The 101,728-nt window shown below is 40.2% G+C and overlaps 1 protein-coding gene across 1 annotated transcript; it reads left to right on the top strand.

The window, feature by feature from the left end:
• The first annotated feature begins 13,262 nt into the window (after nt 1-13,262).
• On the top strand, nt 13,263-100,819 carry LOC103185982 (calcium-binding mitochondrial carrier protein Aralar2). The gene is made up of 16 exons (XM_042332030.1): nt 13,263-13,310; nt 19,486-19,539; nt 30,791-30,933; nt 46,250-46,365; nt 51,168-51,307; nt 66,737-66,883; nt 67,535-67,673; nt 68,737-68,830; nt 73,129-73,195; nt 76,135-76,219; nt 76,658-76,816; nt 81,575-81,627; nt 82,652-82,732; nt 91,172-91,312; nt 96,826-96,964; nt 100,002-100,819. The coding sequence occupies exons 1-16, from the start codon at nt 13,299-13,301 to the stop codon at nt 100,175-100,177; spliced, it is 1,746 nt and encodes a 581-aa protein (XP_042187964.1). The 5' UTR covers nt 13,263-13,298; the 3' UTR covers nt 100,178-100,819.
• Nucleotides 100,820-101,728: the final 909 nt, after the last annotated feature.

Below are 101,728 nucleotides of genomic sequence, written 5' to 3'. Positions count from 1 at the left end.
AGAGATAGTGAAAAGTATTTGTTTTTCTTAAAGTTCTGAATTTGTTTTGTTAAAATAAATACCTGCTTCAATGCTTTCTCCCTTAAAACAAAAGTAAATGAGAACTCAAGAAACAACTGGAAAATATCAGGAGAGTTATCAAAAGTATTAATGTATTGTTCATGAGCTAATTAATCGACATTGAATCAAAATATGTGAATTTGCATTTGGTCAGCCAGGTGTCTGACACGTTTCGGAAATCCATCAACATGCTTAAGATTATCTGAGACTGATACTCCAAAAACACATAGAAACTTCACTTTGTCTGAGATGGAGTTTGCACCCTCTTCCCTGGTAGGATGCACCCTTCTTACTTGGTTCCAGAAATTATTCACTGCAGGTTGGCAAACGCCAAGGCTTGTATAAGTCATATATATAACATACAAAAGAATATGTACAAGAGGGAGCGAGCGAGCGAACGAGTGAGCATGCCAGTGATTGTTTTTGCCTAGGGCAAATCTCAGATCTTTTTACTTCTCATTCATTATCCCTAATATTAAGCAATAATTATTCTTCAGCACTGAGTAATTAAAAATCAATTACCATTTAAAGTGATAATTCTAAACCTGCTTAAACCGCCAGCTGCAGAGAAATAAATCATTTTTAAAAATTCAGAATGAAGGCTCAGCTGACACTCCACTGCAGTGTTGGGGACATGCTGCATTATTGGAGGTACCGTCCTTTGGATGAGATGTTAAACCGAGGTCCCACCTGCCTGTTCAGGTGAATGTTAAGGATCCAATGGCACCAATCAAAAAGAAAAAGGAGTTTCTCTTGGTTCCTGGTAAACAATTCTCTAAATAAAATGGTGAGTTTCAGCAGTTTGTGGCCAGCATCTCAAACATACAGGCTAACACTTGCAGGCAAGGAATTCAAATATTAAAGATTCCCTCCCCCTCATTTTGGAGGTTATTAATATTGTTTCTGTATTTTGTGATACATATCATCTTTGTATGTCAAAGAAAATGCAATTACAATACAATGCAATTTACATTTACACAGTGCTTTTTATGTCAGGAGCACCTGAGCTGCAGTGGGAGCTGAATGTGAGGTCGACTGGGGAGGGGAAAGATGACTGAAAGCCCAGTCAAGGAGCTACATTTTGACATGTACCTTGACGGACGGGAGGGAGCGAGTCTGACAGACTCCAGGATAACATTGCAGAGAGTGGGAGCAGAATGGCTAAAAGCTCACCCACTCATGGTGGGGAGGATTGGGAGGGGGAGATGAAGCAGCCTAGTGTTTGCTGAGTGAAGAGGGTGGCAGGACTGTAAGGTTGGTGGAGGTCACAGAGATAGGGTGGGGCAAGACGGTGGAGGGATTTGAATGTCAGCACAAAGATCCTGAATTCTATTTTTCAAAGGGAAATAGATTTAGTTATAATTGTGATAATGTACCACTTTATTACCTCAATTACAATAAACAGAAACAATATTCAAAAGGAAGGTGGAGTGGAAATATAGTGGTTACCTCAAAAGTAGAAAGAACAAGGAATAAGGTTAGCTCCAGAAGAGAAAGCGCCCACAGAGGTGCAATGATCACCTCAGTGTTGTCATTTCTATTATTCAAAAGGACAAAATCTGACATTGGGCTGTTTGTCTTGCGCCTCCTGGTGGTTGAGCGGTGTGCCTCCTGGTGGGACATCATCTCGACGTGAAAGGCGCTATACAAATGTAATTTGTTGTTGTTCTCATTCATAGAATTTGGCCGATCATCACTGTGCCGGCTCTTTAAAAGAGTTATCCAACAAGTCCCAAGCCCTGTTCTTTCCCCATAGTATTTCAAAGTTTTTCTTTTTGAATATGTTGTTCATCATAGCATAACCATCATGCAGAAGCCCCAAGTCTGTTCACTCTTCTACTGTTGTAGGGACAGATAGATAGGGGAAACTAAATCCTCACAAAAGCAGCCAAAAAAGTGAATATAAAGATCCACATGAAAATTGAAAAGGACACATTTTAATAAAAAGGTGAACCACAATAACATCAACAATATTTTTAAACAATAAAATATCCAATTTTGTTTATAATATTAATAACTAAACACACAAAAAAATCTTGTGATAATTCAAATAGCAATTTAGCAGCATATATGGAAACCTGAAAAGGAAACCCAATATTCTCAAGAGTTAAATGAGTAGAAAAAGTTTTATTGTTGAGGATTAAGTGTCAACATCCACAATTTAGAAATGGGAGGAACACAAGTGCCAAAACTGAGATTTAGCCCAGTTTGAGAAACAGTTATCTCTCCTGCATCTAAATTACAAATCATCTTGTAGATTTATATCTAAAAGCTATTGTTCAACTGCACCTTGAAAATGTGTTAAAACATTTCAACCTGTCAGATGTCAAGAAATCTATCTTTATTACTGAAGACTTTAATTCAAAAGGCACCGGATCAATGAACCATTAGTCCGACCGTATAGTTGCTATATTTTTTCAATGGGGAGTGGGGGAGAGGAGAGTTGAAGGAATAGACCAAGTGTTCTTCAGATAAAGGGCTGACAATATGAACTCCTCCTGGTCTTAAAATATGATTCATCATCCAGCTGCTAATCCAGTTGCCTGCTGCTTTTCCATCCATTTCTTAGAGAAAGTACCTTGCCTTTGATGGGAATTGCGAATATTGGAAATTCATGATAGTAAGCATAGTGCACATGAATTAATCCATATTGTACTTCATACCTGATGAACTAGTATGTTTTGCCACAGTGCTGGACAGTAACAATATTTTATGTAACAGTAAACTCAACATGCAGCCCATAATTCAAATGTCCAGCCCATAATTCATATATCCAGGTCACTGAGCACCAGAAGATAAATGACCTTACGTATTGCAGCAGAGCCTAATTATGTCCTCAGCCAACATCCACATACATCTCTGACCTTAAATATTGAGCAGGAGTGCAAACCTGTCCATTTACTCCCTTCCAAAACTCAGGTGCTGCGAATAATTGTAGCTTCCTTACTGCTTATCTCAGCACAGACCAAGGGTCAAACCTGCAAGCATGCTGTTTGTTTGAATCAGAGGGAGGGGGGTAGATTTATTCCTACACATTGAACGTAGAACTCATTTGAGAAAAATGAATGCACATTAATTTACACAAAGTGTTTGCAACTCAGCTGGTAGAAAAGATCAAATGAGTGTGTCAAACGTTTGCATGCTCACGTGACCTAATTAGGATGTTATTAGCAGAAAATGTCAAATGAATACAAATGAACTCAAACAGATATTTAATTAGCCTCCGTCCCCATTAGCTCATGCAGTAGTATGTTACTTTGCATGACATTTCCTTAAATGGTTATGGTTCGAAAGACTAAAAATACAGTATAATAGACAACAACCTAAGAGGGTTTGACATCTGAAAAGTCTAAAATTATACCTCTAGAATGTACGGTTGGAGAAAATTCTAATGGTATATTAAGTTTAGAAATGACTTGAAAAGGCTGCAGCAACCCATAAATGTTTAAAAAAATTATATTCCTTGTGCAACCAAATCTCTACAGTTATTTTTTAAGAAATAGTCCAGACTCAAGAGTCTTAGAAGATAAAGTTGCAAACAAGTTTTTCCTTACACTTTCTGGCAGCTGCCTGGAAAAGAATGGTAAGTGGAAAACTGAAACTCTCAGTCAATGTGCAGGTGCAATGTTAAATAAATAAATATATACAAGTGATCACGTTGCAGAGGGGCTGCTTTCTGTATTGAATGTTTTTCTGGAGTATAAAAGACAGTAACTTTTAAATTATTTCTGTCAGTTTTAAGCAGTAAGATCATTCAACTGGAATTTCAAATACTGTGGACCATGTCCAGTGTATGTACCCAAGGGACAGGCCCTGATTGGCCATAGTACAGAGGTGAGTGATTTGTAAAGGCAGAGTGTCTGAAAAGGCAATTCTTTTTAATTGAAAGGGAAATTGCGTTAGTATTATTTTGTTTTATTGAAATGCAAACTTGAGGGCAGTCATGTTAACATATACAGTACAGTGCTACACTGCACAGCACTGAGGAGCAACATTAATTTTATGTAAAGTTGTGAGAAATGTTATTTAACATTGTGGTACCTGTGCAATACTGTACCAGGAATTATAAAAATATTTGACATTGTGGGGACTGAGCTGAGAGCAAAGTATCCTGCTGCGCTCGATAGAAACATGAATAAAAAATGAATTTTATTCTAATGGCACCAAAAACTCTCAGAAAACACATACAGAAGAAGTTTTGGGATGAGCTCCAAAGCGTCGTTTCAAAATAACACACTGTCAATGGCCAGGGATATAAAGTAACTTTCTTAAATTATTTGTAATCTTGTATTGCAATATTTTATTTGAAAATCTCACATAGATTTTATCAGCAAATGTAACCAATCTGCCACCGAGTGACTGAGTTAATAACATGATGAGTTATTATTTGCATCATCAAACTGGTGTCTAGGTTCCATTAAACTCATCATACACAAGTGCATACGTTTAGTATTTTAAGACAAGTTAAACAACTGAAATAAATCCTTAAATTGTAAAAACAAATTTACAAGGAGTCCTGTAACTTAGTGGTTAGTGCATTCGCCCCGCAACGCGACAGGACCTGGGATTGATTCCCATCAGGGCTAAACTTTAGGCAAGTTTTCATACTCCACATGTCTCTGTTTACTTAACTGTAAGTTGGAATCAGGTTGTTAGTCCATCAGTAGATTGTTTTTCTGCACGTAATAATGCCTTAAAAATGTTGTTAAAATATAAAATTTGTTCCCTCAATCCATGATGGTTTGTGCGACACTACTATACGCAATTGGTTGTCGCATTTCGCCCACAAAATATACAGTCAATTCACTTTGAGGTGTATTCTGTGAAGCGCTTTGAGACGTCTCAAGACATGATAAGGCTCTATAATAATTGCAAGGATTATTATTATAAAAAAGCTTTACCAAGTGTTAAATAATTTTGGGAATGTATTTTAGAAATCAGTGCAATTGCAACATGAAACACGAGGGCTCCAAACTTTCAAGCATTTAGAGTGATTTTTGCAGTGTCTATGAACCAGTGAAAAAGGTCAAATTTATTAAGAAGGTTTCTGCATAATATATTGCAGTTCTGAATCCCTGCACAAGGGATATTAAATAGCTATGAGCATGATTGCTTTTCAGATGTTTGTGTTGTGAAATTTTATTAGATTTTATTAAGTTCTTGGATTTTACCATTAGCAAGATAATCCATGAGTTACTTGCTTTAAAGTAATTATTCTTTCAGCACTTTTATGGATCACTAGAGCAGAACTTCATTATGTTACTCAAGGGGAAGAATTCAGTACAAAACGTTTGTTCTCAGACTGTTTTTATTGGTTCTGTTACTGCCAAGAAGATCAAGCCTGGGATGATTTTTATGCTCTCTCTTAGTTGTTCTGATTGACATGAACCCAGGTCACAGAGTCAGCAAAATATCTTTGCTTTGAGCTCACGGCAAGAAGGCAATGATAATCAAACAAGATCACAAACAAACTAAGAATACTCATGGCATTTTTTTTATACTGATATCTAATCACATTCCATGTCACATTTAGGGAAATTCCTAACTTTCCATATTTGAGTGATTATTTGCAGGTAGTCCCACAAAATCGATATTTTGAACATCAGGATGGCTTCATAAGACATTATCACATCAAATGTGTTGTGAAATGCCACAATCATCACCCCAAAGCCGTATACTCCAATTATTTTTATATTCTAGGCACAGAAAGAAACCAAGTCCCAAGTTCAAACTCACAAAAAAGGTTCAGATAAATCAGGCCTTTCAGCCCATTTGATCTCATCCTTCCAGAATACCCACCCTATCACCTTCCTATTAGAGCATGGAGCATTGGAGTCCTGTAGCTTAGTGGTTAGAGCACTCACCTCGCAAGTGAGAGGATCTGGGTTTGATTCCCAGGCAGGTAGAAACATTAGGCAAGTTTCCTTACTCCACACCCCTCTGTTTACCTAGCAGTAAGTAGGAACCCCTTTGTTAGTCAATTGGCGGATCGCTTTTCTGGGGGTAATAATTCCTTAAAAAAAAATTAAATAATAACTTGTCACTCAATCCACGATTATTTGTGGGACACTGCTGTACGCAATTAGTTGCCGTGTTTCTCCCAAAAATATACAATCAATTCACATTACAGTATATTCTGTGAAGCACATGTCTTGAAGACGCGATAAGGAGCTATATCAAATGCAAGGATTATTATTATCAAGCTGTTTATTAATCATTGTCCAGTGTCCTGGACACAACCAAATTTCCTAATAACTTGTTCCAGTTGTTAATTACCCTCTGGCTGAAGAAATATTTCCTGTTGTCTTGGCTGAAATTGCTTTGCAATTTTCCTATGTAAGTGACTGCTTTATGCTCACTAACAGTCATGCTTAAGGGAACAATATATTATGATATTACTAGAAAAGAGAAAGAAATTGTAGAGGCGTTTATTATAAATTTTCAAATTCAATAGATTCAGGAATTATACCAGAGGACTGGATGACACATCTGTTTTCACAGTGGGCACGTCTGTTTGCCAAGGTCCCCCACATGGGGACTTGGATTAAGTAGCTGGTGCAGAGTAAGCCTGGTTCACAGCATTGGACTTGGACCCTGAGAACATCGAGGTGGCTGACACATCACCAGCTGTCCTGTAAAGGCTCTCCTATCACACTGACGGCAATGTCCACCAGATATCTGAATAGGAAACTCAGAGGCTTGGGGCGACAGCTGCTGGAAGGCATTATCTCGAGTCTGAGTTTGTGAATGCATGCTCGTACACCCAGCACTGGGAATCCACCTTGATTGGCCTGCAGAGAGGCAAGCAGCTGCTGCTTCTGCTGCTTAAGCTCCAACTGGTGGAACCATCGCTCAATGGGAAGGCAAGTTCACAGGGAGTTCCTGGTATCTAGCGTCCACTTAGTAAGGGCTCAAACCTAACTAGGTAGACGCTAGACATTAAACTGAGCTTGTCCGAGGTCAGATGAAGAACTGGTGATAGGGGGGCGGGTGTCTCCTTGGAGTGGAACTTGTTCAAAGGTGATTGACAATGGAATGTCAGAATCATGTCAACTCCCTGCGGTGGTCTTGGTTGTCCAGTTCCTGAGCCAGGCAGGTCCTCAGGGCATTGCTAATGACAGCACAGCCAGCCTGGCCCATGGGCAGGACTAGGCAGGGCAGACCAGTCACTGGGAGCAGAGACTCTTCACACTCAGCCCTCGTTAACCCTGCAAAGTCAATCCCATAAGGCAGGGCAGTCCCAGCTGGATAAGCGGCATGAAAGCTTGCCAGGCAGTGCTCTCAATGATAAGCTATGCAGTTTTAGCTGGTTAGACTCCAACAGTGCCCCAACGCACTGGGGTCCCCAAGCCTCGGTTCTTGCCAACCAGCATCGTACATTTTACGGAATTAGGTAAGCAGGATGCATCCCTCCAGGGAGAGAGTTGCATTCCATTCCAACAATCTATCTCTGGATTTTTCATGTGTAGGTGGGCTGCAGGGAATTCTCAGTTTGGTTTGGATTGTTAAGCAGAGCAATGGGTTTCAGAAACCCGGCTGACCCAAACAAAATCAGGAAGTTTGCCATGGTGAGCTATGTGGTTTTAGTTGGTTAAACACCAGCAGTGCCCCAATGACAGTCTTGTGAAGCGTTGGCTCCCTGCAAACTTAGCCTAATACTCTCCAGTATTAGGTTTGCAGGTGCATCATTCCAGGGAGAGACTGCACATTCCATTCCAAACACAGAAATTTCCAATTGTAGGCGGTATTCATATGTGGAGCTCTCAGTCTGGTTTGGAAACTCTTAAGGATGGTGGTAGGTTTCCACATGTGTCAGACACCTGGCTGACCAAAAAATAATATGTTAGATATCAACTGAAATCTGTTGAAAGCATTCTGATCTCTATTGTGGGCTAAAGTCCCACATCAGGACTTTGAACTTGTCATTTAGTCTGACACTTCAATGCAGTGGTGGGGGAGCACTGCTTTGCCATATGCTCCTAGGGTGAGACATTAAACTGAGGTCATGTCTGCTTTGGTGCATGTCAAAGATCCCATGGCACTATTCAAAGAGAGTTTGTCTTGGCCATCAATCCTCCAGATAAAATGAATCACTCACTTCACTTCATGGCTGGATGTGACATGGCTATGTTTAAACTGGCCGCCGGGTTTGTCTACAAATACACCGAAGCGTTGATATTCTTGATGTTGAAGGCACTATATAAAGTAGAAGCAATATTATGATTTTATTATTATCTGCAGCCGTAGTTTAACGATTATGTAAATACACTATATGGGAAAAGGGCAAGTATAGCAACGAGTTTTAATTTCTTGAAGTTATATATTTTTATACCACTATATGAACTTCTGATGAACCTCACATGGACATAGAAACAATCCTTAAAATATAATCAGGGAAACATCCACCTTTGATCCATGCTGAAAGCCTCAGTATTTGTAATCATTCAATAATAAATTAAGGGTATAAATAATTTTACAATTTTTATTTCATCCTGAGAAGAGTAATTTACTTTGTAACAACAAAAATTAGTTTACCAGTCCTGTTATTATCTATGCACATTATCTATGTACATTCTATGTACAGGGTGGCTCAACTAAGGCCTGCCGGCTGATTTCATCCAATGCCCTTTCTCCCCTTCCTCCATTTAATCTGGCCCACCCGCTCCCTCCATAACCCGTAAATAATGCATAATATGCAGTCAATTCACTTTACAGTATATTCAGTGAAGCGTTTTGAGACGTCTAGAAGACGTAAAAAAAGCTCTATATCAAAATGCAAGGATTATTATCTATTATTATTAAACAATGGATGACCACAATTTTCACTGCTATTTACTTTGATGGCAGAGTATTTATTTTGGTGATTATCCTGTTATCATATGTCTTTACTTTGTACCCTTTGTCTCTGGCCCATGAATAATACTCCTTGGGTTTTCAAACACCATGTATCTATTGGATGATTTGCAAAGGTGCTGGAATTAGTCCACATGGCTGCCTTACTGCAGTCCTGAATAGAGACATATTTAAAATTGGCTCATGTTGTGGCTTGATTTGTTGGATGGACTTTTATCTTCTTGCTAGGATATTTTCTCTCTGCCAGTTGGCAACAATGGTACATGCATTCGACTCGCATTATTATATTTTATACAAGTTAGGCCAAAGTCGTTCCTTTCATAAGAAAAACAGCTGGAAAGATTTCCATGTATTTTCATGAGCCCCTATGTTTATATCAGTGCAATGAACCTGTGTCCTATTTCTGAGTGCAAGGAGCAAGAAAATTAATTGGGATAATATTTTCCAAAAATGATAGAGCCTATAGGCAGATTGTGTGGCAAGCTGCTCAAACCTTATGCTATATAATGTAAATATCTGAGGTACTAAAACTTACACCTTAATAATCCATCTAACTAAAATAAAAGATGTTAGATTTTGATTGTCTTGAGCTGAATGTTTTCAAAAGAAGATTAATGGCTGGAAATGGGAAGGGGGTACAAAGCAGTGACCTTTCTATTTCCTTCATAAACAATGAGGTTTGTCTACACAGTTCAGCTTCTACCAAATAATTGAAGACAAAGAGAGACAGCTGTTGCATAAACTCCGATGTAGTTGGACTTCATTCATTAAACACTGGAAGTACTCCAGCACCCTGGGGTTAAAAATCATGCAATCATCTCCTTGATTTTGGCATTAGAGAGTAAAATCTTTTCCGCTTATCACAACAATCTGTGAGAAGATTTTCTGTATACACTCTGATGCTTTTCTCTCAATTCCTACTCAACAGTAACATTGTGAGTCTTAGATTGGATAATCCATGGTGCAAAATCGTTCATCTGAAACAAAAGAACTTCCCCATTTGTAAAGCTACCTTTGATGTTTCTAAAAATCCAACGTGTTTGTTGGTTCATATTTCACAGTAAGCCATTCCAAATTTCCTCAGATATTTTCAGTCATTCTCTGAAGGTAATATCTCAAATGGAGCAAGGGCATATGAATGTAACAATTCCCATTTTCTATCCTCCAAGGTTACTCTCATAGAAAACCCCCTATACTTGGAGCCATAAGACCATAAGAGTAGGAGCAGGAGTAGGCCATTCGGCCCCTCAAGCTTGCCCCATCATTTAATAAGATCATGGCAGATCTTCTAACCTAATTCCATTTACCCGCCCCATCCCCATATCCCTTAATCCCTTTATCCTTTAGAAATCTGTCAACCTCAGTCTTGAATATGTTCAAGGACTGAGCATCCACAGCCTTCTGGGATAGAGAATTCCACAAATTCACTACCCTCTGAGTGAAAAAATGTTTCCTCAACTCAGTTCGAAAAGGCTGATATTATAACAATAATAATAATAAATTCTTGCATTTGATATTGCGCCTTGTAATGTCTTTGAGGCGTCTTAAAGCACTTCACAGAATATACTGTGAAGTGAATTGACTGTATATTGTATGGGCGAAACTCATCAGCCAATTGTGCACAGCCGTGTCCCACAAGCAGTCGTGGATTGAGTGACCAAATTATTTTAATTCTATTTTGAATGCTTCTCACAGTATGCAGCATTATCTATTTCTGCTCAGTCTAGTAGAACCCTACAAGAAGACCATTCATACCAATACTCATTCTGAAAGGCATTTTGATTGACAGGTGTCTTCCGTTTCCACTGGTCCAGTCTGCCCAGCATCTCTCTATCTTTCCTCCCAACCTTGGAAACCAAATGCTTTGTGGGACTGCTGAGGAGTTTAACATGGGAAAAAATAAGAGTTCTCAATGTACATTTTTCTTAAAATTTATGTCTGATATGTATGTATCTATTACAAGTGTTATAGGTCATATTGTGCACATGATGTGTACAATGACTTTATTGTCAATTTGCTATTTCCCTTGAATGCCATTCTGAGAAAAGAGATTTTATGTGGTCACTAGTGAGTTATACTAATGTATTTTTACACAAAGGATCATGAGAACATGAACAGACTGGAGAACAGAGGTATTCAAAAGACCAACACAGTAGGTAGATATTTACTTAGTGAAATTATTATCAAGCGTTTTTGAGATGTCCTAATGTGAAAGGCACTGTGTAAACTTTATGTAAATGTAAACTTTATATTCGCCCACAGATTCACTTTACAGTATATTCTGTACTATACAATCGCTACACCTTACAATGTATCATTTGAAGCACTTTGAGATTTCTTTCCGATGTGAAAGCTGCTGTATAAATGCAACAATTCTTTTTTCTTTCAATTAGATTAGAGAGCAACTCAGTATTCCAAGTGAGATAGAAGGTATACACATTTAAGAATATTAAAGTGAGTTTGGTTTGACTGGATGTCTCAGTATGGAAGAATTCATATATCTGGATTTCAAGAAACATTGTCAAATTGAGAAGAATATGTAAAACTGTATTTAAAGGAAGGGTTTCTTAAATGTTGCAAGCAATTGTGCAGGGAATTTGATCTCCAAAAGCAATAATTTAATAATAATAACAAGTGAGTGAGTGATCGATTTTATTTGGGGATTATTGGCCAGGACACCAGGAGAAACCCCCTTCTCTTTTCGAATAGTGCCATGGGATCTTTAATATCCACCTGATAAAGCAGACGGGGCCTCAATTTAACGTCTCATCTAAAGGACGAGACCTCCGACAATGCAACACCCTCCCCCCAGCACTGAATTCGAGTGTCAGCTTAGACAATGTGATTCCAAGTCCTGAGGTAGAACTTGAAACCACAAGCTTCTGACTCAGAGGTGAGAGAGCTACCTCTGAGCCAAGCTGACACAATAGTCCATTTGGTATGTTTTATGGTCAATATTCTTCATGTTTGGGGCTCACTGGGTGAAATGTCATTGCCTTTCAGGCTGCAGATACAGAGTGTAGGTTTGTTAGTTTTAAGCCAAGTCAGACACCCAGAGTTGAAAAGAACTCGAACTACACTTTCCAATTACACGCTGACAAGAGGGTCAATACAGTCCATGTCTTGTGACAAGAAACCATTCTTTTGCATGTGATTCAGTACAAATATGGAGACGTCTCCGAGTGCTTCACAGGATATACTGTAAAGTGGATTGACTGTATTTTGTGGATGAAACGCAGGACAAATTCAGTTCAGTTCCTCCAATTATGCTAATGCTCAAAGAGAACTGGATGAATCTCCTGCTGGAATGACTTTGGCCTTGGAGCAGGGCACGTCACATCGAGATTCCATGGATCAAATCTTAACTTCTTTGATAATATAGACCCTCTTGAATTGCTAATGGCACACATTCTTCAGAATGAACCATGGTTCTGCAGCGTGAAGGAGCTGAATCATTCAATGACTTTAATACCTATAAACATACTTTTTAAAAAGTAATTGTATTTATTCTCCATTGGAAATGGGATTAGTTGGAATTTACATTTCTGTGCACTTTGTTGACAGGTGAGTGAATAGCCTGTGGTGACCAGGGGGCTGCACACCCACAGCCTGTGGTGACCAGGGGGCTGCACACCCACAGCCTGTGGTGACCAGGGGGCTGCACACCCACAGCCTGTGGTGACCAGGGGGCTGCACACCCACAGCCTGTGGTGACCAGGGGGCTGCACACCCACAGACTGTGGTGACCGGGGGGGGGGGGTGGGACTGTGCCCACACCCTGTGGTGACGGGAGGGCTGTGCCCACACCCTGTGGTGACCAGGGGGCTGCGCGCCCACAGCCTGTGGTGACGGGGGGGGGGGGGGGGGGGGGGGCTGTGCTCACACCCTGTGGTGAGGGGGGGGCTGAGTGCCCACACCCTGTGATGAGGGGGGGCTGAGTGCCCACAGCCTGTGATGAGGGGGGGCTGAGTGCCCACAGCCTGTGGTGACCGGGGGGGGGGGGGGGGGGGGGGGGGCTGAGTGCCCACAGCCTGTGATGAGGGAGGGCTGAGTGCCCACACCCTGTGGTGAGGGGGGGCTGAGTGCCCACACCCTGTGGTGAGGGGGGGCTGAGTGCCCACACCCTGTGGGGAGGGGGGGCTGAGTGCCCACACCCTGTGGGGAGGGGGGGCTGAGTGCCCACACCCTGTGGTGACGGAGGGGCTGATGGTGTGAGGCTTGACGCTCATTGGAGAAAACCAGACGTCGCCCCGCCCCCCCGCCTCACTGCTATTGTGACCACATCAACCCCCCCCACCGCGCAGGCGCCGCCCCTCAGCCAATCAGGACCCTCGTGGGCTCCTGAGGGAGGAGGAGAGAAGGTACAACCCACACAGAGCAGCATCATGGCCACTCAGGTAAGGCGAGGGTGTGGAGACCAGGGACACCCTGGTCCAGAGATAACCCAACTCAGCCCAGACCAGGGACACCCTGGTCCAGAGATAACCCAACTCAGCCCAGACCAGGGACACCCTGGTCCAGAGATAACCCAACTCAGCCCAGACCAGGGACACCCTGGTCCAGAGATAACCCAACTCAGCCCAGACCAGGGACACCCTGGCCCAGAGATAACCCAACTCAGCCCAGACCAGGGACACCCTGGCCCAAAGATAACCCAACTCAGCCCAGACCAGGGACACCCTGGCCCAGAGATAACCCAACTCAGCCCAGACCAGGGACACCCTGGCCCAGAGATAACCCAACTCAGCCCAGACCAGGGACACCCTGGTCCAGAGATAACCCAACTCAGCCCAGACCAGGGACACCCTGGCCCAGAGATAACCCAACTCAGCCCAGACCAGGGACACCCTGGCCCAGAGATAACCCAACTCAGCCCAGACCAGGGACACCCTGGCCCAGAGATAACCCAACTCAGCCCAGACCAGGGACACCCTGGCCCAGAGATAACCCAACTCAGCCCAGACCAGGGACACCCTGGTCCAGAGATAACCCAACTCAGCCCAGACCAGGGACACCCTGGCCCAGAGATAACCCAACTCAGCCCAGACCAGGGACACCCTGGCCCAGAGATAACCCAACTCAGCCCAGACCAGGGACACCCTGGCCCAGAGATAACCCAACTCAGCCCAGACCAGCATTGTCAACTGACATAGGGAGTGGGTGGGGACACAGCATAGACAACCCAGACCAGCTTAACAACTGCAGTATGGAGAGGGTATCACTGTGGATAGACCAGGACCAGACCAAACATAGCATGGCAAGTTAGGTACGTAAACAGTGCCAGTGTGAGACACACCAGCATAGCAACTGAAGCACTTTGTACCAGTGTGACTTAGGAAATAGGCTTGACTTCAAGTGCGTGAGCAGGCACAGCTATGGTCCCCCAATGTTAAAAATGATGACTTTAATAGAAACAAATTAAAATCAAATCAAAAATAATTTCATCATGAGATGATGATGCAGTTAATGATTCTCATAACCACTTGTATAAACATCAATAAATTTGAAAAAAGTTGATATCACTTATGAGTGTTACAGAAGTGGTTATTGACCGCATGCAAGTTGCAAAGCTGTAAGACAGTGTGAGAGATAGACAGACAGACATAAATTGAGTAGATATTAGTTACAAAATAGATATATAATTTAACAATCCTTGCATTTGAAAGGCCCTATGCAAATGTAATTTTGTATTGTATTTTGTATATAGCACCTGATGTCTTCGAGACGTCTCAAAGGGCTTCACAGAATTTGCTGAATTTAAGTGAATTCACTATAATTTGTGGGCGAAAGGAAACAGTCGTGAATTGAGTGACCAATGTTTTTGAAGGAATTATTACCCCCGGAAAAGCGATCTACCAATTGACTAACAACCAGGTTCATATTTATTGCTAGGTAAACAGAGGCGTGTGAAGTAAGGAAACTTGCTCAATGTTTCGCCCTGGCCGGGAATCGAATCCAGGTCTCTTGCTTGCGAGGCGAGTGCTCTAACCACTGAGTTACAGAACTCCATCTATAGAAATCTATAGTGCAGAAGGAGGCATTCGGTTCACCGAGTTCACTCCGTCTCACAGAGCAAGGAGATCTATTCAATCCTGGCTTATCCCCTAACCTCTTGAAGCCCCATTAATGTAGTAGTTTGTGGTTTGTGGACTCCGATAACAATATTTTTTGTCTAATTTAATCTTCCCATTCTATAAAGCATCTTTCAGCCTCTCCATTTCATTCACTATTCTCCAGTCAAAGGTTGGGAGATAGACAGCTTCCATCCCCTTTCAATTGTATGCTATAGCTGATGTCTAGCAGGTACATGAGTATTGTTTAGGTTTTATTCTCTGGTTCCTTCTCTCCTCTGGTTCCTTCTCTCCTCAACACCCAGAATGAAACTGTTGCTTCTGCTGATGGGATAGTCGAAATTTAAGATATTTAGTAAACGGGCAAATGGGGAGGTTAGGAAAAATAATTTCACACATGGCGTAGTTAGAATGTGGAATGCCCTACTGGGAGCAGTGGATGATGCAGTAACCATATTAAGTTTCAAAAGGAGACTAGATAAATGCCTAAAAAGGAATAAGCTACATGAGTATGGGAAAGGGCAGGCAAATGGGACAGAAAGTATTGCTCTCAGAAGAGCCAGCACATACAATGGACCAGATGGTCTTCCCTGCTGCAAATTACTATGGTTGTATAGGAATTTGGGGTTTGAAGAATTGTGGGTGTGAGTTTACAGCATATCCACTTTATTGCAGAGTATTTTGGCACAAATGTGCAGAGTATATTTGGACATGAACTTGTCCAGTTATATTTTTTTTATAGTGCTGACCTCAAGGGTGGCCTCATTTGAAACATAAACGCAGACATAAATATTTTCTTTGGACCAAGGGGAGAAGTTATAAATTTTCATCTTTGAAAATGTTGTCTTTCACTTGAAGCCCTTTCTTGCTGAAGCTGAATTCAGTGAGTCATTTACAATTAAGCGCAGACGTTTAAAACTATCATACAGTAGTACAGTACATGTCTCATCAAGCTAGAACTGCAGTGTATGATTAGGTATAAAATGTACACAGCTCGTAGTCTTTAATTTATCTCACTAAGTGAAAGGTTTATTGAATTGGTTTGCTTATTAACAAAATATAAATTTTGAGCTGCACCTCTACGCCTTTGGATTGTTTTTATTTTGGGAGCACATGGTTTAAGCTTTGTTTGTGAAGTTCGGATCTTTGCTTTAAACAAGAGTAGCCCAATGACCACATTGTTTTGCTTGTTGCTGTTGATTTGTTCCAGAATATGGTGGTTATAAGTTGTTGCTGTAATAAGCATTAAATCTGATTACTTTAAAAAACAATAAGTGGGTAGAGCTCACTGTGGCTGAGTAAAGTCAACGTTAATAACTGGGTACGAGGCAGGGAATGACATTTGTCTTGGGAGTAAACTGCCCAGTTCAAACAAATGCACTCAAATAAGTTATTGCCTGACATATCAAATTAGGGTATATTTACTTAGGTCGGTTTTCTAAAAACACAGAAAACAGTCAGGGGAATACTTTGCATAAAAGGTATTTCTAGTTTAAATCAAATTTGCCAAAGCTTTTCTCACTCAATATTTACTGTATGACTGGACTGATCATAGTGTTCACAAGATCACACAAAATTTGTTTAGATGAAGAATATCCTTTGGCCCATTCGATCTCATCCTTCCAGAATATCCACCCCACCCCCCCCCCCCCCACCCAAAGCACAGCATCAAACTGCATTTTTAAATAAGACAAGTGTCCTGGCCTCAATCACCTCTCTTGACAACTGTTTTTGTTGTTGATTACTCTCAAAAATAATTGGATTGATTGAGTCATTCTGTTGGCATTCATGGTCAGTGGATATTTTTGAATAAATCCCATTGGAGTGTTTCCAAACATGTGTCCCCGTACTGAACCTCGGCTATGAGGAAATGTTAGTCTCAGCCCTGAAATCAGTGATCCAAAGGAGTTGTTTTGAGCCAAAGGTGAGTGACAGAATGCCATGTTTCTGTGCCCAGCATCAGAAATGTTACAAAGATGGAATCCCTCATCTGAAAGTCAGCCAATGACTAGTAATTTTTAAACAGTTGAATAATGGGTAGTCTTAGATGATTACATGAGGTCTTATCTTGGAATAAGTGTGAAGTCCCATAGCGTAGTGGTTAGCGAGCTCGCCACACAAGAGAGATGACCTGTGTTCGATTCCGAGGAGGGGAGAAACTTTCGGCAAGTTTCCATACTCCATACGCCTCTATTTACCTTGCAGTAAGTAGGAACCCGATTGGCGGATCGCTTTCCGGGAGTAATATTCCCTCCAACAACATCAACACAAATCACTCAATCCATGAATGTTTGTGGAACACTGCTGTCTGCAATTGGCTGCCTCGTTTCACCCACAAAATACAATCAATCCACTTTACAATAGATTCTGTGAAGCTCTTTGAGATATCTCAATGATGTGATAAGGCGCTATATCAAATGGAAGGATTATTATTATGATCTAGTTATGGATCAGTTGAAACTTTTAAAATTGTCAAAAATGTAGTGTAAAAATGTATTGGCATGGTGCTTTTAATGAAACAAATTGTTGTGGTATTCTTTATTTGCTACTAGAGTCTTTAGAATAATTAGAAAATATTTTGCCATGTGGAATTAGCTAAACTGATAATGCCCAATAAAAGAAAACAAACATTACAAGTTTTTAGTTAAACAAAACTCGTAGGTATGCTCAGATCATACTTAAACTTTGTTTACTTTCTGCTAAATAGTATCTTAAATTAAGTTATTATTATTAAAAGTTTTTCATAAGATAATGTTTTAATTTCCAGAAAATAATGTGGTTTTGAACCTATTTGTAGAACTCAGCTGTCTGTAACTCCTATTTGTGCCTTAATAAATTGCAATCTCTGCTAGGTCATTAGGTCATATGGAAAAGGGGGAAGAGAAAGCTAAAATCCACTTGAAGCATCACAGATGCCCAGTAGTTTTTGGTCTGGAGTCCCTCTATCCTGTAAAAGGAGTTTAGAGGTTGACGATCAATAGATCTGGAGATCATTTTAAATTTTTAAGTCCTTATTTAAGAACAACTTGCACTTATAGAGTGCCCTCAACGCATGGTAGCGTCTGAGAGCGCTTAGTTAAACACTAAATAAGCAATAAAATCCAATCTCTTAACTTTTTTGGGGAAAAAAAAGTAGTTTCAAGTTATGCTGTGCCTCAACTGTTTCCACCTGGGTTAATGGAATGTAACCTTCTGCAGGTTAGCTGTTAGCATTCTTGTGATTAATCAACAGGGATTGCTATTCAATAAAGCAGGTCAGCATGTCTGTTTTCACTTTCTTGATGTGATAGCACCTCCTCCCCCAATCTTTGTTCACTGTTCCACCCAGAAGTTCAGATAAATGCTGACAGAACTTGCTCAACCGTGATAAGGGACCTGGAGGGATGGGCAGCCCTGCGGCTCAAACTTGCAACGTGGCTGGCCGTTGAGCTCGCATGACACTTGAGGTCTGAAACAACCCTGAGTGAACCAGACTGTCAATGAGGTTTTCTTGTTTGTATAAAATCTACTTTTCCTTGAAGTGATGCTATGAGAACTCGTGACGGGAGCCTGCAGTAATTCATCTGCCCAAACACTTATTTAGATATTTTTCAAGAAACAATCTTAAATATTTTGGCTGTTTTCTGGTTTAGAACACCTGCTGTATGAAGTTTGTTGTGTTGGTTGTGTGTTTCCCTAGTATGGTATATTTGCTGGTATATATTTTTGGGCTAACAAAATCAGACTGGAGTGTTGTCATGTGAAACATGAATCAATAACACATGCCCTCTGTTTGAAAGGTTGATGAGCAATAATGTTGTGGGGGTGGGGAGGAGAGGGATCATTTTGGATTGCCCTCTCAATTGGAATTGGAAATTCCTTTTTGTGTAGCTGTTCGTATTAATAATTATAATGTGGCATTGTAACATTATCACAGTTTAAAATAGATGGAATTATTTTGCTTTAGTTTTGCAAATACTTGGTTTGCTGTACAGCAGTCTACTGTAACTGAATACATGGAATTGCAGAACCTGGCATCTTTGGAATTTGTCTGAATTTTTGAAGCAATATAGCTTTTTCTTAATGATAAAATTAGAAGTAGGGCCAAGCCTTGGCGGTATAGAGGCCACCCAGGTTGAAAATGGGAGAAGAAAAGATGAGAGAAATCAAATCGTGGTTAGGTGATGCCAAGCTTGGGTTTTTAAAAGCTTGTGGTTTAAAAGAGGAAGCGAAGACTGAGGGCATAAGAAGTTCCACAGTTTTAAGGTATAGGAGAAGAATGACTTGGGTTTGGAGACTGTTTGATCACCGTGTTGGAAGGTTTGAAGGAGAAGCATACAGGAGTAAATCATTTAATAAATTTGCTCGATTTTCCTGTAACTTTTTTTCAGGAATGAATTTATACAAGAGAGATCTTTGTATATTATTTTGTGTGTTAAGATGTTATGAATAAAACTATTCAAAATGTACTGCTGATGTCTTGAGATTTGTCAACTAACAATACTTTGCTTTCTTTTCCCAGTTAGCTTCCTGCAAGAGAGCTGATCCAGCTGAACTGAAAACTATATTTTTGAAGGTATGTGAATTTAATGCCACTTGGCTTTTATTTCCTTTAGTCAATCAGTACAATAATTTAGAAAATGCGAGGGAGGGGAAAAGATAGACATAGGACCAAAACATTGACGAGGTCAAATAAGTGAATATAAGGAAAAGCATAAAATTCCATTCACAACAGCAGGAAAATTAAACAATATTTATTGAAGTTAGTGTGGTATAGTTTCCCTTGGAGAAACGTAAGCTAGAGTAGTATGGTGTACAAACGGGCTAGCCATCCAATATGCCATATACCTCTATTTTGTCAAACAATATTGCCTCACTCTCTTTGCAGTCAAATCTTCCTAATTTTCTGCAAGTTAAGGAGAACCTCCCTTCTACACCCCACCATTAACACGCAACCAACTTGCTTTTTCTCCAATTTATAAATGCAAGCTGTTGCTGTGGTGCGTGTATGTGTGTACGTGCGAGTGTGAATTCGAAAATCAACTATAGAGATGGGATTGAAGTGGATAATTGATGAAGGTGGAATGTGAAAATATCTCCACTGTAATTGAATTGTGAAACTCTTACCAGAATAAATACTCAAAACCATTGCTGTATTTGAAAATGCGGTTTGAGGCTTCCAGTGAAAACCAGTTTGAACTCCTTTTAATAGCTGAACAGTGTGTGCACATGTTTATTTCTAAGTTTTGACTTCTGTTACGTAAATGATTAGACTAGAGCAATAAGTTGTTTGGAGATCTTTTTCCTCCTCATTCAAGTGATTAGGTACAGAGAAACATCAGAAAGACTACAATCATATGACCAATTAATAAATCAATCTCTCCAATGGCTAAGTTCATTGCACCTTAGTTTCTTTACTTTCCTAGGGAAACATGTCTGCCTCACCATAATACAGATGATTGAAAGCTTCAATAAAATGTTTGACTTGAATTCTCAATTTATGTAAATTTTGATCATTATAGCTGTATAATTGCTACTGAATGCCAGTCATATCTGTGCTTTCATTTTCGTAAGCTTTTATCCTTCAAATTTGTTCTTTTTGGGATGAAAACTGAAATTCTTCTTCTTTTTCTCACAAATTCCCTGAAACCGTTTTCTGTAAATGGAGTTCTGACCCATCGACGCATGCACATTGAAGTACGCATGTGCAGTGTAGATTATTGATTAAATTGGATTTATACCACTTCTTGTCTCATATTTGTGAAAGTCTTTCTTATGTTATGGTCCTGATATTTTTTAATGAACCTGTCAGTCTAATTAGTAGGGTTCTAGATCCATCTGCCTAAAAAGGGCCACATTGACTCATCTGTGGAATCCGTTAATTTGGGTATCTGCATGCACTGGCTAATCTGACCCGCGAAAACATGTAATCTTTACCAGTGATGCTCAAAAGTGGAAAATTATAAGGGTACAGCCTCTTATTGTAGTGGTCCATACCGTAGAATTGTGTCTTGGAGTACTTAACAATGGTGGTGTTTGATGCTGTGATAGGGAACTGTGGCCATAGGCTTGGTTGAAGAGGAAGGTCTTTAGGTGTGACCTGAAGACTGGCAAAGAGTCTGAAGGGAAGGGGTGAAGGGATTGGGACAGGGAGTTCCAGACTTTCAGGGTACAATGGCTAAAAGTTAAAATATTAAAAGGAGTGGAAGAGCAAAGGGACTTGGGTTTAATGTATGTAAATCCTTTAAGGGGGAAGGCAGGTGGGTGAAGTTGATGAAGAAAACAGATGGAATCCTAAGTTTTATAAATTGGGCTAAAGAATATATAAGCAAAGATGTAATGCAAAACCTATATAAATCGTTAGTTAGCAATCAGAATATTGTGTCCAGCATATTGTGTCTCCCCACTTTAAAAAGACATCAGGGCAATAGAGGGAAGGAGATACAGTAGGATGATACTGGGGATGAGGGTTGGCCTATGAGCTGAGACTAGATGAACTGGGACTTTCCACTGAAACAAAGAAGATTGAGAGGTGACCTAACAGAAGTCTTTGAAATTTCTGAGGGGTTTTGATAGTCAATAGAGAGAAATTATTTCCACTGGTCAGTGAATCAGTAATTAGAAGGCATCAATTTAAGATGCTGAACAAGAAAATGGGAAGATTAGGAGAAGTTTTTTCAGGCACGGACTTGTTATGATATGGAATGTCCTGTGGGAGTGCTGGTTGAGACAGATCCAGGAGTCCTGTATTAGAGCACTTGCCTCACAAGTGGGTTTGATTCCCAGCAGGGCGAAACCTTGGGCAAGTTTCCTTACTCAACACCTGATAATAATCACTTTAGAAAAAAAACAATAATAAATTGGTCATTTTCAATCCACGACTGTTTGTGGGACACTGGCTGCGCGTTTCGCCCACAAATATACAGTCAATTCACTTTACAGTCTATTCTGTGAGCTTTTTAAGACGTCTAGAAGACATGAAAAGCACTACATCAAATGCAAGGATTATTATGATTATTCCATATTGACCCTCAAAAGGGAACTAGACAAATAACTTAAAGAGTGGGCTGCAGGCTTATGGGGGAAAGAGCAGGCACATGGGACTGAAATGATTGCTCTCAAGTGAGCTGGCACTGATACGATAGGTCGAATGGCTACCTTCTGTACTGTAAATTTCTATGGTTCTATGGAAAGCATGGCCACTGATGGTAAAGTGGAGCGGTCGAGTGATGTCTGGAACTGGCTGAGCAAAGGGCAGGGAGTGGAGTTCCATAACTTCAACGTAACTCTATCATTGTCGCCATTCAACATCCCCAAACATATATATATCATTTCGTTACTGCAACTTCCTGCAGTTGGTGGTAGTGCCAAATTGCAGCAAGTGTGATAACTGGATGAATCGTATTAAGTTCCAAACCATATTGGACTGTTAACTGAGTTGAGCTAGCAAGATTGTAGTGTGTTTTCATTTGGTTCCAAGACTTCAGGTGGATGTGATACTGGATTTGCTGTAGCTAATGGTTCAAATTAAGGTTGACAGGTGAACCATAATAAAGCAGGATGCTTATTTTGTTGGTGACCTTGTCTCTCGCAATAAGTTTCTTTGAATGAATGCTGTTATTGTACAGACATAAATAAACTGTTCAGATTATTTTCTATTATGATTTCCTTGCTTAGTTTGCTTAATTAATTTAAGTTATATTTTGAAAATGAGCTTCCCTTTCCCTTATCAATACTGCAGTTCTTTCATTGTTATGCCACTATTTCCCAGAAAATTAATTAAAACAATTTTCCCCCTTCCACGGGCAACACATTTTCCAAAGTTTCATATTTCACATTTTCTGTAACTTGTTAAAATAAAATAAATTGCTTGGCTGCTTATTTTTCTTTCTATTTATTCTGTTTCTTGTTACATTGCAGGTATAAATTAGCTGCATACAGCATGTAGGCTTTGTTAAACACTGACCCTTACCAATAGTGACTATCTTTCTTATGCATTCCCATAGTTCTGCTTTTATGGACTGCTTTGCATTAGTCACTCAAAAAAGTGAAAATAGCTGCGGGAGTTTCATGTGCAAATAGTATATTCAGTTTATTTCCGATATTCCTAAGATGTATATGTTTGCACTGTAGCAAAAATGGACTGAATATGCAGATTGTAGAGATCCCAAAAGTGATCTCTCAGAAGATGGTGGATGCGTGGAATAAACAAAAACACTAGGTCCTGAAGAATGAACATTTGTTTTTCATTGTCCACACTGGCCAAAGGTTGACAGCTGGCTTTCTGAGTCGATCTCTGATGCACCCACTCAAATGGATGTGTCATCTGGAAATGATTCAAATGCTTTGAGGCATGGAATTGTCTGGAAGCATGCATGCGAAAACTAAGACACAACTCTTATTCTGATGTATCCTACATCCATTCGCTTCAGAAATCGTGTTCTAAGGCATCCTTACATTGAACAGTGCAAATCTCATTTCCCCACAGGAGAGGTCTTGTTCAGGCAGAGCGTCTGTTCCTCCCAACTGCTCTTTGATGACTTGGATATTGAAAAGGAATGGTTATTAACTAAAGCACTACTTTGTGGTGGATATTGTAATAGATTCCAGAATATCTTCCATATATGCACTTCTTTTGAACCTTAAAATTGTTGAAAATGTAAGTTTCTAATATTAGAAGCTTGTGCTAGAATCGGTGAATTCAGCTCAAGGTTTATCTGCTTGTAATGTCACTATGTATTCATTGATCTCCACTATTAAAGCTGTTCAACTTTTATTGAAACTATTGTCCTCTGCCCCTCCAGCAGTTATTTGTTTTGATCCCTTGCCAAAGTGGACCCTTTGAATTTCTGTGACTCAGTGCCTATACTTTTTACCCTGATGGTTCACTTGCCTGTTTGACTAAAGAGAAAGCTGATTCCTTTTGCTTCAAATTTCAACATTGGTGGTGAACTGCACTGTGGCTTTTCCCATTTACCTAGATAGCTTGATAATATAAAATATTTCCTGCAGTATGTCAACGATGTTTGTATTCAATGTTTCCATGTATTTTGTTTTAGATGTTATCTATTTCATCCTATTTTGACACTCATTTTAAAGTGTTTCCACTTTTGAAGGTTGTTGTGACTTTTTTATAAGATAATGCTTTTATTAAACTCTATTGGGTAGATCCCATAGCTATTTCATTTGTTTCGTTGTCTCCACCAAAGTGGAGATAGACGCGTATGGAGATCAGATTGATTAATAGATTTCATACATAAAATTCTTAAAAGTTCGGAATTGCCACATTATTATTCAGGCTTTACACTCAGAATATTGGCTGGGAGACAATGACCTGAAGGTTGTTTGCTTTTACTTTGCCATCAAGGAGAATCACTGAAAGTTTTTAAGGTTCCAGCTGGCAACATATGATTGCACATGATGTTGCCCTTTGGTCTAGCCTTTTGCTCTGAAAGAGTCTTTCCTGAATGCTATTACTCATAGTTCCATTCTGAGTTGTAAGTGTGACAAGTATGGCCCTAACAAAGTGGCTGGCTATTGAGAGAAAGCTCTGGGGATAAAGCCAACAAATGGCTTGTGCCTTCAGCCAGCTGGGCTTGAATAAACTTGGAGAAGTCTCAGTTGGAAAATTACCAGAATACTGCCTTGACAGGAGTCAGGTCCAAGTTCTCCACACACTAGACCAATATTTAATGGGAATACAAATAAATTGGCATCCTTCAGGTTGCACCACAGAATCCCAGCCAAAAGCGACCTCGGAATCTTAAGCTGGATGCTTGCTTTAGACGCCAGACTGTTTGTGAAATGCATGAAACTTAGCCTGCTGGCACAGTAGTCACCAAAAAGTTTATGTCAAAATTGGTGTAGATGAATTCTGCCTTTGTCTCCATCCTCACCCTTAATAAACAATGTTCAGCAGGCCTATGATCCAAACGAAGTATGAATAGGCACACCAAGAGACAACAACAAAATTACATTTATAGAGCACCTTTCACGTCGGGAGCATGTCCCAAGGCGCTGGAGAGTCTACAGTCAGGACCCGTGCATGGGGGAGGGGTGGGGTAGGGGTGAGGGAAGACAGTGAGGTGGAAGGGCGACCGAAGGCACCATTGAAGAGGAGGGTCTTGAGACCGCCTTTGAAAGAGGCAAGGGAGGTGAAGGGATTGTGGGATGGAGTTACAGAGTGTGGGGGCAGAGAAGCTGAAAGCTCAGTCACCCGTAGTAGGGTGGGTCGGGCGGGAGACATGGAGCAGGCTGGAGCCTGCTGAAAGGAGGGAGCGGGGAGGTTGGTAGGGAGTCAGTAGGTCAGAGAGGTAGGAGGGGACAAGGCCATGGATGGCCTTGAAAGTGAGGGCAAGGATCTTGAATTCAATCTTCTGAGGGATGGGGAGCCAGTGGAGTTGGATGAGGGTGGGAATGATGGGGTCACAGAGCCTGGTGCATGAGAGTACACAAGCTGCAGAGTTTTGGATGATCTGCAGCTTGTGAAGGGAAGAGTTGGGAAGACTGATGAGGAGGGAATTTCCATAATCGAGCCTTGATGTGATGAATGCGTGGGTGAGGGGTGAGGCAGTGGCGGAGTCTGGCAATGTTGCGGAGGTGGTGATAGGCAGTGCCGGTCATGGCGCGGATGTGGGGGAGACAGGACAGTTCAGGGTCAAACAAGACACCCAGGTTCGTGACTGGCTTAGTGAGGTTGAGTGTGCAGCGGTGGAGGATGATGCTGCCAACGCCCGAGGTGCAGAGGCGCTGGCGCGAGCCAATCAAGAGAGCCTCGGTCTTGCTGACGTTGAGTTGGAGAAAGTTGTCCCTCGTCCAGGACTTGATATCAGACAGGCAGTCAGTCAGGACGCCAGTAGTCCTGGAGTTAAGGGTGGAGGCAGAGAGAGAGAGTTGGGTGTCATCCGCATACATGTGGAAATTTATTCCATGACACCGGTGGACTCTCAAAGCTCTCATTTAAACTGATGACGACTATTCTCCCCTTTTCCACTTCTAAAGAAAATTTCAATTGCTATCCAGAAAACGAATTTGGCGACTTGTTGGATATGATGTTTAAATTTAGACGTGAGCTAAAGTTTTTTTTTGTACTTGTTTTATTGGCTAAGATGTGCTCATTGGGGTCATACGCTTGGTATTCACAATCTGAATTTGAAAGGTTCATAAATAATGAATCCTGCTGGGAACCAGATGTACATTACCCCAACCCAGTCGATCTCCACTCTGACAATCTCCAAAGGAATTTTGCATCAGAGCAGAGATCTTGTGGGTTTTGTAACATTATTCTGGTTACTGTCAGGATTTCATATTTTAAGATTCTTTATGAATCCAAGGTTGTGACTCCTGCATTTTAGACCCTAATACGTTACCTTGTGTTGCTGAAGGTATCAGATAATCGTGATCTACCCTGCAATGTCACCATTTATGACCTCACAGGTCCATGTAGGTGACATATCTAGTTGTGATGTATTAAAATAACAATTGTAAAATAAATTTTAGTTAATGAGAATGATCTAATAATTGAGCTTTCATTCACTGGAATATTGCTTGAAGTTTTATATTCAGTCATCAAGTATTGTTGGTAGATCGGGTGAGATCAGCAAGCAAGACTACCGTGCGCAATTGACTGCTATGCTTTGCCCACAAAATATATAGTATTCAATTTACAGTATATTCTGTGAAGCGCTTTGAGATGTCTCGAAGACGTGATAAGACGTTATATCAAATGCAAGGATTATTATTATTAAGATGAGAGTTTTCTACATGAGTATTATCTACTTTGTCAGATGAAGGACAGCTCTGTCTACTATTTCAAATGCAAGGATTATTATAAATTCTCACTATAACGTGGATTGGCTTATGAATGGGGTTGAGGGTGGGTGCTATATAAACATAAATTGTATATTGTTATAATCATTCCCTTAAATTGTTTAGTATTTGGTGCGTTATTCTTTAGAACCAGAATTTTATAAACTATTTTTAATAATCCTCGTATTTTGATATGGTATCTTATCACATCATTGGGATGTCTCAAAGTGCATCACAGAATACACTAAAGTGGTATGCAACCTTGGCGTCAGGTTCGACCCCCAATTGTCCTTTCTCCCCCACATCCAGTCCATCACCAGCACCGCTTTCTTCCACCTCCGACACATCGCCCGTCTCCGCAAATACCTCTCTCCGAAGGCTGCTGAAACCCTAGTCCATGCCTTTGTCACCTCTAGGCTGTACTACTATAACACCCTCCTCACCAGTCTCCCATCCACCACAATCCATAAAATCTAAATCATCCAAAACTCTGCCGCCTGCATTCTCACCCGCACCAAACTCCACTCCCTGATCACCCCAGTCCTTGCCAGACTGCACTGACTGCCTATCCCAGAGAGGATCGATTTCAAGATCCTCACCCTTGTATTCAAATCCCTCCACTCCTTAGCACCCCCCTACCTCTCTGACCTCCTCTTTCCTCAAAACAGTACCCGTTGCCTTTGTTCCTCCGGGTCTGGCCTCCTCCTCGTCCCCCGAGTCCTCCGCTCCACCCTTGGCGGCCGTGCCTTCAGCCACTATGCCCCGAGGCTCTGGAATTCCCTTCCTCACTCCCTTTACCTCGCTCCCTCTCTTCCTACTTTCAGGTCCCTACTGAAGACCTTTTCGACCGTGCCTTTGGTCACCTTCCTCCCCCTCCCACTGGCTCGGCCCTGGGATTCGTTACTGTGAAGCGCTCTGAGATGCCATCCGGCGTGGAGGGTGCTATATAAATCCAAGTTGTTGTTGTTATGATAGTGTGTCATTGTGGATAAACTCAGCAGCGAATTTACGCACAACAGTGACCCTCAACCAGCAAAGTGAATCGTCAGCTTAATTCAAGTTAGGAGCTTTCTTATTTGAAATGTGAAGATTCACCCTTTGAAGCCCCACGTATATATAGTATGTACTCAAGTAGGGAGGGGAAAGGTGACTGAAAACGTGGTCAAAAACATGTAAAGGAAGTGTCTGGGATAACCCAATTCAAGCTATGGGAGAAAAGTCTTGTTCCACTTACTATGACAGCTGGTAACTTAGTGATTCTATCAGTCACTCTTTCATCCCATTACACTCTACAGTGCACTGTGGATGCTGCTTCCAAACATTGTTCTCTTGCTTTGCCTCACAGAGGAGCAAGAGAAAAAGTGTTGATTGACTGGAAGCATTGGCGATTCCCACAGCCAGTCAGGCTAGACACAAGAGTGCATTAATATTGCTTCTGGAGTATCAGCTTTTCACAGTACTTGATTTCAAGATCCTCATCCTCACCTACAAGGCCATTCACGGCCTCGCTCCCTCCTACCTCTCCAACCTACTATCCCCCTACCTACCTGCCCGTACCCTCCGTTCCTCTGGCTCTGGTCTGCTTCACGTCCCCCGCCCCAACCGCCCTACCATCGGTGGTCGGGCCTTCAGCCTCTCAGCCCCCAGGCTCTGGAACTCCATCCCCCAGTGCCTTCGCCGCCTCCTCCCTTTCCTCCTTCAAGGCCGGTCTCAAAACCTTTCTCTTTGACCGAGCCTTCAGCTCCCCTCTCGACTCTCTTCCCCCTCCTCGCTCCCTCCCTTCCCTCCCCTCACCCTGACCATTTCCCCCCTCCTTGCTCCCTCCCTTCCCTCCCCTCACCCTGACCATTTCCCCCCTCCTCGCTCCCTCCCTTCCCTCCCCTCACCCTGACCATTTCCCCCCTCCTCGTTCCCTCCCTTCCCTCCCCTCACCCTGACCATTTCCCCCCGCTCGGGTCATGACCCAACTGTGCAGCGCCTTGGGACGTCCTCCTGACGTGAAAGGCGCTTTATAAATGGAATCTTGTTGTTGTTGAGCAGGAAGCTGGCCTTTGACTGCTGTTAATGTTCTTGCGAGTGAGAGGTGCTATGCTCTTGCTACAAAATATTGCTCGCTAACATTGACTTCTAGTGTATTTTAATGATTTGCTAAGCGTGACCAGGTTGGCCAAGAATAAACTGTCATTAAAGTTTGTGTGACCCAGCTCTTTTATATCATACCCTTTCTTTAGTATTTGAATTTGATGTAAGGATTATTGTAACATTCAGATAATCCTCATATTTGATATGGCACCTTATGTAATTGAGCGCTTCAAAGCGCTTCACAAAATGTATTGTAAAGTAAATTGACTGCATTTTGTGGATAAACAGTCATGGATTGAGTAACCATTTTTTGGGAGGAATTATTACCCCAGGAAAACGATCCGCCAATCGACGAACAACTCTGGTCCTACTTGCTACTAGATAAATAGAGGCGTGTGCTACCAGGTCCTACTTTTCACACCGCCTCCATTTCGTCGCGGCAAACGGTTTCTCCTCCAGCCCCTGCACTGTCTCGTGCAGTGTTCCTCAGGGCTCCGTCCTCGGTCCCATCCTCTTCACCCTCTACATGCTCCCCCTCGGTGACATCATCCGCAGAGATGGGGTAAATTTTCACATGTATGCGGATGACACCCAACTCTATCTCTCTGCCTCCACCCTCAACTCCAGGACTACTGGCGACCTGACCGACTGCCTGTCTGACATCAAGTCCTGGACAAGGGACAACTTTCTCCAACTCAACGTCAGCAAGACCGAAGCCCTCCTGATTGACTCGCGCCAGCGCCTCCGCACCTCAGGCGTTGGCAGCATCATCCTCCATAGCTGCACTCTCAACCTCACTAAGCCAGTCAGGAACCTGGGTATCTTGTTTGACCCTGAACTGTCCTTTCTTCCCCACATCCGCGCCATGACCGGCACTGCCTACCACCACCTCCGCAACATTGCCAGACTCCGCCACTGCCTCACCCCTCAGGCTGCCGAAACCCTCACCCACGCATTCATCACCTCATGGCTCGATTACGGGAACTCCTTCCTCATCGGCCTTCCCAACTCTTCCCTTCACAAGCTGCAGATCATCCAAAACTCTGCAGCTCGTGTACTCTCACGCACCAGGCTCTGTGACCCCATCACTTCCACTCTCGCCCGACTCCACTGGCTCCTCGTCCCCCAGAGGATCAAGTTCAAGATCCTCGTCCTCACCTTTAAGGCCATCAATGGCCTTGCCCCCTCCTACCTCTCTGACCTGCTGACTCTCTACCAACCTCCCTGCTCCCTCCGCTCATCAGGCTCCGGGCTGCTCGATGTCTACCGCCCTACCATCGGTGGCCGGGCTTTCAGCCTCTCTGTCCCCACATCCTGGAACTCCATCCCACGTTCCCTTCGCCTCGCTTCCTCCCTTGCCTCCTTCAAGGCCGGTCTCAAGACCCTTCTCTTCGACCGTGCCTTTGGTCTCCCTCCCACCTCTCTGCCTTCCCTCACCGCTACACCACCCCACCCCCATGCTTGGGCCCTGACACCTGACTGTTCAGCGCTTTGGGACGTCCTTCCGATGTGAAAGGCGCTCTATAAATGTAATCTTGTTGTGTGGAGTAAGGAAACTTGCCTAAGGTTTTGCCCTGCCTGGGAATCAATTAGGGTCCTCTCACTTGAAAGGCGAGCGAGCTAACCACTATGCTATGAGACTGCATTTTATTTTATTAGTATCAAATTTCAGTGATTGCTTTTTATATTAAAGAAGGATGAGAATATTTGGGGTTTTTTTAACCTGCAAGACCATGATTTCCATGTTTTTGCCTTCCAATTTTTTTAATTGAAGCGGGAGTGGGGGTGTCCATCTGTTTACTATATTGAATGAGCTTTTCAAATCTGGACAATTTGATGCCCAAACAGACATTTTTGAAGTTCAATAACGAGAATATTTTGTTATGGTGTGAGATATGAAATAGTGCATAATAATGGTGATAATTTATACCTTTCAGTATGCGAGTATTGAAGAGAATGGCGTGCACTACATGTCTGCAGTTGATTTTGTCAAAAGGTTTATGGCTTTCTATGATGACGCAGAAGCCAACCCCAACTCAGTGCAGCTGCTTGCAAGTGCCGTACATCAAACCAAAGATGGGCAAGTATAATAAAAATGATTATTAATCCTTCCATTTGGTATAGCACCTTTCACATTGGGACGATGTCTCGAATCCCTTCATTACATGTACTGCATATTTGGTAGGCAAAACATGACAAGCAATTTGCAGATAGTAATGCCTCGCAAATAGACATGAAGTGAAGGAACAATTTTATTTATGGCCAAAACTTTTTTATTTTATTTGTTGGCCAGGACTTTTTTGTCCACAAATATACAGTCAATTCACTTTACAGTATATTCTGTGAAGCGCTTTGAGATGTCTAGAAGACGTGAAAAGTGCTATATCAAAAGCAAGAATTATTATTATTAGAGAAACTCTTCTCTTTGAATAGTACCATGGGATCTTTAACGTCTACCTAAATGGATAGCGTTAGTGAATTGACTGAAGGAAGGCATCTCTGACCATGTAGCACACCCCCATTACTGAACTGAAGTGTCAGCTTAGATTGAGTTCAAAATCCCGTTAGGCCAGAACCATCTGAAATGAAAGTGTCACTAACTAAGGCAGGCTGACACAAGTAATAATACAATAATAATCTTTGCATTTGATAAAGTGCCTTATCACGTCCTCGAGATGTCTCAAAAAGCTTCACAGAATATACTGTAAAATAAATTGACTGTATATTTGTGGGCGAAAATGTTACTTGAATTACATGACTGGATTGGTCTGATTGATGAGAGCGATTTGGTGCATTGTTCCCTGATGGAAGCTGATGCAAAATAAAGGATTTCTAAGAGCGTACGATGTTTGTCAAAGACTTATGTATTTCTCAAAAATAATTTTATTCCAGTTTCTCTCTCAGGTGAGTTGCCATATTATGCAAGTACTGCACATGCAGCATTCCTCTCAAAGCTTGGACGCTGATTTTGGCTTTCTCACAACTTTTTAAAATCCAGGCTTGCTGATTTTCTGTCTCCTTTTAACCGTTCTAGAAATAGTCTGTTGAAGATATTTGCAGTGAAACGTATGCCAGTGTAAAACTGAAGTGTATAGTAGCTCGCTCCACTGGATGAGCTTGCCACATCTTAGGACACTATAATTTCCGTAGTTCTAAAAAGCAATGTACTTTAGTAACTGGGTGATGCAATTCCTTTTGGAACACAGTGGGCAAGGTTGTTAAACACTGAGATAATTTGGTGTTGCTGACATAAGTCTATGCAGAACCAAGTGAATGTCTTATACGTTAAAGCAAGATTTACCTAAGCTATGTATTGTAATTATTCTGCATTTTTTATTATTGAGAAACCTGAATGAAGAGCAGGATATCACCAAACTTAAAAAGGGGAGAGATGACTAGATAAATGAAGTAAATGGATAGAAACTATTTCCACTGGTCGGTGAGTCAGTGAGTGACTAGAAAGCATCGATTTAAAATAGCTAATGGGGAGGTTTAGAGTTTTTTTTAAATGCACAGAGTAGTTGGGTTATGGAATACCCTGCCGGGAGCAGTGGTTGTGACAGAATCCATATTGGCTTTTAAAAGGGAACTAGATAGATACCTTTAAAGGAGTCTACAAGGGAAGGGGCTGGTAAATGGGACTTAGATTGTTCTTAAGAGCTACCACAGACACAAGATCACAAGATGAAGGCCCATCCAATCTCATGCCTCCGGAATACCTACCCTCTTATCTACCACAGCATCCCCCCCCCTCCAAATCTAGTTTAAGTGAACACAATTGCTATTAGATAGAATATACAGCACAGAAACAGGCCATTCAGCCCAACCGGTCTATGTCGGTGTTTATGCTCCACATGAGCCTCCTCCTGCCCTTCCTCAACTAAGCTTGTCAGCATAACTTTCAATTCCTTTCTCCCCATGTACTTATCTAGCTTCCCCTTAAATACATCTATGCTACTCGCCTCAACTACTCCTTGTGATAGCAAGTTCCACATTTCCACCACTCTGTTGTGTGCCAGCAGTTTAGCACCTCATTTAGTTAGACATATACCATCCTTCATACAGACACTTCATCTACTTTGAAAATGTTTCCCAGTTGTCCACAAGCTTGATTCCCTTCTGCACACACACTTCCTGACCAGTAGTGGAAGCTGATTAACATGTTAATTTTTTCAAAACTTCTGAGTAATATAGACATCACCATGTTTGCTCACTTCTTTTCAAAACTGTTAACCAACTCCATACATTCTTGCTTTAGCTGCTCAGATTTTCCATCCATAATGTCATTTGTCCCCACATGTAAAAACACAACTGGATTAAATCCCTCCCCACTCATTATTTTACCTGCCCTTACATTTTTACTTTTATATTTCATCACCTTTGCCCCTAGAAAGCAATATACAGCCTTATTTGTGTTATCTTCCTTGCAGAGAACTCATTGTCCACAAACCTTACTGATAAGTCCCCTAATAGAATGTTATCAAACCTCACGCTACATGTGGCTCATTAAGGGTCTTAGTATGGCTCACAGCCACCTCAACTTCAATAGAAAGCATGTATCTCAGAAGATTATTGCTGACAATTTGTTTATAGAGACACGTACATGGCTTTTTAAATGCATTATATGTATGAGGTAAAAAATTCAAATGAAGAAATCATCTGAATAATCGAACAAAGTGAGTTTATTTAATTGATACTAAATTGATGTTTTTTGAGTGACAATATAATATATTAAACACACAGTTCCCGTGAACTGTTTTCCATTTATTTAAATGAATATAACTTGCACCTCCTTATGTCTCTACTCTCTTCATATGTAAATGCGTGTCAATTAAACACTAGCAACTTGCACGTGCAACTGCACAAGCATCAATGGCTTGTGTACAAAGTTGCATTTGAAAATTAACTAATTATTGCGTAATTGCTGCAAGTTTGAATTGAACGTGGAATAATCAAAACCCCCCAGTGTTTTCAATGTATTTATTTATACACGCAAAAGCAATGTCTTTGTTGTAGTGATTCCACAAAGACTACACTGTTACTGTGTGTTTTTGATTCACATCGTAAGTAATTAGATATTCACACATGCATCTCCGGTGTAACAATTAGAAGTACAAATCTGCAGAAGGGGGAGTATCTTGTTGTTGTCTGATGCGTCATTTACATCAGCTTGTTGAAGGTTCACTGGTCATGAATTCTCGTGAGAGATGGAGTCCACTTCTGACCATGGTTCTCTTTCCATACAAAACTAGGGATTATAATCTTTAAAGGGCATTGTTGCTTAACATGCTAGAAATTATGGAGAAGTTTGTTCTTCGTGAAAATTTCAAAGAAAGTGCAGCTGCTTCTGCCGAAACTGACTGTTCACACTGGTCATGAGCCACACGTGTAGCTCAGTACAAATCTGGTCTTGGAATCCCTGGCTGAATACATTGACTTTCATATTTATTATACAAACCCAATTGGTGCCCTTCTACGCCTCACACATGTGCTGTATCCAATAAAGAAAACAAAGTTGCAAGAGCTTCTCCTAGAGATTGCTCCAGGTGCAGGCTGCAATGCACTCTCAACCACACATGCAGATCATTCACCTGTGTGTGGCACATCGATGTAAACAAATCTGCCGCCGTGTTATCCCGTAAAGCACACAGCCACCACACGTCACGGCATACTCTGTGACGTGCCCCGATTATTATTAATAATTATTGATAATAATCCTTGCATTTGATATCGCAAATCATTTAGACATCTCAAAGTTAACAATTCACAACGAAGCGCAGTGATATGCACCCTGCAGGTGAACACAACAGCAAGCCTGGACACAGCAATGCAGCACAAAGAGCCACAAAGTGAATGACCCAAAGGCAGCAAATACCTTGTGAGGGCCCCATACAAAGCTCGAAGCAGGGTTCCTACCAGTGTTGCGTGCAGTTGTTTACGGCATGGTTTGAGCTCCTCAGTTACTGGGAAACTGGCTGAGAGTCCGGGCAACTAAACATGGTAGGTGGCTGTCCCACCCCAGCGGCCTGGCTATTGGCTGAAGGGTGTCCAGTGTGGACCTGGAGGGGCCGAGATTGGCTGTGACCATCATGCTGAGCGCCTCCTGCCCCAGGTGGTTAGGTTGGCAGGAGGCAATTTCAGTAGGTTTTTGGAGCAGAGTGGAACCTGACCCAAAGCGTATGAGCCAACAAGTAATTGAGTCACAGTGACAGGGCCCTCTGCAATTGCATGGATTGCACGTACCTAATGCTGCCACTGCATTGACCAACTTTACCTGGGGATGATGGCTCAAGTGGCCACCTCCTGTGCTGTATATTTCTGTGGTCCTATGGTGACATTGTGGTTAGGTAATAATATAGGTTTTAAAAGTCTGTAGATTATGATGAATTAAGAAATCTTACAGTTCATTTGCGAAAGAATGATTTAGAGTAGGAAACCTATGGTGTTTTGATTTCAATCCTGAATATGCAGGAAGGGGGAAGTTAATATTTGGAACTTAAAATGAAATAACACGTGCATTTGATGGAAAGTGTAAGACTTCCATTTGGAATTTTTCATTTTCAATATTGAAGCCCGAACAGTGACCAGAATACTTTTTGTGACTGACTACTGCTACATCAGCGGTATAGTTCATTGATGGAAGTATTGAGAAAACTAATTGTCTAAAATTGTTGATGCATCCCACGTCAAAAGTCATGTATTTGGAGAAATTTGAGGTTCTAATTCAGAAGAAATGGCCATGTTTGCTCTTACATTTAAGGTGATTGACAAGTTTGTATTGTTTAAACAATGTTTTCTTTCTTGCTCCCGATTTACATCAGAAATTACTGTCAAGTAACATCTAATCTAAAGTGTAAACCCTGATTAAATGAAGTTTTGGAATGAGCACATTTTATATGGGGGTGGTGGCATGATTAGAATACAAACCATGTAAAAGATTTAAAGTGTGTTGAAGTCTGTCTTCAGTTTCAATGCTAACTCATTGTTGCTTCAGTTATAATTGTATTTGTTAAGTGTCACTCCACACTTCTCTCTTGATCAATTTGAAACAGCATTTTCTCACAAAGCTGTTCAGTTTTTCCTTGTATTATATTTTATCACAGCAGATGAACATCATTTCCCTGTATAATCCCACTCTAGAACTTTAGCTATTTTTGGTCTCTTCTCCTTAGCCTGAGAACACTGAAACTAAAACTCCTCCCTGCACACCGGTCGATCATTCTATCCTCCTCCGCCAACTCTCCTTTCACCTTAACCTTCATGGTCCTGTCCTTGACTGGTTCACATTCTATTTTTCACACTGTCTCCACTTGGTGTCCACAGATGGCTTCTCCTCCAGCCCCTGCACTGTCTCTGTCCTTGGTCCCCTCCTCTTCAATATGTACATGTACCTTCTTGGTGACATCATCTGCAGAGCTGGGGTCAACTTCCACATGTATGTGAATGACACCCAACTCTATCTATCTGCTTCCACCCTCGACTCCAGGACCACTGCTGTCCTGACAGAATGTCTGTCAGACATCAAGTCCTGGATGAGAGCTAACTTTCTTCAGTTGAATGTCAACAAGACCGAGGCTCTCCTGATTGACTCCTGTCAGCACCTCCTCACCTCAGGCGCTGACAGTATCATTATCCATGGTTGCACACTCCATCTTACTAAGCCAGTCCGGAACCTTGGCGTCTTGTTTAACCCTCAACTATCTTTTCTACCCCACATCCGTGCCATGACCCACTCTGCCTTCCCCCACCTCCTCCTCATTGCCCGGCTCCACCCTCCACCATGCTTCACCCCTCAGGCTGCCGAATCCCTTATTCACGCATTCATCACATCTAGGCTCAACTATCCCAACCTTGCTTATCAGCCTTCCCAACTCTTACCTGCAGATCATCCAGAACTCTGAAGCTCGTGTCCTCTCCCACACCAGGCACCATGATCCCATCACCCCCACCCTCGCTCGGCTCCACTGGCTCCCTATCCCCCAGAGGATAGAGCTCAAAATCCTCGTTCTCGCCTTCAAAGCTCTTCACAGCCTTGTTCCTTCCTACCTCTGTGACATGCTACCAACGCATGTTATGCTACCCAGTGTGTAGGGCGCAATATAAATGCAAGTTGTTGTTGCTGCAAACACCATATCGACCTGTCCACTCCCTCTGCTCAGCAGGCTCCAGCCTGCTCCCCTGCCCATCCCCTGCCAGGCCCGCCCCAACATTGGTGGTCGAGACTTCAGCCTCTCTAGCCCCCCTCTTTGGAACTCAATCCACAGTCCCTTCACATTGCTCCCTCCTTTGCTTCTTCAAGATGTGTCTTAAGACCCTCCTCTTTGATCGTCCCTCCCTGCCCTCCACCCTCGCTTATCCCAAACCCCTTTGCTCGGGTACAAATGCTTGACCGTCCAGGGCCCTGGGACATCCTCCTGATTTGAAAGGCCCCATACTAATGTAATTTGTTGTTGTTGCATCATGTTGACATTAGTAGGTTTTTCACTGAGTCGACCTCAACAACAAATATTTACCATTGTTACCAAACGTATTTGACACCGCTTTTAAAAACTCATTATACTTAATTGTTTGGTACAACACACATCTTGCCAGTAACCAAATGGAGCTGAAATAGTAAAGAATAACACTTTTACATTTGGCTACTGTTGTACCTGAATACTACCCTTGTCTGAAATCAACAAATTCATCATTGATTGAAATTGGGACCTCTCTATATTTTATAGTTCACTTACTCATTTGATATTATTGCACTATGATTTCCTTTCAGTTTTCTCTTTATTGCTATAATAATATGATGATAATAATCCTTGCATTTGCAAAGATAGGATTCACTTGTAATGTCACTGTTGTAGGTTATTTGAGTTTGCCTCTATCCTTAGGCCTCCCTAGATCATTTCAAATTCATTATTCCAGGAGCGAAGAATAATTTACCAGCCTCCATTCTTTCGGTGTCCTCTGAGAGATTGGGAGAGCAGTTCTAGGTATGTTCTCCCCCATTTGCTCTCTCCCTCCCTCCAGTGAAGTAACTGACCTTTTTCCAAGAAGGCTTCCCTCAATAACTCAATGGTACAGGTGAGATTAGATTGGAGTCACCCCAAAAATATTTACAAAAATCATATTTTAAAAAAAATCTCTTGCTGCCAACTGTTCTTTCCTCTGCCGCAGCTAACCAACCACAAAAACTGAAATTGCCACTACTATAACTTTAAAAATTCCGGACAAAGCACTGATATGTAACGTATCTGTTTTTGAAATTTTAAAATTTGCATTATGCTGTAAGTCACATTACAAAACAAATTGTGCTGTTGATAAACGATTCAGCTTTCAGCAGTTATGCCCCTTCCTTCTCAAAGAGTTTTAGGGCAATGTGGGGAGTTTTGTGAATAATCCAACTTGTGGTATCTAAATTGACAACAACAAAATTACATTTGTAAAGCACCTTTCATGTCGGAAGGACATCCTAAGGCGTTGGAATATAATATACAACATTAGGATCTAGTGCTGGAATTGCAAATAGCGCCTATCCAGATGTGTCTTGAAACGTCCAGCTTGGGATTCCTGCACAGATGTTTATCTCATTTCCAAATTTCGTGAAGTCGGATTTCTGCTAAAGGAGGCTCACGGGAGAAAATCGGCATTCGAGCGGCATTCTGCCAGAGAATGAGATGTTTCCAGGTATGTGCAGGATTTGTGATATTTCTAAATCCTTTCAGAATTCACACATATTTCCCTCCATTGCTGGACACCAAAATAATAAACAATTGAGACTTGCGATGTCAAATCTTTGTTTTATTTAAAAAGAAAATAAATAATCTTCGCTTGGTTATGGTAAAAAACTATTACTGTTTTGCCCAGTGACAAGAGTGCATGCCTTTATGGCCAGCCCGGATTGATGTGGTTGTCTGTAGCCTTGTGCAAGTCTGTGCAAAGTCCATCTATATGAGCCCACCTGATACAGGAGTACGAGCTGCGTGGCCTCAAAGGGAAAAAGAAACATAAAATAAAACTTTTAAATTAGGATTATTAGCACACCTCAAGAATACTCTTAATGTTAACTGTTGAATTGGATAAATAAGTAACAAATGGCACATCAATAGAACTTTTGGGTTGGTATATAGTGGAAAGTGAATTCGGATCTTGAGTCATTTAAAGTTACATGCCAGAAATGAAACAATCCAAGTGTTTCAAGTTCATTTTGTGGTAGTAGGTAAAGGGCCCTTGTATGGCAAATGTACAGTAATCTGAATCTGTGATTTGATTAGAAACAATAAAAAGTAGCTGCTGATTCAAAATTGGAGAGTTGAAGCACACTGAGTTAATTTTTCCAATAGAATTAAAACCAAATGACTCCAATATAGTTAGAGGAGCTTGCAGGCAGGGATTGTGTCTTATTCTTTGTTGCAGAAGTAACCCAATATGTTTGAATTTACTTCCAACAATATGTAATGTAATTCTACCAATATTGCGGGTTGTAACATTGATTTTTTTTTCAAAAACTGCTTAAAGAACAATATTGGGGATGTGCTTTCAGCACTAAATGGATTTTCTCCTTTTAGTTGATGCATAACATTTTGTTGTAAACTCTCCTATTTGCTTTGAAGGAGAAACATCCATCATTTGCAACAAAGTGGAGCATTTTTCCATCTTCATACCTCAACTGCATGCTGCTGAAATCCTCATTCAATCATTTATCATCTCAAGGATGGATTTTCTCCAGCATTCTCCTCGTCAGCCTCCACCCTCCATGAACTCCAACAGTTCCGAAGCTCTGCAACCCGTATCCTCTTCTGCACCAGACTCTGCACAACCATCACCTCCCATCCTCTATAGACTCCACTGGCTCCATGTAGTTCAGCAGATTGGTTCCAAGATGCATTCCTGACCTTCAAATCTCTTCATGATCTTGTGCAATTCTCCCTTTGTAATTGCATCCTATTCTCTTGCCTGTACTTCTCCAACTCAGCTCGACTGCTCATTCCTCACTCCTTCCAACAACAACAACTTGGATTTATATAGCGCCCTCCACGCCAGATGGCATCTAAGAGCACTTTACAGTAACAGATCCTGGGACCGAGCCAGTGGGAGGAAGGTGACCAAAGGCGCGATCGAAAAGAAAGGCCTTCAGCAGAGACCTGAAGACCAAACCACCATTGGTGACTCGGCTATTTTGTCCCTTCTTTCTGGATCTCTCTTCCAAAACTGTTTCAATTACTTCTTCCTGACTTCAAAATTCTCTGGTTTTTTAAAAAAACACACCTTTATGACTGCTTTTGGTCAAAATCCATAACTCCCTTGTTGATCAGTGGTCCTCGTTTTAATCATTAAGTGCTCTGTGAAATCCTCTATTAAAAAAAAAAGCAACATCTAAATGCAAGTTGCTGAGAGTGATTTAGTCTCGTATCTCCTGTTTTTTGTTCATTCCTTTCCTTCCTCCCCCACAGTGCAAGGAAGCACCTGGCCCCCTGCCTCCCCGCATTAACGTGACTAAGATCAGGACCTCAAATACATGTGGGGGATCAGATGTGTGTTCCAAGCTCTCTGATACCAGGTGTTGGAGATGCATCCTTTTGTGTATAAAAATTCTGCTGAGCACTGGTTTGCTAACAGCAGTGATGATCCAGGCATCCGGCCAATATCTCTGTAGGCAAATTCCTTTTGGTCCTCATTGCTGATCAGAAGGTGACTGAAATCTCTATTGGCCAAGCCGACAACAATAGAACTCTTTGTCCTTTTTTTAAACAAGGACTACTTTGAACATACAATAATGCAGTTTGTAATGATTTGGAAGATGTTATTACAGTACTTTGATTTAGTACTGCAGTTGACTTTTGAAATGACAAATACTGTATATTTTTAAATGCACTGCTAATTAGTGTCTTGCTTATCAGCACTCGGGCACTATCCTGCATAAAGGACTCAATTTAAATGCAAGTTGTTGAGGTAGCGATTTCCTGTATTTTATATCCTGTAATTAAAAAAAGGTTTATTTTTGTGTGTGGGGGGAGGGGCTATGTGGAGAAAAATATGATTGATCTAGATTCTAGAAACTGAAGACTGACTTTTTTAAAAAAAAAGTAAATTGTTAATTATTGTCTATGGGACAATGGCCTGAATTACTTGCTCGAATTGGTATAACATTCTTACAAGTCCAGAGCCTAAACAACTTAGCTTTTTTTAATGTAATGTAATTCTCACCTGCGGTTCTGAACTCCTTAACCCCCTCTCCTATCTCTCAGATTCACCAAATCTGTACGCAACCTTGGCATCCCAGTTATCCTTCCAACTCTGGTCCTTGACCAGGACTGCCTTCCTCCACTCCCACCGAGATGTCTCAAAGCTCTTCACAGAATATACTGTAAAGGGAATTGATTGTATATTTTGTGAGTGAAACGTGGCAGCAAATTGCGCACACCAGTGTCCTGTGAACAGTCATGGATTGATTGACCAAATCATTTTTTAAAATTTTTGAAGGGATTATTACCCCCGGAAAAGTGATCCACCAATTGACTAACAACCGAGTTCCTGCTAACTGCTAGGTGAACAGAGGCGTGTGGAGTAAGGAAACTCGCCCCGCCTGCGAATCAAACCCAGGTTCTCTCGCTTGCGAGGCAAATGCTCTAATCACTAAGTTCCAGGACTCCATATGTTGACTGTGATTTGGGTAATCATATAATATTGCATATCAGTTATAAATTTTATTTCTGTGGAATCTCGTTCTGTGTGTTTTACCTGGTGAAATTGCTGTGATTCTTCCACGTGAATTGAAGCTGAAATTAGGTGTGAAATTCCTTTGCTTTTTTTTAAGCAGGTTATTGTCTGTGATATAAGCCTGTTGCAATTGAGCGATCTGTTTTAGAATTTAAAAACAACCTAATAGTTTACTTGTGAATTAGTGGAGCACAAGACTACAAAAATGATAATCCATTCCGATTTAATCTGCTTGTTGAAAGTCACGTGATCTGCATTCAGCTGGTAAAGGAGATGAAATTTAGCTTAAACTGGAGGTCATCCTAAAGATCAATTTTCCACATTGTAGTTTTTGTGGTGATCACATTGCTTCTAGATAGAGACAGATGTCTAGTAAAATTATTTCTAACCCCCCAAAATTTAGTTACTCATGGAAAAAGATGGAAAATATTGTCTTGATCAGGCGATGTCAATTGGTTTTACTTGGTCCTTGGAAACTAAGAATTGATAATTGCACATTGGTTTTACATCTGCTGAGGGCAAAAAAAAATCTAGAAGTATTAATATTTTAACCAATCACCAAGTATTATTGCTACTGGTGTGCTTAATTCAAGGTTGATTTAATTTTTTTCTGTACTAGCTGAAAACATTTGCAGAATATTTGGAACTGGCATTTGGAATTATTTACTTGTCAAATCTTGTTTCTTTCCTTTGTCTGAAGTTATTTCGTTCTTGTCTGCACTCCCAGTGGTTCTAATTTTCATCATGTCTCAAGGGATATCTTTTAAATCATCCTGTTTGTGATGCTTTCCTGTTTCTGAAACTGTACCAGATTTTATCATTTTACAGTGGTTTTGAACTTTCCATGGAAAATGAATAAAAGAGTTCTGGATCCTGATCAAATTACGAGACATTTGTTTTTCTAGAAATTGATCACTTTTTTAAAAAAACATTGAAGATCAAACTCTGTACGGACAGCTGAACTTTTTAAGTCATCCTAATTCTAGGAAGTTGTTAATTTGCATGGAAGATGATGGAGTTTGACTCAGCAGTTTATTGTAACAATACATTTGCCCCGAAACTAGGGAAGGGAGGAAAGAATTCTGAGTAACAAGACGGCAGTGAAACGTGAACAAATTGTTTATTGAAAAAACAGCTATGAGCAAGCAATGTGTGGTTTTAAAATTATCACACTTTGTGTTCTGATATTTTTGATCCATCTTGCTGGAGCATACTCAATGAGCTGCATTGCCTACTCTTCCTACACTACGTATCTTTGACGTAGTCATTTTGCACTGTCAGTGTTATATCCCTGTACATCGCTTATGTGCCATTTGTCACTTTTCACACGAAAAACTGAAATAATCTATTACAACATTAATTGCCAACTGATATTTACAACATAATCATGAGACGGTTGGATGAAAGACGTTCAGCCCATCACTCCAAAGATTAGAGCTAAATTAATGGTCGCATTCAAGAGATAATTTCAGTGGTTATCGTGGGAATTTCACACTGGTTAAAAATAAAAAAGCAAGTAAAAGCAGAAAAAATAATTCTAGAATACTGTTAGAACCCTTACTTCAACACAAGGGAGGTGTAATGTGAGGGAAGGGAAAGAAACTAAAGTTTACATTTTCAGCACTACTCAATCATTTTACACTTATCCATGATTGCCCATTTATAATCTTTTTAAAAAAAAATTGCCTCCCATCATTGGGAAGAAATCTATTTGAGGGTTTGAAAGAGAATTGGTCAGAAGGACCATTGTATAATTTTATATGTTTCTATATTCTCATTACCCTCTATGTGAAGTAATTCCTCCTAAATTCTCTTCTAGTTTCCCTCGTCACTATCGTATTTATGTTACCTGGGTAGTGGGAGCAGTCTCTATGCTAAGCTTATCAAACACTTTTTAATTTTGAACACCTCTATTAGGTCCTCTCTTAAATATGTAACGAGAAAAGGCCAAACCTATCCTATGTCCTGTTAGCAGTAGTCTGCCAGCCCTGGTATCATCCTACTAGCTGTACCCAAAGGATCCAATATGGAATGTAGATGGACACACAGACAGATGCACTTACTTATCATTTAAAGGTTTGATTTTCACTTAGGCAGCTTTATAATGATAACTATGCATGTATAATTTATAATTACTGGGACATCCTCCCGACGTGAAAGGCGCTTTAAAAATATAATTTTGTTGTTGTTGCCATGGCTTAGCTTCGTCTGTGTTCTTTATTTTGTTCCCGCCACCACTTGGCTACGTGAGTGCTCTGTGACGCACAATGCCACAGTGCCACCACCAGCCGATTCGGCCACCAGGTGTAACTGCACAATGCCACAGCTCCACTTTGACTCGATGGCCACCAGGTATAACTGCAGCAGAAAACCAAGACTAAAATATATTTTAGGTCATAACTCAAGAACGTTAGGAGATACCCGAAAACAAATATGCCCATGTCACTTCCAGATGCAAGACCTTTCTGATGAGGTATAAATCATGTCTCTACATCAATCAGTTATTGAGATCCTTCTTGAAGCACAGACAGACATTGTCATTTTATTAGTATAGAAGAAGATTAATAGGGTTGGTAAAACAGAAAAAGTACTAAGTACGACAGTGGTAATCCAATCAAACCTCACATGTCTGCAGTGTAAATGGCACTTTACAATGTCAATCCATCAGTTTTCCCAACGAGTACTGTTTTCAGCACTGTTATCTGTCTTTCCTCAAGTTCCTAGTACATCTCAGAAGATGGAGTAACTCTTTAATATAATCCTTGCTTTTGATATGGCACCTTATCACATCTTTGTGACGTCTCAAAGCGCTTCGCAGAACATACTGTAAAGTGAATGGACTTTATATTTTGTGGGAGAAACTCGGCAGCCAATTGCGCACAGCAGTATCCAAATTGCTCAGATCTGCCCAGCATCTGATAGTCGCATTGTTTCAGGTGACAGAAATCTCTCTGTAATAAATGTGTTTGCAAGACTTTAACAAATTGTAAGATGCCACAACCTACAGAGAATTGCTCGTAATGTTTTCTAAATGTCCAGCAGTGTTCTAGTTTGAAATGGGAAGGACTGGTGCCATTTCTGCTTCTAACGGAATAGTCCGGTGACTATTTAAAAAGCCAGATGGCATTTCGGATTTAAGAGTACCCAGGCCCCACCTGCTAAGGTTCTGGATTCCTTCCATTAAATCACTTCCAGTTTACAACTATGGAAACAGACTGATCCTAGATATGCTGCATCATTTCAGGGCTCAAGATTCTTTTTGTGAAAAAAAAGGCCATTTTGGGTTGTCCACTAAAATCACAGTTTATTTTTATTCAGCAACAACGAGGATCACGCCATAGCCTTCAGTGCCCAAGATACCAAGCTGAGTTTCGGAGTTAAGTATTGTAAGAAAATGTGATTTTTTTTAAACAATACTTTAAGCAGGTAATTGCCTTCAATTGTAGTGACTATTTTAGTCAAATTTGTAGGTATGGAATAAGTGAATGAGTTTTCTGTATATGCACTATATCTCTTTCCTGCTTTTGCTTTGACCTGCATGCACGGACCAAATAGTATGAGCACAAACATTCATACGGTTCAGATTTGGCAAATAAATCCATTGATCCTTGCAGTGAGCATCTCAGAAGTGGCTGTTGGATTAATGTTGAACAATGGCTTCTGTGGAGATTATTTGCAGTTAATGGTAGGTTTGTGGGAAAAAATAGCAAGGAACTATTGTATGAAGTCTGTCAAAACCAACACTTGTATTTGCAAAGCACCCTTCATGTAGGGTAGCATCTCCGAATGAAGTCAAAAGGCACTTCACAAATTCTTAGAAATGAAAGGGATTCGGGGTTATTACTTTGTAAGATAGATATCTCAGTACTATTTTGGTAGATTAATTGTTTTGGAGGACTGTGTTCTTGCCATTGTATTCTCTTATTCTATTTCTTTTTCTGTCATTTTCACTACTTTCAGTGAATAGACCAATTTTTTGGTTTATCTCTTAATGATATGCCAGTAAACTGTGTTAAGATCACTGGTTTGTTGCTTACTACAGTATGTGTTGACTTTACAAAATTACTCGTGGTTGGGCGTGCTTTAGAGTTTGTTTTTTCACTTCTCCAGGGGTAATAATCTCTTCAAAAAATAATAATAATTTAGTCACTCAATCGACAATTGTTTGTAGGACACAATTAGCCGCTGCATTTTGCCCACAAAATATACAGTCAAATCATTTTACAGTATATTCTGTGAAGCTTTGAGATGTCTCGAAGACATGATAAGGCTCTATATCAAATGCAAGAATTATTATTATCTTCAGAAAATACTAATGCTGATTACATTGACATTTTTGTTTCCTGTCTTGGGCATTGGAACATATATGCAAGGATTCTGTACACAAGTACTGAGCAACGACTGCTTTCTGCATAAATCATGACTGGTTTTATTTGACTTTTCAAGGTTAATGCTGCAATAAGCACTATAAAAAGTTTTTTTTAAAAGCAAAGCTTAGTATCCATTCCAAGTACCTGAACATTTTATAGGTCCTATGAGATTGTTCCCTCTCTTTTTCTTCTCCCCCCGCCCGTCCACGTTAATCACTCAGACTGTAAAGCAGTGCTGTATTGAAAGACTTTGCCTCCAGTTCAATTCTACTTTAGTGTTCATGTGACACAATAACCTGGTTTATTTTACATACACAGGATGATCTCCTTTCAAGATTTCCTTGCATTTGAGTATGTTTTATGTGCCCCAGATGCCTTGTTCAAAGTTGCTTTCCAACTGTTTGACAAGAAGGGAAAAGGAGACATCATATTTGGTAAGTACCATTACAAGAGCATTCAGTTTCAAAAAGATTTTTTGATAGTATCATACAGTGAAAAGACTTTGTAGGGTGCACAGTCATATCTTTTGTAAGAACAGCAAGTGTAGTCCTCTGTTTTTTTCTGTAGTTATTTTTCTAAATGAGGAATTGCTGGCCTCTGCTGTTAACTGAAACATTGACTTTTATTGTTTCCAAAACATTTAGAGAAACATTATGATATTGCACCATTGGATTTCAAGACTTGCTCCAATTCCTTTTGATAGAAGACAAATTGGAATGATAAGAATGCTGCTATTTGGTTTGCCCTTCTTTTGGAGAGTCATAATCTAGTGTCACTTTTCTTTTTGGTCAGCCGGTATCTGACACATGCAAAAATGCATTAATGTGCTTAACAGTATCTAAACCAGACAGAGTTCCTCATATGTATTCCACCCATGCATTGATGTTTTCCTGTATCTGGAATGTAATTCGCATTATCTCCCTGTAGGGAGCATAAAGCGCAGGTTGACAAGAGCCAAGGCTTGGGACCCCAGAGTGTGCATTAGGGTACTGCTGGAGATAAAACAGCTAAAGCTGAATTACTTGCCATTACTGTCTGACAAGCTTCCAGCTGCTTGTCCAGCTACGATTACTGCCCATGGACCATTTTATTAATAGTTTTATTTTACTAATGGTTCATTCTCTACCCTTCTAAGCGACCACACTTTCACAACCTGTCAAGATTATGTAGACCAGGGATAGACAACTTAACGTCATGGAACGTGTATTCCAGCGACGAGATCTGGTAAACACACTGAGCTGATTGCTCTCGAGAGGGGGTAAAGCAAGGCTGCCCACTGTCATCCCTCTTATTCAATGTGTTCATCAATGATTTATTAGATGGCGTTGGGGGGGACGGACTTTGTATATATGTTCCAAACATTCCTGACAGGATTGCAGCACTTCTGTTTGTGGACGATATTTTGCTGCTGGGCTCACCTAGGGGTCTCATGTGCTGCACTCAGCATTTGAACACGGACACTCAGTTGGACATGATTGTAGATGCCACCGAGTGCGGTATTATGATTCTGCACTGCTCGAGGTGCTGAAGCCCCCACATGAGGAACTGGATTAAGCAGCTGGTGCTGAATAAAATGGGTACGCGACATTGGGTGGCTGGCTGTCATCTCAATTCAGCTGCTGTCATCCCAATGAATTACCTGGCGTTCATGAACACAAGTTCATGTATCCAGGGCTTGATATCCACTTTAATTGGTTTGCAGAGGCTGCTGCTGAAACTCTTCTCCAACATGTGTAACCATGGCTCAATGGGAAGGCATGTGTGTCCAAGCAGGAAGATGGTGGCAATGCTCTCGCTCATTTCATTCAGAGCTGTGCTACTCATCAGGAATTTCACTGGGAGCTCCTAGTTCCTGCCATCCACGAAGTGAGAACTGAAACCTGCACTTTGTTGGATGTCTGAACTGTGGCAGGAGGATGGTTCAATGCTCTCATGCATTTCATAAGGAGTTCCTGGTACCTATCTTCCACCTAGGTCTTCTGGTTCCCAAGCTAGTTCAGACCACAGTATTCCAGGTCACTGCTGTTGGGACGTCTTGGGACGTCCTCCTGACGTGAAAGGCGCTTTATAAATGGAATCTTGTTGTTGTTGTTGTTGACAGTTGAACCACCTGTCTCATCCACAAGACTTGGAAGGGCATGCGAATCACTGGGTGCAGTGATACTTCCCACTCAGCTCCTGTTAACCCTGAGGCTGAAGTCCAAATGAGTAGGGTGGTCCTACTTGAATAAGCAGTGAGATGCTTGCCAGACATTGGTTTGAATGGCAAGCTATAAAGTTTGAGCTGATTAAAACCAGCAGTACCTCAACATACAATCAAGCCATGCTCTTGTGCTTTCTGGGTGACCCTCCCGCCCCCCAAAAAAATCCAGCTCAGTATCAATGCAACTGAAGCAAAACTGCCTTTAAATCTGCCTTTATAAACACTTTCCTGGTCAGTCCTTCCTCGTACTTCCCTCACCAGAAGTGTGTAGTTAGTTCATTGTTTTCCCTGACGCCGCTGGACCACTGAAAACCCTAGTGTCGTGTTGTATTACTTGGGAAGCCAGTTGGATTGCAGTTAATTTGGAATGCTGAAGTAATTACATCATCAGTAATCAGTTCATGTACTTGCTGGCACAAGCATGTTTAAATTACTATTACCAAGACCTCCTCCAGACCTGCAATTACATTTTGGCAGATATAAGTGAAATAGGCATGATTTAGTTTAGTTAAATGAGGGACAGGTAATAACAAAGAAACGTGTAATGAGCGGGGCCTGATGTCACTTGCTTTAAATCTTTTTAGATGCTAATCAGTAGTTGCACATTCATGTTGTGTTTCTCTGATGGAACTATGTCACTTTTAGCTGATTACTTGTCCGTTTCAGTGCCAATTGCCTGTTAGTTGTGCTGCTGACTTGCTTGTAAATTGCATAAAAATAGTCATTGTTTACTTTTTGGGTTGAATTCAATTCTAACTCATTCAGCACTGCCTGTATACAGATTATGTTCACAAAATCCAGCTCCCCCTGTTCCTTCCCAGACTTTGCTGTTGTGTAAATTATGATCAAGTGCAGAGACTCTCAAACTTGGGGATGTGAGGGTGTGTGCCATGAGAGGAGCTAGTTGCATACTTCCCAGCAGTGGTCACTTGCCCCACAGCGCAGAAAAGCCACTCCCCAACAATCAAACCCTGCAAACAATGCTTCCCACCATTACAATCCCTGTGACAACAGGGGATGGGTGTGGGGGGAAGGACGATGATTGATTGACAGGGTGTGACAGTCACTCTCCTTGATGTGTACGGCAACCAATAGTGGAGTCACCTGAACTGTGTCAGGCGCAAACAGGGTGTGGGGCTCTGTTGGCTGCATGTCAATCAATCCTCAATGGATCAATCCACCGACAATCAATGGATTGTTTTCTGACAATAAGAGATGAACTTTTTGAACAGAACCGTGCTTTATGAAATAGAATGTGCACGTTTGACACTCATACTCATAACTATACTGATCAAAGTTCTTCTACTTTATTATTCCTATTGGTATAAAGTAAATAATGTTTAATTCTTTGTGTTGTCTTAATAAACTATGTGGTTTAACAAACAATTGTTTGTTTATTCTTATTTTAGGGAGGTTCACTATGAAAAAGTTTGAGAATCCCTGATCTAAAGAATTCCAGGTTTAATCTGCAGTTAGTCAAATTGTCTACTTTAGCTTTACTTCATGTCCTTCCGAAGTGAAAGGCACTTTACAAGTGTAATTTTTTTTTGTCACTTGTGTAAACCTTCCGATCTATCTAAGCCCTTGACTAATTAAATGTTCGCTGAAAAAGTAAGGATAAAACCAAAAGTTGTGGATTTTTTTTGCTTTCATAAATCAAGATATATTCAATCAATAAAATTTACTTTGTTGGCTGACCATAAAGGTTGGCCACCACTGCTGTACATGAACTAACTAGTGCCATTCATGGTCTCTCTGGCATGGAACAACATATTGCAATAAGGTTACTGTACTCTGAAGGTTAATGCAAAACAGAACTTGATCCTGAAAGCAGGTTTGACATGTTCTTGCACCTGCGAGACAGAAGTACTATAAGATCTTAGTGCTTGCTATTAAGTGTTGACAGGTACATAAAAGCCGATAATGCAAGTCCGTAGGGTTTAAATGATTTAGTGGTGTTCCCTGTTCCTGGTATTACATTCAATGCTTGTTAACGCAAGAGCTGTTTCTGTTCCTATCCTGATTGCAGAAAGATACAGATGCAACTGACTCCATACATTTCTTTGGGGTCTAGAAATCCTGGTACTCTTTGTGTTTCAGATCTTTGTATTGGTTTACAACAATAGGTTTACATTTATATCGAGTCTTTCAAATATGGAGGGTGTCACAAGGTGTGTGGTTTAAATTCAAGGAAAACGGTTTAAAATAAAATGGTACTTTTTAAGAAAAAAATTTAATTCATCAAAACATTTCAGTTCTCTCAACTTTTGGGAGAAAGTTTATTATTTAAATATTGTGAAGAATATATAGATTTATTAAATAATGTGGTTCCAAATTCCAATTAACAATTCTGTGTAAAATTTTACTTAAAAATCTGCTGTAATTTGTTTTTAACAATGGGAATTTTGAAATAATTTACACAGAGGATGCATTCATTCAGTAAAATTGAAGTAAAGCAGAGAAAAGTGTTCAGCTTGTACTGATTGTCGGGCAAGTTCCTTATAGCTTCCATTACTTACACTGTGTACAAGTAAAAATTCTGTGAACAGAATTTTTTCTTAATACCTTGGTTTTGAAAGTTCAAAAAGGTCTGTTCTATTAAGGTTTATGACAGGTTGTGTTCAGTGGTTAATTTCTGTTGTGCAAATATTGGATCTTTCTGAAATATAATTTTACTAAAACATATGTTAGATGTCCCCAGCAACCTCCAAATACTTTTGATGTCTCAATGAGAATTGGCATAGCACGATATTTCTGCAGTAAGACTGGAGGGTAGTTATTGTTAAACTAGGCACTTGATCGGTTACTCACTACAAACAGTTAACCTAAGTCATGGCATATGAATATCACCGAAGAGCGAGTTTAGTCTGACAAGCATTTGACCTCAAGTTACTTAGGAGTCAAATTCATATTAATTCCATGCCTTAGGATGTTGATGGAAATGTTTTTCTGTCTTCAATTACAGGTAGCATGAGCATTTTTTTTCTCTCTTTCTAATTCCTACTCTGTATCTTTCACCATAATAATGCCTAGATGACGTCAAGCAAATATTCGGCCAGACCGTTATACACCAGCATATTCCATTTAACTGGAATTCTGAGTTTGTGGAGCTGTATTTTGGGAAGCAAAGACAAAAGCGCCTTACATACCAAGAATTTACTCGGTTCCTCCTGGTAGGTTGCTCACCTTTTTATTTCCCCTGTGAATTATTCAGTGACTTGTTTTAATTAAAATAAAATCCTGCTTATAAAAAGTAATATGTACAGTAATGCAACTACAAATTGTATTTGCTATTGGAGCAGGTTTCTAATTCTCATATGATGGTTGCAATCGTAAAACCATTAGGTGCTGTACATTTATTCATAATACAGTATGTTGCTGGAGCAAAAGCTTGCTATAAATATATCATGTTATTTTTTCCATTTCTTAATTTATGTTTTTATATATATTTATAAGTAGGGGTGAATGTACCAACAGTACTTGTGCTCCCCACACACCTTCATTTCAGTGTTTTACTTGTATCTTGTTCTTTGAATTGAAGTATGTCTATCCTGTTAATTTGATTGCTACAACAAACCTGTATAGTTTTGCCATCAGTTAAGGTTGGTGTTTTCATTACTACAACAAAACCATAGTATTAACATTTGCTAATTAAGAGCAAGTACATGAAACCAGTTTTTGATACTGAATGAATTCCATCCCCAACAACAGCCAGTGATCAGGTTACTTTGCAGTTCATTTTATGAGGGAAATTTTCTGTTTGTGTTTTAGCTATTAAGTTATAAACTGAAAGAAGCTTGATTTTTCTTTGGAAAACTGAACCTCATGTTTTATTGATTAGGAGGAGATCCCTTTGAAGTAAAAATATGTTGTAAAAGTACTTAGGAAAAAAAGGTTGCTGTTTTTTCTCCACTGACTGGATATGCTCCCTGCAGATATTACTTGCTAATATCTGAGATTTCATGTGCCAGTCTCAGGGGGATTTATCGTGGAAGTTACCTTGTGATTTCTGTGCTGTGCTACAGATCACAAGAAAGGTTCGGATGAAGACGGAGGCCGTTCTCCCTATTTGATCTCGTCCTTCCAGAATATTAATGGTACCATATTGACATGACATCATCAAGCCTGTTAAATTAAATCAGTGCCCTGGGCTCAGAAATTCCACCTGATTCTAAATTTAGACTATATTCTTAATGTTTTAATGGTAGATAATTTGGAAAATTCTTAAATACAGTCTTAATTTTGGAGCCATTTTTTCCACATATCTTTTAAGACCTATGAAAAACCAGCTCCCTAGTGAAGACTATTTAAGAATTTTTAAACATTGAAATGTTAAGAACATAGTCTAATTCTAGGACCAGAGGAATTTCTGTCTCTTCTTAATGCCACCATCTGGAGTTGTCTTAAACTTGGAGGGAAGTGGCTGGGGATGTGGAAATAATGTAAAGTAACAACATAGGCATTGTATAGAGCTCAATGCTGCTTATTTTTCTGCCAAAAATATTTAATTAATGGTTGTGAATGGGTTACGAGGAAGGATGGTAGAGGCCTGTGATGTTGTAATGGGATGATGATAAGGTGTGTATTCTGAAAGGACGAGATCAAAATAATTTGGACATACCGGGAGGTGTCTGATGTGCGATATTAGTAAAATGGCAAAATCACGAAACACGGCACACGCGTGCACAATCTGAGAAAATATTTTATTTAATTTAAATATACCACGATAACATGACAGAAGGTTCAATCCTCTGGGATTGCAGAGCAAATTCTGGCTGACATATTCTGACTTCTCCCTCCGAATAGTTAAATCCTTTTAAAATCTGTTCAAGCCTCTGGTCGTTTGCTATTTAATCACGCCCACTCATACATCTTCAATATCCAAGTCCATTTCATCCGGGGTGGGGGGGTGAATCCTTTTAGCTGCATCTTTTTACCTGCAGCTCCAGAATGTTCAGTGTTTCTTTTTCAGAATATAAAAGGTTTAGGGGTTATCATTCTGCACAACAACTGATGCTTGGCAATGAAACACATAAAGTAGCTGACTGGAAACTAAATGCCATTCTTAGTGGCATATCAAGAAATTAGAGTTAAAAGTAAAATCCTTGAATAGATTGCTCTAATCTAAGTTAAAATACAGGACTATATGACCAAATATCACTGATGTTTGTGTGAGAGTGCACCTTACATTAAACCATAACCTATGGATAGTGCAGAACTCATGCATGTCGCTGCATCCTATTAGTGTACACTTGCTGAGCAATTTGCTGAAAGGCACTATTAGGGTACCAATTTTGTCAACATTTCTAAGGCAAATTCCCACAGTTTAAGCAGTAAAAACTCATGAAAAAGTATGTCTAATAAATAGTAAAGTGTTGCAAAACCAGTTTTGAACAGATAACCTGCAATAAATGGTTTAACCTTTTATTCCACTTCAGAGAAAGTTCTAAATGCAGAATGCACAATGGGTTCAAGATTAATAAACTGTTCTGTAAAAAAATAAGCAGCACACTATGTGATGTAATCTAAACTGTTTTTCTATAGCTAACTCTTAATCTGTTATGTAGTGTAACACTATGTATTGTAACTGAGTATGTTATATCTGGACATAAAACAGCAGCTTTGTTTATGTATAGGTAACTAGTAAGAGCATGCTTTTATGATAGAGGCAATATTATATTCAAATATGGAATAAAATTAGTGTCAAAACAATTAAGAAATAAAATAGTCACTGGCGATCTTTATGATTTATGACTAGTTTTCGGAGTCATCTTAAAATATGATGCAAGAGGTTTAAGGTGGCATGCAAGCAGGTTAAGGATTAAGGACTGTTATTACACTAATGTGAAATGCAAACAAAACTCAGATTTCCAAACTTACATATCATCAAAGGAGTCAGCAGAAATCTGCAAAGAATGTTAAATTTTGCAGAGATATTTGGTTAAATCTGTTAGATATTTCCCCAGTTTATTCATAAAACTGACACGCCACACATTGCCAGTGATTGAAAACACATGGAAGCATTAAAATAAATCCAAGACTTATTTATTAATCAACTTAATTATCCCTCAAATATACTTGGACGTGTACACTCAGCACAGCAATTAGTTTCCTTATTAAATTTCATCATCAACAGGTTGACATAATTTCTTAGGAGTGCCTAAAAGACGAAACATTTTTTTATTCCAATTTTAGTTGAAGCCATAAGGTGTCAGTTACCCTTAGTGGGTAGCACTCTTGCCTCTGAGTCAGAAGGTTGTGGGTTGAGCTCACAATCTGGGCTGACACTCCAGTGCAGGGCGCTGCTTTGCCAACGGTGTTCTTTGGATGAGACGCCAGACCGAGGTCCTATCTGCCTGTTCAGATGAATGTTAAAGACCCCATTGCATTATTCAAAAAGAGGGAATAATTTCTTCTAGTATCCTGACCATCAGTCACTCAGGATAAAAAAATTGTCATTTCACCCTGTGAAAAGTTGTGAGACTTTGTCCCAATGTGAAAGGCGCTATATCAAATGCAAGGATTATTATTGTTATATAACTTCCAAATAGCATTCAAACTGTTGCCTTACATAAAACATGAACTCAACATCAGCGGCCAATTTTAATGCAGTGGGAGTTGAGACAATCTAGGTTATTCCATTGAAGTGTTAGAAGTAACATTCTTTTTTCCACTTTGCAGTTTCATAGAATAGAAGACCTGCTGTTTTACGAGCCCCTCCAAGCAGCAGTTTCTTCATAGCACCAAGTAATGCAATAGTAAAGAGGCTAGTCTATGGTATCAGTGAGTGTGTAATAGAAATGGTCATTTAGTAAAGTATGGCACTGGGGTCAGTCATTCGTAACATAGGAACAGGCTATTTGGCCTATGGTTCCTATTCCACCAGTTTATTATGCCTTGGCAGATCTCTTAATCCAAAAATCCAAATACCCCAGCCTTTCCAGGGTTAGGGACGGGAAGGCCAGCCAGGATTTTTTTCCCCCCCCCTCTGCTGGTTGTGTTCATGTGTAGCAGTCAGGTGACTGGAGGTCAGGTTCGGCTGTGATACCCTCTATCGTCAAGTGCCCTGTTAGCACTCATCCCCAATTAGAAGCAATGACCACTTGGGCAGGGTACCAAAGGACAACTAGCATCTGTGGAACCTGGACCCCAGCAAGAGGAGACCAGACCAGAAGCAGTGACGAATACGCCAGTGAGGAGAACTTAGAACAAAAGCAATATAACTGCAATCTTCCCAATCTCTCATCGGAAAGGTCTTGGTGCCCGAGTGTCTAGGGCGTATGTTTTTCGGGGATCTCCTATTGTTGATGAGCTATATTTAAAAGATGCTTCAATTAAGCCCCAAAATATGAGGTATTCATGCAACAAAGTAGCAATAGAGGAAATCACACACCATTCTAGAGAGACATATCTGTACTAATATATTTTAAAACAAAGTAGTGACAGAGAAAACCAGGGGCATATTTTGGGGGGGATCTCTTATCGTTATCTAAAGTATAATAATTGCATATAATGTATAATAATCTCATATAAAGTATAACAATACTGAAATCTACATTCCACATTGGATCCTTTGGTTGCAAGCATAGCTGTGATGGGTACAGCTAGTATATAAAATTTGCTGATTATGCCAAGCAATGTGGGTGGTTGACTAACACAAGGAAGATAAATAGCATTCAAGAAGATTTGGGCCACTGGATAGGTGGATTTTAATGTAGACAAACCTGAGAACAGGAAGGTTGCCAGGAAGGGTAATTGAGCGTCCAAGGTGGACACTGGACACTGGACTCGTTTTAAAAACAGAGACGGAGGTTTTTCTGACCTTCTTCATCCAAATCAACCTTGTGAATGCAGAGTAAAAAAACATAAATTTGTATATACTGTGAAGGATGTTCATTACCAGAGGTGGATGAGGAGAAGGATTGTGATTGTTGATCACTCAATGAGATTTCAAGTCAATGGGAAGTTGAAATCAATAAATTCCATTGAATTCTTGGCACCATCATCAAGCTGTTTCTTAAATGCCTCCAGTACCCTGCCTATACCACTCTTCTTGTTCCACCCTTCTAATCTGTTTCAGCCATTTAATTATTGTAAGAAATAAAAATAGGATTTAAGTGAATGCTGAAACTTTTTCCGTTTGTATAAGTGAAAGGTTAAATATCCACGAAATTATGGATGGATCTAATCTCATTTTGCTGCTTAACAATAATTACAATAACTTCATAATACAATAAAAACACTGTCCAGAGCAACAAAGTAACTTTGACAACTGTTAGGAAATATGTTTCTGTCTAAATTACAATCATACAATCAAAGTATTTTGAAAGAACATTTTCTTCGGAACTTCGTTTAAAGTTGATTTTTGCCCACTTGTCAATTTAGTACATGTGATAATTTTGTTATTAATATATATTTAAAATAATCATTTGTATTTAAACGTTCACAAAATGAACTGTTGAAACTTGCATAGCTTTTTTAAAAAAATCAAATTGACTTGTCTTGTGAATGTTTCCTTAATGTGTATTTTATGGAAGTAGCAACAATGTAGAAAGAATGAAAGGTGACAAAAAATACTCAGTTTAAATTTCATTTTGGTTTTAATCAATATAGTGCGGAGTCCTGTAGCTCAGTGGTTAGAGCACTTGCCTCTCAAGCGAGAGACCTAGGTTCGATTTCCAGCTGGGCAAAATCTTGGGCAAGTTTCCTTACTCCACACGCCTGATAATAATCCCTCCAAAACAAAACAATAATAAATTGGTCACTTCAATCCACGAGTGTTTGTGAGACACTGCTGTGCTCAATTTGGCTGCCGCATTTCGCCCACAAAGTCAATTCACTTTACAGTCTATTCTGTGAAGCGCTTTGAGACATCTAGAAGGCGTGAAAAGCACTATATCAAATGCAAGGATTATTATTATTATGTATTCAAAATGAGGGTAATTAACAGAAGGTTACCAGGAAGGGCAGTTAGGGCAAGCAGAACTCTTAAGAAAGATGCTCTTTTGGGAAAGCAATAGCTATGGTACTCTGGAACAAAAAAAACATTTAAAAAAATAAAAAGGGCCAAAAATATTGAGAAAGAACAGGTAAATAGGACAGCACTGGTAGTGAGCTAGCAATTATAGGCCAATACACTCTTACCCCCCTCTGCCATGCCACAAAGACATGGGCGGTTATGAAGAGTGCCCTCTTTTCTCTTTCTTCACTTCATATTGAACCTCCATATAGCAACAGTGTTTAATAGTCTGCCTGTCATTGGCAGTACATCAGCAGGGATTAGCATTGTTTCTGCTCTCAAGTTGCTGAAACCTCCCCTCCCCATTTCTGACCTATTTGTACCCTACTCCCCTGCCTGTCCCCTACACAGGCCTGTTACGCATCTCATGACCCCTTCCATGCCACTATCGGTGGCAGTGCCATCAGCCACTATGCTCCTAACTTCTGGAACTCACTGCCTCAATCTTTCCACCTGGTATCCCACCTTTAATTGTGCTTGTGGTTAACTCCCTTCTCTGTTGCTTGGCGTCCAACTCTGCCACTGTGCAGCCCTCCAAGATGCTATCCTGAATGAAGGGCACTATATAAATGTAAGTTATTCATACTGTTATTGAAATCAATGCTTCAAACAACTTTGCACTCCATTCTGACCTCACCTTGATTCAAAGTGAACTTTAGCAGTAACACTTGTGTAGAATGTACAGTATACAGTTTGGAGAAGGCGCTTATTCAATTTGGAATTCTTCATGTGGCTTTCTCCTATACACTGCAACTGCTTGTCATTAGCCAAATAATTCCACAGCTGGTGAGGAAGCTAAGATAAACACAAGCAATTTTCATTTTTTTAAGAAAGCCGTGAACAGATTTCCATATCATCAGAAAGTACAATATTGTACAGACAGTTTTCTGTTTGCTTTTACCAGGTACTGTAGATGTTTTTCTCTCTCTTACATGTATTGGCAAAATTATCTACATATTTCCAGTGGGCTGTTTTTCCACGAATAAACTCATTGACCTGCTCAGTGTCCTGATATGGCACTGGGATTCCCTGATTTGTTTTTTTTCCCTTGCTGCCTGAAATGGTGGACTCTAGAAACATAAGTGCCTCGTAAGAATGTTTCAAGTCATCAGTGTTTTTTTGTGTCTTCTCATTCCCTTCTGAAGGGATGGGCTCATCCTGGCTTATGGTAATGCGAGTGCCCAGACATTCTCAAATACCTGACTCAAGTGACTTTTCCTAATGTGTGAGCCTATGGCAGGCTATTCTACAGTGAAGAATCCCTCAGTTGAGCCAGATCCTGTTCTTATAAATTACAATCCTGACGTTGGAAGGACGCCTCAAAGAGCTTCACAGGATTTACTGTAAAGTGTAGTAACTGTGTATTTTCTAGGCAAATGTGATAGTCAATTTGAGCACATGAAGTGGAAAATTTTAAGTGCTGGAAGTGAATGTCCAATTTTACCGGGGGATTATTGGCCAAGATACCGGGAGAAACTCCTTTATTTTCTCTTTTCGAGTAGGTCCACAAGATATTTGAAGTCCACCTGGACAGGCAGGCGTGACCCCAACTTATCGTCTCCTCCGATAGATGTCCCTTCCAACGACGTAGCACTTCCCCACCACAGCATTGGAGTCCCAGTGTAGGTTTGAACCCACAACCATCTGACACAGAAGTGAGAGTGCTTCCAACTGTACCAGGCTGACACTTTATCAGATGTAGCAATCAAGAGTTGTGAACCTTGACAGCTTTCCTTTCCCTCCTGAGTTGAAGCCAATTGTAACAGCCCAATGCTTCTATTGCTGAGATCAGCTAACTGAACACAAACTGCCGTTTGAAACTTAACTTTAATACCTGTAGTGGTCAAGGCTTGAATTATCTAGTAGCAATACAAACAGCCATCAAAGGAAAGGAAGAGGGACGTGGGGAGAAGACAAAAGTGAAACCCTCCCAATTTAAGCTTTACTTCAACTGCTCTAGAAAGAATTGCATGTTTTGGGTCAGTCACTGTACCACCAGCATGACTTTTAAGTTGATCATAGAAATTTACAGCACAGAAGGAGCTATTCTGCCCATAAAGTCTGCACTGGCTCTCAGGGCAAGCTGTTCACTCAGACCCACTGATTGAGAGAATCCTTAATATTACTGTGTGTACATTAGGTACTGTACAAAATATTATAATTCAGATTGTGGTAATTATTGAACATTGGTGTTACTATTAACAATAATAATCCTTGCATTTGATATAGCGCCTTATCACGTCAGAAGGACGTCTCAAAGCGCTTCACAGGATTTACTGTGGATTGAAGTGATTGTATATTTGTAGGCAAACGCAACAGCACATTTGTACACAACAATGTCCCACAAACAGCCATAACACAAGTGACCTATTTTATTTAGCAGATTGTTGGCTAGGGCACTTGGGAGAACCTCCTCTTTTCAAATAGTGCCATGGGATTTTTAACATCCACTTGAACACGCAAATGGGACCGTGGTTTAACACCTCATTACAAGGACGGCACCTCTGACAATTCTATACCGCCCAGCACTGCATTAGAGTGTCATGTCAGACCATGTGAATTCAAGTCCCGATGTAGAATTTGAACTCATTTGAACTTCTGACTCAGAGGCGAGAGTGCTACCACTGAGCCAAGCTGACACAGTACCAATACTTCTAGTAATAATACGAGAATATCTGTGTGTGGTGACCATCTTTAGGACTGTAAGAGCTGATAAACTGATCAGCTCTGTTCAGTCATCATAAAATCGCACCAGCGCCTACATGTATTTGATCAAACTTGCATAGACTTGTCCTCTCCTTTCTTCATTGCTGTGAGTGCTGCTCTCAGCCTCTATTGTTGTAAAAATGCAGCACTGCAGTCCTATTAGTGCTCTTGGATTTGTTTTGTGTGTATGCTTCTCAAAATAAGAAATGTCAGGTTTTGGGAACCGGAACGTTCTCCCGTTTCGGGGATGCCATATCCAATTTGATCAATAAGCAGTTCAAGTATAGCAGACCAGAGTGTTCATATTCATTTGTTGGTAAATGTGCCAATTGTTACTGGCAAATATCTATTATTCTCCATTTGTGGCAGCGTGAATGCTTCTCAGTGGGAAATCCAATAAGCACGCTCTGCCCAAGGTCAGTAAATTTACTGACAATAATACACGTTCACCATCAGTGAAAGTTCCAGCAAATGGAACACAACTTCCCCCCTCCAGTTTTACCTCAACCTCAGGAGAACATATAGATTTTAGCCTAGCCAAGCTCAATTCAAGAAAGATACTTGAAGGTAGTAGAAAGAGATTTTCATCCCATCAGACTGGGCTGGATTCACACTTGGGCAGCAGATTATTACGCTGCATTACATCCTGCATTCTATGTCCTGACGAACAATCCCCAGATAAAAAAAATTGTTCATTCACTTCTGGCTGTTTGCGCGCAAATTGACTGTCATATTCACTACACTTTACAGAAAAATTATGTGAAGTGCTTTGAGGAGTTGCAAAGTGAAAAGGTGTTATATGAATTGCAAGGATTGTTATTATTACCTTGCTCTCGATGGATAATAATAATAACCTTCGCATTTGTAGAATGTGTCTTGCTCTTGATGGATCCTTTCCTACGTAACTTCCCTTCCTTGTTAAGTGAGGAGATGACAGAGTGAGACAAACTTGGAGAGACTGTACTGGAGTAGGTGTCAAAGTAGGACAGATTTCCTATAGTATAGTGGAGATTAAAAATTAATGTAATGTTCTCAAAAAAAAGGTTTTGAAGTGCCATTCTCCAATAGATTTCACCATATTGTCACTATAACGATCGCTGTCTCTGCAAAATAACATGCCCAAAGTGTTGATACCAATTTCCTCAAAGCAGGTCTAGAAACTGAATTGTACTGAACACACAATTTGCGTCTGCAAATGACTTCTGTGCTGCACTGTACTGTCAATAGTTCAATTCCACCACTTGGAGAATATGCCTGTTGTACCTTTGAAAGCGAGACCATTTAATAAACATCATATATTTTACAAATAATCCAGCGTATTTAGTTTATAACAGCTTTTTTTTGCTTCTCCCAAAATGTCTTTTTGCATAATTTCAAGGTTAATTTTTTAAAAAAAATTAACCTTTGGCATGTGACAATTCCTTCTGAGCTCTTTTACTTGCATCATATTGTTAATGTGATGTCTAGACCTGAGACCTAAGGCAGCAGGCGACCCCTGTGGATGCCAAATTTCTTGTTGCGTTTAAGAAATGTGAATACTCTTTATATTACAGTTAACCTGGACCAGATGGTTTGTTCAAATCATTTCAGGTACTATTTAGCAATATACTGTACAGCATTTATGGCTTACATTCTTGTCCTGCTTTTAAATTGCAACTCTAAAATGATTCACAACTTGCATACCTGTCTACAGCCACAAAACAGAATATCGCTGAGCAAGATTTTTTCTCTCTGATTCTTTGTACTTCTACTGCATCATTATTGTACAACTACCTACTGAGAGCATGAAAGTTGCATTTTCAATCCCCTCTCAAAGAAATTCTTAGCTATTATTTACAAACAAAAATGCCTGGTCCATAAATCAGATTATGCTGTTGGTATTAGTAATGAGCATTCATCTAGTACCTTGAACAAAAATGTTTTTTTCATGCAACTTGTGGGCAACTTTCAAGGCCTCAGTAAGTGGTTGTGCACAATAATGAGGCAGTAAAAATACAAAGAATCAGAGGAAACAACTTGCTTAGCATTATTTTGTTTTGTGGCTGCAAACAGATACGCAAGTAATGAATTATTTTACTATTGCAATTTAAAGGCAGGACAAGAATGTTATCAGTAAAATGTGTTGCTTTCATTGTACAAACCAAACAATAGCCTACAAAGTATCTATGGTATATGTCTTATGTATAGTAATATCTGTGATCTGAATACACTCTGTTACGCCAAACATTTTGCCTTTTTGCCGAATGCAGCCGAGTAAAGCATTTTCCTTCAAGATTATATAAATCACCTCTAATTTAAAAAAACTTTTCTTATTGGATACTTCCCTTTTTAATAAGTGTTAATTTGGTATATTCTGTGGGGAAGGTCATCCAGCAATCTGAAAAAAAATTGAGTGGAATTTGTGTCTCAGGGATTTTTGAGCACTGACAGCCAACTTCAGTTATGCTCTCATCATCAATATCAGTAGTTATACAGTACAGTTTACATTTATATAGTACCTGTCATGTTGGGAGGACGTCGCAAAGAGCTTCACAGCCGAGGAGGGTGTGCAGGGGAAAGAAGATCAAAAGCGTGGTCAGAGAGGTATGTTTGAGATGTGCTTTGAAAGAGGGAACAAGTCGGAATTTCAGAGAGTGGGTACAGAATAGCTCAAAGCCCAGCCACCAATGCTTAGGCAGATAGGACGGAGAGACATGAGAAGGCCAGTGTTCACTGAGCAAAGGAAGTGGCTGTGTTAGTAGGGTTGAAGCAGGTCACAGAGGTTAATGCTGAATTTCCTACCTTACTGGGTGGGAAGTATTATCTACAGCACAAATTTTGTGTATTTAGAGCTTATTTTAAACAAAGCCTTATTTCTTCACTATGAGTTCCTGTTTCTGTAACTCGCGTAGGTTTGGTTCTGGATTAAAGATCCAAATTACCTGAGGACAAGGGTCGAAGGGCATTTTCTAGTCATTGGTTTCTTAATGTTAGTTGTGTATCCCTGAATAACGTTTATTGTGCAAATTCTGTCAACAGCGTCAAGTATGCATGAAATGAAGATTGCAACATTACAGTAAAATAACTCGAGCTGAAATGAAGATCACATAACCGTTCATTTCTTATCCCAGACTTTTCTGTTCCCACTGACATTTGTCCTCTTAGAAGAGATATTGGGAGGAATCTGCAGCAGGTTTGACCATGAAGTTACATTCATCAGGGAGAACACTCATCAGTGAAACATCCCACCAAAATGATTTCCATCTGGGAAAATAACATTTCTTTCCAATCCAGACAATGTGAATCGATTGAGGCTGTGCTCAGAATGGACTCAAAGCAGACTTTTTGAGGGACTGTTTTAATGTTATTAGAGAGACGAATGTAAGGCCAATTGTTTAATGACATTATAAAACTATCGCTGGTTATTGGAGCTCTCCTCAGCCCTAGCCAATGATACTAGAAGCGAGAAGTATAAATCAGACTTAATTATGTTACTGCTGGAAGTCAGATTGCTTCAGTGCCACCAAATATGCCTGGGCATTAAAATGTATGCAAGATCATCATTAAAATTCATTTTTTCATTTACAGTTTTGTTCAAGATGCCGTCAGCCTAGCTCAGTTGGTTGCATCTGAGTCAGAAGGTTGTGGGTTCACAATTCAATTTGAACTCATATAGTCTAGACTGACAATGAGGGCTGCCTTGTTGGAGGTGCTGTCCTTTGAATGAGACGTTAAACCACGGTCCTGTCTTTCTGTTTAGGTGTGCAAAAAAAGGGAGTTACTTCCAGTGTGCTGACCAACAGTTCCCCAGATAAAATTGATCATACACTTCATGACTCTTTGGGGGACACTGTGTGCAAATTTACTGTCACATTTGGCTAAAATGCACAATAAATCAATTTTATGGTAAATCCTGTGAAGCACTTTGAAACACCCTCCTGATGTGAAAGGTGCTATATGCAATTAAAGTAGTATTATAATAATCAATAGGTACTAACAAGCTCAGAATTTGCTGGGAACGCTCAGCAGGTCAGGCAGCATCTATGGAGAAAGGAAAGCGAGTCAACGTTTCAGGGTCCACGACCCTTCATCAGAACTGATTCACAACAACAAAATTACATTTGTAAAGCACCTTTCACGTCGGGAGGACGTCCCAAGGCGCTGATATTCACATATTCACATATTGTATGCTTAGAATCCTGGGTGTACAAAAGGTTTAGCTTCTGATCTTTTGGTTGCTCTGTTATAGCCAGTGCTTTGGGATGTCCTCGTGATGTGAAAGGCACTCTATAAATGTAATTTTGTTCTTATTGTATAGTAGTGACCACATGCACATATTTGTCTATCTCTTTAAACTGGACTCTGACAGTTAACGCTCATTAAAATCTCCAGAATAGGAAGGGGTGTCTTTGTGTTTCAAATCAAATTAGTGATTATGAAATGTAAAAATAAATACCCTCCCAGAACTATGAGCTGAAGTGGATTATATGTCTGCATGTTGAGTGCCTATAATTTCACTGGAGCAGAACCAATGAAATCCCCCAAGACTAGTACAAGAGTTTAAAATAGCAGAATCACAGTGAGCCCATTCCTGTAGCTCATATAAATGCATGAATGACTGCAGCACCACCAGGTGCTGGCACCAGGACGTTGTCCGTCAATATATAGCCAACATTCTGCAGATGAAAGTCCAGTGTTTAAACTTTTTAACTAATATCGCACTTCTGTACATTATTACGCAATCTCTATTCTCATGCTTACTGCATGTCAGCTTCAGAGCAATCCTGTTGTGCACAGACACACTTTAGAGTGACGTCTTTTCAAGCCGTGATTTAAGTCAACTGGGACTGAACTTGGAAACGCCTTGTATGGCTGAATTTAAAATGATGTAGAGTTCCTGAATAGCCAAGAACAGCATTAAGAAAAAATGGGTTCTCTAACCCTAGCTTGTGATCGAGAATGTGCTGGAGTTGTCGTTTTTTTTCCTTTTCTTTTTGTTTTTATATACCCACAGCCCGTTATTTCAACACAGTGTAATATAATGTGAATTGTTTACGACTCCCTGATTAACAGAGAAACCATATAAAGCACCGTTTCTATAACGTATCCATATACTATGACATGCTTTTCCTATGGGCCAATGACTGGTTTATAGAGTCTTTGTTTCATGCTTTTCTTCCTAATTAAAGTGTACCAAATGACATTGATGCTGCTTTGCTGAATGCTGAGAATTTTGAGGAATGGGGAGTAAGGCGAATATTTTGTATTAACTACCGAACTAGCTTATTGTTATGCTGCATCTACAACAACAACAAATTACATTTGTATAGCGCCTTTCATGTCAGGATGACGTCTCAAGGTGTTGATCTACCGTTTACTGATCAATAACTTCAAAAGAAAAGCAATTTAAACTGTAGCATGATTATTTTGTCTTTGTTTTCCTAGGAATACAAAATTAAAAGATTTTATAGTTGGCAAATTTTTAAATTTTTTTGTTGTAAGTTTCTGTCAGTCTCCCTGTAATATTTGCATGAACAATGTAAATCCTTCACGGGTGGAGGGGCATTTGAAAATCATCCTTATTAAACATTTTGTTGCCTTCATCGTGGATGTTGTCTAAAGTGGGTATCAACTGTTAGCTAATGGTACCAAGTGGTTAACTAATAATAATCTTTGCATTTGGTATAATACCTTTCACATTAAGAGGATGTCTCAAAGCACTTCACAGAATTTATTGTGAAATGGAGTGACTGTGTATTTGTAGATAAACCCAGCAGCCCAATTGCCCACAGCAATGTTCCACAAACAGCCATGAAACAATTACCGATAGTCGGCCAGGATATTAGGAGAAACTCCCTTCTCTTTTCGAAAAGTGCCATGTGATTTTTAATGTCCACCTGAACAGACCGGGCCTCAGTTTAACATTCATCCAAAGGACAATACTTCAGCAATGCAACACATTCCCAGCAATCCATTGCAATGTCAGCCTAGACTAAATGTTCCAGTCCTGACATGAGGGCTTGAACCCACAACCTTCTGACCTAGAGGCAGAAGTGCTATCACTGAGCCAGGATGACACACAATGCTCATTTAAAGTCTTTCCATATCTTCTCATCATGATCTAGACAGGTGACCAGATGAAGTACAGTATGTGTAGTCTTCAGTCCTGAGACGATAACTGAGATGAACTGTGATGTCTCACTGCAACTACGTTAGAAGGATGGTGACATTATAACATTTATCTGCTTGGATTCATATTCAAAGCTCATCTATTGTGAGACAAGGAAGGGTGAAGATGCTTGGAAATGCTGGTGGAAGAGTGGGCCTCTTCAATAAAACACAAGGACACTCACCACCTCTGATTTCATAATTTGCTAACTGTATCTGTCCAATGATTGATTATTATAGCTTTGCCAACTACAAATTCCAAGTTTTGTTCTTGGATTTGTGGCAGCCCCAAAGCCAGGCAGGCCTGTTGGCTTGATGATGACAGCTTGCGAAATGCCAGTCTCCTTCTGACAGACCTCCATAAGCTTATGATTGAAGTTCCATTATTGGTTCTTAAGTTAAACTTCAATGTTGAGGCCAGTTTATAATGCCCATACAATGACTTTACTCAGAGCTTTGCACTTGTTAACAGAATTTTAAATGCAAAGCATAATCAAACAGCACTTTCTGAGGCTGGAGAATATTTTAGGTGGCAGAACATTTTGGTTGATTATTGGTACCTTATTCCAATTCCTATCTCTATTCCAATTTCTCAAAAGCTTGCTGTCCTGCCATCAACATCCAAGGTACAATAGTTCTGTAAGATATCTGTTCTTTCTGCAGTTGACTCTGACTACACCCTGCTATTATCTTCGAAACTGATTATGTGAATTTACCTTGTGAATTTCAGGACTTGCAGATGGAACATGCAAAGCAAGCTTTTATGCAGAGAGATGAGGCAAAACGTGGCACAATTACAAACATGGATTTCAGGGATATTATGATTACCATTCGCCCACATATGTTGTCTCCATTTGTGCAGGAAAGCTTGACAGCTGTAAGTTGCATAAGTTTGTTTAACACTTGGAAACTGTGGTATGCTGAAATGATGCAGCTGAAATCATATTAAACTCTACAAAATGATCTTGTCAGCAAATAGAGATAGATGTTCAGTATGATGCTGTGACATTAATAGTAGTTATGTGGATCAGTTTTTAATTTTGTTAAAAATAATTGCATAGGATGAAAATTCCTCCTCTCCCTCCCCCAATTTCCTTAACCGGGGTGTGTACAGGGAAGGGGGTGGGTTGTATCAATATTTTGATGTTTTATATTATTTTACCATTCCCTAGTTTATTAGAGGTATGTGAGTTCCGAATAGTTTTGAAATGCAATAATTTAAGATTGTGTGCTCTTAAAAAAATTACCGCTGCTCAAGTTGTTTTATGCCTACATGTGTATTTGCTTAGGTTTCCAAGAAATTATGGTTTGTGTTCTGCTTATGATTAGTTCTGATGTTGTTTGCAGAAATTTTTTTTGGGTTGCGAACAACTTGCCTCTTAACTGTTACAGTTCATTTTAATGCAAGTAACTTGTAACTTGGTATATAATTTTAAAGAATTTATTTTGAATCATTTCCAACTCAAAAAGCATTGATAGCGTTATGTGAGTAGAATGTAGTGTTTTTGTTTTGCTTCCTTACTTATAGGCAGCGGGAGGTACTACATCTCGTGAGGTCAGCTTCTCCTACTTTAATGGTTTTAACTCTCTCCTTAACAACATGGAGCTCATTACGAGGATCTACAGTACTCTGGCTGGCTCCAGAAAAAATATGCAAGTTAGTAAAGGTTAGAAGCAATTCTGATTGTGCCTTCTGGATATTTCCCAAGGTTAAAAAAAAATCATTGCATATGCTTTTTTTAAAAAGATCAGTGACTGGTCTCCCAGCTCAGTCTGTGACACATCCTTTGACTACTGTGCTGCAGCTCTTTAATCCAGCCTTTGTTGTTTTTGATTTTTATTTCAGTGAACATCAGGTTCAGCGAAGCTAGAGTCAGATACATGGGGATTTTAAAGGTTCTAACGCATTAGGCTAATGGCCAAATTGGCACCGTATAAAAACAGCCTTCCAGTACAGTTTTGAGAATTCTATAACTCATGCTGGCAGTACAGTAAGCTACCCTACATGCTTGGACTGAGATCTTATCAGCCTTATCTGACCACTTTTACTGCCTGTTCCCACTGCAGCAAAAGGCTTCATTAGTGAGACCTACTGGGACTGATGCGTGCAAATTTCCACATCCTTTTTTTTCCATCCCCCCTCATTGCACTGACCCATATCTGATTAGTACCTTATGTCTAGTAGTAGAACACACTTATGTTGGGTTCAGTTTAGAAAAATGCCACTGCGCTGTTGGAAACAAAATGCCGACACATTACGCCCTATTGTGGGTCACTGATCACCACTGAGTGTGGCATTGTTACACAGTGCCATCGCTGGTTGTCACTGGAAGCAGAACAATGACAAAAAAAGGTGCTGGAGGCTGGATGGTGCCACTGGAGTGAAGGTATCTCAGAATTGGATATTTTTGTCTGACTTTCCTATGTTTTACTTTGCTATTGTCCAGTGCAGTTTCAGCACGTAAAGTGCATACAGTGACAGATGAAGTCATCACATAGCATGTGTGAAGACATCAAGGCACCAAACCCTCTCTGTCCTTACCCTCAGGCAATGGCATGTTTGTTTTGTGCACGGTGTTTGTAGAAGAACAGAAAGAGAGTCATCTCACAGGCGGCTCCTCCAGTTTTCTGTTGTCTTGCAGCCAGATACGTAAGCCTTTAAGGACTAGTCTACACTTGTGTTTTAATGCACTACATTGACCTGATTTGATTATTGTTCGTTTTTTTCAGAGGTATTTATGGTTGCTTCCCAGAGGTTTGGTCAAGTGTCTCCTATGGAAGTAGAGATTTTGTTTCAGTTAGTGGACCTCTATAAGCCTCATGGGTAAGTAGGAAGTCAAGACAGGACTAGCATTTCATTTTTTTTTAAAACATTGCAAAACATTTCATACTAGCATGATATCCTGATATTACCTATATTCACTGTATCTAGATAATACTTGTTAAATGGAAGGAGTCAATCAACTCCAACCACAAAGACTGTGCATCTCACCCAAGTTTGAGTAAAAATGTGTAGGTCACACGCAGACTACGTATGATATATGCCTGTGGTGTGCTATATGAACCCATGTGCATTAAGAAGTAGAGGCTTTAGGGCATGTATTTTAATTGTTATAATTTATTGACTATTAAATGGTGTTGGTCTTGTCCAAACTTTTTCCTTTGAGTATATTGAATTGTAGAATTGTCAGACTTGTTTGCATGTGCAAACTTGTTACTGTTTCTGATCTTGCAACAACCTTGTACAATTCTGTATTCTTCCTCAATGGCTCAGTTGTTTAAAGACCAATATGAAACTATGAAACCAAGCCATATGTATCAGGTTTCAATCCCAGTCTTTGTTGAATTTGCAGAACATAGAGGGAAACATCCTCCCTACCTCTGCAACCTATTAACACAATATCAACCTGTCCACTCCCTCCACTCGGCGACACTGATCTGCTTCATGTTCCCAGGCCTGCCCTCTCTACCATTGGTAGTCGGATCTTCAGCTTTTCTGCCCCCATCCTTTGGAACCATCCCGGAATCCCTCCACCTCGCCACTACCTTGTCTCTTTCATGGTTTATCTCTAGGTATATCTCTTTAATCTAGCTTTCGACCCATCTCACCTGACCGTCCACCTCTCTTGATTCCAATCCCCAGGCTGAGTGCAACACTATCTAGCGCCTTGGGACATCCTCCGACATGAAAGGCACTATATTAATGTAATGTTGCTGTTGTTGTAGTATCACTTCCATGCCATTGTATTCAGTCCCTCATTATAAAAATCCACAATCCTATTTACATGTTTTATGTACTTTTTTACCTGGGCGCCACCTTTAAACACTCAACATCAACATCATTAAGAACGTTTTTTCTGATAAGTATCCACTGATGGCTTGTGCTGGAAAGTGTGAATGTGTGGCCAGACATTGCGTATGGACCAGATTAAACTTTCCAGTAATTTTCCCCTTGGTCACAAAGCCTGTCGATGCTCACAGACGAAGGTTAGGCACTTGAGTGAGGTACTGAAAAGTGAGCAAATGCTCCTGAAAATTAATCTAGCATGAGTCACTTGGCTTCAAAGGAGGAGGGGAGACATTTGGCAGAAAACTTTTTTTAAAAATAGTTTGCAAGGTTCATGTCGAAGTGGTTACTATTGTGGTTAACTTATCATGGAATTTGTTAGATATTCTGTTGTTGCAGAAATTCTACCTGGATCTAGATTTATTGTATTGACTTAGCATTTCACAGCGATATCAATCTTAACTTTGAAGCTGTTTTTCTATGGTTCTTAAAACCAAAGGGGAAGAAATGATGCTTCAACTGTATAGAGCATTGGTCAGAACCCATCTGGAATACTGCGTTCAGTTTTGGGCACCACACCTCAGGAAAGATATATTGGCCCTGGAGGGGGTGCAGCTCAGGTTCACCAGAATGTTATCAGGCCTAAAAGGGTTAAGTTATGAGAAAAGGCTGCGAATACTTGGATTGTATTCCCTTGTGTTTAGAAGGTTGAGGGGCGATTTGATTGCGGTATTTAAGATGATAAAGGGATTTGATAGGGTAGATACAAAGAAGCTATTTCCTTTGGTGGGGAATCCAAAACAAGGGGCATAGTCTTAAAATTAGAACCAGGCCATTTAAGAGTGAAATCAGGAAGCATTTTTTCACTCAAAGGGTAGAAGAAATCTGGAATTCTCTCCCCCAAAAGGCCATGGATGCTGGATCCATCCACACCTTCAAGAGAGAGGTTAATATTTTGGTAAATCAGAGTATTAAGGGATATGGGGCGAAAGCAGGAAATTGGAATTGACAGGATTAGTTGAAGTACAGATCAGCCATGATTTAATTGAATGGTGGAACGGGGTTGAAGAGCCGAATGGCCTCCTCCTGTTCCTATGTTCCTAAAAGAACCTACAAAAACAACCATTCAAAATTGAGGATCTGTGTAGGCATTTGCCAAATCTAGACACTCAGAAATGATGTCAGTAGAATAAATAGACACCTGGGTGGAATTTCTCCCCCATGTAGATGTTTAATGAAGCCAGTGAAAATTATGAAATTAGAACAAGTTTTACACTTCAGTGGTTTTGAATATATTTTCTAAGAGTTTTGTGAAGAGGGATACAGGTTCTACGTTGCTGGTTGATCACACTGGACCCATGCCATTGTTTGTGTATGTGGCAGGACACCAAGTAGCTACCGCAGTTAATGCAATTGAGCAGTTCAGCAGATGATTCCCATATTCAAGGCCAAATCATTTTATTTCATTCCATACCATTTTTTTTCCTGCTGAAATTGGCAGTACGTCAGGCTCAAAATCATCCTGAGCTTTGCATTAAGACTAATGCCTTAAATTTAAGATCATGTAGAATTTTAAGAAATTATTAAATTTAGTCTTAATTTATAAACTAAGAACTGTGGAAACTGGAGTCCGATGTAAGACTGAATTGAATAATTTTCCATAATTTTACATGATTAAATTTTAAGGCAATGCAATATACATTTACACAGCGCCTTTCACATCAGGGGGACATCTCAAAGCACTCAACACTGCTGTCTGTACACCTGAACTGGGGTGGGAAACAAAGAGGGTGTGCGAGGGAGGAAAAAGATGAACAAAGTCGTGGTCAAATAGATACATGTTGAGATGGACCTTGAAGGAATGAAGGCCAAAACTAGGAGGATTGCTGGACTTCTTATCTGATTGAACTGGGTGAAGTATTGAAAAGAATATTGTGGGGAACTCTTTTTACAGACAAGCAAAAAAATCTTTTTGTGCTTTGCTTTCATTCTCCACCTGAGACACTTCAGACCTGTTGATTCAAGAGCTTTGTGGTAAACTTGAAAGAAAAAAACTTCAAACAAACTTGCATTTTTATATTGTCGTAGCATGTGTCGCAAGTAATCACTTAGGTTGGATAGGGCCAGATATAATGTATGACTATTGGCATAGGATTTATATATGGGTGCTCGCAGCTCATTCCTATAATACTAGGGATCAGCAAACAAGATGCTGAGCTATATAATAATATAATAATAATCCTTGCGTTTTATATAGCGCTTTATCTCATTGTCAAGACGTCTCAAAGTGTTTCACAGGATATATTGTAAAGTGTTGTGCCTGTGCGTATTTTATGAGCGAATATAGCAGCCAATTTGCACACAACAGTGTCCCACAAACAGCCATGGAATAAGTGACCAATATTATTTGGCAAATAGTTAGAGTTCAAATCCCCAGATGTTATACTCAAGCTATTTATGCTCTGATGAGGCTACACCAAGAGTATTGCATAGAGTTCTGTTTTCCGTACATAAGTAAGCTACTCAGGCCCTAGATGAATTGCAGAAGAGAGCAACGAGGATGATCTCCAGTGTTAGAGGAATATGCCTACAAGCAATGATAAGACAAGCTGGAGGCCCTCAGTCATGAGATGTGTCAGAGGGGATCTTATTAGAGGTATATAGAATGTTAAGTGAGATTGAAAAATTAAACCCAGAACAATACTTTAGAATACATCAAGAAGTAGCACAAGAGGACATAGGTTTAGAGCTGCAAAGTGGGGAGTTTTTCTTTGCTCAGAGTAATTAACATCTAGAATGGTTTGCCAGGAAGGGTGGTTGTGAGGCTAGGATGCTGCACTTATTTAAAAAGCAACTTGATGCTGTGATAGGAAGATGGTATATTGTGGAGGGATGAGATATTATTCTTCATTCAAACCAATCTTGCGATTGTGTGATTTGGGTAATATAGCCCAGCCACCTGCTTTGAGTTATTTATTGCTGCCTCACACTGTTTTGACATGGTAAGCAGTGAGTCAACTAACATACCTTAAATCTTTCCACTTTCCCCCTTGGCAAATTATATCCCTTCCACAGAGTACACGTGCCCCCTATTTTTATTTCCTATACGCACTACCTTACATTTATCTGTATTTAACTCCATTTTTGGAGGTAGATTTAATGCCCGTCACAATAGGCTTTGGACCAAACTATATTCAATGAATGTTCATCCACAGCCAAATATCTGAACACACGTGGGAGCAGAAATTCAGACAATGGAGTAATTATCACCAATGGCACTTATAGCAAGGTTCTGTCTGTGTGTTATGTAATGTGATCTCTCTCTTCATTCACAGAGATGTGACAAATACAGACCTTGAAAAAATAATGCCGCCGCAGGAAGACTACTTTGCAAACGCTCAGGTGAGAATGGGTGACCAGGATCTTAAGGCTTGAAAGACCCGCCATCCCACATTCCCTTCGCCTTGCTCCCTTACCTCCTTCGAGGCACATCTCAATGACCCTCCTCTTCGACCATTCTCCACCCTCCCGGATCCCAACCTCTCAGCTCGGGTCCAAATCCCTGACTGTCCAGCATCTAGGGACATTCTCCCGATGTGAAAGGCGCTATACAAATGTAATATTGTATTGTATTATGGACACAATCTTTGCAAGTTAAACGATTTAATTCATAACTTTGGAAAAAATATTTAATTGGCCTATCAATGGCACTTCAGAATTGTTCAAGAAACAAAATAAGGGCCACATTTTGTGTTGTGGTCCAGAATCACAAATGATATTTTAGTTAATCATTTGATTCTGCCTAGTATGTACTCTTAGTGTTCTTGTGATGTTATGTAGACAAGCAGTCTTCTACTGTAATTTAGTATTGAAGTCAAACGCGTGTATACTGCATTAACAAGAATGTTTTTCATTGGAATATGTCTATTAAATCCTGAAACAGCATAAACTTGGTTATAGTTAATAACAGCTACTGACATGAAAGAATCAGCTGTACAATTGCAACTCAGTGGCCTAGTCTGCATGTAGGACACTATATAAATGCAAGGGTTTCAATGCTTTTACTTTTAAAATAGAAGATTGTGTGAAATGTATTAATCAGTCAATCTGACAGCAAGATTTCCACATTATGTATAGAACCATGTATAGAACAGAAAATCAGTGGTAGAGAAAGGAGTTTCAAAAAGAAACTACATAAATTCCCATCAATTAAAAGGAGTCAGGATTAGAGAGAGACAATACTGAAGGAGTCTTGTGAAAAATTGGATGAGTAGGTTGGGGTGGGTTGATGGCGCATACCTTCTTGAAATTGCTGCTATATGTCAGTATTGTTAGGTGTGAGTGGCTAACACTCTCACCTCTTGAGTTAGAAAGTTGTAAGTTCAAGGCCCATGTCATGACTTTGAGCTCATGGTCAAGACCAGTGTGGTCCAACGGATGCCAGAATTGAGAAATGTCCATGGGCCGCGTAAGCAATATTTATGTGTTTTCCTTCCAGTAGCCCATAAGAATCTCAAATGGAAATAATATATGCATCAAGTTTGTTTTTATGTATTAAAATGAAAGCACAAAGTATCAACTCAGCATATGGAGTTTATAGAATTGCAAGGCACAGATACAGAGCAGGCCAGTGTTTTGGTAGCCCAACATAGGGGGCGAGGAGTCGGGCACAGATTGGGGTCACATTTACTGAATCGGGGACCCAGGTCCAGATATTGAGGGTCAGGGGCATTGACAACGGGCAGCTCAGGCAATGGAGGGGCGGGGATGGTGGTGTAGCTATACGGGTAATGGAGCCACAGATACTGGATGAGGAAATGGTGCGCCGTGGGCCACCAGTTGGACCACCCTGATCTAGACTGATACTTCAATACAGTGCTGGGGGAGTGCTGCAATGTCGGAGGTGCCTGCCTTCAAATGAGACCTTAAACTGAGGTCCAGTTCAGGTGGACGTCAAAGCTCTCATGGCATTATTTGAAAAAAGAAGGGAGTTCTGGTGTCCTGATTAACAATCTCCCAAATAAAATTCAGTCACGTACAAATCTACATTTCATCTACAAATATACATTCACTACATTTTACAATAAATCCTTTGAGATGTTAATTGTTCCAACGGTTGTTAATTGTTTCAACAAGGACTTATTTGCCTGCTCAGGTGGACATTAAAGGTCCCATGGCACTATTCGAAAAGAGAATGGAGTTTTTCCGGTTCCTTGCCATCGTCCACGAATAAAATTGGTCACTCACTCCTTGGCTGTTTGTGGGACATTCCTCAGCACAAAATTGCCTGCCACATTCGCCCACAAAAAAACATAATCACACCACTTTACAGAATATCCTGTGAAGCACTTTGGGATGTCCTGTTGTGAAAGGCACTGTACCAAATCCGTGGATTATTATTAATATTGTTAATAATTTTCCTGTAATAATCTGACTGCCATCAGTTATACAACACAAGATACAGTGAAGCTTGATGCCTCTTCCTCATATTACAGCTTCAGGTTGCCATAAATAGACCTTACAGAAAAATCTAAGCAGAAATTATGTAAATGGTGAGCATTGCAGTACATTCCTTCCAGCTACAATTCAGATATCTGATATTTGGCCACTGATTGACCAGTGGGCATTGATTGACCAGTCATTAAAGGGGCTGGAATTGGGGATTAGCTCAAGGAGAAAAAAAGGTTGATTTTTTTACACGTACAGATATACAGAGGATTGTTAGAATATGAAATACCGTAGCACAGGTGACTGCTGAAGCTGACATTTGAAAGAAAATTACAACATTTGAAAGAGAACTTGATAAATACTTGAGGAAAAATAATATTAATTTCTTCCTTAACGTCTGCTTGTGGGACACTACTGGGTGCAAAGCACTTTGAAATATCCTCCTGACATGAAAGACATATAACAAATGCAAAAATTATTATGAAAGTGAATTGGGAGAAGTAGGGAAATGGTGTAAGTAGATAGCAGTCAGAGGAGCTTGCATCAGTACCAACACAATAGGCCAAATAGTTTATATGTGCGCTGTAAACAACATTATTCTACGATGAAGCAAATATTATCTGATCCTTTGTGTATTAAAATGTTTGACATGTTATGTACTATGTGCTCTGAGGGTTTCGAGAATATAGTTTTGTTTAATGATTTGACTTGTTGATTTAACTAGGATTATTTGGACACCATGATATGCAACTCCGTCGCCCTTGTCGGGACATTCATAATGTTGTAGTACAGAAGCTTAACTTTTGGCACTTGGTGTTGGGTCAGTAAAACCTTGTAGAATGTTTCCATCTCAGATTGCTAAAAAAAAATTCTTTCCTTCCTCCTTATTTTAGCTGGCCAGGAGCAGCTTGTCTCGTTCTCCTCTGATTCAGATAGCAGAGTCAGGATACAGGTTTATTCTTGGTGGAATAGCTGGAGGTTAGTCGCAAATGACTTCCATGTAATAAAAAATACAAATACCCCCTCTATCTTCCTTTGGAGCATCTGCTACTCAGTAAATATATATATATTTCTGTATGTGTGTATGGGGGAAGGTGGGGAGTGGGGGAAGAATAGTAGCATAGATACTTTTCTACCTGTTGCTGATCAGAGGGTTGGAAGAGATGTTTTGCCTTTTTTGGCTCCAGACTGGCTTCAGGAGAGACAAGTTAATGACAAGTTAGAGCTACCTCTGATACACTTTTAATTAAACCTGCTGGTGACATCTTTCTTTGTAACCAGCCAAAGTTGGTAAATGAAAAGAACTTAATTGATGAATGTGATTTGCATTCAGCTAGTGTTTTTAGATTAGTGTCTGCTCCCTTGTGTCTATTATTGAAGACATTAAAATAGTTTTATCTCTCCTTTGCCCTGCAGCCACTGGTGCCACGACTGTCTATCCAATTGACCTGGTGAAAACCCGTATGCAGAACCAACGTACCACAAAGCTGATCAGCGACAAATCTATGTACAAGAATAGCTTTGATTGCTTCAGAAAAGTGGTGCAGTATGAAGGCATTATTGGCCTTTACAGAGGTCAGTTCTCACATTGTTCTCTGGCATAACCATTCATTATTATTGTCAAGGTGCTCAAGAGATATCTGATCCCCTTATTCTGAAGTCTTTACAAATAGGCAGCAGATACTGCCACTTGCTGGATAAACCTTGTTACAGGATACAGTTTAGTACCTTTTTGAATAGTTTCTAGAATTTCTCATCTCTTAAATCTAACAAATACTATATTTTATTTTCAGCCAATTTTTCTCCAGAGTCTCCCTCCCTCCCTCCTTCCAAGGCAATTGCCAACCTTTTTTCCGTGCTACAAAGATCTGGTTCCACAAACAGCAGGTGCTCTATGGCACTATGCCAAGTAGCCACTATTCATATGTGACTCTGGACATTGAGTGTTAGGCTATTTGATCATAGAAAGCATCATAGCCAAGCCTAATCCTATTCTTCCTGAAATACACATGTACATGTATCTTCCAAATACTGGTCTTTGGAGATGAAAAAGAATAGGAGCAAGAAGTCTGGATGATTTTATTCCCTTCCCTAACCCATGGCCATTGACATTGAGTTGAATTGTAGCACCTTAACTTTTAATCCATCTGAAATCAGTTAATTCAGTTTACATTAGGATTCAAGCCAGCAAGATTCTGGTCTATATAGCGCCTTTACTCCCTCATCCATTGTAGGAGAGCTTGTTTTGGAGTACTGTAGCAAAGTGGTTAGTGCACTCATCTCACAAGTGAGAAGACCTGGGCGGGGCAAAACCTTAGACAAGTTTCCTTACTCCACAAGCCTCTGTTTACCTAGCAATAAGTAGGAACCCAGTTATTAGTCATTATACGGATCACTTTCTGGGGATAATGATCCGTCAAACAAAAATTGGTCACTCAATCTACAAATGTTTGTAGGACAATGCTGTGTGCAATTGGCTGCCACGTTTTGTCCACAGGGCAATGTAATTGCTCACGGGTAATGTAAGCATGGCCCAATGATGATGGTGTGTTTCCCATTCATTTCAAGAGTCATGTGTTTTATAGATTTTTCCTATTGCATTGACCAGCTGAGAATCCTCTGTTACAATAAGCATCTCGTGGGAGAAAAAATTCCAGTTCTTTCCATCTTCTTCCCTGTAGTTACTTAAAAAGTTATTCCTAAGTTTTGAAAAATATTTTTTAGATATTAAAAAAATGTAAATTTGAAACTGAGGTGCAAGAGACTAGAGACTGGGAGGACTGTTCAATATGTGCAACAAACCCTCTCCATTGTAAGTGCCAAGCGAAAACCTTTCTAGTGAGAGAGAACTGCATTATAGCTTCAATATGTTGCAAAAGTTTAACCGCTAAGAAGTTGCAGCTTGATGGAGAGTAAAAGTAAAGAACACTATATTTGAGTAGATTAAGTAAAATATCTTCATGGTATTTTTGGTATCATGGTCCTCAGTGCTTTTTTATTGTTCATTTTCTCCAAAAAACGCAAATTTACCTCAATCTTTCCTGCCTGGCTAGGAGGTGAAGAGCTCATCTCAGCTCAGCATTCCTCCAATCAGTGTTCCTGAACTGGGCCTATTTGCCTGCTGGATGTTGCCAGTTCTAGTGTGAGAAGAAGAGCCATTAGAATCAGCTTTTTCCAATATTAAAAAAACCCTCACTCTTCTAGCAGTTTAAAGTTTCAGCTGCTGCATGAGTTTTAGAGAATGTAACTGGTTATCCATCCCCACAGAGGTTAGCAAGGCTTTACCCTCAAAGTCTGTGTCTCTGACAGAGCCTTCCTTTTGAAGGTTTGGGAAGTCGTGCAAAACTGTGAATCACAGCATTAGAATTGCTGACAAACCACATGGTATGTTTCTCACTATGCCTGAATAGCTGCACTTACTTGCAAAAATAACCAGAAGCCTCGTGCATGTTTTAACTCGAGGTTCACCAGCAATGCGCCCATGTCTTCCACCAGGATAATTCCAAAATTTGCATTCCAGCAGGAATTTTTGTGTTGAGGTCCTTCGCTTATAGACACTGTACATCCTTTGCATGAAATGAATGAGGATAAGGCAACCAACCCAGACTTGGAGAAAGCAAGTATTTAACCAGGGTTAGTATTAGGGCCACTTCAAGCCAGACAGGTCTTCCCACTTCCTTAGGAAGCCCTACTTTGCTGTAGGTAACCCACAGACTGTGGAGCAGAATGAATGATAATTGTCAAGGGTGAAATGGCCCTGTTTTTTCTAAACTAAGTTAGTCTCTGTGTACTGGTATACATGTCATCTTCCTCATAGGACAGCCAGCCAATTGAGATTAGGGAGTAAAGTAACTGCCAACAGATGTGCCAGGAATTTTCTACTCAATGCAGTATAAGTATAATACCCGAGAGTGTAGGGTTTGCCTATATAATTGTTTACTTGCTGTAAGAAGTTGTGCAGTGTTATTGAGAATTTATTTATTGGTTTTTGTTCAGCACTTAGGCAGAACCTAGAACCCTGGCAGAAACTAGATTTTGAACTTATTTTGGCACTGACATACATAACGGCATTCCAATATTAAATGCAAGTTTGTATTTTATCTGTTTCAAATCAACATCTATTTTTTCAGTTGAGCCATTAATTAATACCCATTATTATTTTAGTTATTTCAGAGTTTATGTTCTGGTTATCTTGGTTTATATTCCCCTCCTCATCCGAATTATAAATATTAACAATAAATTGACTCCAATTTGAAATTAATTGGCTACTCACCTCATTGTTGTATGTAGGATAGTTTGGTATAAAATAGCTGCCACATTAGCCAAGGTAACATTCGCTTCATTTTAATTGTGTTTTAATCCTTTAAAGCATTTCAAGACATTTCTTTTACTTGAAAGGCACTGTATAAATGTTGGTTAAGCTATATGGAGTGATCTGCAGACTGGTACATGTAATAACATGAGGTGTCTAGGAAGTGACTGACACCAGTTTTTAATAGACAAGGTATACATCTCAATTTTAAGTGCTGAATCGAGGTGGAACCTGTGGTGAAAACAGGCAAGATCTTAACTAACAGCATTCATGTGTTGGCAACATTTTGTTGTTGCCGAACCATTAGTGAGAAAATAAACCTTAAGCAGAAATCCTAAGCACAAGCAGATTTCCAAGTAGTAGCAGAATATGCTTGTAGAGATGATGGAATTAATTCTGTGCTACTTCTATTAATTCACATTCCCCAGTGAACCTTACATAATGTGAAATGTAAATCACCCATGCATGTGAAAAGTTTGACAAATGCTGTAGGGTTGATATTAGTTTGTATGAAGTGAAAGGCACCTCATTACACTGTTCAAAAATTGCTTTTCAACCTGTACACCTGTCATACAATATAAAAATTGATTTTTAATTGCAAATAGGTTGCTGTCTTGGTTCACAATTAGATTGCATGTTTGAAAAATGTTTCTCTAAATTCCCATAAACTTGCAGTGTCAATTGTTGATAGAAATGTTTTTTGGAAGAGAGTTGTGTGTAAAAATATGAGATAATTAAGCCTGAATGAGTGATTTACTATATTTTCATTTAGCATCATTTGCAGGAAATTCAGAATTTCATAATGATGGTCATTTTAACCACCACCACAAACAACAACAACAATTTGCATTGATGTAATGCCCTTCCCATAGGGTAGCACCTCGGAGCTCTTAACAGTGGCGGAGCCTGATGCCGACCTGGGGGGGTGGGAGGAGGTGACCTCTTGCCACTCTGACCTCCTCCATCTCTTAAAGGGAAAGGAGGCAGCAAGGCGGAGATATTGGGAAAGAGCATTCCGGGCGTAGTGGCAGAAAGCACAGCCAACGATGGTGGAGGGGATGAGGGATGAGCAGGAGGCCGGAGCCAGCCGAGTGGAGGCAGCAGGTGGTGGAATGGGGAGTAAGCAGATCAGGAGGGGCCAGGGCATGAAGGGATTTGCTGACAAGTATGAGGACCCTGAAGTCGATCCATACTATGGTAGGCAGCCGGGCGAGGACTGGTGTGATGGGGGTATGGAGTTTAGTGCGGAGTTCTGAATTAGTTGGATTTTGTGGATAGTGGAGTTGAGGAGACTGGCCAGGGGGGCACTGGAATAGTTGAGGCAGGAGGTGATAAAACCATGGATGAGGGTTTCAGTTGCGTTGGATGTAAATATAAGGGTGACGCAGCGTGCTCTTGAACCAATGACCTCTGCTCTTTTCGATTCACAATCACAAAGCTGGAATCCAGCACAACCATAAGACAGTCAAGATAAAAGACACATTTCTGAAATTAGCACCTGCTTTTTAACAACTTACTAGGATATTGTTTTAAAAAGAGAAGGGAACATGGACACATGCAAAGTCCCAAAAAGTAACTACAGTGTTGAATTGGCAATCCGTTGGACATAGATATAACCAAACAATATAGCAGTAGTAGAGGAGGATTTTTTTTTGTATACTGTGGTGGAGGATCCAAAGTAAATTTTACTCCACAGTTCAGAAATGTTTGACGCAGACGATTATTTGGCTGAAATAGGTGAAAGTGTTTAGTTCGGCAGCAATCACATCCTTCAGTTTGTTTCGCATAAAAATTCACCAGAAAAGTGAAACCAAAATAATATGCTGCAAATTACCACAGTGACATGGGTTTGCCACTTCATGTTTTGCAGATATGTTGGTACGTTTGTCCACTGCGATAAAGAATACATTTGCATTCAAAGAAACCAGAACTGTTGATAATCCAGTGTCTATATAACTGTAATAATGCACAATTGTGTGTGTTGTTACTAATATAATTCCTTTGTCTATCTCCCAATATAGGTCTGATACCACAGCTGATGGGTGTTGCCCCAGAGAAGGCCATAAAACTTACAGTAAGTGCTGTAAAAATAATAATAATCCTTGAATTTGATATAGCGCCTTATTACGTTGTTGAAATGTCTCAAAGCGCTTCACAGGATAAACTGTAGATTGACTGTGCATTTTGTGGTCGAAACATGGCAGCCAGTTGTACACAGGAATGCCCCTCAAACAGCCATGGAGTGAGCGACCAGTTTTATTTGCACGATTGTTGGCCAGGACACTGGGAGAAACTCCCTTCTCTTTTCGAATATTGCCATGGAATATTTAACATGCACCTGAACAGCAGACCCTCAGTTTAATGCCTCACCTCTGACAATGCCCACATCTCACCTGATGATAATGACCAGGCGGGTACTTTTGCCCCCTGGAATAGTGACAAATCCTTTTAATTCTAATACTTTTATATATCACCAGGAAAATGATCTGGAGAATATTTCCAATTTTTCTGAATCTGATCAATGAAGAGAATCAAGTGGTTACTATGTTTGTTTTGTCTCCACACAATGTTTGCCATGCAAATTGCTTCTCATCAGATTCAGTTTGGAAAGTAAAGTGTACAAAAATAACACTGGCATTTCATATTTGGGGTGTGTAATGACATTTTTTCTTTTAATCTATTTTATCAGGGTTGGGGAATATCCTTGGGTTCCATAATTCTGGTTTGTGATATTCATAGCACATTTTGTTGTTTTTCCATAGTAGAAATTCTCAGCATGTTTGTTTCCTCCAGTCTTCCCACAAGGATTCTGTACCCTTCCCCATCCTCTCCCCAAGCACTATTCAAAAAGTAAATTGACTCATTCCGCAATATTGTTCTATGGTAGTTGACTAAGTCATTCTACACGTGTCAGACTGGACAATAAGGGTCAAATGTACTGTTTAACCAAAGGGGCATCACAGCAGAACACCTATTTTGTTCTAAATAAAATGGGAAGCTGAGTACTTGAAGGATTGATGCACATAGCTTCTCTGGCCTTATGCTGTCTACCATTCCGTTTGTAAAAGTTACTTCTGAAATGTTTTGTTCTGTTATAGGTGAACGACTTTGTAAGAGACATATTTCTTCGGAAAAACGGCACTCTCTCATTGCCAGGAGAATTTCTTGCAGGTGGTTGTGTGAGTACTGCTTCCCCCCACTCCCCTCCACCCTCCCTAATCCCGCCCCCCAGCTCAGGCCTGAAACTCTGACTTTCCAGCGCCTTGGGATGTCCTCCCGACATGAAAGGTGCTATCCAAATGTAATTTTTTTGTTGTTATTGTTGTTGAGTGTTGCAGCCTATTTATGCTCTAATCTAAAACCACCCCTTATAGGATTCTTTCTATGGTTTGATGTGCTAGTCTATTTGACGTGGGTGTTTTTTGAACAAGTGTAACAAGGGAGCTTGATAAGGGTAAGGCTGTGGATATTGTACGTCTGGATTTCAGTAAGGCCTTTGATACAGTTCCTCTTGAGAGGCTGTTACTGAAAGTAAAGAAAGCGGGAATCAGTGGAGATATATTACAATAGATATGCAATTGGTTGACTAGAAGAACCCAGATGGTGGTGGTACAGGAAATGTCATCAGACTGGAAAAATGTTACCAGTGGAGTTCCACTGTTTTGGGACCTCTTTTGTTTAATATTTTTATAAATGATTTGAAACTAGGAGTCGCATGCACAAAATCATTAAACGAATGGAGGGACTGGAAAGTCCTAGGAAGGTGGAGGATGAACTAGATAGATCTTGGTCTTTTTTCATCTAGCATTTCTTATGTTCTTATGAAAGGAAATAAAAGGCTTATAAATAAATTTTAGCGTAACTCCATATCTTACAATTAAAGTACTACAATTCAAAATCATGTACAACAACAACAAAATCATATTTGTATAGTGCCTTTCATGTCGGGAGGACATCCCAAGGTGCTAGACAATCAGTGTTTCAGACCCGAGCTGGGGGTCAGGATTAGGGAAGGTGGAGGGCAGGCTGGGAGGAAGGGTGACCGAAGGCACAGTCAAAGAGGAGTGTCGTGAGATGGGTCTTGAAGGAGGCAAGGGAGGGGCTGAGCCGGAGGGACCATGGGATGCAGTGCCAGAAAGTGGGGGCAGAATGGCTGAAGGCCCGCCCACCAATGGGGGACATGAAGCAGACCGGAGCCCGCTGAGCGGAGGCAGCAGGCAGGATGGTAGGAGGGAGCACAGAGGGCTTTGAAGGTGAGGACCAGGATCTTGAACTATGTCCTCTGTGTGATGGGAAGCCAGTGGAGTTGGGCGAGGATGGGGTTGATAGGGTCACGGAGCCTGGTGCGGGAGAGGACATGGGCTGCAGAGTTCTGGATGATCTGCAGCCAATGGAGGGAGGAGTTGGGAAAGCCGACAAGTGGGGAGTTTGTGTAGTCAAGCCTGGATGTTATGATTCATGTATGAGGGTTTCAGTGGCCTGCGGTGTGAGACAGTGGTGGAGAAAAGCGATGTTGCGGAGGTGGGGGAAGGCAGAGCAGGTCATAGCACAGATGTGGGGTAGAAAGGACAGTTGAGGGTCAAATAAGAAGCCAAGGTTCTGGACTGGCTTAGCAAGGTGGAGTGTGCATCCTTCGATGGTGATGCTGTTGGCCCCTGAGGTGTGGGGGAACTGACAGGAGCCAATCAGAAGGACCTCGGTCTTGTTGACGTTCAACTGTAGAAAGTTAGCTCTTATCCAGGACTTGATGTCTGACAACATTTTGTTTGTTTCGCATAAAAATTCACCAGAAAAGTGAATGCAGTGGTCCTGGAGTCAAGAGTGGAGGCAGAGAGATAGAGTTGGGTGTCATCTGCATACGTGTAGAAATTGACCCCATGCCACCAAGCAGAAGCATATAGATATTGAAGAGGAGGGGACCAAGGAAAGAGCCCTGAGGAACGCCACGTGAGACAGTGCGGGGGCTAGAGGAGAAACCCTTTGTGGAAATGAAGTGGAGACTGTGTGAGAAATACAATCTGAACCACCCAAGAACCATGAAGGTTGACGTGAGAGGAGAGGAAGTGGATGAAGATAGAGTGGTCAATGGTATCTAAAGCAGCAGAGAGGTCAAGGAGGATAAGGATGCAGAGGGAGCCCGAGTCTCAGATACAAAATATCATTTGTCACTTTGACCAAAGCTGTTTCTGTGCTGTGAGCGGCATGGAAACCTGATTAGAGGGGCTCATGAAGGGAGTGGCGAGAGAGGAGATAAGGAGAATTTTGAAGGAAAGGTTGGAGGGGTGATAAAGGGTAACGTGCTCAAAGGAAGGGAAGGTTCTGGAGGAGTAAGGGGATAGGCTGAGTTGGGATCGGGAGATGCGAGCCACCACTACTACCATACAAGCATTAGATACTTAGATTTTTGAATCTCCATTCCATCTGCATTAATTTGATTAAAGAGGTGTCCAAGGAAGAATAATTGGTAGTAGTTTACTGCTCCAGTGTGTGCTTATACATGTGTGCAACACATAAAATATATAAATGAGCTAATTTCCAAATGTGCAGGTCAGAAACGAAGATTGTTTTCATAATCAAATGGGAGTCATTTGGATAATGAAGTTGTTACTTTCTGGAACGCTTTGTTAGCTTTATTAGCCTTCGCCACTGTCCGCCCACCTCGGGCAGTTAATATAATTATTGAACTGCTTCAATTTGAGGTAATAACTTTTCCCTTTCATTGTGTATGAGATAACACTTGTGCCTTTTAAAATTAATTACATTTATATAACATGATATACATAGGATAACGTCTCAGCGGATTTTACACAAACGAGGTCAGATAGCGAGGGAGAGGGGAAGAGAAAGGCGGCCATAGATATGTTCAGAGGTAGAATTAAGGCAGGACATTAAAGGCAGAGAGAAGGGGCGAGATAGAGGGGTAGAGGTAGGGAGTTCCAGAGATTAGGGGTATAATATCTGAAGGCTCGGCCACCAATGGTGGCTCAGAGAGGGTGGGGGATTTAGAGCAATCACAAGACGTCAATATGAGATCTGCACAGTTCAGTGCCACATGCTTCTGGGAGAATGCTTCTGGGAGAAAGGGCAGAAGGATTCCAGACACTTCATAGCATATAAAGGCAATGTGAAAGGAGTTATATAAATGTAAATTTGTAGAGTGCAGTGTGTGTGTTTGTGGCGGACTTGGCAGTCATTTTATGCACAGCAACATCCCACCAGGAAGTAAATGACCAATTTTTTTATTTGGGGAATTGTTGGCCAGGAGATTTGGAGAAAATCCCTTCTCTTATTGAATAGTGCCATGGGATCTTTAACATACACTTGATCAGGAAAATAGTGTAAACTGTTCCCCATCGCATTGCATGTTTCATTCATGGCGGTGCACTCAAATCATGCCTATAACCTGCAAGTCAATATTTTACCTCTGTAGCCTAGAAGCAGGCAGGTAATCTGTGTATACTACACAACAATCATTTGTCATACCATGCAGCCCATGCATTTTAGCTGATGGAGATTCTGCCTGAAGTTAATCATTGGAGCTTGAAAGACGTGAGAATTCTTGTCTGCTTGCAAATTCACCAAGGGAGAGAAAAAGAGTGGGAGAGACAGCATTGACTGTCATCTGACTGCTCCCTGTGTTTTATCAATGACCTGCTGGCTCTGTGAGGTAAGACTTCCCCTTGCAGTAACTTTAGGAGTATTGAGAAACGGCAAACAAAGCTTTGATAAGCTTCCTTTTGATGTCCTCAAACATATTGTGCTGGTCTTGAAGCACAAAGTAGACTGCGTACACCTTAATAACTGTATCGTCCTTGTCTCCCGGAAGGGTTCTCTGTAGCATTGAGATGTACAAACAGATCTATGTGCACGCTGAAATGTCAACTTGAGATCTAAATGAGTTTCCAACCCTGCCTAAATTGCTGCAGTACACGGGCCATAGATGGATTTATTCAGAAGGAGCAGAAAATTCATATTTGTCTGTCAGAACAAGTTATTTAATACATTACAACAAAAAGCACACAATGTTTAGGATAATTAATCTGCATTTTTAATAAAAATTCAGGACTTTATTTTGCTAGTAATGTTTACCTCTTCTAAAATATTGCCTACTTATAGCCTTCATTAGTGTCATAATGATTGTTTGATGCAGCTTTTATCTTGACTACAAACATATTAATCACAAATCCTTGACCACAGCCAGTTACGGGCTTGGATCATGTACTGGAATTTTGCTTGATTGCCTTTCAATTGATTAACCAGGAGACTCCAAAAATGAAGAAATAAATGATACTGAGAGTAATTTCTTACTCGTATCTTGGAATTGTTGGCTATACCGTTCCCCCCCCCCCCACACCCCCCCCCCCCTTCAAATCCTGCCTAAAGAGGAGCCTCCACCACTTTTACGAAAAACAATATTTTCTTTTTAAATTTTTTTATTATAAACATTTAACATACTAAGAGTAATGAAGAATAATAATAAAATGAACCTTGGAACCAGCTAAACTAACAATAATTCTAATAATAAATCCTCTTGGTTGAAAAGATCGTAGAACATTCAATAAATTTCTAATGATGATTCACATGTGTTCGAAAGTCTGATAGCAGGATCACAAATCTTACACAATGACCTCAAGCATTGCGATTTGTCAATGTGGAATCGGTGCTCCTCTGTGAGGCAATGGGAGATCAGACTCTAGGTAGGAAATGCAGCACCAGGAGATCTGGACATACATTTTGAGTTGCTTCCCAAGGCAGGTTTGCCTCAGGACACAAACTTATAATAGAAAAGCAACATACATAAACGACCTTTCATAAAAGAATCTAAAACCATACTACACTTCCAATACAAAGGTAATAATTGTCGGTACTAAACCTAGACGCTTAGTTGTGAAGTGTAGCAAGTGTAGCATACTAAAGGCTAATGGGATAATTACTGTCCCAAGGCAGGACTGATGTGAACATCAGGTCATGGTGAAATTGCAGGATCCTTTTAAAACTTGTTTTTGCTGATTTTCACTACAAATACTTGTTTTCCGTTTTCCAAGATGCACACATAGCATTTGTGCCAATTAAAGTGCAGATCTTGCACCCAGAAACACCCTCTGAACCAGAGGCGTAGCTATGAATGGAAACTTGGATGGGCACCAACTTAAGGCTGCCAGGCAATCATCAAGTTCCTCTTTCAAGAGAGAGCAGGGATATATCTCCCGCCCCAGCTCTCTTCCTATCACTCTCCGCACTGCCTGTACCTCTCATTCCGGCTCTCTGATTGACACCTCTGCTCCGACCAAGGTAACAAACACTGAGACGGGAACTGAAGCTGCTTTGCTCCCAGGCAGTACAGTAATGTACAGCGGGAAGTGGGTTCATTCTGCCATTTCCATATTTCTTTCAGTCTGTTCCAAATCCCACCGCAAACACCCAGTTTCAATGTTCCAAGCACCCGCATGTTGGAACATATGCAGAATTTTTAAATATATTAACGTATTATCAATAACACTCAAAGTTTGTAGATGCAAATCAGATTGGTCCTGAAAAATGTAATAACATTAAGCGATACATCATTAAATTGGAGAAATTATGTTAATTCAGCAACTTCATGGTTGAGCACAGAAACTCTAATTGGATTATCAGCACTGAATGAGAACTTAGCTCTGGTCAGAAACTACATACGTATGAATCTGACTAAATATATAAGGGATATTGAGTAGTAGTGAATAAAGTAAGTGAATAAGGTGAACCAGGTGGTGATGAACAGGTGAGAACCATGGTCACGTTATTAACCTGCAAAAGCAAAAGAGGAATATTCAAAATTGTCCCCAAACTAGAATATAAATTTCAAAGCATATGTTCTCTTAGAGATCATAATAGTATTAATCTTTTCATTTGATGGGCACCTTGAATGTCAGTAGAACATCTCAAAGCGCTTCACAGGATATACTGTCTATTTTGTAGGCGAGCTTGGCAGTAAATTTTTGCACAGCAGTGTCCCAACAAAAGCCATGAAGTGGAAGGTTTACAGCATAGAAAGACGCTGTATCCTTTTATGCCGTAGGAGTGCTACCTTCCACCATTGGAGGTCTGTAATCTCATTCACTTGCTGTTTCACAGTATCCATTAATATTATTTTTCCTCAGGTATTTATCCAATTGCCTTTTAAATGCTTTCATAATCTTGGCTTTGTTATACTCTGATCACTTTGATGCAGCCTGATACCTTTGTAAGGAGTCAACTGAAGAACGATGGAAATAATAATCAATGGCTTACAGTGATGAGGCCCGATTACTGGTTGGTGTACAGTGAAAATGTCGCTCACCCAGATGAAAATTCTAGAGCAAAGCAAATAGGACTGACTCCTAAATGTGGCAATAGATCAGTTTTGGAGCTAAACCCAGTCCCTGTCTGACTGCAGCCTTGGCTTTGTTTGCCCTACACAAAACAGCTCATGTTTGTAAAACATTTTGCTGGACGTTAGTGTAATCCTCACAGCGCCGTCTGTGTCTTTACATTTTTTAGAAATGATCGTTTTCAAAGGGATAAAGAGTGCAGCCCACAAGACAGCGTGTACCAGGTTTTACCCTCCAGATTAATCCCCAGCCACTTCCATGTTTGCAAGACTTGTCATGCTTCTTGATGAAAGCCTGAAGCCTCACTGAAACCTGAGCCTGAGACTGCTGACAGAAAAGCAGGTGTAATTGAGCCAAAATCTTTCATTTTAAGACAGAAGTTGTTTTATCTTGTCTTGCCCGAGTGAGCATTATATTCAAGCTGCCAGTTTAAAATGAAATTGGATTTTTCTTTTCCTAACAGTTTAACCCTTTGCCACACCACTTCTGTTTCACAGACTTAAAAAAATACAAGCTCGTCCAGTGTGTAACTCTGCAGCACAAGTCCATATGATGCCCCTATAGAAAGGCACAGGGATTGAATCTGGTCTGTATGTCTCTGGTGCTGAATCTGTGCTGAGTTAACTGATCTCCCCAGTTGGGTTACCAAATTGGCCTCAGCAACTCTGGGTTAAGGGAGATTGAAATCAGCCAGGGTTTATACACGTTATCACTTTATAGCTATCCAGATACAATGCCCCATCCCAACAGGTATAGGCACGTAGAAGTCAGGAATTAAAGACAGGATTCCCCCCAGTTAAATAACCCAGCAAGGCTCACCCATAAATAATGGCTATTATGTTGAGGCACCAGACGATGACTAGCATGGTAGAAGGGGAAAAAAAATAGAATTCCTTCCCTTCAGGAGTGGAAGAGAGTAGGGAGAAAATTGGAGGACATTTGATAAGGACTTTTATTACCTCTATGTTTCAATAGGACCTTGAAGGCCTTCTCAAAAATCCATTGTCTTTAATGCACAATCCAGGTTATTTTCTCATGTTCCTAGATGGGAAGCAGGAATCCTCATAGTAATCTTTTTCATTCTACTGTGCATCTAATTTTAAGTAACAAAAGACCAAAATAATCCCAAATATCTTCACCGAATGGATAGTTTTTTTCAGAGTGCCGGCACAGGCAAAATTGGCCAAATGGTCTCCATCTGTGCTGTACAATTTTGTGAATCTATGAAATGTTCTGTGTCCATTCCTGATGGAATACACTGATTTCCTCTTCATCTTTCAGACATGGGTTTGATAACATGCGTCTCTAGGGGTGGGGAGAATTAGTGGTTGCGGCTGCCTTGTTGTTGTAATTAAATATGGTCACTGCTTCAAAAGGCAATCATACTTGGACTTGGCCACACAAGAAGCAGTAATTTTAACATTTTCAGACAGCTACTGTTCAGAAAATGAGCCTGAAAGCATGCTGTAGACCTTTAGTTGAATTAAAAATGTGGTTTCTGCAGAATTATTCAAAGATAATACAGGATGACTCCATTAGAACATGTTGTCCCTGAGTTTGTTTATAATCACAGGTCTTCAATGGATTCACTATACCATACCATAACCATACCGGAAGTGTGATACACCCAGCTTTTGGCTCAGACAAGCTAAACATTGGTTCCTTTCTTGGTTGTCAAGTTACTGCCGACATTATATCCTGTGTGCTGTGTGCAGGCTGATATCACTTCCTGTATACCTTCGCTCTGAGCAAGAAATGGTGCAAAAATCACCTCCACCCTCCCCGATCCCGACCCCCAGCTCAGATCCAAATCCCTGACTGTCCATCCGCACCTTGAGACGTCCTCCTTACATGAAAGGGGCTATACAAATATAATTTTGTATTGTACATGTGTCCTGCACACGTGTACTATGTGTTGCTGATAGCAAAGGAAATGACCCCAGCAGCGTTCCTTGTACACAGCATTCAAATATGCAGGAAGTGACATCAATGATAATTTGACATCCCAGAAGCGCGATCGGTGACCATTTTTTTTCATGCGCTCATTGTTACATGAGTTTTGGCAACTCCGCATTATAATGCTGATGGTTTGTATTGATAAAGAAAATACACGCATTCCTCAGTTTTGTGTACTGTGGAAAATTGAGTCCTCTCAGGGTTTTATTTTATTCGTGATTTCTGTTTGAAACACCTTCTGTTTCTTTTAGTGCTGTGACCAGTTGGTAGACATAAATTTTTACAAGATAATGAATACACTTGTTCTTTCCATAGGCTGGCGCTTCACAGGTTATCTTCACTAATCCACTGGAGATTGTCAAGATCCGGTTGCAAGTGGCAGGTGAAGACACCTCTGGTCATCGTGTCAGTGCATTTAGCATAGTAAAGGACTTGGGATTCTTTGGATTGTATAAGGTACAGTGTGTTAACTGCTAGAAACAACTTTTTTAAAGTATGAAAAATGTTAACATTATATTGATAAATTTTTCACATCTTCCCTTCCTGTCAGAATCAGCAACTAACTACATTGCCTTGTCAGTAGAACATAGCAATAGACCATTCAGCTTTTTGACCATGTTCTTCTATGGTGACTCTTTAATTTCATTTATCTGTCTTAATATGAGAAAGTATCTATCACTTTCTTTGAATAATAAAAATTGTTACATTTGTTAAATTTAGTGCCTTTCACATCAGGAGGGCATTTCAAAGCACTACACAGAATATACTGTTTGTGCACTGCAATATCCCACACACAGCCATGAAGTGAATAATCCATTTTTATTTGGGAAATTGTTTGAATAGTGCCGTGGGATCTTTAACGTCCACCTGAAGAGGCAGATAGGACCTCGGCTTAACATCTCGTGTTAAGGACAACAATGCGCACACCCCAAGCATTAGAGTATCAGCTTGGACTATATGCCTACCAGCTCCTGATGTGAGGCTTGAACCCACAACATTTGGACCCAAAGGTGAAAGTGCTACCAACTGCGCCAGGCTCAATTGACTACTAATTATGGCCTTTGAGGCAGTTTGTTTTAGATTCTCATGACAGTGGAGTGAGTCAAGTTTCTGTACCAAGAGAGTTTGACTGTCATTTTTGCAGACATCCGTAATGGATGTGGAAACCTTGACTGTCTGCCTGACTCAGTTGGTAGCACTGTTCCCTGAGTTCTGTCCGACTGTTCAGATGCATTCAAGTTTGATGCATTCAAGAGGAAGCTAGACCTTCACATGAAGGAGAGGGAATACATGCCTTCATTGCATCCAGGCTCAACTATGCCACCGCCCTGCTTGTCGGCCTTCCCAACTCTTCCCTCCACAAGCTTCAGATCATCCAGAACTCTGCAGCTCGTGTCCTCTCCCGCATCAGGTTCCGTGACCCCATCCACTGGTTCTCCATCCCTCAGAGGATAGAATTCAAAATCCTCGTCCTCACCTTCAAAGGCCTCCATGGTCTTGGCCCCTCTTACCTCACTGACCTGCTAACCCCTTATCAACTTGTCCGCTCAGCAAGCGGAAGGGCCTTCAGCCAGCTTCTCTGTCCCCACCCTCTGGAATGCCATCCCACATTCCCTTTGCCTCGCTCCCTCCCTCTCCTCCTTCAAGGCATACCTCAAGTCCCTCCTTTTCGACCGAACCTTCAGTCATCCTCCTACCCTCTCTGACCTCCCTCCAGAGGTTCTTTCAGTGTTTGGTCAACAATCCTCCAAATAAAAATAGTCTATAGTTTTATGGTTGTTTGTGGGACATTTACAATTGAGCTGCCATGTTTGCTATACGGTCACTTTTTTCTTCATAATAAATCCAGTGAAGCACTTTGGAACATCATCCTGATGTGAAAGTTGTTGCAACAAAATGCATGGATTGTTTTCCGTGTGGCTTCAGAAATAGGACACACACAAGTGAGAGAGAAACAGATGGTCATGTGTAACTCTCCCTGGCAATACAAAATCAACAGTGATGTGATGTAATAACACATGGGCATCACTGCCCAGCGCTTGATATTTTCCTCCAAGCAGTGCAAGACTGCCCAAAAACTTTTAAGGAAACAATTTTGATGTTTCGTAGAAAATGAGTTGCTTGATCAGCTTTTTAGTAAGTAAAAGTAGAATTTACCGCTGGTTAGGGGAGCTCTACTTTGAGCCCCCACAGCTCTCCTCCAGCTCTTTCTTGCTGCTGACCACTTTACTACTGAAAATCCCTTCCAGCAGTACAAACGGGCCACATGTTTGTTTTTATGCATTAGAGTGTAACAAAATTGGAGTAAATACTTGTTTTGCAATTTGTAAATTGCTATGCATTTTGTTTACAAACACAGGTAAGTGTGATTGAGACAAAACTAGCACTCAGTGTTCACTCCATTTTAGTTGCAAGTGTGTCACCCTAGCTCAATTGGTAGTACTCTTTCTTGCCTCTGAGTTACAAGAAGATGGTGAATTCAAGCTCTACTTTGGGAGCCATAATTCATATAGTCAAATGTATCAAATGCAAGAATGATTATTATTTTATTAAATGTAAACAAGATACATTACCTAGATACATTACCGAAATAGTAATGTTGATGATATTATTTTTTCAGTAGATTTACTATCATTATCAAACTACAGGGGCAGACAAGCTATAATAATCCTTACATTGTAATAATCCTTGCATTTGATATAGTTTTGTTCTGATTTTCTAGTTTTGTTCTAATCAGTGATATATCACGTCTTTGAGATGCCTCAAATCGCTTCACAGAATATACTGTAAAGTGAATTGACTGTATATTTTGTGGCCAATTCGCATAGCAGTGTCCCACAAACAGTCATGACCACATTTTTTTTAATTATTTTTATTTTTGAAAGGATATTACCCTGGAAATATATATACATATTTAATATAATATATATTAATATACATTTAATATAATATAGATTAATATGTATTTGATATATATATACTATATGGGAAATCGGGAAATTTCCAGAGTGCCACCGTGATTGGCTCCTGATACTTACCACCCCAGAGTCTGACATCTAGGTGAGTGACGGCTTGGACCAGCCAATGATCACCCAGTGCCCACCCTCCTGTTTAAGACTCAACAAAGTTTTCAAACGCATGGAGGTTTATGCGAATCGTTGCCCCCATTTTACCTAAAAAATCCTTTTGGGTAGCCAGTCAAGCACTGTTAAACTACTTCATCTGATCTGCACTGGTGTGCTGTAGGACTACTCTCCAATCTAATCCTTTTGTCCCTGAAGCCAATACATGGTCATAATGAAGCAATATATTGTCATAACAAAGAAATTACTAAAGCTTTTTCAAAAATACAGCTGTATCTTCAGGCTTTGAGTGTGTAAGACACAAGTCTGAGTAGTATTTTCAAAGGACTTTAACAAAACTGAGATCATTATTTATTTGTGGTTATTGTTGCTGGTGACCATTGTCCCAGTAAATAATGCCTGTCAAAAGCTTCCATATTCAAGGCTTTGTTCACTAAATTAATATTGAATAAAGTTGAAACAAAAGATCCTAAAATACCCTGGAACTGTACATCTTTTAGATTGTTATTATTATAATTATTTGGATTAAAGTAAGATTTGTGAAACCAATTGAGACTGAAGCTGACTGAACAGTTCTAGTTTTTCTTGTTTAGCTCGAGACTAGACAGATTTCTTTGCCAGAAAGGTATTCATATGTGGCATACGATATGTTTGGCGTATTGCCCGTAATGGAGTGTTTCCTCTGAAGAAACGCAAAGGCAGAAGTAATGATATTGACGTGCAGCGGATCTCGGATGGAGCAGATATAGTCAAAAAATTCAGATGCCAAATACGATTTAGAATTGTGTGCATGTAGATGTAGTAATATATGAGAATGATATGACGGATGTACTTATTCTTTAATCTTCCAACCTGTGGATCTGGTCTTTTCTCTGTGCAGTAGCTAATATGTACTCACTGCTGCACATAAGGTTAAATCGGCATCTCCCAGACCTGCTGGCTCCTCATGCCCAGCCTAACACAGAGATGTCTTTGTGAACGTAATTACCTCCCCTTCTAGGAAAATAGTTGTTTAGTCCCTAATTTGCTACTGTTACTGGTATAAGTAAGAATTAACATCTGAAAAAAAACTTCTACCTGAAGGCCTGATTTGTTTATCCAACTCATCCTACAACCTGAGAGTCTTTTTCTCGCTGCTTAATCTATTCACTCAATGAGATACAATCTGAGATTAAGGGATTTAGGGTTATTAAGGTGATTGGAGGAGGGAGCCAATTTGCAGTAGATTTCGCCAGAGCATGGGTCAAGGTGTGTGAGATCCAATAACTTTGTGCCTTCCAGGCCTGCCTCGGGCAGCTACTCATGTAAGAATTTTTCTCAGGCAGATGGTCTTTGCTGTTCACTGCAGATTGATTGAAAGGATTTTCAACAGGCTGCTCACGTGGGAAGACTTTGCATAAAGAGCTAGATATAAATGTAAAGTTCTGTGTTGCATGAGCTCCTTCAGAGAAATGCACCTGCATTCCAGTTGCTAATTGTTCAACAGCTGTTAATAGAAATTAACATCTGATTTAAGCCTTCCCAAACATGCTCTGTTAGACTTCAGTGGAGACAGACAAGGAAGGAGAAAATAACTTTAATTTTTGAATGGGAGGGATGCGTTTTACAACAAAAACAACAAATTGCATTTATATAGCGCCTTTCATGTTGGGAGGACATTTTAAGTTACTCCAAATATGTGGACTGTGTTTCCATTTTTATTCACAATCATTGCAATGGCTAATGTAAAAGTTTATAGGAACTTAGTATTATACAGGCCTGGGAAAGAGCATTGACCATTTGGCTAGTTTAAAAGAAAATGTAAAGTTTTTTTTAAAAAAAACTCTCCAATATACCTCTCATAACTTTCAGTCAATTCCTTCATCCAATTCAATTGACCCTTGAATTTTCTGCCAGAATTTGCCTTCAAATTCTTCTTACCTGGGTAGTCAATTCCATGGATTCTCCACTCTATGTGTAAAGCAATTCAGGCGAATCTATGTATTGTTTAAAATGACTATAAAAGCACTGGCTCCTAACCCCTGCCCTCAAGACAAGCTGGCTTTTTTTAATAAATATAATGTAATACAGTAGTCGTATAAGGAAATATTCAGTGAAACAAAAGATTTCAGAACTGCAATACATCATAATTTTCTATTTTGTTGGGGGTTTAGACTGTTACTGCTAAACCAGAATATTACAAAAGAAAATAATGTGGTTCTAAATAAATAAAATGTGACTGATCCGAAACAGAGCTGAAATATAAGTCTTATTTGAATGGAATTTGATATGTTAAGCTTTTGTGTCCAATAATCATAACTAATCTCAAACAGAAAATATTTCCCATGATGCACAAAAGCAAATTTGTTCCCCATCTCAGAGAGTACTTGACTTTGAGCCTCTGAGTAGAGGAGCTAAACGGTTCATCTCAACCTCTCCCCATCTTCACCAATGTCAGAAATCATGCTTTTGTTGCTGATTGTTTTCTACAAACACAGTGAGTCCAAGAGGCAACTTTAGGGAACTAGTAAATCTGAGAGGAAATGAACAGGTTGTTGGATTTCAAAGGCATGAGAGCAAAGAATCAAAGGTACAGAGAACACAGCAGATTAGTGCACTGCAGCTTGGACACATGAAAGCAAAGAAAAAGAAAGTTGCCCTTTATGGAAGTCCTCTCGCTTGCAAGGGGAGTGCTTTTATCAATAAGCTACAGGACTCCACTTGAACCTAGCAGCCTTGCCTAACTTAATTCAATAAGGATATTTAGAGGATACACTGCGCTATCGCTACTGCTAGTGTAATAAGTTTGCATTTACATTTTTCTATAGGCGTCGTTGACAGTTGACTCAAAAGGACTTCCTGACACATGTTAACTTTTGTTTGTTTTGCGGTTTGTTTCCTGCACAGGGCGCGAAGGCCTGTTTTATGCGTGATATCCCATTCTCTGCCATCTACTTCCCCAGCTACGCTCACATAAAAATAGCTCTGGCAGATAAAGATGGCCTGGTGAGCCCTTGGAATATGCTCTTGGCAGGAGCTGTGGCTGGTAAGCACCCACATGTCCTTTTGTACTTTTAGCCTCTTGCCTGCACTGTGGTCACTTCATTAAATGTTGTGGCATACGCTGGTGCCATGACTATTTCTGTAATAAATAGATATTTTTATGTATAAAAAGAGAGAGTCTGTTCCTAGTTTGTTTTCTTCTTGAGCCAAGCCATCTTGGTTTCAAGAAAAGCTGTTAAATATCAATAAATGTAATAAAAAGCAGACTGATCTAAGTTTGTGTCTCTAGTTAGACTGCTTTGGTTTGGACCAAAACAGACATGGAAATTATTGTAATTTTGGTAAAGTGCCACAGTACTTTGTGCTTGAATCTGTGCTTGATCACCCGCCAGAGTAAACGTCAATTATTCCGTGAGGTCTGTTGGTCTGAAGGTCAATTGTAACACACACCATAGATCTAAAATATTACAATGGGATGAAAAGTACAAAATTGCCTTTTTTAAAGGAAGAATCTAGTAAAATAAGCAAAATATCACACAAAAGAGATATCTGTGTATCCCTGTAAGTGATAAAGAGCAATGCAGCAGCTCAGCTCTTGGGCTTGTATGAGGTTTAGTTGCACAGAATGTGAATGGACTCACATGGGCAACCAGAACCCACAGTCATGCACATATCCTGCAAATGCTGACCTTGCACAGAGTATTTTTTCTTTTAAATGTTCAATTCATGGGAAGTAAGTAGGAATCCGGTTGCTAGTCGATTGGGGTATTACTTTTCCGGGGGTAAATAATTCCTTAAAATTTTTTTAAAAATAAATTGGTCACTTCAATCCACGACTGTTTGTGGGACACTGCTGTGCACAATTGGCTGCTGCATTTCGCCCACAAATATACAGTCAATTCACTTCACAGTATATTCTGTGAAGTGCTTTGAGATGTCTCAGAGACGTAATAAGGTGCTATATCAAATGCAAGGATTATTATTATGATTGCTGAATCTGCAGCATTTTTTTTAAAAATCCATAGTTTTGTATCAACATAGGAGTTTCCTTACGAAAACAATTACTACACATGACAGGAATTTCTGTAAAGCACTGTGAGTGAGATTTTCAGTCTGATATGAGCTGTTAAAATGCAAGCTCTTTCGTTGTGTCCTTGATATTTTCAACATTCCTTTCTTGAATTTATATGGAGAAGATTCAAATCTTTCTTAATATTTAGTTTTATTTTGCACTGTGTGTACATCAGATTTTTGGTGCTTTGGCTGAATTTTGATGTTTGGTATCGTGATTGTGAAACTGAATCAATTCCAATTTTAAATTGAACCAATTCCTCTAAAACTCTGACTTGGTTATACAAACTTTTGTGCATCTTTTCAATGCACTGGATAGTTTGATTGCAAATATGGAGCAATTTAAAAACTTACAATAGAAATTCAGATGAAGAATGCCCTTCAGCACATTCAGTCTTATTATTTCAGAATATCCACCCTCTCATCTTCCAGCTCCAGAATCAAGTTATTTCTTAAGTGAGTCCAGAGTCCTGCCCTCAATTACCCTTCTTGGAAACTGATTCCAGATGTTGATACCCATCTGTGTAAAGAAATACTTCCTGATGACTGACCTACAGGTGCCTTTTACAAACTTGATTCTGGACGGCCTCGACATATCTGGAAGTATTGTTCTGGGATTACTGTATTATGTTAAAACATTTTACACACCTCTTTATGGCCCTCTCTGAGATGTCTCTTTTCAGGGCTGAAAAGCCCTAGTTTATCTGCTTGATTAGCATTGATTCCTTTATTCCCACAGTTTCTTTCTTCTTAACTCATCTTACCAACACTGGAGATCAGCCTCTATACGGCCTCTAGACTAAAGCTTTGTTATTTCCTATGTCACAGTGAATGGAACTGTACAATGTACTCTTGCTACAGCCTAACCAGAGAACTGTACAGCTCGTGAATAATATTTGGTTACTCCAAATATTTTTTCTTTGTTCCTTCTACTCCACATACCATCAGAGTTAATACATATCAAAAACTATGCAAAAATGTGTGCACTAAATGGTCTGCTCCCATTCCCAAACTAAAAGAAAATTATGGCCTTTCAGATCATCGGGTCACCGTGCCATAATTTGTGGTTTGCTGTGAATGCGCAAAACAGGACATGACGTTGGTAACCTGATCAGCTGGAAATCTGCTTTTTTTAAGAACAGGAAGTTAAAATGGCTACCTTCCAGGCCATAAGGGCACCTCTGACATCATAGCATTACATAGCAAGAAAACAGGACTAAACGTTCCTATTGACCTTATCCATACCCCTCACTTCAGGTATTGCAAGCCCAATAGCACTATTCGAAAAGAAAGGAGTTTCTCTCAGAATCCGAGCCAACAATTCCCTTAATAAAATTTGTCATTCAGAGTCCTGTAGCTCGGTTAGAACACTCGCCTCAGAAGCGAGAGACCTGGGTTCGATTCCCAGCAGGGCTGAAACCTTGGACAAGTTTTTTTACTCCATATGTCTGATAATAATCCCTCGAGAAAAAAAAACAATAATACAATTAGTCACTTCAATCTACGACTGTCTGTGGGACACTGCTGTGTGCAATTGGCTGCTGTATTTCACCCACAAATATACAGTCAATTCACTTTACAGTGTGTTCTGTGAAGCGCTTTGGGACGTCCTCCTGACGTGAAAAGCGCTATATCAAATGCAAGGATTATTATTATTATTATTCAAGGATTATTATTATTATTTACTGCAAACTGACTGCCCCGTTTTATCTACAAATACACGGTACACTTTAGAGTAAATCCTGAGTAGTTCTTTGAAACATTCTGCCGAGGTGAAACGTGCTATGTCAAAAGCACTTCACTTTATGGCTGTTTGTTTGTGGGACATCGCTGTGTGCAAATTGACTGTAACATTTGCTTAAAAATGCATGGTCATTATATTTTATGGTAAATCCTGTGAAGCACTTTGAGATCTCCTCCCAATGTGAAAAGCACTACATCAATTGCAAGGATTATTATTGCTGTGTATATAACGTTTCTCTTTAAGCCCTCTTTGTTTTCCATCTCAGGGATGCCAGCAGCCTCTCTGGTGACACCTGCCGATGTTATCAAGACCAGGTTACAGGTGACTGAGCGGGAAGGGCAGACCAAGTACAACGGGGTGTTTGACTGCTTTCGCAAGATCCTTTCACAAGAGGGTCCAACTGCGTTTTGGAAAGGAACAGCAGGTGCACAAGGAGGATGATTTTATTTCTGTTTAATTGAAGATATTTAATGTGATTTAACATTTTGTAAGTAATGGATCGCAACTAGACAAGGACAATCCCAATGTTTTCTTCTGTTTGCTGAAATCTGTCATCGGTAATGGTCAGAGGGGCCCCTCTGGCCTGGTACCAATGTTGAATCTGTCTATTGCCCTACAAAAGACCCATGAGGGTATCACTGGGGTCTCGAGGGAGCACTGGTGAGTTGGTGTTTGACCCAACCAGTCATCGTATAGATCTGTCTGTGTAGAAAGGAGAAAAGCTGGTAAGAGCAGTTGAGTAGATCAAAGATCCAGTCTGCTGGAAGGAAGTGAACTCTGCACAGCATCGCCTTGGTCAAGTAAGGCAGCAGGTGCAGACAGCATAAATGCCAAGTTTGTAAAAGCCTCTGGTATAAAGGACAGATAATGGCGAGGGTCTAGCAGATCAAAACCAGAAACCATCAACTCGCCCAAGGCTGATCAACAACTGGATGATGCCCAAAAACCACCTAATTTGATCTATTCATCAATGTAATGAATAATATCAAAAGAGATGAACTCGGTATATCTGGGTCAGGATATTTCTGATACAATTGCAGTGCGTCTGCTTCCAGATGATGTACTGGTCCCTCAACACACACTCTCGTGTCCTGAAGCTCAATACTTTTCAGAATTAGGTAAGTCCCTGCATCATTCCAGACACAGAAACCTGCAGATGTAGGTGACATTATGTGGAACTCTGTCTGTTTGGATGTTCTTATGTGTGGTAATGGATTTCTTTATGTGTCAAACACTCAACTGAGCAAATAAAAAAATAACACCAGTAATCTTATTTTTTCAAAGCCCGTGTGTTCCGTTCCTCACCCCAGTTTGGAGTTACTTTGCTTACCTATGAACTTTTGCAAAGTTGGTTTTATGTGGATTTTGGTGGTGTGTAAGTATTTCATTTTTCGATGTATATTATTTAAATAATATGGTTTCCGTAAAACTCCACACAAGTTTATTTTGAGGATATTCATTGTTCAGTAAATTCTAAATTGCGAAAGTGTCAGAATGATTCATAACAAGTGAATCCCAGATTCACCTCAGCCAATCCTCCAGAACTTGGCTCAGACGCTGATCTCTGTTCTGACTTCTGTAAAGTCAGTATCTGAGAGAGTTTCAGATAGTCAGCCACGCCACATTAAAATTTTCTGGTTACCAATCCTTTTGTGAATCTTGCAATTTAGACCATTGTCTGTAAGCGGGTAGCTGATTTTTACATGAATAATTTAGTTTAGTTATCCTTCGGCAGGGCAGGTAGGTACCACATTCTCAATGTTAGATTGCTTTCAGTGTATTAAGATGATTGCTAACAAGATATATGCTTGGTCAGTCTGCAACAGTGATTGGTGGTGTGATTGATAACCTCCATTCACCATTCAAACTATATCCACTTCAGCTGTGGCACTTAGTGCCAGCAGCACCAAGCAATCTCATAGTCAGTCTCTCTCTCTGTTGTGCAGCACTTGACCTTACACAAAATGGGTAATGCAGTGAAATCAGTAAAAC

This window comes from Callorhinchus milii, unplaced genomic scaffold (genome assembly GCF_018977255.1).
Source record: "Callorhinchus milii isolate IMCB2004 unplaced genomic scaffold, IMCB_Cmil_1.0 Scaffold2, whole genome shotgun sequence".
NCBI lineage: Eukaryota > Metazoa > Chordata > Chondrichthyes > Chimaeriformes > Callorhinchidae > Callorhinchus > Callorhinchus milii.
Note: the sequence above shows the minus strand (reverse complement) of the source record. Positions and strands in the feature narration are given on the sequence as shown.

Bases quoted from the DNA above. Each gene is read 5' to 3' on its own strand.
- LOC103185982 (XM_042332030.1), top strand. The intron at 46,366-51,167 runs GTAAGTACCATT...AATAATGCCTAG, and splicing joins AAAAGGAGACATCATATTTG to ATGACGTCAAGCAAATATTC. The intron at 66,884-67,534 runs GTAAGTTGCATA...CCTTACTTATAG, and splicing joins TGCAGGAAAGCTTGACAGCT to GCAGCGGGAGGTACTACATC.